The following is a 120,363-nucleotide window of genomic DNA, read 5'->3' as shown; positions in this document are numbered from 1 at the left end:
TAGGCACTTTTTTTTTTACAAACCTTAAAATAAACCCCAGAAAGATCAGAGAGAGCGAGAGAGAGAGCTAGATGGAACTAGTTTCTCACACTGAGAAAAAATACGTTGCATTAAACCACAGACAAGCTCCTGCTCACGCAGCAAGAATGATTTACCAGGTGGACAAATTTGAGATGAGTCCTCAAAGGTAAGCAAGGATTAAGTCACTTTTTAACTAATGTAATTGAGAATAGTTTATAATTATAAGTTATATAAAGAGCTGCTGGTTTTTAGGTTCATGTTAAGTCAGAGCATGAGTGTTCTTGTGTTCTTGCATTGCTGATGTTATTGGGATATAATTATAAATGAAAGATCGACCGATGAGGCTTTTTTATCCACTGTAACTTTGTGTAGTTTCACTCACTCCTCACCTTCTCTGTTGTTGTTTTTCATGTGGAGAGCATGTTTTAATTAATAATTAGAGCAGAGTACATTACAAATACAAATATTTTTGGTTTCTTGCTGCTTGGTTACCACACGGTCAGAGGTCAGGTTGTTTTAGTGACAGTCCATTTGAGAGGAAGCAGCCCTCATCTTTCATTTAGTTGAAGCTTTGTGCCGATGAACAGAAGCAGACTTTCTGGGGCCTGCTTTTCAGACTAGGGTACAAAATGGAAGAAAACTATATTAAGGTCAGACGTGCTTATGCCATGGCTAATGCATGCATTCTAGACTGAGAAAAAGTTTTCACAAATATTTTACATAAATTATGGGGAGCATATGAATTCTGATAGATTTCAGCAGGTACTGTGACACTGATGCTCTGGTTTGTCATTAAGGACGTTATAAGAAGGATGAGACTTGATCTCAAGTTCATCAGAATCAGAATCAGAAGACTTTATTTATCCCCAAGGGGCAATTAACAAACAACCGTGCAGCATACGTTGAAGATAAGGACATAGGAGTGAAATAATAAATACACAGAATATACAGTTTTAAAATGAAAGTGACTAAAGGTGAATAAATAATTGTAAGTGACTAAAAATGAATAAAGTGTCAGTAGAATAAGAAGACTGTAGTTTATGTTTCTGTTGTGGGAAATGTTCTTATCGGCTGGAGTTAAAAAGCAGAGTGGCTTTGGGGACAAAGGTGGCGCTCCTCCTCCTCTCAGTCCTGCAGGAAATGCAGCAGAGGCGTCGCCCAGAGGGGAGCCATTGAAATGCAGGGTGAAGAATGTGAGAGGGGTCGTTGAGGATTTTGGCTGCCTGTCTTTGGGCCTGTTGGCTGAAAACCTGCCAGAGTTCTGACAGGCAGGCCGATGAGATGAGCCGCGTGGAAGTAATAAAGGAGGATCCAAACGCAGGCACTTGTAAAGGTGTGAGGGTGGTTTATTAAACACAAAATAAAAATGGACAAGTGGCAAACGGAGGAAGGACTAAACTATACTGGGAACAAACTGACTACTGAACACGAACCTGAACGAGAGCGAGCAGAGGCAGACGACGGTTGACAGCATGGAAAAAACCACATGCGTAAGACATGATGGATACACAGACAGACCAGCAACCACAATGACAGAAGATGCGACTTAAATACACACAGAGAAACAAAGGGAGATTACACACAGGTGGGAGTAATTAACGAGACGAGACATGGGAGGTAAAACTGAACACACATGAGACGCAGACCTTCACAATAAAACAGGAAACAAGAAAACACTACACAAAGACGCAGACTCGACACTGAGAGACAGACAGAATATAACACATGGAACCTGAACTAAACTAAACGTGAGACACAACCGAAGAACAAATCCTTTAACATGAATAAACAGAAACATAGAATTCAAATAATTAACCAACAATTCACAAAGGTAACAAAACAATCATTCAAGAATAAACCAAAACATAATGAACTCAAAATGCTGGGTCGAACCGACCCAGAACCGTGACAGATGATTTTAGAGCACAGTGATGCCGTGTGCTGCAGTCTGTTCCTGTACAGCAGGTGATGGAGAAGGTCATGATGCTTTCCAGGAAGGCATAGTAGAAAGTCATCATGATGGCTGTGCTGACTCCAAAGGAGTTTAGTTTCCTAAGGAGGTGTAGCCGTTGGTGGCACCTCCTGAGAATCTCCTCTGTGTTGGCAGAGAATTTCAGACTTCTCTATTCCAGATACATACTCATCCAGTTTCTGTTTCACAAGTGTCCAGTCAGATACTAATGACTGCTGAAAAGGCAATTTATTCTTTCTCCAGGCAGCAGTACCAAACCTGTGCTCCATGTACCATAGCTACAGCAGCCATGCAGGTAAATAGAAACATTTCATTCATTATGGGCAAGAGTGTGTTTTCAGTCAGTGTGAGGGACCACGCAGCCAAGGCATAGAGGACACAGGAAAAAAATGTCTTCAAAAAGGGTTTTCTTTATTTTACCCTCAAAAAGGTTCAAAAGACAAAATTCAAAAAACATAATTAGCAGGCCCAGAAAAGAGGTCAACTAAATATAACTCTACAAAAAGTCATTTCCAGAAACTTAGACAAACAAAGTGGAAACAACTTAACCCACAAACTGGCCTAATTACAAATATATAAGAGGGTAGCTTTTATAGTGGTTTGGCCAACCCATTTACCCACAATAGGGGGAAAACAAAAACACACTAATATTAACTAAGCACAGAATAACATAAGTAAACCTAAAACACCCCTGTTCCTGATAAGCACATGGTTGTTCCTGCTAAGCAGGCATTTTGTTCTCACAGGCTGTGTCCCAATTCAGGGTCTTGAAGTACGCATTTCAAGTGCGATTACGTCACCGCCACGCGACGACGGCTGTCCCAATTCGAAGTGTGCTTCAAATGCATACTCCAAATGCGCCGTCGATTTCCCCAAATATCAAGCGTGGTCCGGTGCACGCTTCGTGGTCCCATATATCCCACAATTCATAGCGCGGCAGTGGGTGTGGATAATTTTGCTGCAAAATACGGCAGAAGGGAGCGGCCGAAGAGTGAACTGTCAAAAGTACTGAACATCATGTCACTTATTTATGTGCGAATGTTTAATAACGAAGAACATTAAAACATTACTGTTCCCACATGTCGGCAAAGTTGTGTGACATCACTAATGTCACATTAGTGATGTTTGTACTTTCAGCGTTAACATGGTTTTAAAGCCTCTACTTCTAAATATATATATAGTCGACCTTAATCTTACAGAGAATGTGATGATTTATGGATAATTAAAGTCAGTCATATATCCACAAACACAACAAGCTGAAAGTCAGTGATGCTGCTCGGTTTGCAGTCCTGAACATCACGGCACAAGCAGGATTCACTGCACTGTTAATGTTAGCTGTGTTATATTGCTGCCTCTGTTCGGTGGTGTCGAGCCAAACGCACTTTAACGTGTGTTTGAACGAGCTGACGGTTCACTCGTTAAGCTGAAAGAAAGATGCTTTAATCACAGCAGTCACACATGTGTCCACTGCACCATCTGGGACTCTTCTTGTTTACACTCGTAATAACACAAACACTAAATCCTGCTTCTCTGGTGCTGTTGTGTAGCAGTGTGTACACCTGAGACTGTCACCTGTCTGTCTGTCCTGCACTCTCTCTCTGTTTCTTTCTCTCTGATTGTGGAATAAAAGTATGAACACGTGTTTATAAGTTACACTTGTGTTTGAATCCTGCAGCTTATCACACATTTGATTTCTATGTGTGACGACTGCAAGTGTCCAGAGTGAGGACAGACTGAGGGACCCACTGCTGCACATCATCTGTGAGGCTTTGCAGCCCTGATGATCCACCAGGACAAACTCAGCAGTGTGTGAGGAAGAGGAGGAGGAAGAGCCAGCAGCAGCTGACAGATGGAGAGAATAGACAGACTGTTCCCTGTTTGTGAAGGACTGCTAGGAAAGTTTAACATAACTGTCTGTGCTGAATCAGTCTTATTAGGTAATGTTCAAATAATGTGATCATCCCAGTGTTTCCAGTGTGGGAGAAAGTACTCAGAGTACTCAGGGCCTTCAAGTTACACACTATGAAAGGTGGTACATACCGTGCAGGGGCACACTGAACAAGTTTAATGTTCAGACACCTAAAGTCTGTATCAGCAGCAGGATGGAGCTAAAAATAAATGTTGGTTTCAGTTCTATGAAGCTTTGAGTATTTTGGATCAGCAGCTGCTGTGTTTTTTGCATCATATTGCTGTAACTGTTTATATGCTTTATATATTCTGAGCTAAGTTGATCTATAGTGTTACATCATATTCTATAAGGATGTTATGTGTTTGTAGACTTTCTGCCCAGTTTGACCCATTTAGCAGAAGTCAGCTTGTTTAAGGCTCTGATATCTATTCTGTATGACTTAAAGCAGTTATGACATGGTCTGATTTTCTCACCCAATAAAGGAATATTTCATATATCAGTCTACTCCTCATTCTATCAGACACACTTATCACAGCTCCTACATTTTCCTTTTTACACATATATGTAAGCATTGAGCCAAATGTAGTAATGCCAACAAATTAAAAGAACAAGATTTGTCTCTTATGCATAATACATCTATATATACACTGTCAAAGATACTTGTCTTTGAGTGAAGATTTAAGGTGATAGGAAATATAAGTAACTGCAACTTGAATCTTTGAGCCAGAGTTCAAGCTCACTGCTGTAATATAATAAAAAAAAAAAAAAACACCCAGCACGCCCCTGCGGGCGGTTTATCCTTCAAGCTCGGGTCCTCTACCAGAGGCCTGGGAGCTTGAGGGTCCTGCGCAGTATCTTAGCTGTTCCCAGGACTGCGCTCTTCTGGACAGAGATCTCCGATGTTGTTCCCGGGATCTGCTGGAGCCACTCGCCTAGCTTGGGAGTCACCGCGGGCGATCGTGGCTCAAGAGTTGGGCGTTCGCCTTGTAATCGGAAGGTTGCCGGTTCGAGCCCCGGCTTGGACAGTCTTGGTCGTTGTGTCCTTGGGCAAGACACTTCACCTGGTGGTGGTCAGAGGGCCCGGTGGCGCCAGTGTCCGGCAGCCTCGCCTCTGTCAGTGCGCCCCAGGGTGGCTGTGGCTACAATGTAGCTTGCCATCACCAGTGTGTGAATGTGTGTGTGAATGGGTGGATGACTGGATATGTAAAGCGCTTTGGGGTCCTTAGGGGCTAGTAAAGCGCTATATAAATACAGGCCATTTACCATTTTACCGCACCTAGTGCTCCGATTACCACGGGGACCACCGTTACCTTCACCCTCCACATCCTCTCGAGCTCTTCTCTGAGCCCTTGGTATTTCTCCAGCTTCTCGTGTTCCTTCTTCCTGATATTGCTGTCATTCGGAACCGCTACATCGATCACTACGGCCGTCTTCTTCTGTTTGTCTACCACCACTATGTCCGGTTGGTTAGCCACCACCATTTTGTCCGTCTGTATCTGGAAGTCCCACAGGATCTTAGCTCGGTCATTCTCCACCACCCTTGGGGGCATCTCCCATTTTGACCTCGGGACTTCCAGGTTATACTCGGCACAGATGTTCCTGTACACTATGCTGGCCACTTGGTTATGGCGTTCCATGTATGCCTTGCCTGCTAGCATCTTACACCCTGCTGTTATGTGCTGGATTGTCTCTGGGGCATCTTTACACAGCCTGCACCTGGGGTCTTGCCTGGTGTGATAGACCCCAGCCTCTATGGATCTTGTACTCAGAGCTTTTTCTTGTGCTGCCATGATTAGTGCCTCTGTGCTGTCTTTCAGTCCAGCTTTGTCCAGCACTGGTAGGATTTCTGGATATCAGCCACCTCCTCTATCTGCCGGTGGTACATACCGTGCAGGGGCCTGTCCTTCCATGATGGTTCCTCGTCTCCCTCCTCTTTCTTGGATTTCTGCTGCCTGAGGTATTCACTGATCACTCGGTCAGTTGGGGTCATCTTCCCAATGTATTCTTGGATGTTCCTTGTCTCATCCTGGACTGTGGTGCTGACACTCACCAGTCCCCGGCCCCCTTCCTTCCGCTTAGCGTACAGCCTCAGGGTGCTGGACTTGGGGTGAAACCCTCCATGCATGGTAAGGAGCTTTCTTGTCTTTATGTCAGTGGCTTCTATCTCCTCCTTTGGCCAGCCTATTACCCCAGCAGGGTACCTGATCACGGGCAGGGCGTACGTGTTGATGGCCCGGATCTTGTTCTTACCATTCAGCTGACTCCTCAGGACTTGCCTGACCCTCTGCAGGTACTTGGTGGTTGCAGCTTTTCTAGCGGCCTCTTCATGGTTCCCATTCGCCTGTGGGATCCCCAGGTACTTGTAACTGTCCTCTATGTCTGCAATGTTGCCTTCTGGTAGTTCAATCCCCTCAGTTCTGACTACCTTCCCTCTCTTTGTTACCATCCGACTACACTTCTCCAGTCCGAACGACATCCAATGTCATTGCTGTATAGCCTGGTAGTGTGGATCAGTGAATCGATGTCTCGTTCACTCTTGGCATACAGCTTGATGTCATCCATGTACAGGAGGTGGCTGACAACTGCTCCGTTCCGTAGTCGGTATCCGTAGCCAGTCTTGTTAATGATCTCACTGAGGGGGTTCAGGCCTATGCAGAACAGCAGTGGGGACAGAGCATCTCCTTGGTAGATCCCGCACTTGATGGTGACTTGTGCTATGGGCTTGGAGTTGGCCTCTAGTGTTGTACGCCACATCCCCATTGAGTTCCTGATGAAGGCTCTTAGGGTCCCATTGATCTTGTACAATTCTAGGCATTCCAGTATCCAGCTGTGGGGCATTGAGTCATAGGCCTTCTTGTAATCAATCCAGGCAGTGCACAGGTTGGTCAGTCTGGTCTTGCAGTCTCGGCTGACTGTTCTGTCTACCAGTAGCTGGTGTTTTGCGCCTCTGGTATTCTTGCCAATTCCTTTCTGTGTCCCGCTCATGTATTGACCCATGTGCCTGTTCATCTTAGCCGATATGATGCCTGACAGGAGCTTCCATGTAGTACTGAGGCAGGTTATTGGTCGGTAGTTTGAGGGGACCGGTCCCTTCTTGGGGTCCTTGGGGATCAGGACCGTCCGGCCTTCAGTTAGCCATTCCGGGTGTCTCTCTTTAACTAGCAGCTGGTTCATTTGTGCTGCCAGACGCTCGTGGAGTGCAGTCAGCTTCTTCAGCCAGTAGGCGTGAACCATGTCGGGCCCTGGTGCTGTCCAACTCTTCATACTGGAGACCCTTTTCTCTCTCTCTCTTATTGTTCCCTTGCCACTGAGAGTACACCTTTGCTGGTTCTGTGGAGAACAGCTGGTTTATTCTCCTGCCTTCTATCTCTCTGGTGTACCTCCTCAAGCGGCTGGCCAAGGCTGTGAGTCTTTGCTTGGCAGTTTCCAAGGCCTCAGGTATGGACAGCTGTGTATATGTCCACAGCTGCTATACATATGTATATGTATATATACATATATATATATGTATATATACATATATATATATATATATATATATATATATATATATATATATATATATATATATATATATATACATATATATATATATATATATATATATATATATATATATATATATATATATATATATATACATATATATATATATATATATATATATACATATATATATATATATATATATATATATATATATATATATATATATATATATATATATATATATATATATATATACACACACACATCTGACAATACTATAATATTGTCCATATTATATTTACATTACACAGTGAGATGATTTTAGTCTCATGAACAGCATTAACTAATTGTTATTTACTAACTAATCTTAAATGACTGTTCAGCACAGAAATGAAGCCCAACAACCATGCTTTACAGTCCTGTGGTTTCAGCCTCAGATACTCAACTAATCAAAGTGATGTCATGACCAACAAAACATTTTTCTCCTTCATTTCTGTCAAACAATGCTGTATGTAACGTGTCTTGCAGTTAGTATCATGGTTGCTAGGCAACCTGAACAGCGCAACGAAGGCTAGACCGTCCCATTTCACAAGCCTCTCACTTCAGCACTTCTCGTACTTATAGTACGCACCGTACGTAGTGCGCGTACTTCAAGCGTGCAGACCCTGAATTGGGACACAGCCACAGTCCTCACTTGCACCTTTTGCCCAGACAGGAAACTCAAAGAAAGAGAAACATAATTAATATAACAGAAAACATTTTTAGAAAAACCACACAATGCTATTATGCGCATCATAATATCAGTGTTAGGTTTAAATAAAATGATTATTGAATTATATTACTGAAGAAAACTGCAAACCAAACTAATAAAGTGAACAAATGGACTGATTTGTATATTTGTACATTTTATATATTTTTGTCTGTTAATACTGTTCATATGTATATACTGCTGCAGAACTGTGACCTCGGGACTTCCAGGTCATACTCAGCGCAGATGTTTCTGTACACTATGCCGGCCACTTGGTTATGGCGTTCCATGTATGCCCTGCCTGCTAGCATCTTGCACCCTGCTGTTATGTCCTGGATTGTCTCTGGGGCATCTTCACACAGCTGGTCTTGTCTGCTGTGATAGACCCCAGCCTCTGTGGACTTTCTGCTGAGGACTTGATCCTGTGCTGTGATGATTGGTGCCTCTGTGCTGTCCTTCAGTCAAGCTTTGTCTGCCATTGAAAGGATTTTTTGATATTAGCCACTTTTTCTGTCCTTCCTTCACTCTCGTTACCATCCGACTACACTTCTCCAGTAAGAATGACATCATGATCTTGTCGCTATAGATCCTAAAGGTGTGGATAGTGAGTCTTAATGATCTCACTGACGGGGTTCAGGTTTATGCAGAACAGCAGTGGGGATAGAGCTCCTTTGTAAATCCTGCACTTGATGCTGACTTGTGTAATTATCTTGAAGTCGGCCTCTAGTGTTGTTCGTCACATACCCACTGAATCCTCGATGAGGGCTCTTAGTGTGTGTGATCTTGTATAGTTCCAGATATTCTAGGATCCATGTGTGGGCATTGACTCTTAAGGTGTTTGTTTACTCAATCCAGGCAGTCCACAGGTTGGTCAGTCTGGTCTTGCAGTCTCGAGCGACTGTTGCATCTACCAGATCTGGTGTTTTGCACCTCCAGTGTTTCTGATCATTTCTTTCCGGGCCCTGCTCATGTATTGAACCATATGTTTGTTCATTTTAGCTGCTGTGATGATTGACAAGAGCTTCCATGTTGTGCGGAGGCAGGTTATTTGCCGTTAGTTGGATGTAACTGGTCCCTTCTGGGGATCCCAGCCTGTCCGGGCTTCAGTTAGCCATTTCAAGTGTGTGTCATTCATTAGCAGGTGGTTCATTTGCTTTGCCAGACATTCATGGAGTGCAGTTAGCTTCTTTAGTGCTTCAATGCTGCAGTCTTCTTAATTTTCTGCCGACTCACTCTGAAACTGAAGGAGAAACAAAAGGTTTGGTTGGAAAAATACATTTTGTTCTCAAAAGTATTCACTCACCAACTAATTTAGCCGTTCCAAACACTTCCATGGTCACATGTGTACAAAACCAAGGATCTAAGCATGCAAACTGCGTCTACAAACATTTGTGAAAGAAGGGGGCGCTTTCAGGAGCTCAGTGAATTCTGGCTTTGGACTGTGATAGGATGTGCATTTGTGAAATTTCCTCACTACTGAATATTCCACAGTCAACTATTACTGGGATTATGGAAAAGTGAAAGCGATTGAGACCAATAGCGATCCAGCCTCAAAGTGGTAGGGCGCTCACAGAGCGAGGTCATTGGATGCTAAGGTGCAAAGTGCATGGAGGTTGCCAATGTGTTGCAGAGTCAGTCAGTACAGACCTCCAAACCTCATGTGGTCCTCAGAATGGCTCAAGAACAGTGCAAACAGAGCTTCATGGAACGGGTTTCTTTTCCCAAGAGGCTGAATCCAAGCCCTGCATCGCAGACCTTTCCAAAGTGTGGGGCCCGCCCCCTAGGGGGGGCATAGAGCCATGGCAGGGGGGGGGGGGGATGAAAAGGGGGGAAAAAAACAAAACGCTTGGACACTGCTAGCACGGGCGCCTACAGAAACGCAAAGCAGGAGATCAAGCATCGCTGAATATGTTTCCAAACCAACTTCATTCTAAGCCAAAGACTAGAAAATATGGTGAAGCAAATCTTCCCTTTGGCTTCACCTGCACAAGTGCCGAGGTAGGTCTCCCTGCAGGATTGGTTTCCCCTTCGTCGGGAGCAGCAAGGCTGGACTGGGACAAAAAATCGGCCCGGGCATTTTGACTAGAGACCGGCCCACCAGGATAAAGATTGGAAATGTGATGTCATTCAGGGGTAAAACCGCAATGGACTCTGGGAATTTGTGGCAAGAGGTACTAGCGCACGCAGGCTTTCAATTGAAATCAGTTACACAGCGATAAAAAGAAACCCAAAAAATGGCAAGAAGCTGTTGTATTATTAACTGCAATAGCCGGTCGCATGACAGCCACGGGAAGCCGACGGGTAAAGAGATCTTTTTTTTTTTATCGGATTACGTCGTTGAAGAGAAATTTTTAAGCCATGTTTCCGAAGTAAGAGCCGAGGGATGGCCTGGATATACCAAATATAACGTCCCAGAACACTCCAGCTCACATGTTAGTCTGCTCCAAGCATTCCCACAAAGATCAGAGTTTTGTAGTAGTTAATACGTCATTTTTCTTAATATAACTGGTGATATAGGTTACAAGCAAGTCTGGCGCTGAACAGAAATTGTCGCGCTATGCTCCTTTGTTTATTGTGCATAAATAGTGAATTGTCCTGACACAATATTGCGTTTCGCTTCTGTTATTATGGTACATTGACAAAAACATATACTTTTATTCACAGGGTAAAACAGTTGTTTTGTATCACTAATTGTCCAGTACGATTACAGCATACAGTATTATTGTCACTGCTACATTTCTGTAACGCGTACCAGAAATTATTTCCACTACTAATTAATTACCATTGAGCTCAAAGGTTATATTAATAAACTTTTAACGAATGTGTATTTATGACGACAATTTGTGAGACTGGTAAACTCACCTTTGTTCGTACGATGGTCTTCCGTTCTACACGGTGCATTTCAAGGTCCTGTACCCATCCGTCGGTAAACTGTACCTGGGCTTGTTGCAGTGACCTGAAGTTACTAAACTTCATGAGTGTATGCACTCACTCCAAGAACCGTATGATTATAAATCTGAGCGTGGTGAAAGTTGGGCAGCACGTTAACGTCTTTTGTCCACTCTGTGTGCTGTAAGGATCACTCTGATTTTTCCTCGTATCTTTTCTTTGTCTTTTCGTCAAGTCTGTCTTTGTACGGACCGGCATTGTTCTCCTTTTGTTTTGTACATTCCTTTTTTGTGCGGCAAAGAAAAAACAAGAAGGTATTGGAACCGGAGAATGAACGTTTTGCGGTGCTGCAAATTCTTGCATTTGATGCGGTACTTGGATTGTTTTGCCACGAGTTCCCGGCATGCAAAGCGCGAAAATCACGTGACCACTTCCCCTGCCGGTGGCGGACTCCCTCAGGTGTCGGTGTGTTGGTGGTTCTTTGTGTCTGGGGGTGGGCGTCCGGGTACACACCGGCTCACTCCTTGGCGGCCGCTTGTCGGGGCCTGGGGCCTGGGGCTTGCTCGGGCCCCTTTGGAGGTGGGGTGCCCCCGGCCTCTCGGCCTAGGGCTCGGTCACTCAGGCGCAGCTGGGGGCCGGCGGAGCTCACGGGCGCGTCACTGCAACCCCCCCTGGCTTCTGCTCCGCGGCTGCTGAGTGAGCCCTCATCTGGGACTCTCCTCAGCTCTTACTGGAACAGTGGCGCGGCTGCCCCTCTGTTGGTCTTCCATGGTCTCTTGTGTTCTGGGGGCCTCTGGATGTCTGGAGTTTTGATCTCCTCCATACCCGCTTCACACCCTGGAGGACGGGGCTGTGGCCCCCCCACACTCCCTAGCAGATCATTACATGGAGAAACCTTTGGAATGCAAGCATGCTGATCCACACAGGTATGCACACATGGGTATTCACAGACGCGGACTAAAGCTTTCTTGGCTGCTACCTCAAAGCACACTGTGCGCTGTCTATCTTGCGTGCTGCACAATATCGTTTATTACTTAGTAAATACTGATATCTATGACTAGCTAGTTTATTGTGATGGTGCTTTGTTTTCTCTATTATTATGTTGCTCTTTGTTGTTTGCTGTCTCCTCTGTTTGTTTGTTTGTTTGTTTGTTTGTTTTTTTCTCCATACAGGTGACCCAGGAGTTTTTTTTTTTTTTTTTTTTTTTTTTTTTTTTTTGTCTCTCTTCCCCCCCCTTCTCACCGTCTCTTCTCCCCTTGGGTTTTCTTTCTTTCTCTCCCCCTCTCTCTCTCATTCATTCCCCCTGTCCTATTTATTAAAAAAAAAAAAAAAAAAAAATGACAAAGGATGAACTGAAGCTCTGCCATCACGTAATGTCGCATACTGCTGTTTCTGATGTCATTTAAAAAAAAAAAAAAAAAAAAAAAAAAAAAAAAAAAAAAAAAAGTCTGTCTTTGTACGGACCGGCATTGTTCTCCTTTTGTTTTGTACATTCCTTTTTTGTGCGGCAAAGAAAAAACAAGAAGGTATTGGAACCGGAGAATGAACGTTTTGCGGTGCTGCAAATTCTTGCATTTGATGCGGTACTTGGATTGTTTTGCCACGAGTTCCCGGCATGCAAAGCGCGAAAATCACGTGATTGCTAAACAAGGGGGAGGGTGCATCCGGCCTCCTCGGCTGTAATTGGTCCAGCCCAGAGTCGATCATGACCAATTGGCCAATCCAACACCTTTCGTTATATATAGGGCTTTGGAGCGTGATGTCACGGGGGTGGGCGTGGAAAGGATTTTGGCCCGATCCGCCATTCTGCTCCTGTTAAATATTCTTAAGTCTTGTGCTGTTATTTTTTCAAAAGATACAGTAAATAAAGTAATGTTAGTAGTGGGTGATATCATGTAAACACTCATGATTTGATGTAAACATTTTGTCATTTGTAAACTGTAAATGACATGGATTCTACACTGTTACTGATGTGATGCTCTATAAAGTGGTTTTAATAAAAAAAAAAAGGCAAAATTATTTTGTTTCTTTATTCAACTTTTGAACAGTGGGACTCAGTCAGTACATATTCAGTAAATGCTAATTATTTACACAGCAGTGCACTACAGGCATACATCTAGACCCCTAGATAAAACATGGCATTATAGCAGTGACAACTCCTCCACAGTAGCAGGTGGGATTTTTCTGTTTTGGGGACGGCTCCTTTTACCTGTCACTACAGATGGTCTGTTTATGTTTTGATCAAGAGCCTTTTTTTGGGCAGCTGAAGAGAAGTCGTCTATCTTATGGCCAACCTCTGGCTGTATCTTGGTCATATTACCAGGCAAAACCCAGTATGCAGGTTCATCTGTAACAGTCCTTGTGCCACGGATCAACACTGTTCCGTCTACTTTAGACAGAAGAGCAGCGACGTGGGTGCAGGTCTCTGCGACTCCGGCCATACAGGTGCAGCGGGCGGCTTCAACCTTCCCTGTGATGCTCTCAGTGACCCATGGCTGCAATGCTGGTTCATTCAGTCTTTGAGAGAGCAGCACCTGAAACACACACAGACAAAGTTCATTTAAAGACAAGAACTATGAGCCAAGGCCGACACAAATGTGTTTTATCTACTTTATCATAAATGTAACAAAGTGTCTAGAAAGTTAGCACATACATGTAATTATGCATTTCTTTATGTGTCCATCTATAGAACGCTGCAGGTTATAGTCTAAATCTGTCTGTTCTCTGTCAGAAACCTGCCTGCAGAAAATGAACCTAAAGCATGTAATGCAAGGATGTCATCACTTTAGAGATGGAGAAAGCATAAAGTGACAATTATGAATCACTTAATATGATAAGGAGATTCTGCAGGTCATTAATCAATGTATAAAACTACAATAAAATGTATTTTTAGTGACACAGGATACAAATATGGAAGCAAGATGTATAATTAGAATTATTTATAATAAACATTAATAAATTAGTGCAATTTCTTTAACCATAGAGAATAACTAAATCCTTCAGGACAATGTCACATCAATGCACTGAACTCACTATGTTATCCACCTAACAGCCTCCACATGTTCTCACTGTAATTTCCCCTCATGAATGAATTTATGCTGCACTAATCTGAATGTTTGCAGGGAAATCAAACGCATTTCACTCGCAGTACTCGAGCTGACTTACCTTTGTTTGAATGACGACTTGTACGCGCTGACTCCACAGATAAGGTATGAAATATGTCAGGCTACGTCAATAGCGGTTGGTCTTCAGGGTTTCTACTCCACGGCCGTATTTCATACGGGTCCACATTTCCAATGCACGCTATTTTCTGCAAGTACCGCCGCTTCGCCTCTGGACGCAATCGGTCTCTATACAGTCCGTTCTCGTTTGAGCTGCTTTTAAGCATCTTGTAATCGTTGTTCCAACACAGTGTGTTTGATTTGATTCGTAGACCCCGAAAATGGTGCCGCGCTCCCACAATGCATTGCGGCGTGACGTCAACTCCAAAGCCCTATACCCTTCCTAAAAAAAAAAAAAAAAAAAAAATCCATCGGCCCATGAAAACAAAAAATCGCCAGCGGCCCACCGGGCAAATTCCCGGTATGCCCGATGGCCAGTCCAGCTATGGGGAGCAGCGCTGGGCTGTTCAAATCACGGACAAACAGGATCCCACAGCTGTTTATGTTTTTAAACCTATTTTGCACAGAGAGGCATTTTTTGAAAAATGTATTGACAGCAATGTTGAATATTATTACACAGGAAGAAAAACAACTACATGTAAAATAATCACATGTGACGCCTCTGCCTTTGTAAATGGAGGGACAGTAACTGTGTAAAACCTGCAGACAGTCAGATTAACAGTATTGTGTCTCTATCTGCCATTCTGCAATTCATCTCATGTAAACAATAACGTGGCCACAGCTGACGTGAAAAAAGGCACATACCTTTGACGTTGCGTGACCAACTCTGTATTCCTCGTCCACACGTAAAAGGAGTTTTAAAGAATCTCCGTTTTCAGTTATTCAAAACGCCGTTTACGTGTGGATGAAACAGCTGCGTTGTCAAAAATACCCGTGTAGGTGTGGACGTAGCGTAAAAGAAAGTAGTTTATTTTATTACTACCTGTAATTTATTGCAGATTATTTGTATTTGCTTAATTGTTTACTAAATGTTTGAGGTGTGAAATAAACCGCATTTATTTTGTAAAACAAAGGGGGGGAACCACTGGGCTACGATGACCTGGATGACTGAGAACCTTCACAGACAATAATAATAATAATAGTGAATACACAGCAAGGTCTTCACACTGTGAATGCTCAGGCCCTCGTTACTAAATGTATCTGTGGTTTAGGTGATCATCAGAAAAATCACACATTATCATAGAAATACCAAAAAATGTCTTAGTGTGGAAATGATATATTTTCTTTATAAATGTTGGCTTTTTTATCTTTAAGTTTTTAGAGAAAACATGATTTAAATGTCTTTAATTAGTTTTAATATTTAAAACAGCAACAGAAACATTAATATTTAATTTTTCTTCATGAATGTTTGAATTTTCCAGGTTGCAACAATGGCAGCTGTTAAAGATCTGCTTCTAGAAACACGGGAGGATTTGAGTGATCAGGGTCTCAAGGAGTTCATGTGGTTCCTGCAGTTCACATGTTTTCAGAGGGGCCTTCCACAATTCCCACCGAGTACAAACAGAAAACATATAGTGAACGCGATGGTGCAAACATGTGGCCAACAGTCTGTGGAGGTAACCATTGATGTTTTCAGGGACATGCAGAGAACTGATCTGGTGCAGAGGCTGTCAGAGAGCAGCTCAGGACTCAAAGGTAAGAGAATAATTATCCCTAATAAAAAAAATTATCAAGAGTTGATTCAAAATCTTTGAACCAAGTCACAAAAACTGAACAATGGAAGTTTTTTTGTCTTCCTGAAAGAAGGCAGGAGGATTTTCTTCACTGAAGTGTTTAATAATAGATATTGTTAAATAAAACACAGACATTAATATTAAGATTACAAACGACTAAATTCTTTCCTTACACACTTAATTGTTTTCTGATCATTAACCCTGACGTTAAATAAGTTATGAATGGATTTAAGGTGGACGACAGACACTAGACAGACAATCATTGTGGAGCCTAAAGAGAGCAAATGAAGTAATAGATAGATGAGGTGTTGTTCACAGCCGGCACCTTTCTAACTTTGCCAGCATCAGCTTTAAAATCTGTACCTGATCCTGAGAGTTGTTGTTGTGGCGGCTGAAAAGCTGCAGCTGTGTGTGTTTGTAACAGCAACCGAGTGTAAGTATGAATAAAGATTGTGCTGAAAAGCATTAAACTGTGGACGAGTCTGCTGTGGGGATACTACACTTTCTTTTCTCATGGTAACCATGATATTGTAATATTTCTCCCAGAGAAACTTTGTGGATGAATGCTGGGCTGCGCTGAGCCAGAAAGTGAGTAATATCACCTATGACTGTATTTAAATGATGCAGCGTTCACTGAACATGTTCAGTTTAAAAAACTCCTACATGTAGAAAAGATAAACAGAAAGATTAAATTCATCAGGTTGGAATAAATGTTAATCAGGTGTGTAATTATCACTTACATCATTTGCTTGTAACTGTGTCTGGTGTAATCTAAACATTTATGAGACGTTGATGAGATAGAAAAAAAACCTGGAGAAAAGTCGCATTTACCTTTTTTTTCTCAGGTAGAAACGTTGGCGCCTGTTATTGAGCAGATTTTGGAAACCCTGGCTGGTCTGAGTTACTGGGAACTTGAGGTTTTCAAGGAAGTCCTGCGTAAAATTCATTACAAACATTAGTCAGACATCCAAAGAATCATCTACACGAGGACAGACCTGCAGGACACGGTGTTTTTCATGGTCCTGACTTACGGTGAGCGGTCAGTGGAGGAGACCATGGAGGGTTTAAACGAGATGAAGGGGGCTGATCTGGCTCAGAGGCCGTCAGACTGCAGCCCAGAACCCAAAAGTAAGACAACAAAGAGGAAATAAGTTAAATGAACTATGGTGGTTAAGATGTCTCATAAGTAAAGTTTTTGTCTTTCATAAAAATATTGTAGAGAAAAGACAGATTGTTGTCCAAATCAGAATTTATGAGTGTTCAAGGAACAAAAAAATGACAAAGTGACTCCTTCAGTCTGAGAGACTGAATAACACAAACAGTGTCTATCATAGTTGAGCTTTAAATGTAATGTTGAAGATTATACAACTGTCAGTTGGTAAGTAAGTCTCTTGTGAGTGACTTTGAGCACTTTTCTCCTCAGAGAAACACTCTGTGGATGAACGACGCTCTGCACTGATCCACAAAGTGAGTCATGTCACATCTCTGATTCAGTACAAGACAGCAGGCTGAAAGTCAGAGGACTAAAGTATCATCAGTTCTCATGTTGAGTCATTTTTCTCATGATTTCTGCTTTTTTGTGATTATGAGAAATCATACTGAACTTTCTAAAAGAGCTTATTTGGATAAAATGGATAAATAAAAAAATGTCCTGCAAATTGAATGACTTTTCCAGGTGGCAATGGTGGCAGCTGTGAAACAACTGCTTTTGGAAGCTTCGAATGATTTGAGCTCGAGGAGTTCAAGAGATTCCTGAAGTCAATTTTTCTTTGGATGAGTCTGTCATACAAATCACAGAGTCCATCATCAACCAGAGCAGATGTAGTGAATCTGATGGTGGATGAACTTGGTCATCAGTCTGTGGAGGTGACCAGAGAAGTTTTCATGCACATGAACAGAACTGATCTGGTGCAGAAGTTACCAGAGAGCAGCTCAGCATCCAGAGGTAAGACCAACATGCATGAGTGTAAACTCTGTGTCATCAACAGGTTTTTGTGTTGGTGGTGTCATGGTGGTGCAGTGGTTAGCACTGTGTCCTCACAGCATGAAGGTTGTGTGTTTGAGCCTCCTGGTTGGCTGGAACCTTTCTGTGTGGAGTTTGCATGTTCTCCCTGTGCCTGCATGCTTTTCCTCAGAGTGCTCTGGTTTCCAGTCCAAACACATGCTTGTTGGCTTTATTGCTGGTTCTAAATTAAATGTGGGTGTGAAAGGTTGTCTGTCTGTTTAAAACCTGAGGTGGACAGGTGTACCCTCTCTCATTATCACAGCTGGGAACCCCCAGTTACTTTGGTTGGACAGGATGGAGGGTTTCTTTGTTGGGTTCTTATGTCATTTTATTTAGTTTCACATGATTTTCTCTTTTAAATCATCTGTGTCGTCTGAAGGCTGATTCTACTTGGATGTGTGATGATGTTTGAATCCTCAGAGTTGATGGTAAATGTCTTTCCTCCTCAGAGAAACACTCTGTGGATGAACATGGAGCTGCACTGTTGAAGAGAGTGAGTGTGACTTTAACTCAGCTTTTACAAAAAATAGTTTTTAGTATTGATAGAAATGAAATAATGTTTTCTTATGAAACTTGAAGTTTTGCAGTTCATAAAGAGAGTGAAGTAAATATCAAAACCACCAGCTGTCTCTTCAGTGATTATTCTAAAACATATAAATATTAATGAAGACATCTTTTTTTTATTAATATTTGATATTTCTACTACAGTTTCTCTGGAAATTAAATAAAAAGAAACTTTTAAATTGTCCAACAGAGATATTATACAGTAACTTAATACATTGTTTTGGTTTTACAGGAAAAAGAACAGGAAGCTGTCAGACAGATTCTCTTGGAAACACTGAATGAATTCAGTCAAAAGGATCTCGGGAAATTTATTCTGTTGCTGCCGTTCACGTGCTTTAAGATGAGCCTGCCACAAATGGAGAGGTACTGGTATCCAAACAGGACAGAAGACCTTGTGAATCTGATGGTGGATAAACTTGGTCATCAGTCTGTGGAGGCGACCATGGAGGTTTTAACAGACATGAACAGACCTGATCTGATGCTGAGGCTGTCAGAGAGCAGCTCAGGTGAGACCAAAGTTTAATAAACAGATTTTCATAATTTACAATAAACTTCTTTAAACAACTTCTAATCAACAAACATTAAAAGAAACAGGAAACACAACAGACGTACAAAAATAACTTTGCATAAATCATCAGAGCTGAATCCAACCTTTCTCTCTGTCTCTGTCTTGTTCTGACATCACTGGTGAGAATATTTGAATTCATCAGCTTTTGATCATCTTAGACGTCACTCAGCTGCACGTCCTGCTGAACATGTTGTTCTGATGTTGAAGCAGCACTGCACAGCATAAAGTGATCAAACAGCAAACATGTGGACAGTTAGAGGATGATTTTATATGTCAGCATAACATCATTCATTTGAATTCTTTGTGTCTCAACAAGGACGAAAAACTGAAAGAAGTTCAGAGCTTGAAGGTTGTCAGAGCCTGACGGTAATCCCTTCCATTCATCCATTTATTGCTAAAGTTTCTTTCTTTATAAACATGTGTACTTATTGACTAAAGAGACTGTCCTCTGCAGCAGGACTGCAGTGATTGGACTAATCTTGAACCTGAGGTGAACAGTACAGATGCAGACGAGGCTCCAACTTACAGGTAAATCAACTTCCTGAATGCTGCAGCACAGCAAACTGGAACTACAGGAAACAGTTCAGCTTTGGATTTATTCCCAGAGGAAATTCTTCATTTTGCATCCGATTCACACGACTACTCTCTGTGTTTCCATTCACTCTGTTGTTCCTTCATGAGTGTGTATTTAATTCCTGTTTCAGCCTTCAGTCTGCAGCAGGACACTTTGAATGCAGAGTCTCGGGCTTGCGCTGGGTCTGTAAGGGAAAGACCAGCTTTCAGTACCAGTTTAGATCTTGGGAGGGACACATGGAGAGGATGGAGAGCAGACAATACATGCCTGCAGGTCCTCTGATGGACGTCACAGTCACTGCTGGGAAGTTAAATGAAGTTCACCTGCCACACTGGATCTGCATCGGTAAGAGGACATGAAGGAAGACTTTCAGATGTTTGACATTTCTGACAGTGAGCGCACAAACTGTTATAAACTGTTCTTCTCACCATGTTTGTGTTGTTGTGTTCTCCTGCAGATGACATCCCTAACATATTGGACACGTTTGCAGTCGTTCACATAGATGACTGTGGAGATGTTGTGGAAAAAGTGTCTGAGGTCACACCAACACATGTCAAGTTAACTGAACCGATTTTCTCTCCGAGAGCGGTCCTGATGAAACTCGGCGTTCCTGTGAAAATCGGCTGCAACGTGTTGATCTATCAGACCAACACAGCTTTCCTCACACTGCATGTTTATCTGATCCCACGTGATCCTGGGCTACAGCAGGTTATTACATGTTTCACAGTATAATAGGCAGAATTCAGGAGAATGAATAAATTAATATATAAAACATGGCTTTTTAGTATCTTTGCACTTTATTCTTCACAGGTAATGAAGCAGAGGGAAGTGCCCCATGGATACAAAGCTATCCTGAAGCCAGATCCAGAGAAGTCCTTGAAAATTCTTGATCGTTTCACACTAACAGCAGATGTGGATGGTGCAGAAATCTGTCCTGAAGTATGGTTTGAAATGCTTTCATTTCTTTCCAAATATATATTTGCATAATAGGCTGAGAATAAATAGTCCAGCTGTCTTCAGCAGCCTTCATGCATTTTACTGAGCAAAGAAAGGATTCAGTAAATATTCAATAAGAAGAGCTGATCTGGAAGAAGTGAACATGATTTACTGAGATAGAAAAATGAACGAATCTATTTGGTGATTTAACGCTGATGAACCTTGATTGCAGTGTTAGGATTTAGGACAGGACCCCCCAAAACAGTAAGAGCAATCTTACTGTGGCAGGGAAGTTTGACTCTATAGAATGAAAACAGTATTGTTAGCTCAAGCATGACCAAAGCACAGAAAATGAGTGTAATATATTATAATAAATAGGATATACTAAGTGATCGTAGCAAAAAGAAGGTTGGGAAGGGTAGGGTGAGGGAAAAGAAAGCACAATAGAGACCGAGCCTACATCAGAGGCTGGAGTCCTGGATGGTGAATGGAGAGCAGACAGAAGAGATTGAAGTCTGATGAAGCTCAGAGAGTGAAACGCTTGTTAGCAGGAGCAGAAACATGACAAAAGATACAAAAGGCTTTGATACACCACCAGCTATATGCTGACTTACCAGGACTTTAACATTTGAGTGACTTTGAACCAGGAAAAGAAAAAACATGAATGATGAGAGAAAACATGGATACAGGATGATGCTGGAACTGAATCAGATGCATGAACCATAGGCCGGTGCAGACCAGCAGTCCATTTGTGGACGAGAGAAGGTGGAAAGCTTTGAGAACCTGCTGAAGCTGCAGCTTTTGAAATATCACTGTGGAGTAGTAAAGGCAGAAATAGTAACTTACAAATATCCATACCATACCTCTCTCTTTCCCGTTGCTCTTTCTTTCTTTAACAGGATTTAAAGCTCAGATATCCAAGTGGAAAGCCAAATTTCTTTGAAGTTTACACTGAAAATCCAGATGGAAACTTCCACCTTAAACTCACATCAAAAAAAGATCTTCAGCCAGTATGGACCTGTACAGTTCGAAAAGGTTAACTTTACATTTTCAAATTTATCATCACTTTATTGTATTAAATGAGTACAATTACATGTTAGCTCAACATTGTCAGTAAGCTATATGTAGCAGCAATCTTCGGTCCTTCTTTGCCGCTTCTGCAGGACGTACATTTTCTGACTCGTCCTTTTCTAAGATAGTTTGTGTCTTATTCTGTAGGAAGAAACAAGGCGAATGTAAAACAGGAAACATGTTATTTATTCCACGCAAAACCCAAAACTACAGAACAGATTTCTCTGGTTGGAGCCCCGTTGACATTTTCCTGATATTATACCTAAAACAGCTATAAACAGTGACGGTCAGAAAAGTGTTGCCCATGACAGAAAGATGCAACGATATCTTCTATAAAATCCTTTTGGAAAATGAGAAACATCTAATCGATGAATTCAGTGCAAAGTAAAACATACAATGGTGAAAAAACCTCTTTAGACCAAATAATCTACCTGAGCATAGATTCTGTTGGAAATGTCAGTGTGCAAGGATTTTATAAAACGTTATTTTACACTTATATTTGGTGAGATGTTTATGGTATGTGGGGCCTTTCCTGATCACCGAGCCTCTCATTCAGTTTCAAACTAGAAATGTCCCAAAATGTTCATGTAAATGTGCTGTATATCATGCAGAACAATCACTGAAAATACCAGATTTCCTCCACCTAACAAATATCAAAATGATCACAACTATACTTTTTGTGAAGATTTATTATTTGTTACATTTGAATATGAATTAAGTTTAAATTGAAAACCTTTCATCACCACACGGTGGCCCAGTGCACACCGTTTTATTACACCTACCAACCACACAATAGAACAAAGCGGGATGAATTTATAGAGCGTAATATATTAAATTACAACATAAAATATTGAAGATTAAAATGAGAAACAACACAAATTAAAGATCATAACAAAATACTTAAATATGGCCGATGGATTGGAGTAAAGTTTCTTTAAAATTTTATATTTATACGTTTTATGTTCCTTGATTATTTTCAGCCGAATACCAAAGCACTGATCAAGCACAAGGTAAGATATTTCAGATTATTTGTATAATAACTGCATTTAACATTTTACAGTAGTGAGTTTTCTTTGGTTTAAATTTCACAAGTTTACCAAAATTTACCAAAATTTGTTGTTAATCCAGAGACGTTGCTCATCCATGCCATAGCCCAATTGACTCCACTGTTAATTGTTGGTCGTATTTCATACTGCTGCAACTTGTGCCTGAGGAGGAGAGGACTTCCTTTAGAATTCTGAGAATTTAAATCAGGGGTGCACACACTTTTTCAGCATGCGAGCGACTTATGAAATGACCAAGTCAAAATGATTGACCTACTATGAAAATGCAAAACATATATTTATTTATAAACATATGGAGTATTCATTCAGGCATGTTGCATAACTGTATGAACCCATATTACACAACACAACTCTGTACATTTTTTGATATTACCTTACTCTGATGACTTGCACTGAATGGAATCAACCAGGGATGCACAGTCTGGACGGTAGCTGCTGATAGTCAGCCTCAAGTACACTTTCAAATAATCATCAGTCATGGTGGAACGGTATTTGGACTTAATAATCTTCTGGGAAAAGGCTGACTCACATGAATAAGTGCAGCTGCAGTCAAGGAGGTAACACATTTCCTAATGTTGGGGTACTTTTCCTCTGCAAGTTCCAGAACTGTCCGTTAGCCCTGGACTTAAACTCAGCTTAGTGTCAAAATCTCATCCTCTATTTCAGAAAAGTTCCGGTGAAACAGTGTATAATTCACCTGTTTTTCTTCATTGGTTCATTCGAAGACTTCTCTCCTAAGCCACTGTGAAAACTACACAGCATTAACAAAATAAACACTCAACGTAAGACACAGCACCTAAAACGACACTGTACAAGAAAACAAAGATAAAATCAATAAATACCTTGTTGGCTGCATGCTGCAAAAAGGGAATTACTCCCCATTCTTCTGAGGGTTCCTTATAAGTGTCTAGTTAAAGTCCATTCCACTTAACTTTCAATAAAGAGCATTACAGCTCATTCTTGCTACCTGCTTGCAGGTGTTTTCTTAGGCTTCCAAAAAGGAGACAACAAGACTTGTAAGCAGGCTTGACCTTAAAAATAAAAGCACCATAACTTGAACTACATAAAATAACATAAATAATGTACAGCTTAAACAATTTACAACGATGACATGGACCTTGACAAGATAAAGAAATGATCTAAATTATATAAACAATATCATCATGCCAACAGCTACACAGTGTTTCAAATTTTGATGCGAGTGAATCAACCTCTGCATCTTCCCAAAAAGGGTAGCATGTGAATGTATCGACTGCATCCATTATCTCTTTCATGTGGAGCAATTTTGCGCATAACGCTTGTTGGTGTATTATGCAGCGGTAATTGAGGAAATCCGGAATAACATTGTCCTCCCTGCACCTGGCAGTGAATCCATTTGAGTGGCAAACCATCCGTGGTGATGGACACCAATTTGTATACTGGGAGCCTGGTTTTCCCAATAAATTGATTGAAAGACTGAAAAATGTTTCAGTTTGCTAACATAATGAAAGTTAAAAAGTTTGAACATTTGTTAAGAAATTAAAAACTTTCCTTGTTATTTATTAACAGCTGCAGGATCCTCAGTGGGAGCAGCTGCTGTCAGCTCTCAGTCAGCTGGTAGGTTCATCAATATTACCTGTTCTGTGGTTTTATATAATGTGACACATAGAACGCTGATGAATCCTAGTGAACAGTCAATCACACCTTTTCTCCCGCCACAATTTTACTTTTCGTTAGCTTACATACTTTGTTCTGTCTTCAAGTTTTCATTCTAAAGGAGGAGCTCTCAGTCTCTCAGCTCTCGGTGGCAGCGAGTCACTAAACTCAATCCTGCTTATATTTATTTCTTTACAGAGATAAATATAATATTCATGTATTCAGCCCTCTGTGAATCACTTCCTTATCATGCTGGAGGGGTTTGTGAGTCCCAGGCTTTTTCCTGAACAGCTGATTTCCTCCAACAGAGTGATGATGGTTGTGTTGTCTTCTAACTTCATGAAGATTAACAATCTGAACAGCAGCCTGTTTGACAGGAAGTCCAGTATCCAGTTGCACAATGTGTTCCTGAAGACCAGAGTGACGAGTCTGCCAGTCAGCTTCACAAACAGCCTGCTGAGAGAGAGTTTGTTATATTTCACATGTATGAAGAGAGAGTGCAGGGCAGTGAAGACGACATCATCTGTGGCTGTATTCAGCTAACGACAGTTATTATTAAAGCTAACGCCTACTGGTAGATCAGCCCAGTAAATACGGTGTTTCTGTGTTTTTACTGATTCATCTGTTTCACTTTCAGATGAATCCCAAAGAAGTGGTAAAGTACAAGCTAAGATGTTTCACATGATTTGTGTATAAAAAGAACTGCACTTTGTGTTTGGCTGTGGTGGGTTCCCTTTGGTTGCTGACCTCATATTTGAAGTACTGCAAAATGCCAGGGAATGAATGAATAAGCTCTTATTCAACAATGGCACCAACCAGCTTTTCCAAATCTACTGACGCTGTTGACTGGACTGTCAAAATGCATAAATCGAGTCAGTTCTACTTTTACCACCAGATTTTTAGCACCAGTTAACGAATGTTTTTAGATGTTAACTTAAAAAAAAAAAAAAAAAAAAAAAGAAATAAAGAACATTTTTAACTTAAAAAAAAAAAAAAAACAAAAAAAAAAACATGTTCTTTATTTCTTTTTTTTTTTTTTTTTTTTTTTTTTTTTTGGCCTGTCCCGTTTGGCTCTTTTGCCATCAGAATTGTTGTCTAAAGGCAAAGAAAGATGCCCAACGGATTTACTTTACCAAACTGACCATCCCAGCCTTGCCGTAATGGTCCATTTGATTCACCTTTTATTGTTTATTTTATTTTCACTTACTGAATACGGGACAGACTTGACTGGGGGAAAGAAGGGGAGAAAGAAAGAGGGAAAGAGAAACAGCTGAGAAGAGGGACGGGGGAGAAGGGCAAAAGACAAAAACCAACAGAACGGGCAGAGAGAAAAAAAAGCATATATCAATCACCTGGATCACCTGCTGAGAAAGAAAAAAGAAAGCAAGCAGAAGAGAACAAGAGTAATAGAATAAACAACATCACAATGATATATGGGAATATGACAGTAAATACTAAATATTAAACATTATTGTGCAGCACATAAGATCAACAGAACACAGTGTGCTTTGAGGTAGGAGCCAAAAAGGGTGTAGTTTGTGGGTGTGATCACCCGTGTGTACACCTGTGAGCATGGACGCGCTTGTTTTTTGTTTTTTTAAAAGGTTCCTTCATGTAATAATCTGCTAGAGGGTGTGGGGGGGCCACAGCCCCGTCCTCCAGGGCGTGAAGCAGGTGTGGAGGAGATCAAAACTCCAGACATCCAGAGGCCCCCAGAACACAAGAGACCAAGGAAGACCAACAGAGGGGCAGCCGCGCCACTGTCCCGGAAAGAGCTGAGGAGAGTCCCAGATGAGGGCTCACTCAGCAGCCGCGGAGCAGAAGCCAGGGGGAGTTGCAGTGACGCGCCCGTGAGCTCCGCCGGCAGCCAGCTGCGCCTGAGTGACCGAGCCCCAGGCCGAGAGGCCGGGGGCACCCCACCTCCGAAGTGGCCCGAGCGAGCCCCAGGCTCCAGGCCCCGATAGGCGGCCGCCAAGGAGTGAGCCGGTGTGTACCTGGACGCCCATCCCCGGACACAAAGAACCACCAACGCACCGATGTCTGAGGGGGTCCGCCACTGGCAGGGGAAGTGGTGGTAGGGGGAGATAGGCCTCCAAACCTTGGAGGGCCTGAGATGTCCCCAGAGAGGTGGCGCCTGACACCCAACCTGACATATAGACACAGACATACAGGCACACACAGATACAAACATCCATTCCCACCCTCATGCTCTCATATGCACTCACTCCACACTCAACCAACGTGGAGACAGACATAAAGAGACGTTGTACACACGATCACACTCCCCAAGCGTACTCTACAAACCGGGTCTAGGTGCCCCCGCCCCTGGAGGGGGGAACTGCACCCAGACCCAGGTGGTGTTTCCCTTTTCCCTGCGGTGGGGGGAAGCAGACCGCCCCGACTCCGCAGCAGCAGGAAGGCTCCACACTCCAGACCGCAGTCGGACGGCCAACTCCTCCTCCTAGTCCTAGCCCCCCTGCTCCAGCAGGTCGCAGAGAACGGGGGTGAGAGAAGACTCCGAACCTCCCTCCACCCGCTCATTGTAATGTTGATGCATGTGTGTTCTAAGGTGCATTTAAAACCCAGGAGGGCTTGGAGCTACCTGCCAGAGAGCAGCAGGTAAGCGCATGGTCCCTCCTGCTAGCCCTCAATGTCTACGTGTATTTAAAATTGAGAGGTGGGCAATGATGCCAGGGGTGGGGTGTACACCCTGATGGTACTTTGGACTCCGTGTATCGTGCCCACCCCCAAGATCCTATATGTATGTGTAATGAGAGTGTGAGTAATGTGAATGTCTAAGTTGTGGGATAAAATTGAGGCAGAGGCAGCCAGAAGGGGACAGAGGGGGGGGTAGCCTCCTCTGCACCCTGGTGACATACCCCTACTCCAAGGCCCTGCATGTGTGGGTGGTTGTGGTGGAGCGGGAAGAGGGAGGCAGCTGGAGATGGGGAGGGTAGGAAGGGAGGGGCAAGTGACCCCTCCCTGGGGCCAGCTCCCCCGCTGACCCCAGTAGGCACCCCCATACTCCGCGACCCGCCAGGGAAAGGGGGCCCAGGCCCATCCAGACCGGGCCCAGTGCAGCAGCGCCGCCCGGCCCCACAGAGCCCGGGACAGTCCACCCAACCCCACCACAGAGAAAACTGCACCCACCCCACCATCCACTCATCTTCCAGACTACATAAGACAATAAACACCCAGGCTGAGATCTTCCTCCACCTCTCCTGTATCTCCCCCTCCTGCAGAGGCAGCTCCTGAGGAGAGGAAAGCTCCTGCAAGATGTGACAATCTCCCCCACCAGTTGAAGAGCCCCCCAGGTGGCTCGATGCACCGGCGGCACCCTGCTCCAGGGCTGGGCCCCCATGCACCCACCCGCCCACAACCCCGGCAACACACCAACCAGGACCCAAGCCCCCGAGGCCCGGTCCGGGTCCCAGCCCAGAGATGGAGCGCCCCCAGAACCTCACGCCCATCCCGGACCCACCCAGGGGCAGCCAGGCTACCAGGTCAGTAACCCACGTCCGTCAGCACAGACCCTCCCCTAGCCCCGCTGCACGCAGCCGCGAGGAAACAGTCACCGGAGAGCCAACAGAGCCCCTAACCGGACATGACCGCTACCCCGGGTTGAGCCCCCCAAGGAAGATGCCTCCGGGGAACCCCCCGACGCCCTAAGCCTGTCCCTACCCCCACACCAATCACAACAGTGAAGGCGGGACCAAACTATGACCCCCCACCCCCACTAGGTGATGGAGCTGATCAAAGGAGCCCAGAGCAATTGATCTGATGTGGTGGCAGAGGCTGTATCAAGACTAATGTAATCTAATAGATAATTTCTATATTGGTTAGAATTAAGATTATTTTTATTTTTCCAGTTCATGAGGACTGTTTTCTTGGCTATGCATAGGGCAGTGAAAACCATATGGGCGATATTCTTTTCTGTAGTGACATTATCTAAGCTGCCCAACAAACACACTAAGGGGGAAGTTGGAATGTTACATTTCAGACACTTCGATAAGTCTTCACATATCTCGCGCCAAAACTTCTGAACTGGTGGACAGAACCAAAGAGCGTGGATATAATTGTCCGGTGAATTGGTTTGGCAGTGTGAGCAGTTGTTGGTAGACGTAAAGCCCATCTTGAACATCCGATGACCTGTATAGTGCACTCTATGTAATATTTTGTATTGAATTAATTGAAGACTGGGATTTCTAATTAGATGAAAGGTTTTTAAGCAAATCTGAGACCAGAAGTTTAGGTCTAAGTTAACTGATAAATCCGCTTCCCATTTTGCAATAGGAAGTGATATTGATTCATCTGTTTTAGAAAGCATTCTGTATATTTTGGATAGTAATTTGGGGGGTTTAAGAGTAAGAAATTGAACCACACTTGGTGGTGTTTGTAGTTCAACTTGACCCGGTTTAAATTTCTTTTTTACTATGGATTTAATTTGTTGATATTCTAAAAATCTTTTCTTGTTGATCCCATATTGTGTAACTAGTCCGTCAAATGAAATAAATTCTGTTCCTTCTAGTATATGTTCTAAATATTTGATTCCTTTATCACTCCAATCTGAAAAGTTTATCATATTATTGTTTTGTAATATGTCAGAGTTGTTCCAGATAGGTGTACGTTTGCATGGGATTAATGAAGACGCCGTCAATTTTAGAAACTCCCACCATGCTGTCAGAGAAGAGCTGATGTTGATGCTTTTAAAGCATTCATGTCGTTGGATGTTTGAGCTGATAAATGGTAGGTCTGAGATCTCTAGATTATTGCAGAGTGCTTGTTCTACATCTAGCCAAGGTTCATCTAAGAGGGTGTGTTTTAGCCATCCTGAGATAAACTGAAGCCTGTTGGCTAAGAAGTAGTGCTGAAAGTTAGGCAGTTCTAGTCCTCCTTTATCCTTGGTCTTTTGTAGTGTTTTTAAGCTTATACGTGGGGGTTTATTTTTCCAAAGGAATTTGGACATACATGAATCTAGAGATCTGAACCAATCTTGTGGCGGTTTAGTTGGGATCATTGAGAATAAATAATTTATTTTTGGTAAGACCATCATTTTTATAGCGGCAACCCTTCCCATGAGTGATATGGGTAGACATTTCCATCTAGCCAGATCATCTTCTACCTTCTTTAAAAGTGGGATATGGTTTAATTTAGTTAGATCTGCAAGCTTGGGAGAAACATTAATACCTAAATATTTTATATTTCCCGATTGCAGTGGTGTAGAAGAGGAATTATGGAAGGAGCAATTAATCGGTAGGACTGTAGATTTTGACCAGTTAATTGAGTAATCTGATATTCTTGCAAAAGAGTTTATCAATTCAATCACCCCAGAGATATTGGTTTGTGAATTTTGGAGAAAGAGTAACACATCATCCGCATAAAAGCTGATTTTATGTTCCACGTTCATGCATTTTATGCCCTTAATTACTGAATTCTGTCTAATTGCTGCTGCTAGTGGTTCAATAAAAATTGCAAATAGTGAAGGGGAGAGTGGGCATCCCTGCCTGGTGCCCCTCAAGAGACAGAAGCTGGAGGATGTCTGGTCATTTGTTCTAACACAAGCTGTTGGGGAATTATATAATATTTTTAACCAGTTTATGAAAGAGGATCCAAAACCAAATTTGTGTAAAGTTGCAAATAGAAATTTCCAGTTAACTCTGTCAAATGCTTTTTCTGCGTCTAAAGAGAATATTGTAGTTTCTAGGTTTTTACTGTATGAGTAGTCTATCAAATTAAGTAATCTACGTGTATTTGTTGATGAGTGCCTACCTTTTATGAAACCAGTTTGGTCAGGATGAATTAAGAGGGGGGTTATTTTCTCCAGTCTCTTTGAGAGAGCTTTGCAGATTATTTTAAGGTCTACGTTTATAAGGGATATTGGACGATAGCTTGAGGGATATACAGGGTCTTTGCCTGGTTTTAGCAGGAGATTAATGTTTGCAGAATTCATATTTGATGGAAGTCTGCCCTTTTCTTTAATTTCCAACAACGTTCTGTAGAAAACTGGTGCTAGAATCGACCAGAATTCTTTGTAGAATTCTGCAGGAAAGCCGTCTGGACCTGGAGCCTTATTATTGTGCATACTTATCAGGGCTTCCTGGAGTTCACCTGGTGTCAGTGGTGAATCCAGTGCCATTGCTTGAGTGTCCAATAATTTTGGAAGAGTTATGTTGTCCAAAAACTGATCAATTTCTTTTTTAGATGGGTTTATTTGTGGTGAATACAACGTTTTATAGAAATCCCTGAAAATGTTGTTTATTTGTATCGGTTCATATAATGTGTTCCCAGATGAATCTTGAACAGCACATATAGTTGTTTTTTCTTTATTTATTTTTAGCTGGTTTGCTAGAAATTGACCGGATTTATTACCATGTTCATAATTTTGTAGGCGTAGTCTTTGTACTAAGAATTTTGTTTTTTTATCAATTATCTCATTTAATTCTAGTTTTGTTTTGCGTATTTTGTTCATTATTTCCTGATCTTGGTGGGACGCGTAGGCTTCTTCTAGTGATTTGATGTTTTTTTCTAATTCCTGAATATTTTTGTTTTCTTTTTTCTTTTTATGTGATGAGAAAGAAATTATTTTACCTCTCATCACAGCTTTCCCTGCTTCCCATAGAACAGAAGCTGATGTTTCGGGAATGTCATTATAGTCCAAATATGAAGTCCACTCTTTTTTAAAATATTTAATAAAGTCTTCATCTTTAAGTAGTGATATATTAAATCTCCAGTTTTTTCTTGGCGTAGTATTATTCTTGTGCATTAGTGTTAAAGATACAGGACCATGATCGCTGACAGCTATAGGGTGAATCTCAGTGTCTGAAATGTCGTTCAGCAGTGAGCTGCTGACCAAAAAATAATCCAGACGAGAGTAGGAGTGATGGACATGTGAGAAAAAAGTATATTCCTTACTGGTGGGGTGAAGGGAGCGCCATGCATCGCAAAGACCAAAGTCGCTCATATACTGTTTGATTATATTTGTGGACTGCCAATTACGCTGAGTTCCCGCTGTATTGAGCCTATCCATGTCTTCATTTAGTCCAAGGTTGAGGTCACCTCCAAGAACAAGTGTGCCATCTAAGTGTTCAGAGAGTGCACTGAAAAAACCGTGAAAGAATGAGGGATCATCAACATTTGGACCATATACACTTGCAATACATAGCTTTTTATCAAGTATAGATAGTTTAATGATTAAGAATCTGCCCTCTGGATCTATAACTGTATCGAGTACTGTGAAATTAATATTTTTATGTATTAAAATTGCTGCTCCCCTTTGTCTAGAATTATAACAAGCTGAGAACACATTAGGAAACTCAGGTGTTTTAAGTTCATTCGAACCTCTAAGAGGTCTGTGGGTCTCTTGTAATAGGACAACATCTGCCTGTAGTTTTTTGAGTTGGTTAAATATTTTTAACCTCTTTACTCTGGAGCCAGCTCCATTTATATTCCATGTAATGAACCTCAGTGTACCCATAGATGTTTGTGTATAACTAGGGATGTATGCTGTGTGCGTCGCTTAGACAGGTGGAGAGAATACGTCACTTGTTCATAAATAAAGAGAAGGAGAGAGAGAAAAAATGTGTGGCGAGATGCTCCCTGAGTCTGACTTTGTGTAAGCATAGTTACTAATATGAGTAGGCTTGGCTTAAGTGTGTGTATCCTAAACGACTGTGTGCGCTGTCTGACTGAAGTAAATGTGCTGCCGTTGAGCGCATGGTGCGTATGTGTCGAAATAAAGGATGTTTGTGGATGAGTGTCGAAGCAGGTGATCGAGGCAGTGAAAGGAATAAAGAAAGAAACCCAAGGACAGGGGTGAGCAGCATAAAACCAAGAGGGGGAAAAGAGAGGAGGAAAAAAAAAAGAAGAAAAAACGAGAAGAAAAAAAAAACAGAAACAAAACGTAAACATTCCAATTAAATCACTGACGGAGAGTGACGGTGTTAATTCTGCTATGAAATCACACTTTAAGATGCGATTTGATACTGGTAAGTTAAACAGATGTTAATGCAAGTTAGTGTGAGTGGATAGGGAAATGGTGTAGCTGATTCTTATCTGGTGTGAGGTTAATACAGCCACGGAGTGATGTTGGGGTCGCGGTGGAGCTGTCCGTCCACGTACAGCCGGTCCACAGCGATGACAGCGCGGGAGCCCTTCTGGATGAAGCCGCGTCGGATTGGGAAGAGGACCCTGCGTCGTTCCAAGATCTCTTTGGGGAACTGGTCGTTCACGCTGAAGTCCGTTCCTTTTAATTCCCTGCCGCGGCTTTTCACATGTTGCTTTTGTTTGAAGTGGCCGAATTTGGCCACGATAGGACGTGGTCTCCCGGCCGTAGCCCGAATGGGGCCGAGGCGATGTACCCGATCGAAGACGATGTTCTTCACAGTGTCCTCCGGCAGCTTCAGGTGGGTTTTGATGAAGCTTTTTACCGTGGTCTCCGCGTCCTCTCCAGCGGCTTCTGGAATACCAGAAAATACCAGATTATCACGCATGCTACGAGCTTGTAGATCGATAACTGTTTCTTTTATTTTTTTATTTTCTCTATTGAGCTGGGTAACATTATCTGTGAGACATTTCACCGACTCCCTTAGCGTGGCATTTTCAGCAGCAAGCGTTTCCACCTGCTGCTGGCTGTACTCCAGGGATTCTCGCAATGTTTTTAGATGTTAAAGAATTCAACAGAACTTGTGGTAAAATGCCAAATATAGAACTGAACCACATAGTGCCATTTTCTGTATGAAGCTGCTGGCTCTGTGGACATGAGGACGATCAGTTTGAGATATTCTCAGATATCTATTGTTTGCAGCACTGAACTGGTGTCCCTGACTTGACTGAAGACAGGTGGGATAGAGTTTTATCCTTAATGGGGACGATGTTCAGGAAACTGGAAGTGTCAGCAGGTGTTCTAAGGAGCTCTGAAAGAAAAGCATCTGGACGTCTTTCAGTTTCTTGAAGACGTTTCATCCGAGAAGCTTCTTCAGTTCTAAGAGCGACTGGTGGAGCGTCCCAGATTTTAAGCCCTATGGGACGTGTCCCCAAGAGGGTCGGGGACCCCCTATTGATCCTCTGCCTAATCACATGAGCAGTACTAGAAAAGTTACCATTCCTGGTGCAACTCTGTAAGCCTTAGTCTTCTGCAAGAACAACACATTTCACAGCTGTCTGTGGCTGTTTTACCATGTCATCAATACTTGCATGCAATGTGGCAGCTGTTGGAGAGATGTGATATAAAACTCTACAGAAAGATCCACAGTAAACACTGGAGTGGAGTTTGAATCTGAGGCTGAAGAAGATGAGGAGCAAGACGGGGCACTGAAGTGCTCGCACTGTGTACACTTCTGTCTCACTCACCTTCCTGTGAACTCATCAAAATAATGCAGAGCAACAAAAACTGCAACCTGGGGCAGTCCTTATTAAGGGTTACTTACTGTGGACCACATCTCAGAGTGTTCATATTTAATATCACTGATGCTGCGATTCTTATATTTACATAACACAATAATATCAGCTGGACAGGAAATGTTTGAAAGGCTGCCTGAATCATTAAGAAGGGTCTGATGTGATCAGCACCTGGATGTGAGCTGATTGTCAGCAAAGTTTCCTTCACTTTGTCTGGAGTCAGTCTTGGCTGTTGGATCATAGAGAGTGATGGATTCAGGATTTGCTGATTGGGCATTTTGTGACAGAGAAAAGTTGTTTCATTTATTATGTATCATGTATTTATTTTATTACAAAACTTTACAAGTAAAGATAATCTCATTTTTATGTCCTTTCTCAGAGGAAAACACTGTGGACAAACATCTGTCTGCACAGATGCAGAAAGTAAGTAGAACCAAATGATTCTGTCCTCACACCACAGCTTCACTTAATTCATTACTTATACCTGTTATTAAAAAATGATCACGTGTGATGGTTTTGTTTACTTATTAATCAGTTATCCTCTAAGAAGGTTATTATTAAATCACTTTGTTTGTTCTCAGGCATTAACAGTCCACTCAGACAGAGAGAAGCTTTTGGAAATGTTGGAAGATCTGAAAAAGGAGGAGCTTGAAAAGTTCAAGTGGTTCCTGCGGGACCGTGATGTTTTGGTGGAGCTCCAACCCATCCCAGAGAGCAAACTGGAGAAGGCCAGCACCTGTGACCTGGTGGACCTGGTGGTGCAGACCTACACAGAAAAGTCTGTGGAGGTGACCAAGAAGGTTTTTAGGAAAATTAACAGAAATGATCTGGTGCAGAAGTTATCAGACAGCAGCTCATGATGCAAAGGTAACAATCAAAATGGCATCATTGATTTTATGAATATTTTACTTAATCCAAAATACTTTTGTATAGTTAGATTTGTAGCTTCTGAATTTATTTTCAGTGCACTACATGATTGTAGTATGGAAAGTAGCAGAGAGTCTGACTGCCCGTCCAACTGACTCTGACATGAGGGAGAGTTTATAATGTAGGAGCAGATTTGAGGTTAAAATACAGGAAATAACATCTATTTGAAAATTACTGTAGTGTGTGTGTGTGTGTGTGTGTGTGTTCTTACGTTGATGCAAACATGAGGATGAGATCAAGATTTTTGAAGCATTTTTTTATTTTAATATTTAATCTTTTCATTTTATTTTAACTTTCTCTTTTTAATTTTCTGTCATGTTTTTATTTTCTGCAGAATTATTTCAGGTTTAAACGTGTAGAAATGATCTGACAGTGATTTCATTTCCTTCTTTCATAGAAACACATTCTGTTTGTTTCTAGCAGCGCAGTTTGTAAAAAGACGGCATTTGTTGTGCTTTTCTTTGTTTTCATTTATACACTTTCAAATTTACGATAATGAGATCATCATGTTTACAGATACTCACTGTGAGACAAACACTCAGGTTTATGTGGTTTTTTTAACTTCTGTAATGTGTGATGTCATTGAGGGACGATATCCTAATATTGGTGTTCTCCAGTTCTGGCCCTTTCCACAGAAGCTCCACCCACTTGTCCCTCAAACCTTCTGTTTGTGGGAAACAGCCAATAAGAACAAAGTTGCCTTAAAGGGAGAGGAGTAAAAAAGAAGCTTGTTTCAGAGAGGATGAGGAGCTACAACCAAACCAAGTATAAGAAAAATGAGGATGATTTTGAACTGTGACTCAGACAAAGCTACTCGAGTACAGTCCAAAATTAAAAATATTAACCTGAAAATGAGCATTATATGTATAATTACATACAAAAATATCATGAACAGCTTTATGATTCTCATTTTGTTGAAGACGATAAATCCATGTCACAGTATAAATGTGCCACATAAAGAAAAGTCTTCCAGAATAATTTTACATTAACACCATATGAACTCAGTTATCTTCTGTCTTTTGTTCTTGTGGTCGATGCTCAGTCTGGTTTGGAGTGAAGCCTGAATGAGAAAAGTTTCCAAGGTTAGAAGTTACTGAGGAACATCATGACCTGCATCTGTTACTGCCATGTTTCTCACATTTTAAGAAGTTTTGACGACTGCTTTGAAGATAAACTGGAGAATTTTATACTTTTTAATCTTTAATATCCTGCTTTAATCATTGTTTTGTTTTTTTTAATTCCCTTTTAAGCACGTCACTAAACATTTTATATTGGCTTTCTACTAAATATAGCCACATAAATACAATTGTTCTTTATCAATTAAATATTTTTTCGGATACATCAGGGAGCAACATTGGTGTCTATTAACTATTTACTGTCAGAAACTCGTTCATTTTTTAACATTTTAAAATCTGTAAAAACACGTCTTTCATGTTTATACGGTGAAACTTTTGCTGGAATGAAGCGGCCTAAAAACAATGAAACAATGTACAATGAAGATCACTCAGTAAGATGATTGCTGTGCTTTTGTATTTTAAGAGATGAGATGTTCAGGTCAGTCTTTATTTTCCTACAGGATCATTTTGATTTGCAGCATCAGTCAGTCAAACTGAAATATCACAAAATGAGAAAGATCAACACATAAATAACAGTAAGAATGAGGAATAGTTAAATGAATGACTAAAAGTACATTAAAATGATGGAAGCAGTCAATAAGAAACGTTACAAACATCAGAAATGTCAGACCGGGATCGGACGGCTTTATTTACACAGAACTGGATGTTTCCTGACTCTGAGGACTTTATTCGTCTAAGGAAGAAACTCAGACTGTTCCTAAATGTGTCCTTATATTTTGACTTGTACGTACAAATTTTTATATGGTGTAATTGCTATTAAAGACTCCTTTTTACCCTTGTTTTCTGGTTCGTTCGTTCATTTAAACTCCAGCCTTTCTGGAGCGTTCAGTTCTACAAAGGCTGATCAGCGTCGACTCCATCAACTCCATTTTAATCCAGCAGCACGAAGAACAAGTGTCAGTGAGGTTTATCTTAATCATTTAACCCAGTTTACATTTTCCACCCATCCATTATCCTTATTAGCCTATCCCAGCTACCACAGGGCGAGAGGCGGGGTACACCCTGGACGGCAGTCTACTACAGAGAGACAGACAACCATTCACACCTATGGGCAGGTTAGAATCACCAGTTAACTAAACCACACTAACTGCATGTCTTTGGACTGTGGGAGGAAGCTGAAGTACTCGGAGAGAACCCAACAAACACAGAGAGAACATACAGACTCCACACACAAAGGTCTGGTGGTGGAGTCGAACCCCGGACAGTGGTAACCCCCCCGTTTTGTCCTTAATAGATAATAAATCAGAATCAGAAATACTTTATTAATCCTGAAGGAAATTATGGAAACCTGTAACCTTAGCAAGTTTTATAGTTTACCTTTAAAAGACAAACTGAATTATTCAGCTGTAACTTCATAGGAACAAAATGCAGGTGGAAATAACTGACGATATGAAAATGTAACCTGTGATGTGTGATGTTGGACATCTTTCATTCAAAGGTTGCTCAAAATCATTTAAAGACTATATTTAAACATGTGACGCTAATTTCAACATGAAGGAGCAAACATCCATGTAGTTGTGTAGATACGTGTCAGGATCTGCTGTGTCACCATCGCTGGCCCTGCACCTCCTGCATAAGAAGTGACAGGCTGCTTCAGTCCTGCAGGTACAAAATGACTTTTTCATTTTCCAGGTGGTAACTATGACGACTGAGAAGCTGCTCACTTGGATGAATTCAAGTCACTGATTGAATAGCAGAAAGATTCACTCCTCATCTCAAGTAGCAAACTGAAAGCAGCAAACACTCAGGATGTAGTGAATGTGATGATGGAGAAGTACAGCCGAGAGTGTGTGGAGGTGACCAGAAAGGCTTTAATGAAGATGAGCAAATACAAGTCAAAAACAAATAAATATGTAAAAAACGGACACATGGAGAGGATGGAGAGCAGACAATACATGCCTGCAGGTCCTCTGATGGACGTCACAGTCACTGCTGGGAAGTTAAATGAAGTTCACCTGCCACACTGGATCTGCATCGGTAAGAGGACATGAAGGCATTATTATTTAACAATAAATTACATTTACGATTCAAGTTTTCTTGTGCAGATGACGTCCCTGACATATTGGACAAGTTTGCAGTCCTTCACATAGATGACTGTGGAGATGTTGTGGGAAAAGTGTCTGATTTTCTCTCCAAGAGCGCTCCTGATGAAAGTGGGCGTTCCTGTGGAAATCAACTGTAACGTGTTGATATATCAGACCAACACAGCTTTCCTCACACTGCATGTTTATCTGATCCCACGTGATCCTGGGCTACAGCAGGTTATTACATGTTTCACAGTATAAGAAGGACAATGTGCAACAAATAAATCAGCAGACAGTAAGATTACAATATTGGATCCCTGTAGCATCTTTACACACACACATATAAACATATATATTCTCTCGCTCTGTAGACGATGGAGAGAAGAATCCTGTGGATACAAAATCATCCGAAAGCCGCATCCAGAAAAGTCCTTGAAAATGTTTAATTGTTTCACCCTAAGAGCAGATTTGGATGGTGCAGAAATCTGTCCTCAGGTATGTTGAATTTATTTACTGCTCATTTGATCCCAAAACAATTTATAAAGCTTCGAAATAAGTCAGATATAAAATAAACACCTGTTCATGGTGAAGTATGTAACTGATGTATTCTCACCATGAAGTAAACTCTCCTGCTGTCTGACCATTAGCTCCAACATGTGTTGACACTGAGCAGTGAGTTGTTGTCTTTGCACCAAACTGCACAGCTGTGCACGGCTGATTTCCTCCAACAGAATGATGATGGTGGTGTTGTCCTCTAACTTCATGAAGATATTCTCTCCATGTCTGTGAGAGCAGTCATGGCTGTTCAACATGAACAGGAGGGTGCTGAGTAGGGCTGGGTTTTTATAATCGATTCATCGATTAAAATCGATTCTGGCTTGGATAACGTAAAATCGATTCATTAAAATCCTGAATCGATTTTTTAATATAAATTTATTTTGTCCGAAATGCCAGAATCTCTGGTGACATCTCACAAAATTTCAAGAACCACCAAACAGTAAATGAGAGCAGGTACAGGGATTCTGCACATAGACTTAAACACACAGCGCGACCCGCGGATCAGAATCAGTTAGATGTCGCCTTTCTCACAGTCAGGGCTGAAAGCTGACAGCTCGCTGATCCGGGTCCGCGCTTTGTGTTCACGTCCTTTATGCGCTGATTCTAAAGCTGTTAGTTTGATCTCTCTCCAAACAATATTGACCGAATCAGCAGCAAAAGAAGATCCAAACGCTTCACATAAACATCGTCATGAATTCACTCTGTTTTGCTTCCATTGCGATGCGCAGCTCTCTCTCTCTCCCTCTCTCCCTCCCCCCCTCCCCCCCCCCCCCCCCCCCCCCCCTCTCTCGAACAGTTTCGCTTTCTTCATTATTCGCTTGCTTGTTACGCACAAGTCTACTGTTGTTTACAGGCTGTCGGCCGCTGTTTTTTTCCCTTTTACATTCTTCCGAAAAGAAAACCTCATTTCTGCTGTTCAATACTGAACAAATTTAAACTTTTTAATATTATTCAAAATGCAAAATGCTTAGCCGTGTGTCTAATAAAACCGCTGTAACGTCAGAGGTAATGTTCATTAATTAAGGGTTTTCTTTCGTTTTTGATGTACTGCAGAATATTTTTATAAAATCCCAGGCCAGGAAAACCTTCATGTTTTTCTGTGTTTTATCCTCAGCTACTTTGACACAAAGGCATCTGCTGTGATGCTCACACCTTGGATAAAGTCTTGCGAGTGTCAGCTTCCTTTTTATAGATACAAAAATATGTAAATGTTCTGATCTGAATTATACTTCTGACTGTCAAAATTTCCCAGATTTAAATCGAATCGTGGATCGAATCGATTTGGGACCTTGTGAATCGGAATTGAATCGATTCTAGAAATCAGTGACGATACCCAGCCCTAGTGCTGAGTGCATGACCCTGGGGGCTCCAGTGTGGCCCTAGAGGGGAGGAGCTGTGATTACCAGTCTGAACAGCAGCCTGTTTGACAGGAAGTCCAGTATCCAGTTGCACGATGTGTTCCTGAAGACCAGAGTGACGAGTCTGCCAGTCAGCTTCACAAACAGCCTGCTGAGAGAGAGTTTGTTATATTTCAGATGTATGAAGAGAGAGTGCAGGGCAGTGAAGACGACATCATCTGTGGCTGTATTCAGCTAACGACAGTTATTATTAAAGCTAACGCCTACTGGTAGATCTGTCACGGTTCTGGGTCCATTGGACCCAGTATTTTGAGTTTATTATGTTTTGGTGTAATTTTGCATCATGGATTGTTTTCTTGTTCTCTTGTGGTTGTGGTGATTATTATTATTATTATTAGAGTTTCATGTTTCTGTTATCCATATTTTAGGAATTGTGGGTTCATGTATAGTTCAGTTCCATTTTCTGTCTCTCTGTGTTGAGTCCGTGTCTCTGAGTTGTGATTCATGTTTCCTGTTTTATTGTGAAAGTCTGTCTTATGTTAGGGTGTGCAGCTTTGTTCCCCATGTCTCGTTAGCCCTGATCTCTCCCAGCTGTGTCTCCCTCCTGTTGCCGATTCCCCCGTTACTACCCTGTGTATATAAGCCCTGTGTTTTCCCATGCTCGGTGTCGTGTCGTACCCTCAGATTATGCCTGTGTGTTCCTGGTCTCCGGTTTCAGTGGTCACTTCATGTTTGTTTTTCATGTCAGCAATAAAGCTGAGGTTTTGAGTTTCACGTTTGTGTCTGAGTCCTGCGTTTGGATCCTCCTCTCCGCCTGCCCGCACACAGAGCCCTGACAAGATCAGCCCAGTAAATACGGTGTTTCTGTATTTTTACTGGTTCATTTTTCACTTTCAGATGAATCACAAAGAAGTGGTAAAGTACAAGGTAAGATGTTTCACATGATTTGTGTATAAAAAGAACTGCACTTTGTGTTTGGCTGTGGTGGGTTCCCTTTGGTATGACAACATTAGTGCTGAATATTGGCATCCAACAATCAGACGGTGTCAGAGAGGGGAAGAAAGAAACAGACTCAGGCAGAGGCAGACATCTGTTTGACTGGTTTGAGGGTGAAGAGGGGAAAAAAGCAGAAAGATACCGAGTTAGATTTGATTATGTACAAAGTAAAAAGAAGCACAACAATGAATCAGTCTTTAATGTTTAACACATATCAGTGAGTTCTGTTTGGAAATAAGTAACAGAGGATGTAAGCTATGCATGGATTTAGTCTTTGATTATCAACATATGTGATGAATCTCTGCAATCTTTCCTCAGAAAACCACTTTGTGGATAAACACAGAGTGGAGCTGATCCAGAGAGTGAGCAACATCGAGCCGATTCTGGATGAGCTCCTGAAAGAAAAAGTTATCCAGCAGGAAAGTTATGACAGAATCAGAGCTCTGCAGACCTCTCAGGAAAAGATGAGGGAACTCTACAGCGGTCCCCTGAAAGCTGGCAGTGCCTCCAAAGATGTCTTCTACCAAATCCTTCAGACACACGAGAGACTCCTTCTTAATGACCTCTGCTGAAAGGACGTTTGCTGAAATCCATTTTGTGTTCTACAGTGAAAGTATTTACAAAAAGGAAATGCTGCCATTATGTTTCTGTGTTTCTGATGTAAACATAAGAAATATCAGACTCTTTGTTTTATGCTTTAATATCATAGTGGGCGGATTTATAACACTGGTTATAATTTGGACCTGGTGACATCATACAGGCTACGAATGTTTACTCTGTTGTTAATAATTACAGGTGCTGGTTGCTGCACATCAGGGGGCCAAAACTCAAGGCACACTTTAGGTCGTGGGCCAAACAAGAAAAACATTTATTGAACACACTAAAACATGTTTTTAAACATAAATATGAATAAAAACAGACAGGAATATTATTCCAGGATAAATGCACTTAAAAAAATAAACTTTAACTTTGTATTTATTTTATATTTTGCTCTCCATAGAAATATATCCTGTCAAAATTATGCAAATTAGAAATATGAACATGCTGCCAAAAAACCCAGAAAAAATAAATGAAAGCAAACACAAGGTTGGAGCCGCATGTAGACGAGCAAAGTGCGCCGACTTTGTTCAACATTACTCTGCAACAGGGAAAGTGAGGCAGGTTGCACTGGTGCATTTGTGACAGCTTCACTTGAAATGCCTCCACCGCATCATACATGCCATGAACTGACAGGTTTCCTTGCTGAGCTCAAAAACTCTGAGAACTTTTATCCCTTTTTTTTTTTTTTTTTTTTTTAAATGACATCAGAAACAGCAGTATGCGACATTACTTGATGGCAGAGCTTCAGTTCATCCTTTGTCGTCTTTTTTTTTTTTTTTTTTTTTAATAAATAGGACAGGGGGAATGAATGAGAGAAAGAGGGGGAGAGAAAGAAAGAAAACCAAAGGGGAGAAGAGACGGTGAGAAGGGGGGGGAAGAGAGAGAAAAAAAAAAAAAGAACTCCTGGGTCACCTGTATGGAGAAAAAAAAAAAACAAAACAAACAAAAACAAACAAACAGAGGAGACAGCAAACAACAAAGCAACATAATAATAGAGAAAGCAAAGCACCATCACAATAAACTAGCTAGTCATAGATATCAATATTTACTAAATAATAAACGATATTGTGCAGCACGCAAGATAGACAGCGCACAGTGTGCTTTGAGGCAGCAGCCAAGAAAGCTTTAGTCCGCGTCTGTGAATACCCATGTGTGCATACCTGTGTGGATCAGCATGCTTGCATTCCAAGGGTTTCTCCATGTAATGATCTGCTAGGGAGTGTGGGGGGGCCTCAGCCCCGTCCTCCAGGGTGTGAAGCGGGTATGGAGGAGATCAAAACTCCAGACATCCAGAGGCCCCCAGAACACAAGAGACCATGGAAGACCAACAGAGGGGCAGCCGCGCCACTGTTCCAGTAAGAGCTGAGGAGAGTCCCAGATGAGAGCTCGCCCAGCAGCCGCGGAGCAGAAGTCAGGGGGAGTTGCAGTGACGCGCCCGTGAGCTCCGCCGGCCCCCAGCTGTGCCTGAGTGACCGAGCCCCAGGCCGAGAGGCCGGGGGCACCCCACCTCCAAAGGGGCCCGAGCGAGCCCCAGGCCCCAGGCCCCGACAAGCGGCCGCCAAGGAGTGAGCCGGTGTGTACCCGGACGCCCACCCCCAGACACAAAGAACCACCAACACACCGACACCTGAGGGAGTCCGCCACCGGCAGGGGAAGTGGTGGTGGGTGGAGATAGGCCTCCAAACCTTGGAGGGCCCGAGATGTCCCCAGAGAGGTGGCGTCTGATACCCAACCTGACATATAGACACAGACATACAGGCACACACAGACACAAACATCCATTCCCACCCTCATGCTCTCATATGCACTTACTCCACACTCAACCAACGTGGAGACAGACATAAAGAGACGCTGTACACACAATCACACTCCCCAAGCGTACTCTACAAACCGGGTCTAGGTACCCTTGCCCCTGGAGGGGGGAATTGCACCCAGACCCAGGTGGTGTTACCCTTTTCCCTGCGGTGGGGAGAGGCAGACCACCCCGACTCCGCAGCAGCAGGGAGGCCCCACACCCCAGACCGCAGTCGGACGGCCAACTCCTCCTACTAGCCCTCCCGCTCCAGCAGGCCGCAGAGAATGGGGGTGGGAGAAGACTCCAAACCTCCCTCCACCCGCTCATTGTAGTGTTGATGCATGTGTGTTCTAAGGTGCATTTAAAACCCAGGAGGGCATGGAGCTACCTGCCAAGGAGCAGCAGGTAAGCGCATAGTCCCTCCTGCTAGCCCTCAATGACTAAGTGTATTTAAAATTGAGAGGTGGGCAACGACGTCAGGTGTGAGGTGTACACCCTGATGGTAATTTGTATGATGAGGAATGTCGGCAAACTCTGAATCTATTTCCCACATAAAAGACTGAAATCGACGCTGATTTAAACCTTTAGCTCAGATAAAATTTACGGTCTGTGTTACGGTGATCATTACATGCTCCATTTTTAGGACTTTACCACACAGCCTTTCCTGGTGAGTGATGCAGTGATGTGCTGTTAACTCACCGTACAGTTCTCCTGCATCTTTACTAGATCCTACATCCTGCACAACACCAGCGCTCCATCTGTTGTCCCAGGGCAGTTTCATGTCGGTTACACTTTGAAATACCTTTTCAAAAATGTCTTTTCCTGTCGTTGTCCCGTGCATTGATTTAATGTTCAATATTTACACTCTACGGATGAAGATGGTCAGCTGTGCAATGTCCATCATGTCTGTACTTTCATCCACAGCAAGAGAGTATGCAATGAAGTTTTTGCTTCTTTCACACAACTGTGTTCTTAAATCAGTGGCCATCTCACCATCCCGATCAGCAATCGTATTTCTGCTCAGGCTCACATTTGCCAAGATCTGCGTTTTGTCTGGACACAAGACGTCGCACAGCTTCATCATGCAGCTCTTCAGAAACTCTCCCTCGGTAAATGGCCGAGCTGATTTGGCTCCTCTGCTACAATAGAACTTGCTTTCACAACAGCTTCAGTTTGTGGCTTTGCTCTGGTGACAAACGTCTGCTGAATTGGTAAATGGCCTGTATTTGTATAGCGCTTTACTAGTCCCTAAGGACCCCAAAGCACTTTACACATCCAGTCATCCACCCATTCACACACACATTCACACACTGGTGATGGCAGCTACAGTGTAGCCACAGCCACACTGGGGCGCACTGACAGAGGCGAGGCTGCCGAACACTGGCGCCACCAGTAGGCAACGGGTGAAGTGTCTTGCCCAAGGACACAACGACCGAGACTGTCCAAGCCGGGGCTCGAACCGGCAACCTTCCGATTACAAGGCGACCACCCAACTCTTGAGCCAGGTTCGCCCCTGTCAGATTCTTCTTTAGCTCTTCTACCTTCTGTAGTTTCTGCTTTGCATTTTGGTTTTTCAGCTTGTGTTTTGACTCGTAGTGCCGTCTTAAATTAAATCCCTTAATTACAGCCACATTAGCTCCACTAATAAGATACGGGTTTACCAGCAATGTTTGTCAACATATATTCAGCCTCCTGCGCTGGTGCTGAAAGGCTCTGTTTTCAAAATGAACTTTTCTCTTCGCCATTGTGAGGGGACAGCTAACAGAAGTTTGACTTGATTGACGCGAGAATGTTCCCAGGTAGCCTAGCGTTCGGCAAGGAGGCTGCAGCGCTGCATTATGGGATCTTTAAGTTGTAGTTTGTGTGTTATTAGCACCTCCATATCGCCGGGGCATGCATAACAATAATAATAAATCTATATAAAATGATCTTGCGGGCCATAAAATGTTATTCCACAACTTAGACATCCACATTACTCACACTCACACATACATACAGGGCTGTGGGGGTGGACACACTATACAGCGCCCAGCCTCACCTCTGGCACCACCTCTGAATTTTAAATGCATGTAAACATTGAGGGTTCTCAAGAGGGGCCGTGCTGACACTGCTGCTCTCTGGCAGGAAGCCATGCCCTGCCATGTTTAAAAAGCACTTTAGAACAGGACACAGCAACACTACACATGAGCGGGTGGAGGGAGGTTTGTGGTCTTCATACACCTCTGGTGGGCCTGGGGCTCGGTCCACTCTGGCACACCTGGCTGCTGGCAGAGTCCGCAGGCATGTCACTGCAGCCCCCTCTGGCTTCTGCTCTGTGGCTGCTGGGTGACCCCTCGTCTGGGGCTCTTCTCAGCTCTTCCCAGGAGGTAGGCACTGATGCTCCTCCGATGGTCCTTCTTGGGCTCTCGCACTCTGGGGCCTCTGGTTGTCTGGGGCCTGGATCTCCTCCATGCCTGCTTCATGCCCTGGGGGACGGGGCTATGGCTCCCTACACCCTCTAGCAGCTTGTATTCAACCTTTTGAATACAAGCGTGCTGATCCACACAGGTGTACACACAGGTGTACAAACTGGTGTTCACAGACAATAACTTTTCTTAGCTGCTACCTCAAAGCACATTGTGCACAGTCGGTCTTTCGTGCTGCAAAATAACATTCATTATTTAGTATCTACTGTTATTTACACTTAGCTAGATTAATGCAATGATGCTGTGTTTATTATGTTGCTCTCCCCTCTTTTCTTTCCTTCGCTCTTTCTTTCTTTCTTTCTTTCTCTCTCCCTTTCCTATCCCCCAGTCATGTCTGCAACTACTGAAAATAAAATAAATAAATAATAATAACAAAGGTAAATCAAATGGACCAATATGGCAAGGTCGTGATGATCCACTTGGTAAAGTAAATCTGTTGGGCATCTTTCTTGGCCTTCAGACAAAATATTCTGATGGCTAAAGAAGCAAACAGGACAGGCAAAAAAGGGGGAAAAACAGTGATTTACATTTGAATTTAAAAACCGTACAGTAAACAGACAAAGAAAATTAAATAACAATAAAATAAATAAATGAAAAAATGACAAATGAATCAGTAAATATTAAAACATGAATAAAATAGACAACAAATAAAATTAACAAAGTAAAGAAGATTAAAAGCGAACTAAAACAGACTACAAGCTGACTCTGGTACTACTACTGCTTGGAAAAAAGGTGCGTTTTTAAAGTGATTTTAAAATTTCAAGTGTTGGGGCCAGCCTGATATGGAGGGGCAACTTATTCCATAATTTGTGGGCCTACAACAGCAAAAGCTCTGTGAGGACCAGTGTTGGTCAAGTTACTTGAAAAAAGTAATCAGTAACTAATTACTGATTACTTCCCCAAAAAAGTAATCCCGTTACTTTACTGATTACTTATTTTCAAAGGTAATTAATTACTTAGTTACTTAGTTACTTTTTAAAAACACGATTTACAACCTGAATAGGTGATAAAGCGATAGATCTTTCAGCCCAATTCTACTTTTTCTGCATAATCCATCCTGTAGCTGCCCACTTGGAATTACCACTCGTGACGCAGAGAGCTTCGACTGATGCAACTTTATTCTCTCCTCTTTAAACCACCGACAATGTGGCACCGTGAAAATTATAAAGCAAACAAATACCATTAAACATTTAAGTACAAAGTGCAGAAATGTTCACATTTTACTACAGAAAATTATTTTGATTAACTCAAATAGTGACATTGACATAAATCAATAGTTTTTAAACTATTTATGTTACAGCATTTAATAAAATGAATTAACGACAACCTTTCTGTCTCTTAAATACATAAACAATCATTCGCAATCATTAAACCAACCTCTTTCTGCTTCCAAGGGTGCTAATCATGCTGAACCAACTAGCCAACCTCCTCCATGCGCATCTCTTAGCCAGTCTTTCCACACCACAAACAAATGACATGCATATACAAAAAAAAACAAAAAACCGAATTCAACCATATTGTGTAAACTTTCAAAGTTATAGCATGTGACAGGTAAATAAAAAACATAGTTTTGCATGAGTATTTTCAAAAAATAAAGGTTTTTACTCACTCTGAAGCAACGTGTTTGTGCCGTTTCACTGAGAACAGAACAGGAAGTCTGACACAATAAAAGAGGAAGTGCTAAGGTACTCTTCAAAATAAAAGTGCAAAGTAAAGTGGCTTTGCCGGCATTTACACATCATACAAAATGTAATCAAATGGAAAAGTCTCTTTTTAAAACTTGTTTTATTAGTTTTAACCTTTTAGCTTCATGCATCAAGCAAACATTTAATTATATGCAACATTCTCTGAATGGAAGAAATTTGTTTAACATTTAAACCTATTTTCTGCACATTCCAGCACATACAATAAAATAGGTTTTTGTGTTTACACTCAGTCTTTCAAATAGATGCAAGTAAAACACAGCAGAAAATAAATAAAATCAAAGAGTAGCAGTCCTGTTGTTCTATTTTCACCTGTAAAGCAGGAGTGCGGTAGGCGGAGGTTTACCCTGGTGCAGGTGTGCCGCAGCGGTCAGTTGAAGAATCCGCGAGTTTCTCTGTGAGTTTCCCATTACGTCGTAGCTACTCGGTGCTTGCTCGGAGGTTTAGGGATTTATTTCGCTGTAAAAAGAAGTTTTCTTCCCACGCACAACAGACACTAATGTTTTTGTCACTTTTTATGGAATCAAACTCAAAGTAAGGTCAGTACTTCCACGCTTTAAACGCTGCACGCTCATACTCTCTCCGCACTCCATATATGATCCATTGTTGATCTGCATACAGCTGTTGTCTCAAACGTCGCACTCGCTTACGTCACAGTCATGAGACAGTCTCGCAAAAAAATCACGGTTTTAGTAACGCAGTAACGCAGCGTGCTTACGGGAAAGTAACGGTAATCTAATTACCGTTTTTGCAATAGTAATCCCTTACCTTCCTCGTTACCTGAAAAAAGTAATCGGATTACAGTAACGCATTACTGCCCATCTCTGGTGAGGACCCAAGTCAGATGGTGGGACACCAGGGCCACTCGGCCCAAATATAATGACCTCAATCTTGTTTTCATTAAAATTAAAAACATTCAGAGCCAGCCATGCTCTGATATCCTTAAGACATCCTAAAATATGCCTGAGGGGGAGGAAGTGCAGACTCTGTGCTGTGAAGTGCTTTAAAACCTGGTGAAATACCTCAAAAATGTTTTGTCTGTTTAAAAAAGCCTGTAGCTGTGAAGACACTACTTTTTTTTCTTCCAAATTTTAGAAACAAAGGGAAGCTTTAAAATAGATCTGAAATGACACAAAAATGAGAGGCTGGACCACTGCCTTTTTAAAAGTTACAGGTCGCCTAAAGTCAGGCTGCTGTTTATCAGCCCTTGAATATAAGGTCCAATGGTCTCCCAAACTTATTTAACAAAGTGAGGGGGGAGGACATCACTGGGAGAGCCAGACTTGATTTGGTAATAATTTTCCCCAGATAGGACAGAGACACGGGTTCAAAATGTCTAAAAACTACCAAAGGCGTAATAGAAGGGTCATAAGAAGGGGGTGAGATATGTACTCTAATAGTTAAAATCTTATCAACAAAGAAATTTTAAAAAGCTTCACAAGTTTCAACAAAAGCTTCTGTACAGTTGGATTGGGGAGGGCTATGAACAGAGTTTAAAATACTAAATAAGACACGGGGCTTATGGTAGTTGTTGTTAATAACACCTGCAAAATAAACAGATTTCTGATATTTACTCCAGCTATCTTTTAGATATCATAAGACACGTGTAGCTTGTCTTTTTTCCATTTCCATTCTGCTGTTCTGCACTGTCTTCGAGCAGCCCGAGTGCTGTCATTCAGCCATGACTCTGACTTTGATTTAGGCTGCCTGACCTTCAGGGGAGCAACAGTATCCAGAATGTTTTGGCAAGTGGAGACAAATTCATTAAAAACATAATAGATAAAACACATTATAATAAAGTACAACACACTCTTATAGTAGGTTGGGAGTATGCTTATGTTGTGATGTCCCTGCCTCCACATAGTTATGTAACTGACAGGCACATTCATATATATTATGGCTTATATGTATAATCGATTTTTTTGGTATGTTTTTGACCTGGGGGTAGAATTACTTATGAATGGGTGAAATAAAAACACAACACATAAGGTTCTTCTGTCTGGTTCTTAATTAGGAAAAGGCAGAGCTTCCTCTCTCATTATGTCTCACACTTGTTCTCTCACCAAAACACAGCACAAATCCCGCCAATGACCCGCTTCCTTATAAACCCTCAATCAGGTACCGAAGCAGTGACGTACTGAAAGAAGCTTCGGACGTCGCTGGCCACGTGACTCTGGCCCGTTTTTGTTTTGATTGACAGGTGTCGTGGCAAGGTAGGTATCCTCGCCAGAATTTGTTTCCCTGTGTCGGGAGCGCGCACTGGGCAGGGAGCGCGGATCCAGTTGACTCCGCCTCCATTTAAACCAACGTGTGGTTACGTTACCGTTCAGTGCTTGGACAACAGAACATGACACACGTGGTATCGGACGATTTACCGAATTAGAGATAATCACGTGTGTGTGGACTGGATTCACAGAAAATTTAACGCTCTGTATGCAACGATTCAAAGCACGTTTGTCCTTGAGCTGGACAGAGCGAACATGGTCAGTGTAACCCGTTTCTGCTCGTTTATGTATCTGTAATACATCCCTACAGTATGTGCTGAACAACACAACTCACCTCTCGTGTAGCTTCAGCAGACTGGCAGCGATTACAGCAGCCAGCCTCACCTAACTGGCCAGACTGGAGAGAGAGAGGTGGAATGATACATATAAACACTATTTTATACAGTCACTGATGCAAACTTATTCTGTTGGGTCGAATACTTGCTGAGAATGCAGATTTTGACCTGTTGATTAGGACGTTTTTGTTAATGGGAAAATTTTTTATTCACAAATGCAGATACTTTAAAGCTAAACCTTGTATAAACAGATGGCTGAATGACTTTAAACTCGGGGTTAAATCGCTGAAACTTGTGAATACTAAGAAAGCCCATAAACTTGTTGTTTTATTTAAAGAGTTTAATCTATGTTAAAAAAAACAAAGAAACAAAAAAAACCTCCCTTTTTTATAATCATGACTTCCCTTTTTTGCTCATGTTATTTTTTGCCTTTGGTTCAAATCCTTCAATGACTTTTCTTTCTTTTTGTACTAACTCTTTTAGCTTTGTGCTTATTGTTTTTTTTTTTTGTTCGTTTTGTTTGTTTGTTTGTTTGTTTGTTTGTTTGTTTGTTTGTTTCTTGCTATAATGCTCAACCGAGGATGTAACATAATCGGATTAATGACGGTGCCTTGTATGTTATACTGTTGTTTGTAAATAAAGTTTAAAAAACCAACTTGTTGGGTGTGACTACGTATTCTTCTTCCTTTAGTATTTCCGCCCCTGTCGAACCTCCAGGAAACTGCAGGTCTTCCTGATCGTTGACAGATGTTTAGTGAATAACAGAAACACACAGTGTTAAAGATTTATACCGTCTGTGGTAAATTACAGCTTAAGAGTGTTCAGTCAGACATAAGTAGCTCTAGTGAGCATGTGAATGTGATGCTTACTTTGGATTATGGAACTTTTTATTATTATTAACGGATTCAGTATTTATTAAACTCGGTGTATCCGTTGTTGCTTTGGAGATGCAGAGACTGATTAAAGAGACACGACGTCACTCTTTCTACTCATACCTGAGCCAAAGGTAACGTTGATGGAAAGGCGGTAACATCTATTTCAACTCGGTTTATTTCTATGGCGCAAAATTAGAACAACAGTCGCATCAAGGCGCCTCCGTTATTCAGGCGGGCTGACAGCTGGGAGGAGAGAGACGCAGAAACGCGGAAGTTTTTCCGCCTCAGCGTTTACAGAAAGTGAGAGAAAGCAGCGGGAGAACAGTGCCTCACACTAAGCTGCTTCACAAACACTGAAGAATGATTTTCCATCAGCAGTGATTCCAGGTGTTCACATTTTACATGAAGTATTGAAGGTAAGCGCGGCATTAAGTTCTGCTTCCTCCTGGAAGTTCACGTTCGTAGTTCTGCTTCCTTGTTGGAGTTGTTTTCATGTGTGTGTAACAGGGAATGAGATACAATAATAAGTTATATTAGATCATGTGACTGTTGCTGGTTTGAAGCAGAGGTGCAGAGCTCTGTGGGAAAGAACCGGAGGTCTCGGTCACGGTAGAGTTCTGGTTGTGGCGGTTTCAAAAGGCCACGATAGTCACGTGATCTTAACCCTAGAACACTATCGCTATAAACAGCAACACAATCACTAATGCCGGGTGATTTTTACCCGATATAATATGACCAACAAAAAGTACTTGTCATCAAAATATATCAAAATTTGACAACACATGACAAATTAGAGTTGTCTTCTTTCACTTTCAACTGTGCCATGTCTAACAAAATGAAAAAAGTGTCATGTGGGGACCCTAAAATAATGCTCCAAAATCACAGAAAAATTAGGGCAAAGAACAACAAAATTCCTAAAAAAGATAATGACACTGGAAAGCTGGTCTTTGGTCCACCCATTCCTGGGACATTTGAGACTTCCCTGGTGAAGGCACAGTCTCCTCGACGCACTAACAGCTGCAGGAGAGAGAAATCATGTAAATGTTGAAAATCAAATAGCGATAGTATTCTAGGGTTAAAGTTATCTGTGCGCAGCTTAATCTCTCATCTTCATCAGACACCAGATCTTCCTCACACACTCTGCTTCCTGGATGGTGAATGTCAGAGTCACAGATATAATGACACAATAATTATTATAAATGTTATTTAAAGGTTTGTGGGTTTTTTTACAATAAACAAATAACAGTTTGTTTATTGTGTGTTTCTGACCAGTTCGAATTGAGATTTTTAATTTGTAAAGTTTATATAAACCAGGGATGGATAATTAATTTTACCGGGGAAAATGAGACTGTTGTGCATTGTACTGGTTCTCCAAAAGCTGATTCTGTTCATCTGGTCGTAGCGTTTTGTGGGAGAAACGTTTCGTCACTCATCCGAGTGACTTCTTCAGTCTCAGCTGACTGCAGGTTTCCCCAAATCTTATAAACAGTACATTTGCATAATGACTGAAACCAGCCCAGTGAAGGAACAATAGGCTGGGAGGTCAGTTCCTTAATCATAATTATGCAAATTCTCATGACCATTGATCAACAACCACTGACCAAAACCCACTGATCAAAGACCACTCAGGGCCTTCTTGATGTGCTGTTCTTCTGCCTCCCTGGCTGCTGTGTCAGTGGGGATGGTGTTCGCTCTGTGTTGTAACGTCCTGATGACTCCCAGTTTGTGCTCCAGTGGATGACGAGAGTCAAACCTTAGATACTGATCCGTATGTTTAGGTTTACGGTACACGTCATCTTTTAGATGTCCCCCATTACTGATGGAAATCTCACAGTCTAAGAAGGCTAACCTGCCACTTTTCATATCCTCCCTGGTGAATTTGATGTGTCGGTCCACCGAGTTAATGTGATCCGTGAAATGTAGTACGTCCTGGGATTTCATTTTCACCCAGGTGTCATCCACATATCTGAACCAATGGCTTGGTGGTGTTCCAGGGTAGGATAGCAAAGCCCTCTTTTCCACTTCTTCCATGTACAAATTGGCCACGATGGGTGAAACTGCAGACAATACTTCTTAAAGGTGCACCCTGTTTATGTATTTTTGGTAAACCGTACAGGTTTGGTGTAGACTCCCCTGGGTACAGCCTGTGGTATGAGGTCCGGTCAACAGCCTTGTCCTGTTCTAACTGCTTCAGACAGTCTATCGCCCTCTTCCTGCAGCCACTTCCTGGGTCTCGTTTCAGGGGCTCATAAGTATTTTCATCACTGAGTAGTGACAAGATCTTCTCATGATAGTCTTTCTGGTTTAGCAATACTGTGCACCTACCCTTGTCTGCTGGAAGGAGGATAATGTTGTTGTCATCACTAAGTGATGTGAGTGCCTTCCTCTCCTCCATGGTGATGTTGGATGCTGGGGGCTTTGCATTGCTGAGACAGGCCGAAACTTTCGTCCGTAGTTGCTCTGCTTCCACTTCTGCAATATTGTTGTTACGAATTGCTGTTTCTGTGGCTGTGATCAGCTCCACTAGCTTGGAGATTTACTTTCCTGGATGATTGAGAATGCATCAAGACATTGTACTGGTTCATTTATTACTTCCCAGTGAAACTTTTTCAGCAGCTATTTAGAAACAACTCAACGTCCTTTTGGGGACAAAAACGAATCCTCTCAATTTTATTCAAGGTTCAAGCTGATGTTTGACGTTCACGTCCAATCACAGTTTTCATTTGGGTGATGGAAAAGTAACAAACGTCCATGTCAGTAATGTTGTCATTAGTGAAATACAAAGCAGTCCGTTTCCATCCATCAAATGAACAAACAGCAGACATGCTGTCCTTCATGTATAATATGATTTCTTCATTTTCCAGGTGGTAACTATGACGACTAAGAAGCTGCTCATTGAAACACTGAACCAGTTGAGTCCAGAGGACTTTGCTGAGTTCAAGTCACTCATTGAACTGGAGAAAGATCTATCATCCAAGCCAAGGGGACGACTGAAAACAGCAAACACACAGGATGTAGTGGAGCTGATGGAGGAGACGTACAGAGGAGAGAGTGTGGAGGAGACCAGAAAGGCTTTAATGAAGATGAACAGGACTGATCTGGTGCAGAGATTATCAGGTATCACCTCAGGAACCACAAATAAGAGAACAAAGACTTAAATATGTGAGAATACTGCACATAGTTTATCACATTCATATGAAACCAGGTGCTGACTGATAGAAAAATCTCTTGACTCTGTGTTGTGTAGTGAATGATGAACAAAGACGTTTATATTTTCGTGCTGCTTTTTATAACGTGGATTAGAGCAGAATATGTGCAGGTCAGGCAGGCTGGCTCATTACAGGAGGCTCAAACACAGCACACTACAAAATAATAGCAGCTTATAGCCGGTGTGCAGTGATATTATGTGACTGTTTCAGGACTTCACAATTACAACAAACCACTGAAACTCTTCTTATTAACAGTTAGACAGCTACAGAGGTCACATGCTCTGCATAGTGGTCGCACACGTGCTGATACCTAATGATCCCACACAGTGCAGTGATCCACTGCCTCTGAGAGAGGGCGCCATTGAGCCAATAAACATCACAAATCCATTGTGGTTATTATGGAATCACACACACCATAAACACTGTTACACAAGCTCAGTTACAGTATTTTGATCCGATCAGAACAAAAACATCCAACATCATTCAACATGGTTGGAAAGTCTTCAAGCAGCTCTACAGGTTATAATTATGTCACTATTAACCCTCATCATACTGACTGAAGTCTGTGGTAGATTTTTGTCATACCTCACAGATGTGTTTTTTTCTATCATTTAAATTTTTAATGAATTTGTCAGTTTGTTGCTAATGTTTCACACAATTTTCTATTTCTGCTTTGATTGGTGCTTCTTTAAAAATACAAATGTTTGTAGGTGTCAGAGGACTCCAGTCAAACAATTCCACCTTTACAGTTTTAATAAATGGGACTTATTAACTGTATTGTGAATTTATTCAGTTGCAGCTGGTCCTAAATTAAAGTAACACACAGTATCTAGTATCTGTCAGTGTTTATAAAGAAGAAAGACTCAGATGCCATCACTGCCTTCATCGTCTGGATGGGGAACTTTCCAGAAGTTATCAGAATGTTGGAGACGTAGCTGCATCTACTGTACCTGAGAGAGCTGGAGTTCTCTGGTCACGCAACCCATATCAAGGAAGCATGTAACAGACACGCATGTGCAGCACGCTTTGGAGAGACAAAGCGCTTCATGGTGTCATGACCTCCAGCTCTCACTGGGGCAGTTTGAATCTGAATGTGCAACAAGTGGGTGAAAGTAGCACCTCCAAGTTTTAGGCCATGGTTCTCAGCTGGTAAAGGGTGGAGTGCTCACTCCAGGTCACGGACGAGTTCCCCCATTTGGAGGAGTTTAAGTATCTAAGGGTGTCGTTCACAGGGGAGGGGAGAGTGGAGCAGGAGATTGACAGATAGATTAGTACTGTGTTTGCAGTGATGTGGATGCTCTGCTGATCTGCCCTGGTGAGGAGAGAGCGGGCCCTGATGTTTTAGATTTGTAGGTGGAGCTATGTTCCTGCCCATGCATATGGTCACAAGCTCTGAGGACTGAAAGAATGAGATTATGGATACAAACAGAAATGAGTTTCCTTTAAGTCTATCTGGGAATGTCCAAGTTATGTCCAAGTTACGGTTGGTTAGCATGGGAGAGGCAGCCTGGGACCCTCATTGGACAGAAACGCCCGGTCTGGAGTCGACTCCCGTCACGTTCAAAGACATGTAGTGTATATTTATATATATGTGTGTGTGTGTGTGTGTATATACACACACATGAAAGTGATCAGCGATCAGAGTATCCTGTGTGTGCTCTCATTCACAAAGTTAGGCCTCTCTCTAAAATCATTATTAACGAGTTAACGAGGTTTAAGTGTCACTTTGATGTGAAATCTTTCATGTTCTAAATCCTCATAAAGCCTGATGATAAAACAGTTTCTAATCTGACTTTTTCTCTTTCTTTTCTCCTCAGACAAACAGTTTCCTCCACTGAGCCAGAGAGTGAGTAACGTCACATCAGTCGACTTCACACAGTTCAGCTTTGATTCAGTAGATGAAGACTGAAAATGATCTTCATCTTAAACACAAATCATACACATGAAATTCAAGCTGCAGCTTTGTCATGTACACATGAGTTTTATACATGATTGGTATAGAAATATTAAACCTTATTTACATTTTAAAAGCAGATTAAATTCAAGTCTTTCTGTTTATCAGTAAAGATGTGAGCAGTTAAAGCTCCCCTCTGTTTGTAAAATCAGGAGACTCACTGCAGTTTTTGTAGCTCAGTCTTTGACAGAGTTACAGTCAGGCAGTAAAACAGAGTCACAAACCTGTTCATGAAAATTAAATCCTTCAAAAAGAGGAAAAAATGAGCCAAGAAATAAAAAACCAATCCAAGCAGGTACCCACCGAGCACCAGATGTTCATGGAGGTTATTTTCTGCTCTACATCAGGTCGACCGGTCATGACCTTAAAAAGATGCAGCTTTATGTCTGAAGGTCAAAGGTCATCTTTTCAGGTTTTTAGAAGGAATTGGATTCAAACATGAATTTATTTTTAGCACACTAAAATGTTTCTGTTGATTAAAAATCAAGCAGACATTTGAATGGTGCATCGCTGTCATGTGACCTCTGTTTTTACCAGGTGGAAACGATGGAGTCTCTTATTGAGCTGCTTTTGGAGACACTGGCTGATCTGAGAGGCAGCGAGGTCAGAGACTTCATCCAGATCCTGAGAAGAAAACGTGGCTCAATGATCCCCATGAGTCTGTCTGAGATGTCAGACCTGCAGGATGTGCAGGATGAGGTGTTTTTGATGGTGAGGACTTTTGGCCAACAGTCAGTGGAGAAGATCGTGGAGGTCTTAAAGGAGATGAAGAGGACTGATCTGGCTCAGAGGCTGACAGACAGCAGCTCAGAAGCTCAAAGTGAGATAAAGACAAAACATGTTAAAATCATAAAAGTGTTTCTGCTTCAGTTCATATTAGAAACAGTCAGATTTACAGAGCAAAGAGAGCATTGTTGACGAGCAGAAAATGATGTTCAGCAGGTTTAAATGTAACTTTTTTTTTGATCTCTGTGTATTTTTTAAAGCTCGATTAGCTTTTATTAAACACTTATTTCTATTTTTGTTAATTTCTCTTTTTTCAGACAAACATGTGGATGAACATCTGTCTGCACTGATCCATAAAGTGAGTAACGTCTCATCTGTCTGACTCTGCAGAGTTCAGCTTTGATTCAATAAGATGCAGTTTGAAAATCATAATTTCATCATTTAGATTAAACAGTTGTCACAGAAATGTTTTTAGATTAAAAATCAAAGATTATTAAAAAGTGTGTTTACATAAATACATCTTAATAAATAAGATAATAAAAGAAAACAAAGTGTTTCAGAGAAAACATTGAAAACATTCAAAGTTTAAAACAGCTACAAAAACATAAATCTGTAATTTTCTCAGTGAGGAAACATTTTTTCTTTATGAATGTTTGAATTTTCCAGGTTGCAACAATGGCAGCTGTTACAGATGTGCTTCTAGAAACACTGGAGGATTTGAGTGATCAGGATCTCAACAAGTTCATGTGGTTCCTGCAGTTCACTTGTTTTCAGAAGAGTCTTCCACAAATCAAACTGAATAATGGCAGAAGAGGAATAGTGAATGATATGATTGATAAACTTGGTCATCAGTCTGTGGAGGTGATCAGGGAGGTTTTAACAGACATGCAGAGAACTGATCTGGTGCAGAGGCTGTCAGAGAGCAGCTCAGGACTCAAAGGTAAGAGGAAATAATCTGTCAGAGTGTCTGTAATAACTTTAATACATTTTATTTATTCATTAAAGTTTATTTAACCAGGAAAAAATAAACTTGTGACATTAAAAATCTGTTTTACAAGAGTGTCCTGGCCAAGAAGGACAGCTGTACAATAATCATAAGCTGCATAAATTAATACAACAGATATGTTGGGATTATTCTTAACTGTGTGTGGAAGGATTTTAAATATAATATTACACCTTACAGTAAAAATTAATTTAAAGAATTAAATCAGAGAAACTCACAACAAGAACTGCATAATATAAACTTTATTATCATTTATAAATGAAAGAATTTGTTTCCTCTGATTTATTTTGGACAGACGTTGATAAATGAACACATTCAGGTTGTACAAACACAGTAAAATTAAACAGATTTGTTTTCATATTTCAATGTTTAAAGTAAAAATATTCAGCTTATTGAATCAGTGACTTTCTTTAGTAAATGTTGTTTTAAAGCTCTTTGAACTTCTTTCCTTTGAAAATATTTTTCTTTGTTTTTTGCATTTTGAGCTCATTAATATCAGTCTTGTGTTGTAAATGGATCTTTATGTTAGCTTTGATTGAAACTCCACTATGGAGACAGACGACCTGTATGAGGTAAATGATTCAAAGTCTTTTCAGTGATTTCTCTGTGATTGTGTAACTATGGCCTCCTCCTGCCTTCAGTCAGCACAGCTGAAAGTGAAATATTAAAGCTTTTTATTGTCAGGACTCAGTGTTATACTCAGGATGAGCACACATAAAGGACACACACAGTGTCTGTATCATGTAGTTACAGTTTGTATTCAATGTGTTGCAGCTGCAGGATCATCAGCTGAAGGATTTGATGTGGAGGAAACAGAGAAAGGTCAGTGTCCAAAAAACACATGAATCAATAAATACACTCATTGATATGAAGATGAAGAAGATGAAGAAGAAGAATTACTGAATGAAACAGAACTGGATCATTTCCTCACACGTTGATAGTTTCCCATCAAATATGACTTCATGTTAACAAGTTTAATGTTGTTATTAATCCAACTTACAAGGATCATCAGAATGAAATCAAAGCATCAGTTATTTCAAAGTGTCTGATTATTAACACTGATGTTAAATCAGTCATGAATGAAGCTTTTAATCTTTCTTTTCTGTCAGAGAAACACTCTGAGGATGAACGTTGGCCTGCACTGATCCACAAAGTGAGTCATGTCACATCTGTCTGACTTCAGATCATCCAGCTTTCATTTCATAAACACAGGATAGAAATCTTCAATAGAAACAAATGATTTGATTTTGATTGGAAAAGTCAAAGTTTGATAAGTTGAGCGTGTGCAGTGAGGGAGGTCTGCAGCAGGTCAGAAAAGTCCTGAACTTGTTAACAGAAGCAGAATAATTGTTAATCAGCTGTTTGTGATCATTGTGACAAATATGACCAATGACATCATCACCTTATGTGATGGATGATGTCATCTAAACACATCTACATTTGTAAAGTGTTGATGAGAAAACAAACAAACCTGAAAGTGAGAAATGTCACATTTATCTCATGAACATTTTCTTTGAATTTTCCAGGTAGAAACGATGGAGTCTGTTATTGAGCTGCTGCTGGAAGCTCTGGATGGTCTCAATGAGCTGGAGCTGCATGAGTTCAAGTTGAACCTGCGACGAATTCATCATGACAAATATGACTCAGTCCTCTCATTGATGTGGTACAAGTGGACAAACCTGCAGGACACAGTGTTTCTGATGGTGCAGACTTACGGCCAACAGTCAGTGGAGAAGACCATGGAGGTCTTAAAGGAGATGAAGAGGACTGATCTGGCTCAGAGGCTGTCAGACTGCAGCTCACTGCCTCGAAGTAAGACAACAAAATCAAAACTCATTAAAGTCATAAAACTGTTTTCATGTCTCATAAACGTCTGACTAAAGTCTTCTCTGACTTTATAAATAATATTTGTAATAAAGACAAAAAAAAACATCTTTAAAACATATTTTATGGCTGTTCTGGAAAAATCTACTTCAATAAATACATAAAAATGAGACCAGATTAAATCCAAATACTTTGTGAGGAGGAGTAAAAATGACTCCTTCATACTGTTTATTATTGCTGAGGAGGTTTCAGTGTAATTCTGCATATTGTCCATTTTTCCAAAGTCATATTTCCTGAATAATTGTCAGTTAGTTGTTAAATGTGTTTGTCATGAGTGACTTTGAGCACTTTTCTCCTCAGAGAAACACTCTGTGGATGAACGACGCTCTGCACTGATCCACAAAGTGAGTCATGTCACATCTCTGATTCAGTACAAGACAGCAGGCTGAAAGTCAGAGGACTAAAGTATCATCAGTTCTCATGTTGACTCATTTTTCTCATGATTTCTGCTGGATGTTTGTGACAAACTGAAGCTTCATTCAGTTTGACTTCTTCAGCAGTAATTTTCTGCAACACTAATGTCAGGATGTCTTTACCACTGAGGATGAGCTGAGGAAGTGTCAGCATGTACATTTGTCCTGACTCTTCAACAGGACAGAGAAATCTGAAAACATCAAACACTTTCAGCTTAAACAGGAAACTTTATTCTACTTACAAATATTAATAAAGAATGAAAGATGATGTGAAATCAGGGAAAGATTCTTGATGGATATATTTCAGTTTTTATCTGCACAGTGAGAGAAGAACTGCAGCCTGTAAAGAAAAAGTATTCAAACCCATAAAAGTGGATCACAGTTTTAGATTTTCTTCATTTTTTTCATAAACGTACCGCAACTAGTAAATAGATGCTTGTGTTTGGCTAAATAAATATGTGACCCCGTGATTGTGTTTATTGTTCCAGATGGCAACAATGGCAGCTGTTAAACATCTGCTTTTAGAAACTTTGAATGATTTGAGTGATGAGGAGCTCGAGACATTTAAGAGGCTCCTGCAGACGATCATTCCTTGGAGGAATCTGTCATTCTTCTCAAACAGGTTGAGTCCATCATCAACCAGAGCAGATGTAGTGAATCTGATGGTGGATGAACTTGGTCATCAGTCTGTGGAGGTGACCAGAGAAGTTTTCATGCACATGAACAGAACTGATCTGGTGCAGAAGTTACCAGAGAGCAGCTCAGCATCCAGAGGTAAGACCAACATGCATGAGTGTAAACTCTGTGTCATCAACAGGTTTTTGTGTTGCTGGTGTCATGGTGGTGCAGTGGTTAGCACTGTGTCCTCACAGCATGAAGGTTGTGTGTTTGAGCCTCCTGGTTGGCTGGAACCTTTCTGTGTGGAGTTTGCATGTTCTCCCTGTGCCTGCATGCTTTTCCTCAGAGTGCTCTGGTTTCCAGTCCAAACACATGCTTGTTGGCTTTATTGCTGGTTCTAAATTAAATGTGGGTGTGAAAGGTTGTCTGTCTGTTTAAAACCTGAGGTGGACAGGTGTACCCTCTCTCATTATCACAGCTGGGAACCCCCAGTTACTTTGGTTGGACAGGATGGAGGGTGTCTTTGTTGGGTTCTTATGTCATTTTATTTAGTTTCACATGATTTTCTCTTTTAAATCATCTGTGTCGTCTGAAGGCTGATTCTACTTGGATGTGTGATGATGTTTGAATCCTCAGAGTTGATGGTAAATGTCTTTCCTCCTCAGAGAAACACTCTGTGGATGAACATGGAGCTGCACTGTTGAAGAGAGTGAGTGTGACTTTAACTCAGCTTTCATTCAGTAGATTCAGGCTGTAAATCATCCTCATCTTGAACATTAAACACGATGAAACAGACGAAGCATCTCTGAAACTGGATGCTTCTCACAGTGTTAATGTGGAGTCTGCAGCAATAATGTTTCCACTGACGACAGAGTGAAGGATCTACTACTGACGATAAAACCAGGAAATGACATCTTTAGATTTTTCTTTGTCTTTGAAAATCTTCAACATCAAGAGTCCTAAAATATCCATTTCCACATTTCATGCACTCACTTTACTTTTTAAAAAATCAAAACACAAACATTCAGTTAGAGAAATGAGAACATTTAGTTTTTAGTCCTGATGGAGAGGGAGTCTTATGAGCCAAAGTTTTACAGACACATAAAAACAGTTCATGAAGGCAGCGAGGTAAACATCATCAGCACCACAGATGTTACCAGCTGTTCCTTCAGTGATCATTCTGAAGAATATTATTAATTGTAAAATTTTTATGGGTTTTATTAAAATTTAAAAAGCTGCACAACTAGTTTGAACTTAATCTTGATTTTGTCTATACAAATTAAATGAGCACAATTTAGCAATATTTAAAATGCAAAGTGAAGGCACACACACACACACACACACACACACACACACACACACACACACACAATAAATACATAAATAAAGAGGTGGAAGACGAGAAAGGAGAATTGTACAGATGTGGAAATGTTCTGTTTACACGAGAGCGCAATTGTCTGTCAGAAAAATCAATACTGAACGAAATAATTGTGATTTTGATTTTCCAATAATCATGCAGCTCTAATATTCTACATGTCTACTTCAGAGACACTGAGGAAGTTCAGAGAAATCAAACTTTAAATCTCCCCACAGTGAAATGACAGTAACTTAATAAATGCTTTGTATTTTTCAGGAAGTAGCAACGACAGCTGTTAGAAACATTCTTGTGGAAATCCTGAGACATTTGAATCAAAAGGATCTCAAGGAATTCAATTTGTTGCTGCAGTTCACGCGCTTCAAAATGGGCCTGCCACGAATACAGATATATACAAACATGACAGATGAACTAGTGAAACAGATGGTTGATAAATGGGGTCATCAGTCTGTGGAGGTGATCAGGGAGGTTTTAACAGACATGCAGAGAACTGATCTGGTGCAGAGGCTGTCAGAGAGCAGCTCAGGACTCAAAGGTAAGAGGAAATAATCTGTCAGAGTTTCTGTAATAACTTTAATACATTTTATTTATTCATTAAAGTTTATTTAACCAGGAAAAAATAAAATTGTGACATTAAAAATCTGTTTTACAAGAGTGTCCTGGCCAAGAAGGACAGCTGTACAATAATCATAAGCTGCATAAATTAATACAACAGATATGTTGGGATTATTCTTAACTGTGCGTGGAAGGATTTTAAATATAATGTTATGTTCACCTAAAAGGGTTCAGGCGATGAGGGAAAGTGACAAAAAGTGTCCGGATCAGAAAAAGGAAACAAAGAGACAAAATGGTTAAAAGAAAGAGTTTTATTACAGTTTCTATTAATAACTCAACTAAAAGAGACGGACGAGCTGCTATCACAATTTGAAGAAACAAACCAAAACTCAGACGTTGGTCAGTACTACTGAAAAGTCAAAGAAAAACGGGTTAGTCACCAAATACGCTTCTCTCCACCGAGCAGGAGCAAACAGTCACAAAACACAGCTCACTAGCTGCAACTGCTAACATGGCTCTCTGGCACCAGAGCTCACCTTTCTCTGCCCTTAAATACCTTTAATTGCTGAACAGAGTCAGCTGTACAAAAGAAAAAGGTGTCACCTAAGGCAGGAGAGATGGTAGGACACGCCCACACAGGCAACTTCAGGAGGAGGCCCTGCTAGGGCCGTAACATCTAAAATCACACATTACAGTAAAAAAAAAAAAAAAATCTAAAGAATTAAATCAAAACCTATCAGAGAAACTCACAACAAGAACTGCATAATATAAACTTTATTATCATTTATAAATGAAAGAATTTGTTTCCTCTGATTTATTTTGGACAGACGTTGATAAATGAACACATTCAGGTTGTACAAACACAGTAAAATTAAACAGATTTGTTTTCATATTTCAATGTTTAAAGTAAAAATATTCAGCTTATTGAATCAGTGACTTTCTTTAGTAAATGTTGTTTTAAAGCTCTTTGAACTTCTTTCCTTTGAAAATATTTTTCTTTGTTTTTTGCATTTTGAGCTCATTAATATCAGTCTTGTGTTGTAAATGGATCTTTATGTTAGCTTGGATTGAAACTCCACTATGGAGACAGACGACCTGTATGAGGTAAATGATTCAAAGTCTTTTCAGTGATTTCTCTGTGATTGTGTAACTATGGCCTCCTCCTGCCTTCAGTCAGCACAGCTGAAAGTGAAATATTAAAGCTTTTTATTGTCAGGACTCAGTGTTATACTCAGGATGAGCACACATAAAGGACACACACAGTGTCTGTATCATGTAGTTACAGTTTGTATTCAATGTGTTGCAGCTGCAGGATCATCAGCTGAAGGATTTGATGTGGAGGAAACAGAGAAAGGTCAGTGTCCAGAAAACACATGAATCAATAAATACACTCATTGATATGAAGATGAAGAAGATGAAGAAGAAGAATTACTGAATGAAACAGAACTGGATCATTTCCTCACACGTTGATAGTTTCCCATCAAATATGACTTCATGTTAACAAGTTTAATGTTGTTATTAATCCAACTTACAAGGATCATCAGAATGAAATCAAAGCATCAGTTATTTCAAAGTGTCTGATTATTAACACTGATGTTAAATCAGTCATGAATGAAGCTTTTAATCTTTCTTTTCTGTCAGAGAAACACTCTGAGGATGAACGTTGGCCTGCACTGATCCACAAAGTGAGTCATGTCACATCTGTCTGACTTCAGATCATCCAGCTTTCATTTCATAAACACAGGATAGAAATCTTCAATAGAAACAAATGATTTGATTTTGATTGGAAAAGTCAAAGTTTGATAAGTTGAGCGTGTGCAGTGAGGGAGGTCTGCAGCAGGTCAGAAAAGTCCTGAACTTGTTAACAGAAGCAGAATAATTGTTAATCAGCTGTTTGTGATCATTGTGACAAATATGACCAATGACATCATCACCTTATGTGATGGATGATGTCATCTAAACACATCTACATTTGTAAAGTGTTGATGAGAAAACAAACAAACCTGAAAGTGAGAAATGTCACATTTATCTCATGAACATTTTCTTTGAATTTTCCAGGTAGAAACGATGGAGTCTGTTATTGAGCTGCTGCTGGAAGCTCTGGATGGTCTCAATGAGCCGGAGCTGCATGAGTTCAACTGGACCCTGCGACGAATTCATCGCAAATATTACTCAGTCCTCTCATTGATGTGGTACATGAGGACAGACCTGCAGCACACAGTGTTTCTGATGGTGCAGACTTACGGCCAACAGTCAGTGGAGAAGACCATGGAGGTCTTAAAGGAGATGAAGAGGACTGATCTGGCTCAGAGGCTGTCAGACTGCAGCTCACTGCCTCGAAGTAAGACAACAAAATCAAAACTCATTAAAGTCATAAAACTGTTTTCATGTCTCATAAACGTCTGACTAAAGTCTTCTTTGACTTTATAAATAATATTTGTAATAAAGACAAAAAAACACATCTTTAAAACATATTTTATGGCTGTTCTGGAAAAATCTACTTCAATAAATACATAAAAATGAGACCAGATTAAATCCAAATACTTTGTGAGGAGGAGCAAAAATGACTCCTTCATACTGTTTATTATTGCTGAGGAGGTTTCAGTGTAATTCTGCATATTGTCCATTTTTCCAAAGTCATATTTCCTGAATAATTGTCAGTTAGTTGTTAAATGTGTTTGTCATGAGTGACTTTGAGCACTTTTCTCCTCAGAGAAACACTCTGTGGATGAACGACGCTCTGCACTGATCCACAAAGTGAGTCATGTCACATCTCTGATTCAGTACAAGACAGCAGGCTGAAAGTCAGAGGACTAAAGTATCATCAGTTCTCATGTTGACTCATTTTTCTCATGATTTCTGCTGGATGTTTGTGACAAACTGAAGCTTCATTCAGTTTGACTTCTTCAGCAGTAATTTTCTGCAACACTAATGTCAGGATGTCTTTACCACTGAGGATGAGCTGAGGAAGTGTCAGCATGTACATTTGTCCTGACTCTTCAACAGGACAGAGAAATCTGAAAACATCAAACACTTTCAGCTTAAACAGGAAACTTTATTCTACTTACAAATATTAATAAAGAATGAAAGATAATGTGAAATCAGGGAAAGATTCTTGATGGATATATTTCAGTTTTTATCTGCACAGTGAGAGAAGAACTGCAGCCTGTAAAGAAAAAGTATTCAAACCCATAAAAGTGGATCACAGTTTTATATTTTCTTCATTTTTTTCATAAACGTACCGCAACTAGTAAATAGATGCTTGTGTTTGGCTAAATAAATATGTGACCCCGTGATTGTGTTTATTGTTCCAGATGGCAACAATGGCAGCTGTTAAACATCTGCTTTTAGAAACTTTGAATGATTTGAGTGATGAGGAGCTCAAGAAGTTTAAGAGGCTCCTGCAGACGATCCTTCCTTGGAGGAATCTGTCATTCTTCTCATATACAGACAGGTTGAGTCGATCATCAACCAGAGCAGATGTAGTGAATCTGATGGTGGATGAACTTGGTCATCAGTCTGTGGAGGTGACCAGAGAAGTTTTCATGCACATGAACAGAACTGATCTGGTGCAGAAGTTACCAGAGAGCAGCTCAGCATCCAGAGGTAAGACCAACATGCATGAGTGTAAACTCTGTGTCATCAACAGGTTTTTGTGTTGCTGGTGTCATGGTGGTGCAGTGGTTAGCACTGTGTCCTCACAGCATGAAGGTTGTGTGTTTGAGCCTCCTGGTTGGCTGGAACCTTTCTGTGTGGAGTTTGCATGTTCTCCCTGTGCCTGCATGCTTTTCCTCAGAGTGCTCTGGTTTCCAGTCCAAACACATGCTTGTTGGCTTTATTGCTGGTTCTAAATTAAATGTGGGTGTGAAAGGTTGTCTGTCTGTTTAAAACCTGAGGTGGACAGGTGTACCCTCTCTCATTATCACAGCTGGGAACCCCCAGTTACTTTGGTTGGACAGGATGGAGGGTTTCTTTGTTGGGTTCTTATGTCATTTTATTTAGTTTCACATGATTTTCTCTTTTAAATCATCTGTGTCGTCTGAAGGCTGATTCTACTTGGATGTGTGATGATGTTTGAATCCTCAGAGTTGATGGTAAATGTCTTTCCTCCTCAGAGAAACACTCTGTGGATGAACATGGAGCTGCACTGTTGAAGAGAGTGAGTGTGACTTTAACTCAGCTTTTACAAAAAATAGTTTTTAGTATTGATAGAAATGAAATAATGTTTTCTTATGAAACTTGAAGTTTTGCAGTTCATAAAGAGAGTGAAGTAAATATCAAAACCGCCAGCTGTCTCTTCAGTGATTATTCTAAAACATATAAATATTCATGAAGACCTATTTTTTTTTAATGAATATTTGATATTTCTACTACAGTTTCTCTGGAAATTAAATAAAAAGAAACTTTTAAATTGTCCAACAGAGATATTATACAGTAACTTAATACATTGTTTTGGTTTTACAGGAAAAAGAACAGGAAGCTGTCAGACAGATTCTCTTGGAAACACTGAATGAATTCAGTCAAAAGGATCTCGGGAAATTTATTCTGTTGCTGCCGTTCACGTGCTTTAAGATGAGCCTGCCACAAATGGAGAGGTACTGGTATCCAAACAGGACAGAAGACCTTGTGGATCTGATGGTGGATAAACTTGGTCATCAGTCTGTGGAGGCGACCATGGAGGTTTTAACAGACATGAACAGACCTGATCTGATGCTGAGGCTGTCAGAGAGCAGCTCAGGTGAGACCAAAGTTTAATAAACAGATTTTCATAATTTACAATAAACTTGTTTAAACAACTTCTAATCAACAAACATTAAAATAAACAGGAAACACAACAGACGTCCAAAAGTAACTTTGCATAAATCATCAGAGCTGAATCCAACCTTTCTCTCTGTCTCTGTCTTGTTCTGACATCACTGGTGAGAATATTTGAATTCATCAGCTTTTGATCATCTTAGACGTCACTCAGCTGCACGTCCTGCTGAACATGTTGTTCTGATGTTGAAGCAGCACTGCACAGCATAAAGTGATCAAACAGCAAACATGTGGACAGTTAGAGGATGATTTTATATGTCAGCATAACATCATTCATTTGAATTCTTTGTGTCTCAACAAGGACAAAAAACTGAAAGAAGTTCAGAGCTTGAAGGTTGTCAGAGCCTGACGGTAATCCCTTCCATTCATCCATTTATTGCTAAAGTTTCTTTCTTTATAAACATGTGTACTTATTGACTAAAGAGACTGTCCTCTGCAGCAGGACTGCAGTGATTGGACTAAACTTGAACCTGAGGTGAACAGTACAGATGCAGACGAGGCTCCAACTTACAGGTAAATCAACTTCCTGAATGCTGCAGCACAGCAAACTGGAACTACAGGAAACAGTTCAGCTTTGGATTTATTCCCAGAGGAAATTCTTCATTTTGCATCCGATTCACACGACTACTCTCTGTGTTTCCATTCACTCTGTTGTTCCTTCATGAGTGTGTATTTAATTCCTGTTTCAGCCTTCAGTCTGCAGCAGGACACTTTGAATGCAGAGTCTCGGGCTTGCGCTGGGTCTGTAAGGGAAAGACCAGCTTTCAGTACCAGTTTAGATCTTGGGAGGGACACATGGAGAGGATGGAGAGCAGACAATACATGCCTGCAGGTCCTCTGATGGACGTCACAGTCACTGCTGGGAAGTTAAATGAAGTTCACCTGCCACACTGGATCTGCATCGGTAAGAGGACATGAAGGAAGACTTTCAGATGTTTGACATTTCTGACAGTGAGCGCACAAACTGTTATAAACTGTTCTTCTCACCATGTTTGTGTTGTTGTGTTCTCCTGCAGATGACATCCCTGACATATTGGACACGTTTGCAGTCCTTCACATAGATGACTGTGGAGATGTTGTGGAAAAAGTGTCTGAGGTCACACCAACACATGTCAAGTTAACTGAACCGATTTTCTCTCCGAGAGCGGTCCTGATGAAACTCGGCATTCCTGTGAAAATCGGCTGCAACGTGTTGATCTATCAGACCAACACAGCTTTCCTCACACTGCATGTTTATCTGATCCCACGTGATCCTGGGCTACAGCAGGTTATTACATGTTTCACAGTATAATAGGCAGAATTCAGGAGAATGAATAAATTAATATATAAAACTGGCTAATGTGTTACATGGCTTTTTAGTATCTTTGCACTTTATTCTTCACAGGTAATGAAGCAGAGGGAAGTGCCCCATGGATACAAAGCTATCCTGAAGCCAGATCCAGAGAAGTCCTTGAAAATTCTTGATCGTTTCACACTAACAGCAGATGTGGATGGTGCAGAAATCTGTCCTGAAGTATGGTTTGAAATGCTTTCATTTCTTTCCAAATACATATTTGCATAATAGGCTGAGAATAAATAGTCCAGCTGTCGTCGGCAGCCTTCATGCATTTTACTGAGCAAAGAAAGGATTCAGTAAATATTCAATAAGAAGAGCTGATCTGGAAGAAGTGAACATGATTTACTGAGATAGAAAAATGAACGAATCTATTTGGTGATTTAACGCTGATGAACCTTGATTGCAGTGTTAGGATTTAGGACAGGACCCCCCAAAACAGTAAGAGCAATCTTACTGTGGCAGGGAAGTTTGACTCTATAGAATGAAAACAGTATTGTTAGCTCAAGCATGACCAAAGCACAGAAAATGAGTGTAATATATTATAATAAATAGGATATACTAAGTGATCGTAGCAAAAAGAAGGTTGGGAAGGGTAGGGTGAGGGAAAAGAAAGCACAATAGAGACCGAGCCTACATCAGAGGCTGGAGTCCTGGATGGTGAATGGAGAGCAGACAGAAGAGATTGAAGTCTGATGAAGCTCAGAGAGTGAAACGCTTGTTAGCAGGAGCAGAAACATGACAAAAGATACAAAAGGCTTTGATACACCACCAGCTATATGCTGACTTACCAGGACTTTAACATTTGAGTGACTTTGAACCAGGAAAAGAAAAAACATGAATGATGAGAGAAAACATGGATACAGGATGATGCTGGAACTGAATCAGATGCATGAACCATAGGCCGGTGCAGACCAGCAGTCCATTTGTGGACGAGAGAAGGTGGAAAGCTTTGAGAACCTGCTGAAGCTGCAGCTTTTGAAATATCACTGTGGAGTAGTAAAGGCAGAAATAGTAACTTACAAATATCCATACCATACCTCTCTCTTTCCCGTTGCTCTTTCTTTCTTTAACAGGATTTAAAGCTCAGATATCCAAGTGGAAAGCCAAATTTCTTTGAAGTTTACACTGAAAATCCAGATGGAAACTTCCGCCTTAAACTCACATCAAAAAAAGATCTTCAGCCAGTATGGACCTGTACAGTTCGAAAAGGTTAACTTTACATTTTCAAATTTATCATCACTTTATTGTATTAAATGAGTACAATTACATGTTAGCTCAACATTGTCAGTAAGCTATATGTAGCAGCAATCTTCGGTCCTTCTTTGCCGCTTCTGCAGGACGTACATTTTCTGACTCGTCCTTTTCTAAGATAGTTTGTGTCTTATTCTGTAGGAAGAAACAAGGCGAATGTAAAACAGGAAACATGTTATTTATTCCACGCAAAACCCAAAACTACAGAACAGATTTCTCTGGTTGGAGCCCCGTTGACATTTTCCTGATATTATACCTAAAACAGCTATAAACAGTGACGGTCAGAAAAGTGTTGCCCATGACAGAAAGATGCAACGATATCTTCTATAAAATCCTTTTGGAAAATGAGAAACATCTAATCGATGAATTCAGTGCAAAGTAAAACATACAATGGTGAAAAAACCTCTTTAGACCAAATAATCTACCTGAGCATAGATTCTGTTGGAAATGTCAGTGTGCAAGGATTTTATAAAACGTTATTTTACACTTATATTTGGTGAGATGTTTATGGTATGTGGGGCCTTTCCTGATCACCGAGCCTCTCATTCAGTTTCAAACTAGAAATGTCCCAAAATGTTCATGTAAATGTGCTGTATATCATGCAGAACAATCACTGAAAATACCAGATTTCCTCCACCTAACAAATATCAAAATGATCACAACTATACTTTTTGTGAAGATTTATTATTTGTTACATTTGAATATGAATTAAGTTTAAATTGAAAACCTTTCATCACCACACGGTGGCCCAATGCACACCGTTTTATTACACCTACAAACAACACAATAGAACAAAGCGGGATGAATTTATAGAGCGTAATATATTAAATTACAACATAAAATATTGAAGATTAAAATGAGAAACAACACAAATTAAAGATCATAACAAAATACTTAAATATGGCCGATGGATTGGAGTAAAGTTTCTTTAAAATTTTATATTTATACGTTTTATGTTCCTTGATTATTTTCAGCCGAATACCAAAGCACTGATCAAGCACAAGGTAAGATATTTCAAATTATTTGTATAATAACTGCATTTAACATTTTACAGTAGTGAGTTTTCTTTGGTTTAAATTTCACAAGTTTACCAAAATTTACCAAAATTTGTTGTTAATCCAGAGACGTTGCTCATCCATGCCATAGCCCAATTGTATCGCTTATTGACTCCACTGTTAATTGTTGGTCGTATTTCATACTGCTGCAACTTGTGCCTGAGGAGGAGAGGACTTCATTTAGAATTCTGAGAATTTAAATCAGGGGTGCACACACTTTTTCAGCATGCGAGCGACTTATGAAATGACCAAGTCAAAATGATTGACCTACTATGAAAATGCAAAACATATATTTATTTATAAACATATGGAGTATTCATTCAGGCATGTTGCATAACTGTATGAACCCATATTACACAACACAACTCTGTACATTTTTTGATATTACCTTACTCTGATGACTTGCACTGAATGGAATCAACCAGGAATGCACAGTCTGGACGGTAGCTGCTGATAGTCAGCCTCAAGTACACTTTCAAATAATCATCAGTCATGGTGGAACGGTATTTGGACTTAATAATCTTCTGGGAAAAGGCTGACTCACATGAATAAGTGCAGCTGCAGTCAAGGAGGTAACACATTTCCTAATGTTGGGGTACTTTTCCTCTGCAAGTTCCAGAACTGTCCGTTAGCCCTGGACTTAAACTCAGCTTAGTGTCAAAATCTCATCCTCTATTTCAGAAAAGTTCCGGTGAAACAGTGTATAATTCACCTGTTTTTCTTCATTGGTTCATTCGAAGACTTCTCTCCTAAGCCACTGTGAAAACTACACAGCATTAACAAAATAAACACTCAACGTAAGACACAGCACCTAAAATGACACTGTACAAGAAAACAAAGATACAATCAATAAATACCTTGTTGGCTGCATGCTGCAAAAAGGGAATTACTCCCCATTCTTCTGAGGGTTCCTTATAAGTGTCTAGTTAAAGTCCATTCCACTTAACTTTCAATAAAGAGCATTACGGCTCATTCTTGCTACCTGCTTGCAGGTGTTTTCTTAGGCTTCCAAAAAGGAGACAACAAGACTTGTAAGCAGGCTTGACCTTAAAAATAAAAGCACCATAACTTGAACTACATAAAATAACATAAATAATGTACAGCTTAAACAATTTACAACGATGACATGGACCTTGACAAGATAAAGAAATGATCTAAATTATATAAACAATATCATCATGCCAACAGCTACACAGTGTTTCAAATTTTGATGCGAGTGGATCAACCTCTGCATCTTCCCAAAAAGGGTAGCATGTGAATGTATCGACTGCATCCATTATCTCTTTCATGTGGAGCAATTTTGCGCATAACGCTTGTTGGTGTATTATGCAGCGGTAATTGAGGAAATCCGGAATAACATTGTCCTCCCTGCACCTGGCAGTGAATCCATTTGGGCAGGGATAGCTCAGTAGGTAGAGTGGTGGCCCCATGATCGGAAGGTCAGGGGTTCGATTCCCCTGAACAGCTACCCTGAGGTACCCCTGAGCAAGGTACCGTCCCTACACACTGCTCCCCGGGCGCCCAGTGGCTGCCCACTGCTTCACTGAGTGAATGGGTTAAATGCAGAGAGGGATTTTCCCCACGGGGACCAATAAAGTACACCTTCTTCTTCATTTGAGTGGCAAACCATCCGTGGTGATGGACACCAATTTGTATACTGGGAGCCTGGTTTTCCCAATAAATTGATTGAAAGACTGAAAAATGTTTCAGTTTGCTAGCATAATGAAAGTTAAAAAGTTTGAACATTTGTTAAGAAATTAAAAACTTTCCTTGTTATTTATTAACAGCTGCAGGATCCTCAGTGGGAGCAGCTGCTGTCAGCTCTCAGTCGGCTGGTAGGTTCATCAATATTACCTGTTCTGTGGTTTTATATAATGTGACACATAGAACGCTGATGAATCCTAGTGAACAGTCAATCACACCTTTTTCCCGCCACAATTTTACTTTTCGTTAGCTTACATACTTTGTTCTGTCTTCAAGTTTTCATTCTAAAGGAGGAGCTCTCAGTCTCTCAGCTCTCGGTGGCAGCGAGTCACTAAACTCAATCCTGCTTATATTTATTTCTTTACAGAGATAAATATAATATTCATGTATTCAGCCCTCTGTGAATCACTTCCTTATCATGCTGGAGGGGTTTGTGAGTCCCAGGCTTTTTCCTGAACAGCTGATTTCCTCCAACAGAGTGATGATGGTTGTGTTGTCTTCTAACTTCATGAAGATTAACAATCTGAACAGCAGCCTGTTTGACAGGAAGTCCAGTATCCAGTTGCACGATGTGTTCCTGAAGACCAGAGTGACGAGTCTGCCAGTCAGCTTCACAAACAGCCTGCTGAGAGAGAGTTTGTTATATTTCACATGTATGAAGAGAGAGTGCAGGGCAGTGAAGACGACATCATCTGTGGCTGTATTCAGCTAACGACAGTTATTATTAAAGCTAACGCCTACTGGTAGATCAGCCCAGTAAATACTGTGTTTCTGTGTTTTCACTGATTCATCTGTTTCACTTTCAGATGAATCCCAAAGAAGTGGTAAAGTACAAGGTTAGATGTTTCACATGATTTGTGTATAAAAAGAACTGCACTTTGTGTTTGGCTGTGGTGGGTTCCCTTTGGTTGCTGACCTCATATTTGAAGTACTGCAAAATGCCAGGGAATGAATGAATAAGCTCTTATTCAACAATGGCACCAACCAGCTTTTCCAAATCTACTGATGCTGTTGACTGGACTGTCAAAATGCATAAATCGAGTCAGTTCTACTTTTACCACCAGATTTTTAGCACCAGTTAACGAATGTTTTTAGATGTTAACTTAAAAAAAACAAAACAAAAAAAAAAAAACATGTTCTTTTTTTTTTTTTTTTTTTTGGCCTGTCCCGTTTGGCTCTTTTGCATCAGAATTGTTGTCTAAAGGCAAAGAAAGATGCCCAACGGATTTACTTTACCAAACTGACCATCCCAGCCTTGCCGTAATGGTCCATTTGATTCACCTTTTATTGTTTATTTTATTTTCACTTACTGAATACGGGACAGACTTGACTGGGGGAAAGAAGGGGAGAAAGAAAGAGGGAAAGAGAAACAGCTGAGAAGAGGGACGGGGGAGAAGGGCAAAAGACAAAAACCAACAGAACGGGCAGAGAAAAAAAAATGCATATATCAATCACCTGGATCACCTGCTGAGAAAGAAAAAAGAAAGCAAGCAGAAGAGAACAAGAGTAATAGAATAAACAACATCACAATGATATATGGGAATATGACAGTAAATACTAAATGTTAAACATTATTGTGCAGCACATAAGATCAACAGAACACAGTGTGCTTTGAGGTAGGAGCCAAAAAGGGTGTAGTTTGTGGGTGTGATCACCCGTGTGTACACCTGTGAGCATGGACGCGCTTGTTTTTTGTTTTTTTAAAAGGTTCCTTCATGTAATAATCTGCTAGAGGGTGTGGGGGGGGCCACAGCCCCGTCCTCCAGGGCGTGAAGCAGGTATGGAGGAGATCAAAACTCCAGACATCCAGAGGCCCCCAGAACACAAGAGACCAAGGAAGACCAACAGAGGGGCAGCCGCGCCACTGTCCCGGAAAGAGCTGAGGAGAGTCCCAGATGAGGGCTCACTCAGCAGCCGCGGAGCAGAAGCCAGGGGGAGTTGCAGTGACGCGCCCGTGAGCTCCGCCGGCAGCCAGCTGCGCCTGAGTGACCGAGCCCCAGGCCGAGAGGCCGGGGGCACCCCACCTCCGAAGTGGCCCGAGCGAGCCCCAGGCTCCAGGCCCCGATAAGCGGCCGCCAAGGAGTGAGCCGGTGTGTACCTGGACGCCCATCCCCGGACACAAAGAACCACCAACGCACCGATGTCTGAGGGGGTCCGCCACTGGCAGGGGAAGTGGTGGTAGGGGGAGATAGGCCTCCAAACCTTGGAGGGCCTGAGATGTCCCCAGAGAGGTGGCGCCTGACACCCAACCTGACATATAGACACAGACATACAGGCACACACAGATACAAACATCCATTCCCACCCTCATGCTCTCATATGCACTCACTCCACACTCAACCAACGTGGAGACAGACATAAAGAGACGTTGTACACACGATCACACTCCCCAAGCGTACTCTACAAACCGGGTCTAGGTGCCCCCGCCCCTGGAGGGGGGAACTGCACCCAGACCCAGGTGGTGTTTCCCTTTTCCCTGCGGTGGGGGGAAGCAGACCGCCCCGACTCCGCAGCAGCAGGAAGGCTCCACACTCCAGACCGCAGTCGGACGGCCAACTCCTCCTCCTAGTCCTAGCCCCCCTGCTCCAGCAGGTTGCAGAGAACGGGGGTGAGAGAAGACTCCGAACCTCCCTCCACCCGCTCATTGTAATGTTGATGCATGTGTGTTCTAAGGTGCATTTAAAACCCAGGAGGGCTTGGAGCTACCTGCCAGAGAGCAGCAGGTAAGCGCATGGTCCCTCCTGCTAGCCCTCAATGTCTACGTGTATTTAAAATTGAGAGGTGGGCAACGATGCCAGGGGTGGGGTGTACACCCTGATGGTACTTTGGACTCCGTGTATCGTGCCCACCCCCAAGATCCTATATGTATGTGTAATGAGAGTGTGAGTAATGTGAATGTCTAAGTTGTGGGATAAAATTGAGGCAGAGGCAGCCAGAAGGGGACGGGGGGGGGGGGGGGGGGGGGGGGTAGCCTCCTCTGCACCCTGGTGACATACCCCTACTCCAAGGCCCTGCATGTGTGGGTGGTTGTGGTGGAGCGGGAAGAGGGAGGCAGCTGGAGATGGGGAGGGTAGGAAGGGAGGGGCAAGTGACCCCTCCCTGGGGCCAGCTCCCCCGCTGACCCCAGTAGGCACCCCCATACTCCGCGACCCGCCAGGGAAAGGGGGCCCAGGCCCATCCAGACCGGGCCCAGTGCAGCAGCGCCGCCCGGCCCCACAGAGCCCGGGACAGTCCACCCAACCCCACCACAGAGAAAACTGCACCCACCCCACCATCCACTCATCTTCCAGACTACATAAGACAATAAACACCCAGGCTGAGATCTTCCTCCACCTCTCCTGTATCTCCCCCTCCTGCAGAGGCAGCTCCTGAGGAGAGGAAAGCTCCTGCAAGATGTGACAATCTCCCCCACCAGTTGAAGAGCCCCCCAGGTGGCTCGATGCACCGGCGGCACCCTGCTCCAGGGCTGGGCCCCCATGCACCCACCCGCCCACAACCCCGGCAACACACCAACCAGGACCCAAGCCCCCGAGGCCCGGTCCGGGTCCCAGCCCAGAGACGGAGCGCCCCCAGAACCTCACGCCCATCCCGGACCCACCCAGGGGCAGCCAGGCTACCAGGTCAGTAACCCACGTCCGTCAGCACAGACCCTCCCCTAGCCCCGCTGCACGCAGCCGCGAGGAAACAGTCACCGGAGAGCCAACAGAGCCCCTAACCGGACATGACCGCTACCCCGGGTTGAGCCCCCCAAGGAAGATGCCTCCGGGGAACCCCCCGACGCCCTAAGCCTGTCCCTACCCCCACACCAATCACAACAGTGAAGGCGGGACCAAACTATGACCCCCCACCCCCACTAGGTGATGGAGCTGATCAAAGGAGCCCAGAGCAATTGATCTGATGTGGTGGCAGAGGCTGTATCAAGACTAATGTAATCTAATAGATAATTTCTATATTGGTTAGAATTAAGATTATTTTTATTTTTCCAGTTCATGAGGACTGTTTTCTTGGCTATGCATAGGGCAGTGAAAACCATATGGGCGATATTCTTTTCTGAAGTGACATTATCTAAGCTGCCCAACAAACACACTAAGGGGGAAGTTGGAATGTTACATTTCAGACACTTCGATAAGTCTTCACATATCTCGCGCCAAAACTTCTGAACTGGTGGACAGAACCAAAGAGCGTGGATATAATTGTCCGGTGAATTGGTTTGGCAGTGTGAGCAGTTGTTGGTAGACGTAAAGCCCATCTTGAACATCCGATGACCTGTATAGTGCACTCTATGTAATATTTTGTATTGAATTAATTGAAGACTGGGATTTCTAATTAGATGAAAGGTTTTTAAGCAAATCTGAGACCAGAAGTTTAGGTCTAAGTTAACTGATAAATCCGCTTCCCATTTTGCAATAGGAAGTGATATTGATTCATCTGTTTTAGAAAGCATTCTGTATATTTTGGATAGTAATTTGGGGGGTTTAAGAGTAAGAAATTGAACCACACTTGGTGGTGTTTGTAGTTCAACTTGACCCGGTTTAAATTTCTTTTTTACTATGGATTTAATTTGTTGATATTCTAAAAATCTTTTCTTGTTGATCCCATATTGTGTAACTAGTCCGTCAAATGAAATAAATTCTGTTCCTTCTAGTATATGTTCTAAATATTTGATTCCTTTATCACTCCAATCTGAAAAGTTTATCATATTATTGTTTTGTAATATGTCAGGGTTGTTCCAGATAGGTGTACGTTTGCATGGGATTAATGAAGACGCCGTCAATTTTAGAAACTCCCACCATGCTGTCAGAGAAGAGCTGATGTTGATGCTTTTAAAGCATTCATGTCGTTGGATGTTTGAGCTGATAAATGGTAGGTCTGAGATCTCTAGATTATTGCAGAGTGCTTGTTCTACATCTAGCCAAGGTTCATCTAAGAGGGTGTGTTTTAGCCATCCTGAGATAAACTGAAGCCTGTTGGCTAAGAAGTAGTGCTGAAAGTTAGGCAGTTCTAGTCCCCCTTTATCCTTGGTCTTTTGTAGTGTTTTTAAGCTTATACGTGGGGGTTTATTTTTCCAAAGGAATTTGGACATACATGAATCTAGAGATCTGAACCAATCTTGTGGCGGTTTAGTTGGGATCATTGAGAATAAATAATTTATTTTTGGTAAGACCATCATTTTTATAGCGGCAACCCTTCCCATGAGTGATATGGGTAGACATTTCCATCTAGCCAGATCATCTTCTACCTTCTTTAAAAGTGGGATATGGTTTAATTTAGTTAGATCTGCAAGCTTGGGAGAAACATTAATACCTAAATATTTTATATTTCCCGATTGCAGTGGTGTAGAAGAGGAATTATGGAAGGAGCAATTAATCGGTAGGACTGTAGATTTTGACCAGTTAATTGAGTAATCTGATATTCTTGCAAAAGAGTTTATCAATTCAATCACCCCAGAGATATTGGTTTGTGAATTTTGGAGAAAGAGTAACACATCATCCGCATAAAGGCTGATTTTATGTTCCACGTTCTTGCATTTTATGCCCTTAATTACTGAATTCTGTCTAATTGCTGCTGCTAGTGGTTCAATAAAAATTGCAAACAGTGAAGGGGAGAGTGGGCATCCCTGCCTGGTGCCCCTCAAGAGACAGAAGCTGGAGGATGTCTGGTCATTTGTTCTGACACAAGCTGTTGGGGAATTATATAATATTTTTAACCAGTTTATGAAAGAGGATCCAAAACCAAATTTGTGTAAAGTTGCAAATAGAAATTTCCAGTTAACTCTGTCAAATGCTTTTTCTGCGTCTAAAGAGAATATTGTAGTTTCTAGGTTTTTACTGTATGAGTAGTCTATCAAATTAAGTAATCTACGTGTATTTGTTGATGAGTGCCTACCTTTTATGAAACCAGTTTGGTCAGGATGAATTAAGAGGGGGGTTATTTTCTCCAGTCTCTTTGAGAGAGCTTTGCAGATTATTTTAAGGTCTACATTTATAAGGGATATTGGACGATAGCTTGAGGGATATACAGGGTCTTTGCCTGGTTTTAGCAGGAGATTAATGTTTGCAGAATTCATATTTGATGGAAGTCTGCCCTTTTCTTTAATTTCCAACAACGTTCTGTAGAAAACTGGTGCTAGAATCGACCAGAATTCTTTGTAGAATTCTGCAGGAAAGCCGTCTGGACCTGGAGCCTTATTATTGGGCATACTTATCAGGGCTTCCTGGAGTTCACCTGGTGTCAGTGGTGAATCCAGTGCCATTGCTTGAGTGTCCAATAATTTTGGAAGAGTTATGTTGTCCAAAAACTGATCAATTTCTTTTTTAGATGGGTTTATTTGTGGTGAATACAACGTTTTATAGAAATCCCTGAAAATGTTGTTTATTTGTATCGGTTCATATAATGTGTTCCCAGATGAATCTTGAACAGCACATATAGTTGTTTTTTCTTTCTTTATTTTTAGCTGGTTTGCTAGAAATTGACCGGATTTATTACCATGTTCATAATTTTGTAGGCGTAGTCTTTGTACTAAGAATTTTGTTTTTTTATCAATTATCTCATTTAATTCTAGTTTTGTTTTGCGTATTTTGTTCAATGTTTCCTGATCTTGGTGGGACGCGTAGGCTTCTTCTAGTGATTTGATGTTTTTTTCTAATTCCTGAATATTTTTGTTTTCTTTTTTCTTTTTATGTGATGAGAAAGAAATTATTTTACCTCTCATCACAGCTTTCCCTGCTTCCCATAGAACAGAAGCTGATGTTTCGGGAATGTCATTATAGTCCAAATATGAAGTCCACTCTTTTTTAAAATATTTAATAAAGTCTTCATCTTTAAGTAGTGATATATTAAATCTCCAGTTTTTTCTTGGCGTAGTATTATTCTTGTGCATTAGTGTTAAAGATACAGGACCATGATCGCTGACAGCTATAGGGTGAATCTCAGTGTCTGAAATGTCGTTCAGCAGTGAGCTGCTGACCAAAAAATAATCCAGACGAGAGTAGGAGTGATGGACATGTGAGAAAAAAGTATATTCCTTACTGGTGGGGTGAAGGGAGCGCCATGCATCGCAAAGACCAAAGTCGCTCATATACTGTTTGATTATATTTGTGGACTGCCAATTACGCTCAGTTCCCGCTGTATTGAGCCTATCCATGTCTTCATTTAGTCCAAGGTTGAGGTCACCTCCAAGAACAAGTGTGCCATCTAAGTGTTCAGAGAGTGCACTGAAAAAACCGTGAAAGAATGAGGGATCATCAACATTTGGACCATATACACTTGCAATACATAGCTTTTTATCAAGTATAGATAGTTTAATGATTAAGAATCTGCCCTCTGGATCTATAACTGTATCGAGTACTGTGAAATTAATATTTTTATGTATTAAAATTGCTACTCCCCTTTGTCTAGAATTATAACAAGCTGAGAACACATTAGGAAACTCAGGTGTTTTAAGTTCATTCGAACCTCTAAGAGGTCTGTGGGTCTCTTGTAATAGGACAACATCTGCCTGTAGTTTTTTGAGTTGGTTAAATATTTTTAACCTCTTTTCTCTGGAGCCAGCTCCATTTATATTCCATGTAATGAACCTCAGTGTACCCATAGATGTTTGTGTATAACTAGGGATGTATGCTGTGTGCGTCGCTTAGACAGGTGGAGAGAATACGTCACTTGTTCATAAATAAAGAGAAGGAGAGAGAGAAAAAATGTGTGGCGAGATGCTCCCTGAGTCTGACTTTGTGTATGCATAGTTACTAATATGAGTAGGCTTGGCTTAAGTGTGTGTGTATCTTATATGACTGTGTGCGCTGTCTGACTGATGTAAATGTGCTGCCGTTGAGCGCATGGTGCGTATGTGTCGAAATAAAGGATGTTTGTGGATGAGTGTCGAAGCAGGTGATCGAGGCAGTGAAAGGAATAAAGAAAGAAACCAAGGACAGGGGTGAGCAGCATAAAACCAAGAGGGGGAAAAGAGAGGAGGAAAAAAAAAAGAAGAAAAAACGAGAAGAAAAAAAAAACAGAAACAAAACGTAAACATTCCAATTAAATCACTGACGGAGAGTGACGGTGTTAATTCTGCTATGAAATCACACTTTAAGATGCGATTTGATACTGGTAAGTTAAACAGATGTTAATGCAAGTTAGTGTGAGTGGATAGGGAAATGGTGTAGCTGATTCTTATCTGGTGTGAGGTTAATACAGCCACGGAGTGATGTTGGGGTCGCGGTGGAGCTGTCCGTCCACGTACAGCCGGTCCACAGCGATGACAGCGCGGGAGCCCTTCTGGATGAAGCCGCGTCGGATTGGGAAGAGGACCCTGCGTCGTTCCAAGATCTCTTTGGGGAACTGGTCGTTCACGCTGAAGTCCGTTCCTTTTAATTCCCTGCCGCGGCTTTTCACATGTTGCTTTTGTTTGAAGTGGCCGAATTTGGCCACGATAGGACGTGGTCTCCCGGCCGTAGCCCGAATGGGGCCGAGGCGATGTACCCGATCGAAGACGATGTTCTTCACAGTGTCCTCCGGCAGCTTCAGGTGGGTTTTGATGAAGCTTTTTACCGTGGTCTCCGCGTCCTCTCCAGCGGCTTCTGGAATACCAGAAAATACCAGATTATCACGCATGCTACGAGCTTGTAGATCGATAACTGTTTCTTTTATTTTTTTATTTTCTCTATTGAGCTGGGTAACATTATCTGTGAGACATTTCACCGACTCCCTTAGCGTGGCATTTTCAGCAGCAAGCGTTTCCACCTGCTGCTGGCTGTACTCCAGGGATTCTCGCAATGTTTTTAGATGTTAAAGAATTCAACAGAACTTGTGGTAAAATGCCAAATATAGAACTGTACCACATAGTGCCATTTTCTGTATGAAGCTGCTGGCTCTGTGGACATGAGGACGATCAGTTTGAGATATTCTCAGATATCTATTGTTTGCAGCACTGAACTGGTGTCCCTGACTTGACTGAAGACAGGTGGGATAGAGTTTTATCCTTAATGGGGACGATGTTCAGGAAACTGGAAGTGTCAGCAGGTGTTCTAAGGAGCTCTGAAAGAAAAGCGTCTGGACGTCTTTCAGTTTCCAGATTTTAAGCCCTATGGGAGTGTCCCCAAGAGGGTCGGGGACCCCCTATTGATCCTCTGCCTAATCACATGAGCAGTACTAGAAAAATTACCATTCCTGGTGCAACTCTGTAAGCCTTAGTCTTCTGCAAGAACAACACATTTCACAGCTGTCTGTGGCTGTTTTATCATGTCATCAATACTTGCATGCAATGTGGCAGCTGTTGGAGAGATGTGATATAAAACTCTACAGAAAGATCCACAGTAAACACTGGAGTGGAGTTTGAATCTGAGGCTGAAGAAGATGAGGAGCAAGACGGTGCACTGAAGTGCTCACACTGTGTACACTTCTCTGTCTCACTCACCTTCCTGTGAACTCATCAAAATCATGCAGAGCAACAAAATCTGCAACCTGGGGCAGTCCTTATTAAGGGTTACTTACTGTGGACCACATCTCAGACTGTTCATATTTAATATCGCTGGTGCTGGGATTCTTATATTTACATAACACAAAACTAAGAATCAGCTGGACAGGAAATGTTTGAAAGGCTGCCTGAATCATTAAGAAGGGTCTGATGTGATCAGCACCTGGATGTGAGCTGATTGTCAGCAAAGTTTCCTTCACTTTGTCTGGAGTCAGTCTTGGCTGTTGGATCATAGAAAGTGATGGATTCAGGATTTGCTGATTGGGCATTTTGTGACAGAGAAAAGTTGTTTCATTTATTATGTATCATGTATTTATTTTATTACAAAACTTTACAAGTAAAGATAATCTCATTTTTATGTCCTTTCTCAGAGGAAAACACTGTGGACAAACATCTGTCTGCACAGATGCAGAAAGTAAGTAGAACCAAATGATTCTGTCCTCACACCACAGCTTCACTTAATTCATTACTTATACCTGTTATTAAAAATGATCACGTGTGATGGTTTTGTTTACTTATCAGTTATCCTCTAAGAAGGTTATTATTAAATCACTTTGTTTGTTCCCAGGTGTTAACAGTCCAATCAGACAGAGAGCGGATTATGGAAATATTAGAACACGTGGAAAAGAAGGACCTTAAAAAGTTCAAGTGGCTTTTGGTGGAGCTCAAACCCATCCCAAAGAGCGAACTGGAGGATGCCAACATCTGTGACCTGGTGGATCTGATGTTCGGGGCCTACACCCAACATACTGTGGAGGTGACCAAGGAGGTTTTTAGGAAAATGAACAGGAATGATCTGGTGCAGAAGTTGTCAGACACGAGCTCGAGATCCAAAGGTGAGAAACTAAATGGTGTAATTTATTCCATTAATGTTTTACTGTCAAAACTTTATATATGCACTGTTCTTAAAAACACGCATTTATTTTAAAGTCAGTACATGACTGTAGTATGAACTCAGAGTGATGAGACTTCAGTTTGAAACATGGAGGGTTTGTAATCTAGGAGCAGATTTGAGATTAAACTTTAAAATTCTACCACGAGTTTGAATAAAATGATGAAAGGAAATCAGTGAATGATCAGTGCAACTGTTAAATGTACAGACTGAATGTCTGATGTTACAGTACTGCAAATACTTAATGATTTCAAAAGTAATATCTTTATATATATTCTTAATCAGTCACCATCTGGTGTGAGCGCACTTTACTTATAAAAATTGGTTTGTTTTTAAAGGAAGTACATACAGACGGGTAGTTTGTTAGAAGCTTCTTCCTGGTTCTCCTGGATTCTGTCCTCTTTATTCAGTCTCTTCCTGTGTTCTCAGACTGACATCAACGTGATGCTGAGATCAGGTCTGTGGGTCTGACCATCTGCTGCAGGACTCTTTATGTCTCTGACTCTCTGTTCGGGCTCGCTGTCCTGCTGCAGGATAGATGCGTCACTCTTAGTCCTGGCGATGGATCAGAATCTGTACTTTAACATTCGTGAGATTCTAAACCTCAAACTCCAAAGTTGCAGCTGTGAACCTGCACAGAGCCTCCATGATGTTTCCCTTTTACCTGCACACACCTGATCCAGACAGCGAGCAAAGCAACATCTGTGTGAATCTACACAGCATGGCTTTGATTTGGTGCTTGCTGCATGAACTGATCAACTCTGATAAATTATTATATTTTCACTGGTGACATGGGGCTAAAAATATGATCAGATTTATCCACATGTTTTCTTTATTAATGTGACAATGTTGGTATCTGTGGCTGTGTGGACGATGAGAGGAAATGTAAAAAGAAATGAATTTGTTTTAGTGGTTTTGTTTGTTTTTTGTTACTCATATGTAGAATGACTGCATCCTGAAGCACGGAGAGATGATTTTACAGTGAGTTCCTATATCTTCTGTCATAGCAGCACATTCAGTTTTTTCTAGCAGTACAGTGTGTGACAGACTTTACAGAGTTCCTGTTGTGCTTTTCTTCGTTCATATTCTTCATACTTCATATAAATATTGTTGTTTGATGCTCATATTGAACATGATCTTTTCCCCTCTTCTTGTGGTCGTTGCTCCGTCTGGAGGAGAAAAGTTTCAGGACCAACTGGGTGAAGGTTTGACGTTACTGAGGATTACAACACGTCTGTTTGTCATATTTTAATCAATGAGAATTTTTTAATTGGATAAACATTTGAGAATTTGTTACTGTCATGTATTTGTTTGTTTTGTTTTTTTTGCTTTTTTACTAATTATTTTCAAAATATTCTTTTATCTGATATAAAGAACTTTAAACCAATCACTGCCTTGTTTGTCAAAGCTGCTGTACAAATAGCTACAACAGTGATGTCTGTTTACTGTAAGACGGTCATTTTAAAATGTTTTCTTAATTTTAAAAACTAGAATAATCACCTCTGAAGAGCTGTTCAGTCTTTATTGTCTCCGGGGGAAATTTGGCTTCCAGCATCTTTCACAAAAAGAGAAACAACAACAAACAAAGACACATAAGATTCTATTATGAACGATGCAGATGGATCGGTGCTGTGACTGCAGCGATCCAGAGGCTATATTGTCTATCGTAGTGAAGAGAGAGCTGAGCTTTACGGGCGATCGTGGCTCAAGTGTTTGCAGTTCGTCTTGTAATCGGAAGGTTGCCGGTTCGAGCCCCGGCTCTGACTGTCTCGGTCATTTTGTCCTTTGGGCAAGACACTTCACCCGTTGCCTACTGGTGGTGGTCAGAGGGCCCAGTGGTGCCAGTGTCCGGCAGCCTCGCCTCTGCCAGGGCAGCTGTGGCTACAATGTAGCTGCCATCACAAACAGAACCCCGAACAGCCCTGACCCGCTACAATATGCATTGAAACAACAATGTTTAAGAAGCACTTATTTAATCATTAACAAAGTTAAACACAGTGAAGGTGTTAGGTCATTGTAGAGTAAAAGTATATATTCATCTACGATGAAAATGCTCACATGAAGTACATGAAAACAATGCAGTGAGTTACATTTCACCCCCAAAATGGAGAAGTATCATATTTCATTTTCCACGTATTCCTGGTCAAAAGTAGATTCCTACATTACCAAGAATGCGGCTCAACCAGACAGATGGATGAATGATTTCATGTACATGATATTGAATATGTCAAAAACAAGATTAGAAAGAAAAATCAGCTTATATAGCGTACAGGACAGAACTGGAAGACTCTAAAAGTTGTTTGAAATCAGTGAATGAAGGTGTCACGATGAGCTGTGTGGCTGGAAGTGGAATAACATTAGTTTGTTTTTAGCCTGATCTTAGTTTTTGAGAAAAATTAGATCCACATATGAGGACATTCGCTTTAAATTTTGATAGAACAGTGGCAGTATAACATCCTCGTATGTGGATATCAGGCCCTTTTTTATCAGGCAAAATTTTGTATTTTGGCCTAGACGGCCCAAAATGGGATGTCCACATTTAACCTCCTAGGAGGGCAGGCCCTAGGAGGTTAAACCCTATTGGAGTATCCCCCACAAGAGGGGGATACTCCAATAGGGTTTAAATGTTGGACTCTCCAACATTTGACTCTAAAACTGAAAAAGCTTCTCGGATGAGAGTGAAATCTCTTCAAGCAACATCTGGACTTCTCTTCAAGTCCAGATGCTTTTCTTTCCAAGCTCCTTAGACTATAATGACTGAGAATCTTCACAGAAACAGGAGGGAGACACAGCTGGGGACAATGCAGGCATGACGAGGCACGGGGAAGCAACACAGAAAACCCTAATCAAAGACTACGAATATAACAAGAAGATCACAAATCATAATAACCAGAACTAACAGTTCATAACATAAAGCACTGGCTCCGTGACCCAGAGACATGACAGATTGATTGTAAAATATATTTTCAAACCACTCTAGTTGGAATCCTCTTTGGCCGTATTAGAAACTATAGAGCTGAATGTCTGAATCACATGAGCAATACCTGCGAGGCTGCCGTACAGGATATTGTTATGCCGAACAAGAGCAGAGCTCCCTAATAGATCTCCGGCAACATCCTTTTCCAAAGGGGTGGAGAGGCTCTCTGTGACCAGCGTCTCAATGAGGGAGATGTTGGACTCGGTACCGTTGATAAAAATGTGGACCAGTGCAGTGGTGCAGAGAGGAGGTCTGCCTTTATCACAGACTCTCACTACCAGCCGATGTAGCCCACTGTGCTTGCCGGTCACTTCCTGTGCCAGTGTGATCTGCCCATTGTAGGGAGATATTTGAAACAGACCATGTGGATTTCCACCTACACTGAAATAGTCCAGCTCAGCATTGAGCCCAGTGTCAGAGTCCTCAGCCTTCACTGCCTCCACATACGTGCCTGCTGGGGTGAAATATGATAGGTATGTGTAGGAGGAGTTGTCTGGTTTGGTGACATATGGAGCGTTATCATTCTCATCTAAGACACTGATGACCACACTCACGTAGGAGGATCAAGGTGGGTCACCTCCATCCACGGCCTTTAGGTGGAACGTGTAGAAACGTTCCTTCTCACGGTCAAAGGAGATTCTAGACAAGATGATTCCTGTGCCATTTTGGATGAAAAAAATGCCATTTTCCGGTTCCACAAACAGTCTTAGGTGGGAATTTTCATCCTTATCAGCATCTGAGACAGCAACTGCACCAACACGACTGGGTGGAGGCATGTTCTCTGCGGCAGTAAAGCTGTAGCCTTTGAGTATAAACACAGGGTCATTGTCATTTTGATCTTGAACATTTACAATTATTGTGGCAGTGCCGGTTTTACTAGGAACACCCATGTCTGCTGCTGCCACACAGAACACATAACGGTCCATCTCTTCCCGATCCAGCACGGTTCTCACACGAACCTCCCCGGTGTTGGCATCAACTTCAAAGAGCCTTTTGACAAAACGATCAATGATGCTATAGACAAGCTGTCCATTTATGCCAGAATCTGGATCTGTTGCCACAAGATCCAGTAATTTTTGTCCTCTGTAGTTGTTTTCTGGAAAGTCCACCTCAATCGTTGCAGGGGAAAAGTTCGGTGCATTATCATTTACGTCTGTAACTTGGACATTGAGGGAGAGAGTGCTGGACAGAGCTGGGCTTCCAGAATCCGCCGCAACAATTTCAATACTGTAATTTTTAACGCTCTCATAATCCAGCAGGGTCGTTGTCTGCAGGAAGTATTTGCCCTTCTGATCACTCGCGGGCTGGAGCTGAAATGGAACATCACTATCAACTGCGCACGTTACCACAGCATTTTCCCCTTCATCCCAGTCTGACACCTGGACCAGTGCCACTGGTGTACCAACAGGCAGGTCCTCAGAAATCTTAGTCACACCATCCTGGTATTTTACTAAGCCTATACCTTGGATGTTAAGGGTCGGTGCATTGTCATTTTGATCTGTGACATTTATGGTCACCAGAACTTTGGAACTCTTCATCCTGGAACTGGGGTCACGATCTCTGGCCACCACAAACAACTTGAGGATGCTTTCTTCCTCTCGATCCACAAGGCCTTTCACATAGATGATGCCTGTCACACTGTCAATGCGCAGAAGCCTTTGAACAGTCTCTGATACTTGATGAAGGCTGTAGTCCATCTCTCCAATGGCAATGTTTGCATGACTGGCTCTGACCTACAAGGGAGAAAAACATGGGCACTTCATTCAGCCTCACATTGTCCAAGACAAGAACAAAAACCACAAAATTTGCAGGAACCCAGTTTGGAGTTGCATGGCTAGAAGAGAAAAATAACCTACTTAATATTTCTGGAGGTACAAGCAGTCAGCAAAATATTTCACTGGATGTTAGAAGGCCTTTCTGTCTACACAGCTACTTTTATTCTTTTTAATTGCATTCAGTCCGTGCAATTCAAAGAGTGAGTGTTGACTGACAGCATTTGTGCAACGATCATCTGGGATTTACAGTGATGTTTTTTTTTAAATGTCATTTAACCTTTAAAACTGGGATGGAGCTCAGGAGAGTTTGCAAAGAAGTGCCTAAAAACACTCCAAAATTAGCACTAAATTACTTGTAATTGTTAAAATAATACAAGTACTAAAATAATAGGAAATAAAAGAATAATAAAATTATAATAAAAAAAATATCTGCCAGTGGGATACAATTATGTACGCCTTGTTTTTTCTTTTAAGCAAAACAACCAAACTTAAGTTATTTGGGCCATGGACATACTGTAGAAATCATTTGACATCATTTATTGATGAATTATTAGCACCAATGTTTTTAAATGAAGTTATTTGTGGACGTGGCACTGCTGCAAGGAACATTTGACACTTGGTAGCTGGATTCAGAGAACATATGGTGCATATGTGATTCAGTCCCTTGATCAAACAGATTGTTTTATTAGTTTATATAAAATGATAATTCTAAATGATCCTGTGTTTGGACTGACCTGCAGCACAGACTGTCCCAGCGGGCTGTTTTCTAAGAGTTCGGCCTCGTAGTGACTTCTGTCAAACTCTGGAGCATTGTCCTGCTGGTGACTCACAGTGACTGACCTGCTCGACCTCAGCAGCTTCCCACGATCTACTCTGATGTTCAGGTGAGTGGGTGAAGAGCTGCAAGACACCAGGATGGTGGCTAGAAACAGCAGAACTTTGCACCTAAGCACCGTCATGTCTCTGCCAGACAGCACTGAAAGAGACAGGAAACAGGTTAAGACTCGTGTTCTGTATTCAGTTCACACAGTGCCAATTAAGACTGTTGCTGTTGCTGGGACAGCATTCTCAAACTCGCAGCCCGGGAGCCACTTGCGGCCCACCCTCACCTCTACTTGTGGCCCGTATATTGACGTTAAGAAATATAATGCAATTTACTTTTTGTTAGTGCATTACGTTTGTTGTTATGTGCACTGTTGAAATAAGTTCTTTTAAAAGTAAAGAATGATTTTATAAAAAGGCAATATGAGCAGAGGAAATAGTTTTGACTAGCAATTAGAAACTAATGTGTACACTTATGTCTGCATTTTTATTTTGTTAAATAAGAACAAAATCATAGCAGAAGTGCTGCCAGATGCCTGGCCAGAAAGAGAGGAGTAATGTGTTGTTTGTAGTTCAATGAAAGGCTTCAGTTAGTTAAGAGCGAGAAAGAAATGTTCACATTTGCATTTTTGTCTTTTTATACAATAATTTTAATTTTTAAAAAAGAATCAAAACACTACGTTTTCATAAATATTTGTGGGTATTTTCTTGTTCTTTGTTTTTGTACTTTGAAAGTCCAAACTTTAGTTGGTCCTGATTTGTGCTACACAAGCACATGTAATGTACAAACAGGTCTTTCAGTGCCCCCTACTGCCAAATATTCGTAAAAGCAGAGTGAGACAAAGGCTCGCACGAACTTGTTTGGTGTCTACAAACCGTTAACAGAGAGGCAGTATATGAGGCTGAGGCACAAAGAACACTTCTGGCAGAGGGTTTTGGAAAAAGGGAGTCACAAAAGAGACCATTTCGTTATTTATATGTTACGAGATCCGTTGACTACGGAGTGGTGCGAACATTCACGCCGAGAATCGTAGTTTTTCTTTTCCGCACAAAGATGCAACAACTTCCACACTCACACATCAGGGCAAACAGACAGTAACAGTCCAACAAGTGAAGTTCACCATGAAACAATCAGATGTCCCTAAACGTCAAAACCTTAAAATTATATATTAGGCTATTATTATTATTATTATTATTATTATTATTATAAACGGACTATGCGAATATCATCTGTTCACAGCCATTTAGTGACAAAATGAGTTCATTAAAAGAAAAACTGCAGGCGCATTCAATTCCTTCACTGCAGTATCTGTGTGTTGCTTATTCTGGTTTAGAATTTGGCGCCGTTGTTAGCGGTTTTCAATATTTAGCAGGCTGTGTATTTCTATCATACACTGCAACATGGGCTGTGAAATGCTCTTTTTTTCTGGGAATCTCTAAAGTGCTGCAAGAACCACCGACAGGCCTACTGCATCTATGAGAAGCACCGTTGACTTTCTGCTCTGCTGAATGTTGCAATTAAACTCACCCGTTTCTGATCAGTCCCTTTAAACTCGGAGCTTTGAGATCATGGACAAGTTTACAAGCTCGCTCAGAGCTGAAGCCAAAGAAGTCTGGGGTCCACTGCTCTGAAGGAGGGGCAACCTGGGCTTTTTTTTATGCCTCCTTTCTTTTGCTGGCGTCAGCAAGGAGTATTAGGGCCATATTAAGAAAAAATGCATTGAAATGTGGAATTATCCTTGTTGTTTCACGACAAACTGCCACTCCGTCGTACCCTGTACAAAATGCCTTATTTAGACGAGTTAGTGAAACTAATTCACAAGACGTTTTATGCACAAGGATGTAACCATCGATAACCTTGCACCTGTCCATTATTAGACATTTGATTTTGTGTAAATCCACTCTTCTGAGTTTGTGTGTGTTTGCGTCTGATCTTTTCAACGTTTGAATATGTTTGTGTGCTAAACAGGAATAATTTCCTTCCTTGTAGTAAAACGAATTCTGATGTATGCTTTCACTCAGTCAGCGGTTGTCTTGAAACAACAACGGTAATCTCCACTATTTCAACTTAATCTTGAAATTTTCGACATTAAATGATCACTGATAAATATATTTTTAATGTGGTCCTAATACTCCCTCGTAAATATGATTACATGTGGTTGTGAGACAAAAAAAAGTGCTCTTTTGCAAAATTAAGTTGAAAGTATCATTGTACTGAGGTCTGGAAAGTGCAGTTCAATCAAAAAATAATCAAGCAGATTGAGCCTCTTTAATAGACTGATTCACTCTTTGTAGTGTCCAAATACTAAAAAATCATTTGGAACAAAGGAAATAACTTGGCTCATTTTGTGAGCCACATTTCTAATGTAGACGTGTACAGAGTGTAAGCATTAAAAGACCATAAATGATACAGCAACATTCATGTAAAACAAATGTAAAGGTTGGAGGAAGTGGAAAGAAAGGCTCTTGGCTCTTTCAAAGGAAGAGTACCCAGCCACTGGTACAGATATGTGGACGACACCTGCGTCAAAATCAAGACACAGGAAGTGGAATCCTTCACTGCGCACATTAACGCTGTGGATAAGAACATCGGGTTCACCAGGGAAGACACAAAGGACAACTGTTTGCCTTTCCTGGACTGCGCTGTGCACATTGAAGGGAACGGCAAACTCAACATTGAAGTTTACCGGAAGCCCACACACACGGACCAGTACCTCCTCTTTGACTCCCATCACCCTCTGAAACACAAGCTTGGAGTAATCAGGACCCTACACCACCGGGCAGAACATGTTCCCTCTAAGCCTGAAGGAAAAAAGAAGGAACACACACATGTAAAGGAAGCACTCAAAACGTGCGGCTATCCTAAATGGGCGTTCTTAAAGTCAGCAAAGAGGCACAGAAAAGAAGACCAGACACCAGCGAGGGAGGATAAGAAGGACAGACGCAACAACATTGTCATCCCCTATGCAGCCGGTGTATCAGAGAAACTCAGGAGAGTTTTCTCCAAGCATGACATCCCAGTGTATTTCAGACCCAGCAACACGCTCAGAGAGAAACTGGTTCACCCGAAAGACAAAACGCCAAAACACAGACTTAACAATGTGGTGTATGCTGTACAGTGCAGCGAGGAATGCTCAGACCTCTACATTGGAGAGACCAAACAGCCACTTCACAAGCGCATGGCACAACACAGAAGAGCCACCTCCACAGGACAAGACTCAGCAGTCCATCTGCATCTTAAGGATAAAGGACACTCTTTCGAGGATGCCAATGTTCACATTTTGGACAGAGAGGACAGATGGTTTGAAAGAGGAGTGAAAGAAGCATCTATGTCCACTGTGAGCGACCATCTTTGAACAGAGGCGGGGTTTACGACACCAACTCTCTGCCATCTATAATCCAGTTTTGAGATCCCTCCCAGACGCCTTAACGCCCACTCACATCCTGGGCCATCTGACCTCAGGAATTCGCATGATAAGGTGGGGCCAGGTTTCACAATGAACTCACCCGAAACTCTGGCTGATTGGGACCCACACCCAGTTTCACACCTTGGCTCAGGCGATTAGAGGATCATCAGGGGTCCTTTTGTCCCTCTGTGGGGGGAAACTCCCACTAGGTTTATATCTGGGACTCTCCACCATTTGACCCCAGAACTGAAGAAGCTTCTCGGATGAGAGGTGAAACGTCTTCAAGCAACTTAAAGAAGTCCAGACGCTTCTCTTTGCAAGCTCCTTTGACTATCTGGGATAATAAATTTCATATTGCATGCATATATGTCTACCAATTAAATCTGGCCTGAGGTCTGCCATGTTTTAAATTCAGTTATTTCTCTCAGAAATTTGAGATCAAAATTACGACTGTGTTACCTTTATACTGTCACTAGTTAGTGCAAAAAGCTCAATGGGACATAGAAACCTTTAAATTAAATTCCATCACCTGATATATATTCTCAAATAATATCAAAGCTTTGAAAGCTGTTTACGGTCAGAATTTTTTGAAAACTGTAATTGTAAATAAATTCAAACAATTGAGCTTCTCTCTCTGTGTTAAACATAAATATAAACAGCGGCTTGGACAAGGCATAGAAGCCAAACAGGTTCTCCAAAACCTGTGTTTGAAGTCTGGGTCTGCTGCTCTAAAAAATTAATATACATAAAGCAAAATGTGTCAAATTAACCAACATGTTAGCTGTAGGGACTGCTGCTGCAGCACCGTCAACAGCAGTACCAGCATAGTAACAAGACCTCACACTCACAGTAGGCGGCTGTTGATAGCACCATCCATGGAGAAGTGCAACTGATAAGAAACCAACAACAACTTCACTAGCCTAATTAAAAAAATGGTTTCAATATCAGTGATCAAAACAAAATTAAATATATACATACTATATATATGTGCATAATATTATATCTTATTTCATTTGTTTGTTTCACTCAGAAAAGCAAAGAACATGTAATCAGTTATGGGGCAACGCATTTCAAAGATGCACAGGTCTCAGTAAAAGAGATATGTGAACAAATGAAGACTGAAGCCGTCGTACTCGACCAGAACAGGGTGCAAACCAGAAAAGAGGCTGATATTGATGGAAATGCGCTGCCTACCGAGATGGAGAGCCTTCCCGAATTCCCCAAAGCAATGATAACTTCATTGTATCCACAGAACGGAGTTCCAAGCTCGAGTGAATAAATAACTACTTGATATCTTCAGTGGCACAGGAGACGAGTGGACATCATATTTCTTGCAATGATGCAATAAATGACTTTGCCTCTAGAAAAACTAGAAAACAGGTTCAAAGAAGAGGGAGGAGAAAAGTAGAGTTATGTTTGATTCCTAAACCGTGTTTGATATCTTGTTTTGGGAAGCTCAGGTAGATATTATTGGCTCATCATTCAAACCCTTTTTACTGCAGACAGGCACAGTGCAATACTCATTACACTAGAATTTAAAATCTGACATTTTACTTGATGCCAGAGGAGAGTCCTGAGGGTCGTTTTACATTTAAAAAATGCAAATTTAAAAATATGTACAGTTTGAATATAGATACAGTCACCTATATAACAAATTCAAATCAGCTGCAACAAAAGGCTAATACACACATTAATGAATCAGTAATTAAGGCCAGTGACATCATGTAAATGATCCTGATTTCATTTTAGGTACTTTAGGTGAAGTCTGATGCTCAAAGCTTTGCAGATTAATTACAAAGTAAGTTGATTGAGGAGGATCGTGACTTTAAAGTGTTTAAATATTTGTTTAGCCAGTTGGAAAAAAGTAGACAACATTGTTTAAACTCGGATGCAGACATCGTACACTGCGTTTATGTCACTATATTTATTTATTCATTTCAAAGGTCAATTTATAAAATTTAATTATTCACTAAAACGAATTCTTCGAGTTTAATTCTGGTTTATTTTTAAGGACAATAAATGTTTGCATTATGTTTTACTTTATAGAAGATAATGAAATCTGAAAATAAATTTATGACAGTTTGAGTCATGGATAAAAACATGGCTGATGACATCGTCAGTTCATTTTTAAATGATACAATTTACATTTTTAATATAAAATTTTTTTAAATATCCAAAGTGTTTCATGTAAAATGGATCAATTAAAGGAGAGTCACTGAGGAGCAAAGGCACCACATAGCAGAACAATTTTCCACAAAGAAAAGACATCTCCACCTTTTTAATGTAAACATGTTATGTTCAGGTAGATCGTGTACGTTTGGTCTAAAAATGTGTTTTTTTCCCAACACATTTACTTCTTTGAAAGGTCTTCAACGAGAAATTTCTCATTTGCCAAAAGGCTTTCATAGAAGATGTCTTTGCAGGCTGCACTGGCTTTCAGGGGACCACTGTAGAGCTCCCTCATCCTGTCCTGAGAGGTAGGCAGAGCTCTAATTTTGTCATATTGTTCTTGGTCGATAACTTCCTTGTATTGGAGCTCATCCAAAATGGGTGCGATGTTGCTCACTCTCTGGATCAGCTGGACTCTGTGTTTGTCCACAAAATGCTTTCCTGGAGAAAAAAGGAAAGAAATGACAATAAAAGTTTACGGTTGTTTATCATGTGAAAATTTTATTAGCTTTATTCTCAGCTTTCATAACAAAATGCTTTAAAAAAATCACACTTATTTCATAATTAAAATTAATTAAATGTTAAAAATAGAACATAAATGATGTCTGTAGGAGCCATATGAGTTGTTCCTTTTTGACTAAGTGGGTTGGTTTAAATGGACTCACTGTATTGGTGCACAGGCGTGTGGGGCGTGTTTCATGGGTGTGGTAGATGATAAATGTGGTTGCACTCACCTGTTTACAGCACCTGATGTTGATGAGCAGAAAGGTAAGGTGAGCATGAGGCAAAACTTTCTGTTGACCGCAGCTTGAATGATTTTGATGTATTTTAACTGGAACTTGATGGTTTATGTGTATTTATGCACTAATTGATGCCATAGGCCAAGTTGTAGTTTGGTATAGTAGTTAGTGCAGTTCTTTGTGAGTAGCAGTTATTTGTTTGTGCAGTCTGTGCATTTGTTTAATAGTTAATCCCACGTGCTGATTTGTATATTGGACAGCTGCATGTGGAATAAAAGAAGCAAATGGTACAGAAGTGTATTTTATGCTTTTATTGTTGCGCGTCATCTGTATCCTCATGTTTAGCCTGCCGCGGCCATAGTTGGAAGAGCCACAACAAATTGTCAACAGAAAAGTTTATAGGTTTTATTGGATTGTTTTATTGGTGAGAGTCTTATGGTTTGCTGTTGCCTTTGTCCACGCAGCTTTTAGATTAAGCCTTTGGCTACACAATACAGATTTCTTTCAGGAGTCTTATTCCCCTGTTAGGTTTCAGCAGTACAGCTGCACAAGGCGTTGTACTGATTTGCTTTCTAGTTATTGTGCATCAGGCGGCTGAAGCCATTGGCTTGGGAGTACCGCCGCAGTTTGTGTTTAAGACAGTTTGTCTTCCTCACAGCTGACGGTATGGAGGTACATAAATACCCACCGCTAGTATGTACAGAAGACTAGGTTGAGTTAGTTAGGTTTAATAGGCAGATAGAGGGGGATATTGCTCCTGTTAATTGTGTGTGTCCAAGGTTGATTGAAGGGAATGTCATCAAGTTGATGTGTTGGGATGAGGCTGTGTGGCATAGGTGCAGTTCAGCGTTTGGATTTTGTAATGTTTTGAAGAAAAATGGAGACACACCAATTAATACAATGTGGTGATGTGGATGGAAAGAAAAGACAGCCGAAATCGACTGCTAAGGCTTTGGAGAATCAGATTGAAAGGCTGCAAACAGAACGTCATACTAAGATTAATAAAATTAAAAAGGTCGTAAAAATTATTAAAGAGTTAAAGCAATCTGAGGATAATGTTTCCACTGTTCAGGCTCAGTTAGAGAATTTGTCTGTGTTGCTTAATGAGGCAACTCGTCTGCATGAAACCTTGCTTCCTTTGCTTCCTCAAGAAGAGCAAGAGAAACAAACTGCTTGGTTTATAAGTGTGAAAGCACATAATACTGAGTTTGTGGAAGAGATAAAGAAATGGCTTCGTGATGCAAAGGGAAACCCTCAGAGCAAAAATCAGGTGTCTGAGCTTGATTTGCCACATTTAAATCCACCTGGTGTGGAGTCTTCTGATGTATTACCTGCTGGAAATGGTTCTGGTGCTTCTAGGCACACCGGGAATGTTGGTAAAGGTGCTGCGATAGATGATGTTAATCCAAGTGATAGCGTCTCTAATGTTGCAAGCAGAAGTTGTAGGAAAAGTAAATCCTCACTCAGTGGCTCAATGGTTTCATCTGCCTTGTCAGCACGCATAATGGCAGAAGCTGACATGGCTGCCCTTCTTGTTCGACAGAGGTTGTTGAAAGAAAAGCATGCTTTGGAAGAACAAGAAACACAGCTTAAGAAAAGAAAGGAGCTGCTTGACTTAGAAACTGAAATAGCAGCTTCAGCAGCAGAGGTGAATGTTTTAAAAGTTTCTGAAATGTCCCGAGTCTCAAGTGCAGTTAATGGTAAATCTGATGGAATGAATTCGTATTTAGAACGAGAGCAGGGGCGTTTGGGCGTTTTAAATCCTAACGCTCCTACGTTCAAACCTGTTACCAGAGCCCCAGGCCCACCAGAGGTGTACGAAGACCCCAAACCTCCCTCCACCCGCTCATGTGTAGTGTTGCTGTGTCCTGTTCTAAAGTGCTTTTAAAACATGGCAGGGCATGGCTTCCTGCCAGAGAGCAGCGAGTGTCAGCACGGCCCCTCTTGAGAACCCTCAATGTTTACATGCATTTAAAATTCAGAGGTGGCGCCAGAGGTGAGGCTGGACGCTGTATAGTGTGTCCACCCCCACAGCCCTATATGTATGTGTGAGTGTGAGTAATGTGGATGTCTAAGTTGTGGAATAACATTTTATGGCCCGCAAGATCATTTTATATAGATTTATTATTATTGTTATGCATGCCCCGGCGATATGGGGTCCTCAGGGACTAGTAAAGCGCTATGCAAATACAGGCCATTTACCAATTCAGCAGACGTTTGTCACCAGAGCAAAGCCACAAACTGAAGCTGTTGTGAAAGCAAGTTCTATTGTAGCAGAGGAGCCAAATCAGCCCGGCCATTTACCGAGGGAGAGTTTCTGAAGAGCTGCATGATGAAGCTGTGCAACGTCTTGTGTCCAGACAAATTCAAAGTGTAACCGACATGAAACTGCCCTGGGACAACAGATGGAGCGCTGGTGTTGTGCAGGATGTAGGATCTAGTAAAGATGCAGGAGAACTGTACGGTGAGTTAACAGCACATCACTGCATCACACACCAGGAAAGGCTGTGTGGTAAAGTCCTAAAAATGGAGCATGTAATGATCACCGTAACACAGACTGTAAATTTGATCTGAGCTAAAGGTTTAAATCAGCGTCAATTTCAGTCTTTTATGTGGGAAATGGATTCAGAGTTTGCCAACATTCCTCATCATACAGAGGTCCGTTGGCTGAGTTGGGGAAAAGTTCTCAACAGAGTTTTTGAGCTCAGCAAGGAAACCTGTCAGTTCATGGACATGGCATGTATGATGCGGTGGAGGCATTTCAAGTGAAGCTGTCACAAATGCACCAGTGCAACCTGCCTCACTTTCCCTGTTGCCGAGTAATGTTGAACAAAGTCGGCGCACTTTGCTCGTCTACATGCGGCTCCAACCTTGTGTTTGCTTTCATTTATTTTTTCTGGGTTTTTTGGCAGCATGTTCATATTTCTAATTTGCATAATTTTGACAGGATCTATTTTTATGGAGAGCAAAATATAAAATAAATACAAAGTTAAAGTTTATTTTAAGTGCATTTATTCTGGAATAATTATTAACAACAGAGTAAACATTCGTAGCCTGTATGATGTCACCAGGTCCAAATTATAACCAGTGTTATAAATCCGTTATAAACACAAAATGGATTTCAGCAAACGTCCTTTCAGCAGAGGTCATTAAGAAGGAGTCTCTCGTGTGTCTGAAGGATTTGGTAGAAGACATCTTTGGAGGCACTGCCAGCTTTCAGGGGACCGCTGTAGAGTTCCCTCATCTTTTCCTGAGAGGTCTGCAGAGCTCTGATTCTGTCATAACTTTCCTGCTGGATAACTTTTTCTTTCAGGAGCTCATCCAGAATCGGCTCGATGTTGCTCACTCTCTGGATCAGCTCCACTCTGTGTTTATCCACAAAGTGGTTTTCTGAGGAAAGATTGCAGAGATTCATCACATATGTTGATAATCAAAGACTAAATCCATGCATAGCTTACATCCTCTGTTACTTATTTCCAAACAGAACTCACTGATATGTGTTAAACATTAAAGACTGATTCATTGTTGTGCTCCTTTTTACTTTGTACATAATCAAATCTAACTCAGTATCTTTCTGCACTAATGTTGTCATACCAAAGGGAACCCACCACAGCCAAACACAAAGTGCAGTTCTTTTTATACACAAATCATGTGAAACATCTAACCTTGTACTTTACCACTTCTTTGGTTTTCATCTGAAAGTGAAAAAATGAACCAGTGAAAACACAGAAACACCGTATTTACTGGGCTGATCTACCAGTAGGCGTTAGCTTTAATAATAACTGTCGTCTAGCTGAATACAGCCACAGATGATGTCGTCTTCACTGCCCTGCACTCTCTCTTCATACATGTGAAATATAACAAACTCTCTCTCAGCAGGCTGTTTGTGAAGCTGACTGGCAGACTCGTCACTCTGGTCTTCAGGAACACATCGTGCAACTGGATACTGGACTTCCTGTCAAACAGGCTGCTGTTCAGATTGTTAATCTTCATGAAGTTAGAAGACAACACAACCATCATCACTCTGTTGGAGGGAATCAGCTGTTCAGGAAAAAGCCTGGGACTCACAAACCCCTCCAGCATGATAAGGAAGTGATTCACAGAGGGCTGAATACATGAATATTATATTTATCTCTGTAAAGAAATAAATATAAGCAGGATTGAGTTTAGTGACTCGCTGCCACCGAGAGCTGAGAGACTGAGAGCTCCTCCTTTAGAATGAAAACTTGAAGACAGAACAAAGTATGTAAGCTAACGAAAAGTAAAATTGTGGCGGGAGAAAAGGTGTGATTGACTGTTCACTAGGATTCATCAGCGTTCTGTGTGTCACATTATATAAAACCACAGAACAGGTAATATTGATGAACCTACCAGCTGACTGAGAGCTGACAGCAGCTGCTCCCACTGAGGATCCTGCAGCTGTTAATAAATAACAAGGAAAGTTTTTAGTTTCTTAACAAATGTTCAAACTTTTTAACTTTCATTATGCTAGCAAACTGAAACATTCTTCAGTCTTTCAATAAATTTATTGGGAAAACCAGGCTCCCAGTATACAAATTGGTGTCCATCACCACGGATGGTTTGCCACTCAAATGGATTCACTGCCAGGTGCAGGGAGGACAATGTTATTCCGGATTTCCTCAATTACCGCTGCATAATACACCAACAAGCGTTATGCGCAAAATTGCTCCACATGAAAGAGATAATGGATGCAGTCGATACATTCACATGCTACCCTTTTTGGGAAGATGCAGAGGTTGATTCACTCGCATCAAAATTTGAAACACTGTGTAGCTGTTGGCATGATGATATTGTTTATATAATTTAGATCATTTCTTTATCTTGTCAAGGTCCATGTCATCGTTGTAAATTGTTTAAGCTGTACATTATTTATGTTATTTTATGTAGTTCAAGTTATGGTGCTTTTATTTTTAAGGTCAAGCCTGCTTACAAGTCTTGTTGTCTCCTTTTTGGAAGCCTAAGAAAACACCTGCAAGCAGGTAGCAAGAATGAGCTGTAATGCTCTTTATTGAAAGTTAAGTGGAATGGACTTTAACTAGACACTTATAAGGAACCCTCAGAAGAATGGGGAGTAATTCCCTTTTTGCAGCATGCAGCCAACAAGGTATTTATTGATTTTATCTTTGTTTTCTTGTACAGTGTCGTTTTAGGTGCTGTGTCTTACGTTGAGTGTTTATTTTGTTAATGCTGTGCAGTTTTCACAGTGGCTTAGGAGAGAAGTCTTCGAATGAACCAATGAAGAAAAACAGGTGAATTATACACTGTTTCACCGGAATTTTTCTGAAATAGAGGATGAGATTTTGACACTAAGCTGAGTTTAAGTCCAGGGCTAACGGACAGTTCTGGAACTTGCAGAGGAAAAGTACCCCAACATTAGGAAATGTGTTACCTCCTTGACTGCAGCTGCACTTATTCATGTGAGTCAGCCTTTTCCCAGAAGATTATTAAGTCCAAATACCGTTCCACCATGACTGATGATTATTTGAAAGTGTACTTGAGGCTGACTATCAGCAGCTACCGTCCAGACTGTGCATTCCTGGTTGATTCCATTCAGTGCAAGTCATCAGAGTAAGGTAATATCAAAAAATGTACAGAGTTGTGTTGTGTAATATGGGTTCATACAGTTATGCAACATGCCTGAATGAATACTCCATATGTTTATAAATAAATATATGTTTTGCATTTTCATAGTAGGTCAATCATTTTGACTTGGTCATTTCATAAGTCGCTCGCATGCTGAAAAAGTGTGTGCACCCCTGATTTAAATTCTCAGAATTCTAAATGAAGTCCTCTCCTCCTCAGGCACAAGTTGCAGCAGTATGAAATACGACCAACAATTAACAGTGGAGTCAATTGGGCTATGGCATGGATGAGCAACGTCTCTGGATTAACAACAAATTTTGGTAAATTTTGGTAAACTTGTGAAATTTAAACCAAAGAAAACTCACTACTGTAAAATGTTAAATGCAGTTATTATACAAATAATCTGAAATATCTTACCTTGTGCTTGATCAGTGCTTTGGTATTCGGCTGAAAATAATCAAGGAACATAAAACGTATAAATATAAAATTTTAAAGAAACTTTACTCCAATCCATCGGCCATATTTAAGTATTTTGTTATGATCTTTAATTTGTGTTGTTTCTCATTTTAATCTTCAATATTTTATGTTGTAATTTAATATATTACGCTCTATAAATTCATCCCGCTTTGTTCTATTGTGTTGTTGGTAGGTGTAATAAAACGGTGTGCACTGGGCCACCGTGTGGTGATGAAAGGTTGGACAAGTAAGCAACACTTTTCTGACCGTCACTGTTTATAGCTGTTTTAGGTATAATATCAGGAAAATGTCAACGGGGCTCCAACCAGAGATATCTGTTCTGTAGTTTTGGGTTTTGCGTGGAATAAATAACATGTTTCCTGTTTTACATTCGCCTTGTTTCTTCCTACAGAATAAGACACAAACTATCTTAGAAAAGGACGAGTCAGAAAATGTACGTCCTGCAGAAGCGGCAAAGAAGGACCGAAGATTGCTGCTACATATAGCTTACTGACAATGTTGAGCTAACATGTAATTGTACTCATTTAATACAATAAAGTGATGATAAATTTGAAAATGTAAAGTTAACCTTTTCGAACTGTACAGGTCCATACTGGTTGAAGATCTTTTTTTGATGTGAGTTTAAGGCGGAAGTTTCCATCTGGATTTTCAGTGTAAACTTCAAAGAAATTTGGCTTTCCACTTGGATATCTGAGCTTTAAATCCTGTTAAAGAAAGAAAGAGCAACGGGAAAGAGAGAGGTATGGTATGGATATTTGTAAGTTACTATTTCTGCCTTTACTACTCCACAGTGATATTTCAAAAGCTGCAGCTTCAGCAGGTTCTCAAAGCTTTCCACCTTCTCTCGTCCACAAATGGACTGCTGGTCTGCACCGGCCTATGGTTCATGCATCTGATTCAGTTCCAGCATCATCCTGTATCCATGTTTTCTCTCATCATTCATGTTTTTTCTTTTCCTGGTTCAAAGTCACTCAAATGTTAAAGTCCTGGTAAGTCAGCATATAGCTGGTGGTGTATCAAAGCCTTTTGTATCTTTTGTCATGTTTCTGCTCCTGCTAACAAGCGTTTCACTCTCTGAGCTTCATCAGACTTCAATCTCTTCTGTCTGCTCTCCATTCACCATCCAGGACTCCAGCCTCTGATGTAGGCTCGGTCTCTATTGTGCTTGTGCCTTCTTTTTGCTACGATCACTTAGTATATCCTATTTATTATAATATATTACACTCATTTTCTGTGCTTTGGTCATGCTTGAGCTAACAATACTGTTTTCATTCTATGGAGTCAAACTTCCCTGCCACAGTAAGAGCAATCTTACTGTGGCAGGAGCTCTGCCACAAAGTTCAGAGAGGAATGGAAAAACCAATAGAAGAATATTAACCATATTAGATGGTTAGGAACAGCTAGTTTCAGCAGCCGCTCCACCATCCTAGAAAAGTCCATTTCCTGGAACGGTTTCATTGAGTTCTGAACACTTTATGGATCAGTGCAGACAGATGTTCATCCAGATGTTTGTCTTAAAAAAGAGAAAATAACAAAAATGGAAATAAGTGTTTAATAAAAGCTAATCGAGCTTTAAAAAAAATACAGAGAGATCAACAACAAAAAAAAGTTACATTTAAACCTGCTGAACATCATTTTCTGCTCGTCAACAATGCTCTCTTTGCTCTGTAAATCTGACTGTTTCTAATATGAACTGAAGCAGAAACACTTTTATGATTTTCAACATGTTTTGTCTTTATCTTACTTTGAGCTTCTGAGCTGCTGTCTGTCAGCCTCTGAGCCAGATCAGTCCTCTCCATCTCCTTTAAGACCTCCACGATCTTCTCCACTGACTGTTGGCCAAAAGTCCTCACCATCAACAACACCACGTCCTGCACATCCTGCAGGTCTGACATCTCAGGCGGACTCATGAGGCTCATTGAGCCATGTTTTCTTCTCAGGATCTCGATGAAGTCTCTGACCTCGCTGCCTCTCAGATCAGCCAGTGTCTCCAAAAGCAGCTCAATAAGAGACTCCATCGTTTCTACCTGGTAAAAACAGAGGTCACATGACAGCGATGCACCATTCAAATATCTGTTTGATTGTTAATCAACAGAAACATTTTAGTGTGCTAAAAATAAATTCATGTTTGAATCCAATTCTTTCTAAAAACCTGAAAAGATGACCTTTGACCTTCAAAGCTGCATCTTTTTAAGGTCATGACCGGTCGACCAGATGTAGAGCAGAAAATAACCTCCATGAACATCTGGTGCTCGGTGGGTACCTGCTTGGATTGGTTTTTTATTTCTTGGCTCATTTTTTCCTCTTTTTGAAGGATTTAATTTTCATGAACAGGTTTGTGACTCTGTTTTACTGCCTGACTGTAACTCTGTCAAAGACTGAGCTACAAAAACTGCAGTGAGTCTCCTGATTTTACAAACAGAGGGGAGCTTTAACTGCTCACATCTTTACTGATAAACAGAAAGACTTGAGTTTAATCTGCTTTTAAAATGTAAATAAGGTTTAATATTTCTATACCAATCATGTATAAAACTCATGTGTACATGACAAAGCTGCAGCTTGAATTTCATGTGTATGATTTGTGTTTAAGATGAAGATCATTTTCAGTCTTCATCTACTGAATCAAAGCTGAACTGTGTGAAGTCGACTGATGTGACGTTACTCACTCTCTGGCTCAGTGGAGGAAACTGTTTGTCTGAGGAGAAAAGAAAGAGAAAAAGTCAGATTAGAAACTGTTTTATCATCAGGCTTTATGAGGATTTAGAACATGAAAGATTTCACATCAAAGTGACACTTAAACCTCGTTAACTCGTTAATAATGATTTTAGAGAGAGGCCTAACTTTGTGAATGAGAGCACACACAGGATACTCTGATCGCTGATCACTTTTATGTGTGTGTGTGTGTGTGTACATACAATTATTGAAGTTAACTCAGAAAGATCAATTGGAGAAAAGAGTCTAACTTAACATCAATGGTACTAAGAGTAGCTGTAGATAATATTACATCTGTGGGATGATTATTGGTAATTTTTTCTCTAATGATTAAAATTTTATTTGTGAAGAAGTTCATGAAGTCATTACTAGTTAACGTTAAAGGGATGGTTGGCTCAACAGAGCTCTGACTGTTTGTCAGCCTGGCTACAGAGCTGAAGAGAAACCTGCGGTTGTTCTTATTTTCTTCAATCAGTGATGAATAGTAAGATGTTCTGGCTTTGCGGAGGGCTTTCTTATAAAGCAGCAAACTATTTCTCCAGGCTAAATGATGATCCTCTAAATCTGTGACACACCATTTCCTCTCCAGCTTACGACTTTACAGAGCACGTGACCTCTGTAACTGTCTAACTGTTAATAAGAAGAGTTTCAGTGGTTTGTTGTAATTGTGAAGTCCTGAAACAGTCACATAATATCACTGCACACCGGCTATAAGCTGCTATTATTTTGTAGTGTGCTGTGTTTGAGCCTCCTGTAATGAGCCAGCCTGCCTGACCTGCACATGTTCTGCTCTAATCCACGTTATAAAAAGCAGCACAAAAATATAAACGTCTTTGTTCATCATTCACTACACAACACAGAGTCAAGAGATTTTTCTATCAGTCAGCACCTGGTTTCATATGAATGTGATAAACTATGTGCAGTATTCTCACATATTTAATTCTTTGTTGTCTTATTTGTGGTTCCTGAGGTGATACCTGATAATCTCTGCACCAGATCAGTCCTGTTCATCTTCATTAAAGCCTTTCTGGTCTCCTCCACACTCTCTCCTCTGTACGTCTCCTCCATCAGCTTCACTACATCCTGTGTGTTTGCTGTTTTCAGTCGGCCCCTTGGCTCGGATGATAGATCTTTCTCCAGTTCAATGAGTGACTTGAACTCAGCAAAGTCCTCTGGACTCAACTGGTTCAGTGTTTCAATGAGCAGCTTCTTAGTCGTCATAGTTACCACCTGGAAAATGAAGAAATCATATTATACATGAAGGACAGCATGTCTGCTGTTTGTTCATTTGATGGATGGAAACGGACTGCTTTGTATTTCACTAATGACAACATTACTGACATGGACGTTTGTTACTTTTCTATCACCCAAATGAAAGCTGTGATTGGACGTGAACGTCAAACATCAGCTTGAACCTTGAGTAAAATTGTGTAATAAAAACATGCAACCCACAGCAGCGTGAGTGTGTGAGTTTGAGTTCAGCTTGTTGGAAAGGCCCTCCACAACAGTTTCGTTTTCAAATCTGCCTCCTTGCAACAATGAATTGCCCACCCCTGGTTTATACAAACTCTTTCAAATTAAAAGCCCTCTAGATTCTCACAGGTGAGAAACACTTTAATTCTCAACAAGGCTTTTATTTACTTACATGAAGAAGCCTTTTAAAAACAAGCGTGTCCATGCTGACAGGTGTACACACGGGGACTCACACACACAAACTACACCCTTTTTGGCTCCTACCTCAAAGCACACTGTGCGCTGTCGATCTTACGTGCTGCACAATAAGGTTTAATATTTACTATTTACTGTTATATTCACATATATCATCATGATGTTGTTTATTGTATTGCTCTCGTCTTCTTCTGCTTGTTTTCTTTTTTCTTTCTCAACAGGTGATCCAGGTAAAAAAAAAAAAAAAAACTCTTTCTCTCCCTCTCTTTCTTTCATTCTTTCTCCCTGTCCTATCCCCCAGTCATGTCTGTCCCGTCTGTAACAACCAAAAATAAAATAAATACATAATTATAATGAAGGTCAATCAAATGGACAAATATGGCAAGGCTACGATGATCCAATTGGTAAAGTAAAGCATCTTTCTTGGCCTTCAGGCAACAATTCTGATGGCTAAAGATCCAAACGGGACACACACAAAAAAAAAAGTCTTTCCTGGAGAAATTTGAGGTTGCAGATGTTTCAGGGCTGAAGCCTTATCATATGTGTGCTCTTTGGTCCAGGTCGGACAATGTATGACAGAGTGAGAGGCAATAAGATTTTCATGGCGAATCATAGAAATTCGCCGTGGCGCCACGGCCTCACCGTGTCCCGAAAACTCAAAAGCTCCGCAGTTTAACATGGCCCGTGTGATATTCTGGGTTAGGCTCTTTGAAAAGATCAGGACAGAAGGACGTGGATAGGTGCCTTTATTGAACAGCAGGACATCACACACTAACTTGTTGTTTTCTTAGCGTGCAGAAACTACCCTTTTTTGTTGTTATATATTGGTCAACCAAGAACTAGCCCTGTAATGGGCACTTCTGTATTTTACCACTGGGGGGCAACAATTCACTCTATTACATTCCTCCCCTTTTAGATTTGTAATTGAAATAAGCAACCCTTTAAAGAATGTATTTCACTGCCCCCACCAAAAGAAATATTCTGTGGCCCTTACGAACAAAGAACAAATGTAGCCATTACTTTTATTATTAAACTGTTCACTTCTAAAATAACTGGCAGTAAATAGCTAAAACATAACTCTACATTTTCAAAGATTCAGTCTCTTTGGGGGAACTCTGCGTCTCTCTGGGTATCTGCGTTCCACAGATGGGCTTTGGGTGGTTTCTGGGGTGGATACTGGTGGTTCATCGGTTGTCTGTTTAGGTGGTTCAGGAGGTAAGGGGTGTGATGTTAAAATCCCAGGTGGACTTGGTGGTATCTCTGGAACAACACCGTCCATAATCACTTCTGGCCGTCCCTCCGAAACCGGTGAAAATATAACTGGGGGTTTCTCCACAGTCTGTCTCCATGGTAACAGGTGGTCCACATGTATTGTGCGTGTTCTCTGTCCCTCTTGTATCAGGTAAGTAACACTTCCCATTTTCTTCAGAACCGTTCCCTGAGTCCATTTTGTTTCCCCCCCCCCTGAAGTTTCGGATACGCACAGTGTCTCCCTCCGAAAAAACACGAACAGGTTGGGTTTTGTAATCATGGTGTCGCTTCTGCTCAGACTGTTTCTGTTCAATGTGTCTGCTTAGTTCAGGTTTCAGCAGGCTGAAGCGAGTCCGGATCTGACGTTTCAGGAACAACTCTGCTGGTGTACGACCCGTCACAGTGTGCGGTGTACTGCGATACATGATAAGGAAGTTTGCCAAACGATGACTGAGTGGCAATCTGGCCTTACCATCTGCTTCCAGCACATTCTTCATCAGGGATCGTTTCAGGATTTGTACTGACCTCTCTGCTGCCCCGTTTGATGCAGGATGATAGGCAGGAACAGCTGTGTGTCTGATTCCATTTAACTCCAAAAACTGATTGAATTCCTTTGACACAAGTTGAGGTCCATTGTCTGAAACAAGCTCTTCTGGAAGTCCATATGAAGCAAATAACCCTCTCAAAACCTCAATGGTGTTGTGTGAGGTAATGGATGGCATAGGGAACACTTCCAACCATTTTAAATGACTGTCAATGACAACTAAAAAGTACTGCTTGCCTTTTTCAGCGAAATCAATGTAAATCCGTTGCCAAACTCTCTCAGGCCACTTCCACGGATGGAGTGGTGCAACGGGTGGTGACTTCTGTACAGCCTGACAGACTGAGCAGCTTTGAACCAGTTCTTGTATATCACCATCACAGCCTGGCCACCACAGGTAACTGCGAGCGAGTGCTTTCATACGACAGATACCTGGATGTTCATGATGCAGGTCTTCCAGCACTTTCTGTTGGTAAACTGGTGGAATGATGACCCGTTGTCCCCAAAGAACATGTAAATGTCCAGTTTTGTTTATTGATCTAAGCCTGAACAGCTAGGCGTAGTGTCCAGTAGAGGGCTCTGTTGTTTAGTTAGCGGCAAGCTGCACTTCCAGCTCAGACCGGTTTTTGTGGCGCACATGTCCCAGTTGGCAGCTCTCAATGAAGCGTGAACCAGCGTGATACCGGACTCTAGCGAAATTAACAATTTGCAGCCCTTGGAATGCGGAGTACGTTTTAAGTGCGGTACATGTTTTAAGTTGTATTTCTTTGCTTAACTGATATTTTGTTGTATTTTCTGCTTTATTTGAGTTCATAGTTGTAATAAGCGTCTAAGAAAATGTATTTTGTGTTTCTGTTTAGTTTTCACGGTGCATTGGTGCACCTCAGCACTGTTAGATTCTGAATGAATCTCAAAGTAAAAATTACTGCACCCGTCGAGGCTCTCTCTATTTATTCCTTAGTCCGAGGGACTGCTACAGTGAAAACTCGATCGCTGAATGAAGGCTTCTTGCTAGCTCCCGTGCCAGATGAGTGCAGCCCGTGCCACGAGGTGGGTCCGTGTGTCAGCTGTGAGAGATTTCTACACCAGTCAAGATCATCTTTGCTTCGTCGCCTACCTCCCCTTTGAACTCTGATGGTCACTTTACAAAGGTCCAGGTATTATGCCCATTAAGGACTTTGCTGATAACAAAGTTAAAATGTCTGCACACTAATTCAGAGTTACTTGCCTTAAATATTTTTGTTGTTACAGCCTTAAAGGTATACTGCATTGCACTGAGTAATTACAATCTTTAAATTGTATGGGTTTATTCTTCTTGAAAGCAACGTTATGGTGTATCAGCAGTATTTACAGTTACATTTTGTCTAATATGTGGATGCTAATCTGTTTATTTATGTGATGTAAACGTCTGATGTGAGCATTGTTTCCAAAAGTAACACTCACATAAGTTTAAGTCCAGACGTTATCGCATAGAGCAGGGCTGCCCAATCCCAGTCCTCGAGAGCTACTATCCTGGAGCTTTTAGATGCATCCCTACTCCAACACAGCTGAATCAAAGCATACTGTCAGTGATCTCATCCCTGTACGACCCACTAGGGTTCGTAGCTCCCTTCACCTTAAGAGGCAAAGGTATCCTACAGGAACTGTGTCGCAGAGGCATTGAATGGGATGACCCCCTTCCTGACAACTTACGTTCACGGTGGGAGGACTGGAAAGATGGGTTGGAAAGACTAAAATCGGTTGCAGTGCCTAGATGTTACCACCCACCAGAACTAACAGACATTGTAAAGGTGGAACTGCACCACTTTTGTGATGCTAGTGATTTAGGATATGGCTTCATGCTCCTACATTAGGTACCTCAGCAACGAGAAGGTCCACTGTAGTCTTGCTATGGCTAAGGCAAGAGTCGCACCTACCAAGGTGACAAGTATCCCACGATTAGAACTCTCAGCCGCAGTCACATCAGCCAGAATGAGCAGCATGCTAAAAGCAGAGCTTCAGATGTGCATTAATGAAGAGTTCTTTTGGACTGACTCCCAAGTAGTCTTAGCTTGTATTAACAATGAGGCACAACGGTTCCACGTCTTCGTTGCCAACCGTGTTCAGTTAATTAGGCAAACTACAGATCCCAAACAGTGGCACTACATTGACACAGCTCAGAATCCTGCAGATTACGCCTCTAGAGGGCTCAGTGCATCAGAAATCATGTCAACATGTTGGTTGTCTGGTCCAAAGTTTCTGTGGGAACATGACATTTCATATGCACCCAGCCCCTCAGCTGTGTTGTTAGCAGGGGATCCAGAAGTCAAAGCAGTCAAAGCTCTCACAACTCAAACAAGTGAACAAGACAATATCCTCAGCCGTTTGTCAAGGTTTTCAAGCTGGTCAATGCTCCTTAAAGTGGTTGCAAGGATAAAAAGATTGAGATCCAGCAAAGCCCAGTATGGAAACTTTGTAACAGTAGATGAACGGAAAACAGCTGCTGACACAATAATAAAGCTCCTTCAGCAGCAGGCCTTTTCTCAAGAGATGGAAGTGTTGAAGGTGGGAGATAACCTTCCGAGTTCAAGTCCCCTCTTTAGAGTAGATCCAGTACTAGATCAAGGACTTCTCCGTGTTGGAGGAAGACTGAAGAAGTCAACACTCTGTCAGGGACTTAAGCACCCCATCATCCTCCCGAAAGACCATCACATTACAAAGTTGATCATTGCTCATTTTCATGCACAGATTTGTCATCAAGGTAGAAGCCAAACTCTCATGGAAATCAGATCGAACGGATTTTGGGTGATTGGTGGGAGCAAGGAAGTTGCAAAACTAATAAGCAAATGTGTTCAATGTCGAAAACTAAGACGTTCACCAGAAGAACAACGCATGTCTGAACTTCCAAAGGAACGAGTTGAAATCTCAGATCCTTTCATGTATTGTGGAATGGACTGTTTCGGACCATTTGTCACAAAACAAGGTCGCAAAGCGCATAAAAGATACGGACTCCTCTTTACTTGTCTTTCCTCACGTGCAGTCCACATTGAGATGCTTGAGGATCTTTCTACTGACTCTTTCATCAATGCTCTGAGATGTTTCATCAGCTTAAGAGGAGCTGTTTGTAAGTTGTACAGTGACCAGGGTACAAACTTTATTGGAGCCAAAAATGAGCTAAGAGAGTCTCTTAAACAATGTGACACAGATGCCTTAGAAGCATTCCTTGCCAATAAACAGTGTGAGTTCGTCTTCAATGCCCCATCTGCTAGCCATGCTGGGGGTGTGTGGGAACGACAGATTCGAACCATCCGCAATGTTCTCAATGCCACCATTGCTCAATGCCAAGGCAGGCTGGATGACAGCTCTCTAAGAACTCTATTCTATGAGGCGATGTTTATCGTTAATGGTCGACCACTGAGCGTCGATGGAATCAATGATCCTAAATCTCCTGAACCTCTAACTCCAAATCACCTAATATTGATGAAATCAAAGGTTGCACTGCCTCCACCAGGAAAGTTTGTGAAAGAGGACTTATATGCAAGGAAACGTTGGCGCAGAGTCCAGTATCTCACTGAGCAGTTTTGGAGTAGATGGAAAAGAGAGTACCTTCTGAACATATCTACGAGACAGAAATGGCACGTACCACGTCGAAATCTTAAAGTCAATGACATAGTCATTATCAAAGAAGACATGCTTCCCAGAAATCAGTGGCAACTGGCTCGAGTGGTTGAAGCACCAGAAGAAGATGACGGTTTGGTCCGCAGAGTCAAGCTTCAAGTTGGCGATCGAGGCTTAATAAAGAAGCAGGGAACAGCACACAAACCTCACGTAGTTGAGCGACCTGTTCAAAAGCTTGTAGTTCTATTAGAAAATAACTAATTGATGTTTCAATCAATACTGTCACATCAGGCGTATTTTTGCGAAAGTTTATTGATGATGTATTTGAAATTGTGTTCGTTCTTGTAGTAATGTCCATATGTTAAAGCTGGAAATCATGTAAAGAATGTTGTTTGTTATACATGATTTGGTGGGAGTGTAAATGTCCAGTTTTGTTTATTGATCTAAGCCTGAACAGCTAGGCGTAGTGTCCAGTAGAGGGCTCTGTTGTTTAGTTAGCGGCAAGCTGCACTTCCAGCTCAGACTGGTTTTTGTGGCGCACATGTCCCAGTAGGCAGCTCTCAATGAAGCGTGAAGCAGCGTGATACCGGACTCTAGCGAAATTAACAATTTGCAGCCCTTGGAATGCGGAGCGAGGTACATGTTTTAAGTTGTATTTCTTTGCTTAACTGATATTTTGTTGTATTTTCTGCTTTATTTGAGTTCATATTTGTAATAAGCGTCTAAGAAAATGTATTTTGTGTTTCTGTTTAGTTTTCACGGTGCATTGGTGCACCTCAGCACTGTTAGATTCTGAATGAATCTCAAAGTAAAAATTACTGCACCCGTCGAGGCTCTCTCTCTTTATTCCTTGGTCCGAGGGACTGCTACAGAACACATCCTTATTCTGCTGACAGCTCGTGTCTGCGTGTAAAGTAAGGCTTAAGTGATTCGTCTTGCATATAACTCGGCCACCCATTCATGGTGTAGCTCCAGACCTTGCTGAGGATTGGATCCTTCATGGTTGCTCTCTCAATGTCTTTAGCTACTATTGGTAGCTCTTCCACATGTGAGAAATAGAAGATACTTCCCTCCTCTGCAATGTTGTCTGGCATATTCCGAGGTAGACGTGACAATGCATCTGCATTAGCATGTTCAGCTATCTTCTATATTCAATGTCATAGTTGTATGCCATTAGAATAAGAGCCCAGCGTTGCATTCTTAGTGCAGCGAGTGTTGGGACAGCTGACTTTGGCCCTAGTATAGCCAGCAGTGGCTTATGATCTGTTATGAGGGTGAATTTCCTTCCATACAGATATTTATGGAATTTCTTTACTCCGAAAATTATGGCAAGGGCCTCTTTTTCTATCTGGGCATACTTTCGCTCAGCTTCAGTTAATGTTCTTGATGCGAAAGCCACAGGCCTTTCCTCTCCATTTTCAATGACATGAGAAATGACTGCGCCCAATCCATAAGGTGATGCATCGCAGGCTAACTTCAATGGCAGATTTGTGCTGTAGTGGACCAACACTTTGTTCTGCAGCAGTAGACTTTTTGCATTCCTGAATGCTTTTGCACATTCCATGGTCCAAATCCATTTAGCATCTTTTCTCAACAGGTTATGCAAAGGCTGAAGAATGGTGGATGGATTTTCCAAAAATCGACTGTAGTAATTTAGAAGACCAAGAAAGGACTTCAGTTCAGTGACGTTTGTTGGTTCTGGTGCATTTGCTATGGCTGCTACCTTTTCCTCTAAAGGATGCAGACCATCCCTGTCAATACGATGTCCCAGGTACTCCACACTGCTCTGAAGAAAGTGGCACTTGGAAAGCTTCACTCTGACACCATGCTTCTCCAGATGTGTGAGTACTTCCTCCAACCTCTTCAAATGATCCCTTTCAGATGAAGCAGTGATGAGGATGTCATCCAAAAAGCAGGTCACATGCTCCATCCCCTGAAGGATTTGATCCATCACAGACTGGAAAAGAGCCGGAGCACTGGAAACACCATAGCTGAGGCGATTGTACTTGTAGAGACCTTTATGTGTGTTGATGACCAGATACTTCTCTGATTCTTCATCCAACTGTAGCTGCTGATAGGCATGAGAAAGGTCAAGTTTACTGAAGGATGTTCCTCCAGCTAAAGTAGCAAACAAATCTTCCGTATTAGGAAGTGGATATCTTTCCTCTTCAACACACTGGTTGACACTGACTTTGTAGTCACCACATATCCTAATTGTTTTGTCTGCTTTTGGCAAAGTAACAATAGGGGATGCCCACTCACTTTTCTCAACCTTTGAAATAACCTTCACCTTTTCCAATCTGTCCAGCTCCTTTTCCACAGCTTCTTTTAGTGCATAAGGAACTGGGCGAGCTTTACAGAAAATTGGTGCAGTGTTTGGTTTAGTGTGGATTCTAGCTTTAAATCCCTTTATGCAGCCTTGGTCATCCGAAAACACTGCCTGATGGCGCTGAATCACTTCTAGTACTCCTGGCTTTGCTTCTTTCTGCACCAGTACCTTGTGTACTGTGAAAATCTGTTTCCAGTTCAGCTGTAGTTTCTTTAACCAGTTTCGTCCAATCAGAGCTGGTCTGTCTCCCTGAACAACGATCAGTGGTAGGGTGATGTTTTGAGTCCCATACTGTACTGGTAACATAATATATCCACGCACAGCAATGTGTTGGCCTGAGTAGGACTTGAGCTTTAGCCCACTGGCTGGTTTTATAGGGAAATGAGTGAGATGCATCTGATAATACTTGTCTGATACCACCGACACTGCTGATCCTGTATCCAGCAGCATGGTGGTGTTCTTGTTCCCAAGCGCAACATCCACTGTGTATCCCTTCTCACTGGAGGTGATGGAGTACATTGAATATACTCCAAAAAGTTCAGCTTCATCATTCCTACTTGAGCATTCATCCTCAGTTTCCAAATACTGAGTTTGCTGACTGAATTTTTTATTCCAGCAAGCACGTGCAATGTGTCCTATTTTTGCACAAACATGACACTTTTCACTCTTAAATTTGCACTCACGTGCTGAATGCTTTCCACCACAATAATAACATGGTTGCTTCATTCCTGTGTTTTTTTTAGGTCCCTTCCAGTTCTTTGGCTTGTTATTGCCCTCTTGCCTGTTCTGTCCTTTCCATCCTTTGTTGAAAAAATTTGGAGCATTTGTCAAGGCATTTACGTGGTGAGGGTCCTGGCGTCCTGAGAACTCCATCGTATTTTTCGAAGCGAGTTCCATGATGGAAAATCATTCTTCAGTGTTTGTGAAGCAGCTTAGTGTGAGGCACTGTTCTCCCGCTGCTTTCTCTCACTTTCTGTAAACGCTGAGGCGGAAAAACTTCCGCGTTTCTGGGTCTCTCTCCTCCCAGCTGTCAGCCCGCCTGGATAACGGAGGCGCCTTGATGCGACTGTTGTTCTAATTTTGCGCCATAGAAATAAACCGAGTTGAAATAGATGTTACCGCCTTTCCATCAACGTTACCTTTGGCTCAGGTATGAGTAGAAAGAGTGACGTCGTGTCTCTTTAATCAGTCTCTGCATCTCCAAAGCAACAACGGATACACCCCCAGATAGCAAGGAGACATTGAACAGATGTTGATTTTCCATCTGAACCATCAGAATCGTCAGGATTGAAATGTTAACACAAAACCAATGTTGAAACAACATTGAAATGCTGATGAAACCTGACACTGACATTGAAATAACATTGATTCACTGTTGTTCTGTCATCGTTGATTGTTGATCTATTTATAGTTGACAAGTTGACAACAATCACGTTGAAAAACCAATGATTTATGGTTGAGCGGGAAATTGAAGCTGCAACCACTTGGACTATTCCATAGCACCCCTCTCAGTGGTACATCCCTCCAGGTAACCATTGTCTTGTACAGTAGAGCGGGACATTCGATTTACTCTCAGCGGAATTGACCGGAGAAGGCATCAGTTCATGCATTGCACTGGCCTGCACCACGATTAGTATAAGGTAAGAATGAATGAATTTTCTTCTATTCGTTATTTCCACGGTCGCATTTGAATAACAGTAAAAAAAAAAAACTGGTTAATGTACAGTTTCGGACAAAATGTGGGAGCCCGAAATCGTGTCTACTTTCATCATACAATCCGGCAACAAGTAAATTGCACTGCGAACAAAGTCTATCAACAAAGAAAACATTTTCGTTTCATACTTTTCCGTTATATTCCCTTACAAAGCTAGCTTTAACGCTTCGAGGGTTCCTTTGTTCTTGCCGTCGCCTCGGCGCTTGACCCAGACTTTCACTCTGTAGTTGCTTTTTAGCATAGTACTACAAAAAAACTGTAAATCTGTGATATATGATTGATAAACGTAACGGTAACTGTATAAATGTGTTCAATGACTTTGTTACTTTTAATGATTGGAGAGCACCCGCTTCGATTCGCACTCAATAGTTGGGTTGCGGTCACGTGGTTCTGATGACGTGCGGAGGCAGCGCGATTTTTGAGTGGAGGGCGGAAGTAAACATGGAGGACACTGTGGAGAGTCAGGAGAGCAGCTATTGTGCAACTTTAGACCCCGTTTCTCGGGAGAGATATAAACAGATAGTTAAAAAATATATCGGACGTGATCCGTATTCTTTGAAAATGTCCGAATACACCACAGAAGTAAAGGATTTGCCTACTATCGAGGCTGTGGATATCACCAACTACTTGGTCCTCCAGACTTCTTACTACACTAGGCAGCAAATGAAAGCTTTCAAGAGTCTGGAGGCGTACAATTTTTTTTGTCAGCGGGTGGGTCCACAACCTTGGAACAAAACGTCTCCGTGATGGATACAGTTTGGTGTTTGCAAGGGTGAGTGTTTGTTCTTATATTGCTTTATCTTAAACACGCTAACAGTTAGCGGTAGCGGCTTTAACGTCAACAAACATGCCACATCCTTAGGACTTCGTTAGAGTGACAGTTGTTTGTTTCAAGGTAAACCATTCAACACATCGATGCTGTTCTGCCTTAAGCTTCATTCTTTTCTCTCGTTTGAGAACTGATTCCGATCTGGGTTTTCGTTCGTAGCCGAGATTGACCGTCGGAGCCCAGTCCTCCGACTCTTCGTCATCCAAAGCACTTGGGCAGCCTATAGTCCCAATCAAGTCAATATTAGACTACTAACTTAAAAGCACTAAGTAAACGAGAATTTAACGACAACCTAATGCTAATAAGTTCGTTTGCAAACATAACATTACCTCTGACGAAGTGGTCGCTGCAGACACGGGCATTGGCAGACTCTGCTCCTCCCGACTGTAAACGTAAATTTAAAATCCATTTTTTCCTACGTTTTTCGGTTAGAATTTTCCATTTGTAGTGGCAATTCCTTTACTTTTGAATGATCAAACGTCCCACAACTTAAAGTCCACAAGCCACTGCTGCATTGAGGTAATATTTCGTACGCAGGCAAAAGAAGTCCATTGTCCAAACCTTTTAGTTGAGAGTTTTGGTTTATTTATCCATTTGGCAAGCAATAACAAGATCCTTCCTACTGCTTCTCCTGCTCTGGTAAAAAACCATAGGCCCACCCCAATGCATGCTGGTCCTATACCAGTCTCTTTATTTATAGAAACAAAATGGCCCTACAGCTCTTACTGACTAATTTAACAAAATAACAACAAACAAAACAAATCATTTAAAACAAAATATTAACCGACAAATAAACCCCAAAATATAAGTAAACTAACAACAAACTTTAACTAACTAGTGACAAAGATTTACTGTCCTTAAAAAAATAAACCAAAATTAAACTCTCACGTTTTTCTTGTTCATTTTGATGATTAATTAAAACGTTTTATAATTTAATCTTTGAAATAAAATCTTTATTTTTATCAAATGATTTATTCAAATAATAATGCAGTGTACATTATGGAGGGACGGGGGAGGCAGAAAATCAGAATATTCATTCAAAAAAATATAGTGGTAAAACACTGGGAACAATTTCTGCACAAGATTTTAAATTATGTTTAAAGGTCACAGACTTTACCGCGGAGGAGGCGCTTCGGTGGTTCTGGAGATCCTGAAACAAATCGACAGCAGCGCAGAGGTAAGAATCTGCGATTAGATTCATATTTTAAACCCGACACAAACCGCTGCGCTAGCTCGGTGTCAGGGTTTGAAGACTGAGTGTTAGATTATTGTATCGTACGGAGCGAAACCTAACGGCTGATCGCCTAATAATGAGCAACTACTGGAAGGACCGCTGACGTATCCGCACATCTGTATAACAGATAAAGTTTAAAACGGAAGCAAAAATGTTTAAAAAACAAAATAAACAAAAAACTTCACGCTCGTCTTTGCTCTTCTTTCAGTTTCACTTTCTTCTTCAGAGCCTCTCGATTTTACCCCCCAGTCCCCGTTTATAACAGCTAACAGAGTCACTGATCCTTACACCGTCCGAGAACATTTTATTCCCAAATCGCAGTTTTAAAACGCAGTTTGGCGAATTTGTGCGAGTTGCCTACAACATATTTCCACGACGGTGTTTCAGCTTATATTTGTCCCCAGTGTGATTCCACAGTGTTCCAGATGTTGCTTCCGCTGATTGATCATTTTCACTGCCTCTGACTGCAGATGTCGTGCGGTTTGACAGGATTAAAGACCTCGGATGAAGAAAAACGTTGTGGAATAAGGTGCAGGTTTATGAGAGAGAGAAAACTAAATAATAAAAATGAAATTAAAAAGCGTAGGTCTCCGCGGCTAAGAGGTTCAGCTCCACAGCTCCAGTTTCACATTACAAATCAAAGTCTTGACTTCTTGTGTAATAACAATCATATATAATGTGCTGATGGAGCTGCTTCATTCTTCTGTATAAATGTGGAGCTGAAGCCATTATACGTGACGGCTGTGAGGGTCACTGCATTTAACCTCCAATAGTTCTTTAATGCCTGTAACATTACACCCATGTATGGTATTTTAATATTACTGCTCTTAGCACCATCACACATTCATCACACATCAAACTCTGTGTCTTCCTCATTTCCGCAGAGAACGCTACAGGTGGACAGTCCTCAAAACGTGGTTCCAGTGACGGTGAGTTCCGTATTGTTTATCAAAATGACGTAGTATAAGCTTAAATTTTAGTCTAAATTATTGAGCCGTGTGCTTTGACTATAGAACTTCAAGAGTGGAAACTCGTCTTTATTGTCCCAAAATACAAAAACAGAAAAAAGCCGTAAAAAACTAAAGAAATGCAGAGAACAACATTCTCAGTATTTAAGAAAATGGATAACGTGCAGAGTTGTTGTTTTCTGCAGATTTGCAGTTTTTAATTTTAAAAGCTGGAAACTAATGAAAGCTGAAACGATTTTAATCAAAGGAAGCCTTTGAATAAATATCATGGTTTCTGTCTGAAGGGGGAACATTTTCTCAGCTATTCTCACAGTTGTAATCAGCACATTGGTTACTAGGGCAGCGTGCTGTTTTTATTAGCAATGTTTTATTAGCAATAGATCGAATAAAATAAAGAAAAGAAAAGATAACTTAATCCTGAAATGAGCTTATCTATGTATGTTCAGTGGAGCCAAATATTAATAACCTAAAGAAGAGCCATGATTTAGTTGGTTTTAATGTTTTCTGGTGCATCAGCCCATCGTTTATTGTTTCCAACCAACTGGAAACAAATAAGGTGCACAGTTTTAAATCTGAGCAGCCCTTCATCCTGTGGACAGAAGGAAGTTGTTTATATTCTATCAGTGTAAAACATCATCATCAGTATTAATCAATAGTTTTTCCCCTCTGCTTGTTCCAGCTGCAGCATCTGGTGGATGTACAATGGCAGACGGTAGGTGCAGCATGAAGTCCTCTCCCTGTAACTGATCCTGACTCAAACTATAACTTAGCCTGAGGTCAAGAGTAATGAAAAAAAAAGATGTGTGCTCTGTGAGGCACAGAAATGAAAATAAGTCTTTGAGATTTTGGTGACGTGCTTTGTGGTGTTCCTGCAGTCTAAAAAGAAGTATCATTTTAGCCAGCTCCTGATTTTAAAGAGTCTGCACTCAGCTGTTTGGTCTCCAAAATCAATGAAATGCAGCCAGATGCTGCTCCTTTTCCATTTTTGCTTGTTTCTTCACTTTTCTGTGGTGCTCTGAGTACCTGGTCCATACCACTACACTCGCTGTTCGCCCCCTTCCTTTATTCACATAGCTGTCTGATCCTTATCTGTCCCTGCATGCCATTGGTCACACGGTGTGCCCATCAAAGCTGCTGGTTGCATGGATTCTCAGCAGGGCTGAGTGGTTGAGGCTGAAGAGTCGGCTTTTGTCATTTGCTACAAAGAATGAGCTCTTTGTGTCGGCTCGTTTGTGAATGACACATCACTAAACCCTAAGTTCGGCTGTGGTGCTGCAGCATGAGGACAGAAATCACTCAAAAATAAATCATAATAATTTCTCTTGTGAGCACAGGTGGCTTCTGTGTAAAGGTTATGATCAGCTGACCGACGCTGCTACTATTTGTGGATTTAGCCAACTGAACTCAGCAGGCTTATAAGCAGATGTTCCATGAGCTGTGATGGCTGATTTCCAATTCAATCAGTTCAATTCAATTTTATTTATATGGCACTGAATCAACGATTGCCTCAGTGTTCTTTAGTGTGAAGAATGAAGCTGCTGTTAAGGTGGAATTCAGTATCATTACCTTAAATTTAATTTGGTGTTTGCTGCCCTTGATGTAACCTTGACCATGAGCACCACAGTCTGTTCTGCACAATCCAAAAACAACAACTAAAGCAACCATTCCCAAAGTCAGGAGTGCTGCTGCTAAAAACCCAGGACAGGTCTGGGCTGAGACAAAAATCGGTGGCGGCTCATCATGATGGGTCTGTCTGTCTAAAAAACCTGGACCCCCCATGGCTGACAACCAAGATCACGTGAAGTACCCTCTGAAAGTCGGCTAAAAGATGTGAATGAAGCATCCAGCAGCGAGTGAAACCAGCTCATTAGATTCTCTGTAATAAAAGAGGAAACTGCAACATTAACTTGACTCTTGGAAATTCATCCATCCATCCATCTTTATCCGAGGCCGGGTCGCGGGGGCAGCAGCCTAAGCAAAGAGGCCCAGACCTCCCTCTCCCCAGCCACCCCCTCCAGCTTATCCGGGGGAACACCAAGGCGTTCCCAGGCCAGCCGAGAGATATAATCTCTCCAGCGTGTCCTTGGTCTGCCCCGGGGCCTCCTCCCGGTGGGACATGCCTGGAACACCTCACCCAGGAGGCGCCCAGGGGGCATCCTTGTCAGATGCCCGAACCACCTCAGCTGGCTCCTTTCGATGTGGAGCAGCAGCTGCTCTACTCTGAGCCCCTCCCGGATGGCCGAACTTCTCACCCTATCTCTAAGGGAGAGGCCAGCCACCCTTCGGAGGAAGCTCATTTCTGCCGCTTGTATCCGCGATCTCGTTCTTTCGGTCACTACCCACAGCTCGTGGCCATAGGTGAGGGTAGGGACGTAGATCGACCGGTAAATTGAGAGCTTCGCTTTTACGCTCAGCTCCCTCTTCACCACGACGGACCGGTGCAGCGTCCGCATTACTGCAGCTGCAGCCCCAATCCGTCTGTCGATCTCCGGCTCCCTTCTCCCATCAGTCGCGAACAAGACCCCGAGATACTTGAACTCCTCCACTTGGGGCAGGAACTCATCCCCGACCCGGAGTGGGCACTCCACCCTTTTCCG

At 41.4% G+C, this 120,363-nt stretch overlaps 5 protein-coding genes and 1 pseudogene across 5 annotated transcripts; 2 read left to right on the top strand and 4 right to left on the bottom strand.

The window, feature by feature from the left end:
* The first annotated feature begins 17,688 nt into the window (after positions 1–17,688).
* LOC146623557 (uncharacterized) lies at positions 17,689–35,873 on the top strand. Its single transcript, XM_085366708.1, has 14 exons — positions 17,689–17,828; positions 18,338–18,381; positions 18,685–18,958; positions 19,337–19,386; positions 19,475–19,548; positions 19,725–19,939; positions 20,052–20,302; positions 20,405–20,533; positions 21,430–21,565; positions 22,582–22,611; positions 24,214–24,261; positions 34,076–34,119; positions 34,278–34,563; positions 35,666–35,873. Exons 1-13 carry the CDS (start codon positions 17,717–17,719, stop codon positions 34,554–34,556), a joined length of 1,686 nt encoding a protein of 561 aa, XP_085222834.1. The 5' UTR covers positions 17,689–17,716; the 3' UTR covers positions 34,557–34,563; positions 35,666–35,873.
* Positions 35,874–50,569: 14,696 nt separating this feature from the next.
* On the top strand, positions 50,570–83,386 carry LOC146623556 (uncharacterized). The gene is made up of 33 exons (XM_085364952.1): positions 50,570–51,109; positions 53,558–53,810; positions 55,720–55,748; positions 56,394–56,676; positions 56,900–56,940; positions 57,249–57,522; positions 58,360–58,407; positions 58,695–58,738; positions 59,112–59,397; positions 59,770–59,813; positions 60,371–60,656; positions 61,166–61,209; positions 62,134–62,410; positions 63,737–63,784; positions 64,072–64,115; positions 64,489–64,771; positions 65,144–65,187; positions 65,745–66,036; positions 66,546–66,589; positions 66,895–67,168; positions 67,547–67,596; positions 67,685–67,758; positions 67,935–68,149; positions 68,262–68,512; positions 68,630–68,758; positions 69,655–69,790; positions 70,807–70,836; positions 72,675–72,751; positions 73,180–73,195; positions 73,398–73,427; positions 82,432–82,475; positions 82,629–82,896; positions 83,382–83,386. Exons 2-33 carry the CDS (start codon positions 53,567–53,569, stop codon positions 83,384–83,386), a joined length of 4,254 nt encoding a protein of 1,417 aa, XP_085221078.1. The 5' UTR covers positions 50,570–51,109; positions 53,558–53,566.
* A 2,542-nt stretch (positions 83,387–85,928) lies between these two features.
* LOC146623555 (protocadherin-1-like) lies at positions 85,929–88,663 on the bottom strand (annotated as a pseudogene).
* Positions 88,664–94,283: 5,620 nt separating this feature from the next.
* LOC146623554 (apoptosis-associated speck-like protein containing a CARD) lies at positions 94,284–94,550 on the bottom strand (the record flags this gene model as incomplete). The annotated part of the gene is made up of 1 exon (XM_085366712.1): positions 94,284–94,550. A coding segment is annotated over one exon (267 nt), but the record flags the coding sequence as incomplete, so codon positions are not given.
* Positions 94,551–97,978: 3,428 nt separating this feature from the next.
* LOC146623553 (apoptosis-associated speck-like protein containing a CARD) lies at positions 97,979–98,279 on the bottom strand. The gene has a single exon (XM_085366710.1). It carries the CDS (start codon positions 98,255–98,257, stop codon positions 97,979–97,981), a length of 279 nt encoding a protein of 92 aa, XP_085222836.1. The 5' UTR covers positions 98,258–98,279.
* A 4,028-nt stretch (positions 98,280–102,307) lies between these two features.
* On the bottom strand, positions 102,308–104,856 carry LOC146623552 (uncharacterized). The gene is made up of 4 exons (XM_085366709.1): positions 104,613–104,856; positions 103,590–103,618; positions 102,668–102,950; positions 102,308–102,436 (listed from the first exon to the last, which is right to left on the bottom strand). The coding sequence occupies exons 1-4, from the start codon at positions 104,854–104,856 to the stop codon at positions 102,378–102,380; spliced, it is 615 nt and encodes a 204-aa protein (XP_085222835.1). The 3' UTR covers positions 102,308–102,377.
* Between the last annotated feature and the right edge of the window lie 15,507 nt (positions 104,857–120,363).

The sequence above is a fragment of the Diplotaxodon limnothrissa genome, linkage group LG11, assembly GCF_057381915.1.
Source record: "Diplotaxodon limnothrissa isolate DT_005_m linkage group LG11, D_limnothrissa_male_GT1.1, whole genome shotgun sequence".
NCBI lineage: Eukaryota > Metazoa > Chordata > Actinopteri > Cichliformes > Cichlidae > Diplotaxodon > Diplotaxodon limnothrissa.
The sequence above is the reverse complement of the archived record's forward strand: the minus strand, read 5'-3'. Positions and strand labels throughout refer to the sequence as shown.

What these genes read in the sequence shown, in the direction of transcription:
- LOC146623556 (XM_085364952.1), top strand. Translation starts at nt 53,567, where the DNA reads ATGACGACTAAGAAGCTGCTCATTGAAACACTGAACCAGTTGAGTCCA. An exon ending in TGTCTGCACTGATCCATAAA is followed by an intron (nt 56,941 to 57,248) that starts GTGAGTAACGTC and finishes TGAATTTTCCAG; the next exon opens with GTTGCAACAATGGCAGCTGT. An exon ending in CTGCAGCTCACTGCCTCGAA is followed by an intron (nt 64,772 to 65,143) that starts GTAAGACAACAA and finishes TTTTCTCCTCAG; the next exon opens with AGAAACACTCTGTGGATGAA.
- LOC146623552 (XM_085366709.1), bottom strand. Translation starts at nt 104,856, where the DNA reads ATGACGACTAAGAAGCTGCTCATTGAAACACTGAACCAGTTGAGTCCA. An exon ending in TTCCTCCACTGAGCCAGAGA is followed by an intron (nt 102,951 to 103,589) that starts GTGAGTAACGTC and finishes TGTTTTTACCAG; the next exon opens with GTAGAAACGATGGAGTCTCT. An exon ending in CAGCAGCTCAGAAGCTCAAA is followed by an intron (nt 102,437 to 102,667) that starts GTAAGATAAAGA and finishes CTCTTTTTTAAG; the next exon opens with ACAAACATCTGGATGAACAT.
- LOC146623557 (XM_085366708.1), top strand. Translation starts at nt 17,717, where the DNA reads ATGGTGGATGAACTTGGTCATCAGTCTGTGGAGGTGACCAGAGAAGTT. An exon ending in GCTGTCAGAGAGCAGCTCAG is followed by an intron (nt 18,959 to 19,336) that starts GTGAGACCAAAG and finishes TGTCTCAACAAG; the next exon opens with GACGAAAAACTGAAAGAAGT. An exon ending in AAGCACTGATCAAGCACAAG is followed by an intron (nt 22,612 to 24,213) that starts GTAAGATATTTC and finishes ATTTATTAACAG; the next exon opens with CTGCAGGATCCTCAGTGGGA.
- LOC146623553 (XM_085366710.1), bottom strand. Translation starts at nt 98,257, where the DNA reads ATGAATCTCTGCAATCTTTCCTCAGAAAACCACTTTGTGGATAAACAC.